Source organism: Lolium perenne, chromosome 3, assembly GCF_019359855.2.
Source record: "Lolium perenne isolate Kyuss_39 chromosome 3, Kyuss_2.0, whole genome shotgun sequence".
NCBI lineage: Eukaryota > Viridiplantae > Streptophyta > Magnoliopsida > Poales > Poaceae > Lolium > Lolium perenne.
The window spans coordinates 214285115-214429293 of NC_067246.2; the positions used below are offsets into that span (position 1 = coordinate 214285115).

At 43.4% G+C, this 144179-nt stretch overlaps 7 protein-coding genes, 2 long non-coding RNA genes, 1 other non-coding gene and 1 pseudogene across 19 annotated transcripts in view; 6 read left to right on the forward strand and 5 right to left on the reverse strand.

Annotated features, from left to right (window-relative positions):
- The window catches only part of LOC127338527 (peroxidase P7), a 1289-nt gene extending 728 nt beyond the window's left edge, over positions 1–561 (reverse strand). The window contains exons 1-2 of the mRNA XM_051364603.2: positions 288–561; positions 1–171 (exon numbers count right to left, since the gene is read on the reverse strand). The exon at positions 1–171 is cut by the window's left edge and continues 728 nt beyond it. Of these exons, the coding sequence (XP_051220563.1) occupies positions 1–171; positions 288–509 (393 nt within the window). The 5' untranslated portion in view covers positions 510–561. The remainder of the gene's footprint in view (positions 172–287) is intronic.
- Positions 562–23828: 23267 nt separating this feature from the next.
- LOC127343306 (uncharacterized) lies at positions 23829–28430 on the forward strand. 2 transcript variants are annotated; one of them, XR_011755715.1, is made up of 4 exons: positions 23829–25700; positions 27205–27421; positions 27532–27600; positions 28004–28430. It is a non-coding gene; the product is annotated as an uncharacterized lncRNA (long non-coding RNA). The 2 variants fall into 2 exon arrangements; XR_007877159.1 differs by having other exon boundaries at positions 23829–24688; positions 25598–27421.
- Positions 28431–29591: 1161 nt separating this feature from the next.
- On the forward strand, positions 29592–30281 carry LOC127338528 (uncharacterized). Its single transcript, XM_051364605.2, has one exon. The coding sequence runs from the start codon at positions 29754–29756 to the stop codon at positions 29985–29987; it is 234 nt and encodes a 77-aa protein (XP_051220565.1). The 5' UTR covers positions 29592–29753; the 3' UTR covers positions 29988–30281.
- A 593-nt stretch (positions 30282–30874) lies between these two features.
- Positions 30875–35668, reverse strand: LOC127343307 (tubby-like F-box protein 1). The gene is made up of 4 exons (XM_051369423.2): positions 35267–35668; positions 34399–34486; positions 33745–33874; positions 30875–31692 (listed from the first exon to the last, which is right to left on the reverse strand). The coding sequence occupies exons 1-4, from the start codon at positions 35552–35554 to the stop codon at positions 31134–31136; spliced, it is 1065 nt and encodes a 354-aa protein (XP_051225383.1). The 5' UTR covers positions 35555–35668; the 3' UTR covers positions 30875–31133.
- A 6909-nt stretch (positions 35669–42577) lies between these two features.
- Positions 42578–49293, forward strand: LOC127343308 (pentatricopeptide repeat-containing protein At1g30610, chloroplastic). Of its 2 annotated transcripts, XM_051369425.1 has the most exons (10): positions 42578–42697; positions 42802–44409; positions 45175–45366; positions 45644–45725; positions 45824–46015; positions 46139–46252; positions 46734–46824; positions 46924–47081; positions 48230–48655; positions 48855–49293. In XM_051369425.1, exons 2-10 carry the CDS (start codon positions 42899–42901, stop codon positions 49227–49229), a joined length of 3141 nt encoding a protein of 1046 aa, XP_051225385.1. In that variant the 5' UTR covers positions 42578–42697; positions 42802–42898; the 3' UTR covers positions 49230–49293. The 2 variants fall into 2 exon arrangements, with proteins under 2 accessions (XP_051225385.1, XP_051225384.1); XM_051369424.1 differs by having other exon boundaries at positions 42588–44409.
- A 3456-nt stretch (positions 49294–52749) lies between these two features.
- On the forward strand, positions 52750–59179 carry LOC127343310 (protein MALE DISCOVERER 2). Of its 2 annotated transcripts, none has more exons than XM_051369426.2 (13): positions 52750–52929; positions 53828–54085; positions 54195–54327; positions 55363–55434; positions 55923–56066; positions 56156–56284; positions 56405–56460; positions 56545–56955; positions 57170–57360; positions 57467–57599; positions 57681–57835; positions 58284–58475; positions 58572–59179. In XM_051369426.2, the coding sequence occupies exons 2-13, from the start codon at positions 53992–53994 to the stop codon at positions 58830–58832; spliced, it is 1971 nt and encodes a 656-aa protein (XP_051225386.1). In that variant the 5' UTR covers positions 52750–52929; positions 53828–53991; the 3' UTR covers positions 58833–59179. The 2 variants fall into 2 exon arrangements, with proteins under 2 accessions (XP_051225386.1, XP_071684421.1); XM_071828320.1 differs by lacking the exon at positions 52750–52929 and adding an exon at positions 53412–53733.
- Positions 59180–75611: 16432 nt separating this feature from the next.
- On the forward strand, positions 75612–78367 carry LOC127343311 (rho guanine nucleotide exchange factor 8). The gene is made up of 7 exons (XM_051369427.2): positions 75612–76201; positions 76284–76400; positions 76496–76650; positions 76747–76821; positions 76908–77180; positions 77436–77744; positions 77829–78367. Exons 1-7 carry the CDS (start codon positions 75925–75927, stop codon positions 78150–78152), a joined length of 1530 nt encoding a protein of 509 aa, XP_051225387.1. The 5' UTR covers positions 75612–75924; the 3' UTR covers positions 78153–78367.
- A 343-nt stretch (positions 78368–78710) lies between these two features.
- Positions 78711–80560, reverse strand: LOC127343312 (peroxiredoxin-2C). Its single transcript, XM_051369428.2, has 3 exons — positions 80329–80560; positions 79623–79702; positions 78711–79129 (listed from the first exon to the last, which is right to left on the reverse strand). The coding sequence occupies exons 1-3, from the start codon at positions 80481–80483 to the stop codon at positions 78876–78878; spliced, it is 489 nt and encodes a 162-aa protein (XP_051225388.1). The 5' UTR covers positions 80484–80560; the 3' UTR covers positions 78711–78875.
- A 539-nt stretch (positions 80561–81099) lies between these two features.
- Positions 81100–81181, reverse strand: TRNAS-CGA (transfer RNA serine (anticodon CGA)). The gene has a single exon. It is a non-coding gene; the product is annotated as a tRNA-Ser (tRNA).
- Positions 81182–84143: 2962 nt separating this feature from the next.
- Positions 84144–89083, forward strand: LOC127343313 (uncharacterized). 7 transcript variants are annotated; one of them, XR_007877166.2, is made up of 4 exons: positions 84144–84443; positions 85238–86127; positions 86242–87120; positions 88111–88495. It is a non-coding gene; the product is annotated as an uncharacterized lncRNA (long non-coding RNA). The 7 variants fall into 7 exon arrangements; XR_007877167.2 differs by lacking the exon at positions 84144–84443 and adding an exon at positions 88659–89083 and having other exon boundaries at positions 84959–86127; positions 88111–88207; XR_007877163.2 differs by lacking the exon at positions 84144–84443 and having other exon boundaries at positions 84959–86127; positions 86242–86392; positions 86932–87120.
- A 10460-nt stretch (positions 89084–99543) lies between these two features.
- Positions 99544–111689, reverse strand: LOC127339796 (alpha-L-arabinofuranosidase 1-like; annotated as a pseudogene).
- Positions 111690–144179: the final 32490 nt, after the last annotated feature.

Genomic DNA, 144179 nt, shown 5'->3' on the forward strand with positions numbered 1-144179 from the left:
AGACGCGAGCGCGAGCACGTCCGCGCACGAGACGGTGGCGGGGCATTCTTTCTCGAGTGCGGCCTTGATCTCGTCGATCACGGTGAAGCCGGTGAGGGACGCGTTTGGCTTGGCATCCTTCTCGCTCTCTGAGAAGGGTGTCGCGTCGAGGAGAACGGAGGCATCACATCCCTGTCAAATATGATTGGTTTAATATAAAGTTGTACTAAATCAGCGATAAGAAACAATGAAACATATGTAATAGAGGAAGTAGTTTGTATGTCAGTATATGTAGAACGGTGTCATACGTTGACAAAGCAGTCGTGGAAGAAGAGGCGGAGCACGGCGGGCGCCATCCGCCCACTGCCGATCCTGCTCGCCATCACGGACGACACGACACGCTCCACGTTGGGGCATGACTTTGCGTAGTACCCTACATAGAGATGGTCGGCGTCGGTGGTGTGCGCGAGGGCGACGAAGAGGAGCAGAGCCGGTGCAACCCAAGATGAGATCCTGGAGGTCGCCACCATTTTTAAGGATAGACCGATGATAAGGTTATGAGAGAAATGATCGCTGTATAGTGTAGACAGTAGACTAAAAGGAGGCCCTGAGAGGGTGAGATGATTAGCTAGCTAGCGCGGTTGCAGTGGATGAGTGGGAAGCATGAAGCGGGAGCAAGCTTATATAGAGTTCGGTTCGTACGTGATGCCTTCTTACTCCACACGCGTACTTAGGCAGCTCCATTCTTTTACGTGCGTGTACATGTGCAAATGCTCTGAATATTGTTGTTCGAATGACAAGGTCTCCGTTCTGTCTGCAACCTCGTGCATGCTTCTTAGCCGGAATTCTGACGAGGTCAAGACAGGAAGAAACTCTAAAACAAAAGGCGGAGGTTTTGACAGGCAACCTAATACACGCACTTAGCTTGAATTTGCACAAAATTAAGGATTCGTCGACATGGTTGCTAACGAACTCGTCCAACCAAGCAGCTTGAAATGCTACTGGAATCACATGTCTCTCTTTCCACTTGGGCTGTCAATATATGAGTACGGTTTGGTAGTTTTAGCGAGGTTCGATAAAACATCCTTGGTTTTAGAGTTCCATGGGTTTCCAGGTGATGACACACGAACTTGCTTTGATTTTCATATAATTCAAACAAACCGGTTTTATTCATGTTATTATTTCTTTGTTCTGATAAAAAAAGATTGAGTTTACCTCCAGAAAAATTGTACTCCCTACATTCATGACCTCACGTTAGCGCGTTGAACACCAACCAGCAGATGGGCAGATACATTGATCACTTGGTCGTCATCCGCGCTCTCTCCGGTGTGTCTGCGTCCTCGTGCTCGATCAGGATTCAGGAGGAGTTGGAAGGTCGGCCAGCCAGGGATCGATGTGGTCTCGTGTCAACACACCTGCGCATGCATGCATGATCGATTCTACGTGAGGCCATGGATGCGTCGAATACGTTTGCCATGATGTTGAATGTCACGCGTAAAGTTGCCGCTGCCTGGAAATTTAATGTATATATATATTCATTGCCCGGAGCAAACATTCGTGACTCCCGGGCAAAGATGTTGAGCGCCATTTTTTGAAACTCAAACTAGGCGGCAAACTTTTGGGAATAGAACCATCCCGCCCACTGGTGGAAAAAGGGGCTTTGGTCGCGGTTCGCAACTGCCATTAGTCGCGGTTGCGCAACCGCGACCAAAGTAGCGCGACTAAAGGCCCCCCCCTTTAGTCGCGGTTCCTTACGAACCGCGACTAAAGGCCCGTCCACGTGGGCCGCAGGCGAGCGCCAGGGCGGAGGACCTTTAGTCGCGGTTCTTCTGGCCAACCGCGACTAAAGGCCTCCGCAGGGTTTAGGGTTTAGCCCCCCCTCCCCCTAAATCTGGTTTCTTTTTAATTTGTATTATTTTATTTCTTTTGGGTTTTGATTTTGAAGGAGTTTCACATATTCTACGGTACTACATACATGCATATGAATGTACAATTTCAAACAAATTTGAAATTAGAACCAAAAAGAATTCAAGAGGAATATACAATATATATTCAATATCGGATGACCATATACAATATATATTCAATATCGGATGACCATATACAATTTTGAACAAGTTAGTTACAAATTCTGGTGCATATAAAGTTCTACGTCATCGTAATGGTGTTCTCCTCTAGGATCGATGACTTCCCTCGCCAACCATCCAGCTAGTTCCTCTTGAAGTGGTCGGAAGCGAGCTTCTGGACTAAGCGTCTTCCGGAGGTTATTCCTCAGGATGTTGTTCTCACACTTCTGGTCCCGCTCATTGCAGTATCTCCGGATCCTCTCACAAACATAGTATCCACATAGATTGGTCCCCGGTGGCTGAATATCCCCAGTCGTCCGCACTGCCATTTTAAAATGTAGCTCTTTTTTGAATTCACCGACCTTGGTATCTACGAACCGTCTCCAAACCCTACGAGGCAAAGAAAATTAAATAAACAAGAGAGTTATTAATTAGTTACTTGATATTAGGAAATGATGAACGAAATAGGCCGATCGATATAGAGCGCAAATGAATGAAAATAATTACTTTTGCATCATTTTTCTCATGTCGGCCCAAAGCGCCGGATCCATATTCAGAGAGTCGTGGACGAGAACTGAGGAGGTCTGAACTTGAATTACCATAAGAATCCAGTGGAACCTGCGGACACGATACATGCACAGTCATGCATAACTCATCGATTAGCCACATACCATGCATGGAGTAAACAAAAGAGAATGTGCTCAAGACAGAAACACTCACCCAAAATGGTAAGGAAATAGAATATCACTTTTCTGTTGCTGTTTTCTAATAAACCGCCACAGGTCATCCTCCACGTCGGCGGGGTGGTGTTCTAACACATGTGAATTAACGATGTGTGGGTCAATGAACCCAACATCATGGATGTTCCTTATTCGCATTTCCCGCTTCTTCATTCTGCATAATAGCGTACACAACAAGATAGTTAGGACAATATATATATATATATATAGTGCAGGCAATGAACGAGATGGGGTAGAAATTAATAAATCACTTACAGAACGTAGCAACTGATGATAGATTTGTCGAGGTCGCGCAGATTGAACAGCTGGAACAATTCACTCAGATGAATTTGTACCCAGTAATGTTTGAAGTGATGCTCATATCTAACTTCCGCATAGATATAGTCTTTGGCGTTTTTATGTTTTATGTAACCCTTGTACCAATTTAGCAGACCTTTCATTTGTCGAGGTAGATCCTCTTCCTGCGCAGGCTCGATGAGAGGGCCATTCTTCACATATGTAAATACTACGTCCTTCATTGGCGCCTCATCAAGGCCTAACAGTGCACGAAGAGTGATACCTAAGTCGGCCGCTTGTTCTCTGGCACTCGTTACAGTCAATCCATGTGCTGCCGCAGCTGCTATGATATCGGGGGCATCCGGACCGGCGGCTTGCACTATGAGCGGGGCGATCGATTGTTTACTTTGTTCCCCGAGCTGGGCAACTTCTTTCCCCCTTTCTAATTTTGTCTCGGCCTCGTCCTCCAAGGCTTTCTTCTCCGCCAACTCTTGGTTCCTCTTGAACGCGAGTGCTTGCCTACGAAGTTCACGTAAATAGTCGTCAGGCAGATTCTTCGCGGCTTGGGACGGTGTGTTCAAAAATGACTTAGCCCACTGCTTTTGCTTGTCAGAAAATACTGGCTTGGGCTCGCCCTCTCTTTTCTTCTTGCACTCCTCCTTCCATTTCTCATGCTGAGCAGCCACGGCCGCTGCATTTTCCTCGACACTAAGTTCCCAAGGCCTCGGGATGAGAGGCTTCAGTGATGGCTCTGGTATCTTTGTGGTTCTAGGTACATAAGGGTCCGGGTTAATAACCCAGGACTGCTTCTGCTTCTTCGCCGGAGGTGGATTGGGGGGCGGTACCGGTGTCTGATCACCCGCCGGACGAGGACTGGGGGGCGGCGTCGGCTGACGTGAATGAGGTGTATTAGGTGAAGCACCACCACCACCACCGCCACCGCCACCGTCACCGCCACCGCCACCGCCACCGTCACCGCCACCGCCACCACCACCACCGTACGGGGGTGGACTTGTTGGCGCCTCGCCTGGAAACTTGATAAATTTCTTCTGCCATAGAATGAACTGGCGCTTGACATCTCCAAGTCTTTTCACCCCTTCAGGTGTAGCAATGTCAATGTCCAGGTCCTCAAACCCTTGGACTATCTCCTCCACCGTGACACGAGCATAGCCATCTTGAATGGGGTTGTTGTGGTGGAGTGCTCCAGGTGGTAAAGCACTGCCGATGGCTACCTTCATGGACATGTTCCCGATAGGATAATACAGATGACATGCTTTCATCTCCTTTATATCGTCCACGGGGTAGCGAGGAGGCTCCGGTGCAGTAATTTCGACCACCAGAGGCTCCGGTGCAGTAATTTCGATCGTCGGTGCACCAGCCGGTGAGGCCTCCGTGGAAGCCACGCTGCTTCTTCTCCGCTGCTGGCTTCCGAGATCCATTGGATGATCTTCATGCTGCGCCCGAGCTGCATCTCTTTCGGCGACTAGTACACTCACGGTTTTCTTCATCACATCCATTTCCGTTACCAACTTCGCCACAACATCTGCATCCCGATCCATCTTTCTCTTACGGCTTCTGTAACCGTACGGGTCATCGTTCTGGGGGAACCCTACTTTCCACGGAATGGGCCCCATGCCTCGTATACGTCCTCCGTGTTCAGGATTCCCGAGGACTTTTGTCAGGGCGTCGTTCTCTCTGTTGAACTTGATCCTCCCCTCTTGAGCCTCCCTCATTGCCTCAATAAGCTTTTGGGTGGGTGTAATTATTTTGCCCTGATAAACACACTCCCCTGTCTCCGGGTTCAGCGATCCCCCATGCCCGTACCACCAGCTTTTGGCCCTTGGGTCCCATCCCTCCGTACCTGGACGGATTCCTCGCGCCCTCAGCTCGTTCTCCATCTTCTCCCACTTAGGCTGCCAAAAGCGATACCCTCCTGGCCCCATGATATGATTGTACTCCTTCTTGGCCGCATTCTCCTTATTTTTTTTGGATATTTCAAGGAACTGCTCCGATTTCTTTTGCTTCACAAATTCTGGCCAATCATGTTGCAGTTTCTCATATTGTCCTGTGAAATCCGGAGTCTTGCCCGGCTTGACAAAGTCATGGGCTAGATTTTGCTTGTATTTCCGGAATGCGTTGGCCATCCTAGAAAGAGCGAACTGTTTGACTAGCTTGCACCTCTCCTTGTTTTCCTGAATCTTGTTACCCGCCTCATCGTATCTGCGGTATTCCGGAGGTAGAACGAAATGTTCCATAAGCTTCTTGAAGCAATCTTTTTTTGTTCTCTTATCGACAAAAGTGAAACCAAGACGTGCCTTCTTTGGCTCATTCCACTCCTGGACGGTGATCGAGACGTTGTCTCTAACAACGGCTCCGCATTGGCTGACAAACTTGGTGGCGTTCTTGCTGGGCTCCAGCGGCCTGCCGGTTTGTTCATCGACAACATCGATGGTGCATGTTTCGTTTGGTTTCATCGTCTTGGTTGCGCCACACTTTGACGACGTACTCGATTTTTTCGACGATCCGGCCGAGGGCTAAAATAAGAAAGAGAGTCGCGCGCGTTAGTACACACACATTTATTCAAATCAGTTAGTTTGTATCACCAGACGCTCAATATGTATATATATATACCTCGGCGCCGGAGGTGGTTGCTACTTCCAATTGAAGATCGTCGTTTATCGACGTTTCTTCGGCATCATCTGCTTGCTGACGGCGCCCTTCATCTTCACCCTCAAGGTTCAGATAAGAAGAGATATCATCTTCTTCTTCTCCGGTCGGCACATATGGAATATCGCCTTTTATGATGCCGAACATATGGTCTTCAGCGTCCGGATCATAGTTGTCCAGAATCGGGTCAGCTCTATCGTCCGCCATATGTCAGTCCTGAAAACATGTAGTCAAAACAAATTAATTGTGTATATGCATTATCACATCTCTTCTACATATAAACAGAGAGGGCGACGAGCGGGAGGCGAGAGGGGGGACGCAGTGACCGCGTGACCGAGAGACCGGTGGCGGTGGCGAAAGGGCGGTGGCGGTGACGAGGACACATAACCCTCGCGGTGGTGGTGGCGCGTTGACGGCGTTGGCGTTGGCGCGTTGAATAGAGGCGACGGTACGGCGGCGTTGACGGCGTTGGCGACGGTACGGCGGCGACACCACGGCGACAACGACGAAGGAACGGCGCCGCGCGGCGCGGGGACGCAGCAGCGGGCGGGGCGCCCGACGGGACGTACTGGGCAGCGGCGGCGGCGGCGTCACGGCGCGTGTCTAGGCTGGCGGTGGCGGTGGAGAAGGAGGACGTACGGGGAAGAAGTCGACGAGCACGGGATTTTTCATAAATTTGACTTAGTTAAAATTTAGTTCTTTTTTGAGACAAAAATTATAAGTCAATTTTTAGTTTTTTAAAGTCAAATTTTAGTTTTTTTTACACAATTTTTTTAAGTCAAATTTGTAGTTCTTTTTTAAGTCTTTTTGAGACTATTTTTAAGTTGCAATATACTTATTAAAACTATTTTTCAATTAAAGTTACAATTTTTAAGTTAAATAAAAATTTGAAGTTACAAATTACTTAAAACTAGCTATTTTTCATTTAAGTTACAATTTGAAAGTTACAAATTTGAAGTTTTAATTTTTAAGTTAAAAAAATCAAAAAAAAAGAGAGAGGAAGCGTCGGCCAGGGGCGCTCCTCTCTCAGAATGGGCGGCGCGCGAGGAGGTCCGGCGGCGGCGGCGCGCGCACAGGAGGTCTAGCCGGCGGCGGCGCGCGGCGCGGTGGCCGGCGACGATCGACACGGCGGTTCGGCGCGGAGGGCCGGGGTTAGTCGGCGCGCGCGGAGGAGATCGCGATGACATACGGCGGCGCGCGCGGAGAAGAAGCGGCCGACGGCGGCGACGAGGGCGGCGGTCGGCGAGACGAGGGCGCGCGGCGGTCGGCGGCGACGAGGCGCGCGGCGGTTCGGCGAGGACGAGGGCGCGCGGCGGTTCGGCGGAGCAGCCTGGCGGTTCGAGGAAGAAGAGGAAGTGATGCGCGCGCCCGCCGCCCGCGCGGATATTTATAGAAAGGGGCTTAACCAACCGCGACTAAAGGGGTACCCTTTAGTCGCGGTTGGTCACACCAACCGCGACTAAAGCCCTTTTTTCGCCCGTTTTTCCGGTTCCCGCGGAAATGACCTTTAGTCGCGGTTGGCCAGGCCAGCCGCGACTAAAGGCCTTTTTCAAAATTATAAATGTGAAAAATTCAAATTATATATCAAAAAATTAAGAAAAATAATACTAATTCATTTCAAAATGTTAAAAATACAAATTATATATCAAAAAATTCAGAAAAATAATACTAATTCAATTCAAAATGTTAAAAATACAAATTATATATCAAAAAATTCAGAAAAATAACACTAATTCAATTCAAAATGTTAAAAATACAAATAATATATCAAAAAATTCAGAAAAATAAAACTTATTCAATTCAAATTCTTAAAAATACAAATAATATTTCAAAAAAATCAGAAAAATAAAACTAATTCATTTCTAAATGTTAAAAATACAAATAATATATCAAAAAATTCAGAAAAATAAAACTAATTCAATTCAAAATCTTAAAAATACAAATAATATATCAAAAAATTCAGAAAAATAAAACTAATTCAATTCAAAATTTTAAAAATACAAATTATCAAAAATTCATAAAATAAAACTAATTCAATTCAAAAGTTCGTTGGCCCCCTCTTCCCGCCTCTTTCCGCCGACCCCCTCTTCCCTCCTCGTCTTCCCGCCATTTCTTCCCTGTCTTCCCGCCTCTTTCTTCCCGCCAATTGTTTCCCGCCAATTTCTTCCGGCCTCTTTCTTCCCGCCAATTTTTTCCCGCCAATTTCTTCCCGCCACTTTCTCCCCGCCTCTTTCTTCCCGCCTCCTATCTTCCCGCTCCCATTTTTCCCGCCATTTGTCACTATATATAGGTAGCCCGGCTTGGCCAGCATTATCACATCTCTACAATCTCTCATTACTCATGGCTTCCACCGCACCCACTCTAACCTACCAGCAGGTGGAGGAGCTTTGCGCCTCGAACTACCCTTGCCCTCCGGGCTACCGCGTCCCTGCCGGCTGGAGCCTAAGCGCCGGCGGCGTGCCGGTCCCTCCTGTCCCTCAGGGTACTGCGCGCCGGGCGGCCATCACGAACCACTACTACCTCGACCTCACGCCGGAGCAGCGGATGAATCCCCGCTGGCATCCCGATAACCAGCATACTTGGGACGCCTTCTTCATCAATCGGCGTGAGAGGGCGCTCGCCAGGTATGAGGAGGACGGTCTACCTCCTGGAAACTTCCACGAGGCCGGCCGTCGGCTATGGTGGTACGGCCGGACTCTGCAGAGCGTCATGGACTACATCACGGCCGGCGATATCCCCCGCCTGCGCTACCCTCAGTTCGAGCCACGAGCGCCGCCCGACGACAGCGACGACAGCAGCGACGACGACGCCGGCAACTTAGAAGGCGACGACTACCAGTACAACGGCGGTGGCTATGAAGACTACGAGTATGCATATTATACGCCTAGGCAGGAGTATGACTAAATCACTCCAAATTTCATGTATGCAGGAGTATGACTTAGTCACTCCAAATTTCATGTATGCAGGAGTATGACTGAGTCACTCCAAATTTCATGTATCATCAGTGCTATCTCGAGTCAATTGAATCATTCGAAAATGGACACCAAACACATCACGGGTAATATAATTCACATGATTCATTCAACAAAGTTTGGTACAATAAATTATTACACATCATTTCTTCCCTTGTGTCCCTGCTTGCTTACGATTGTGCCGTATCCATGGAGCATCCTCATCATTTAACTTAATGCTTGGGTCGGTGTTCACTTTGAAGGGCGGAATTTCAGCAAACATATTATAATCTTCTGACATGTCTGTCTTGTCCTCCACTCCCACGATGTTTCTTTTCCCTGAAAGAACAATGTGGCGCTTTGGATCATCGCATGATGTACTGATCGTTTTCTTATCTTTCCGTTTCCTCGGTTTGCTACTCATGTCCTTCACATAGAAAACCTGAGCGACATCTTTTGCTAGGACGAATGGTTCGTCAAGGTAACCAAGATTGTTGAAATCCACCATTGTCATTCCGTATTGCTGGTCCACCTTTACCCCACCTCCTGTTAGTTTGAACCATTTGCACCGGAACAAAGGGACCCTAAAGGAGGGTCCATAGTCAAGTTCCCATATCTCCTCTATGTAACCATAATATGTGACCTTTTGCCCATTCTCGGTTGCTGCATCAAAGCGGACACCACTGTTTTGGTTGGTGCTCTTTTTATCTTGGGCGATCGTGTAAAATGTATTCCCATTTATCTCGTACCCTTGGAAAGTCGTTATAGTCGAAGATGGTGTCTTGGCCAACATGTACAGCTGATCTACAACCTTATTGTCACTCATTAAATGTTTTCTCAACCAACTGCCGAAAGTCTCCATGTGGGCCTTCCTAATCCAGGATTCAGGCTTCCCAGGGTTGTCCGAGCGTAAAATATTCTTGTGTTTCTCAAAGTACTGAGCCACCAAGCTGGAATTGGTCGAAGCGTGTGGTGTGCTTCGGTCGAAGAGAATGGCCGTCCATACATATCATTGATTTCCTTCCGATCGTGCCTTTTCCACTTAGTCTCCCTCGTGCCGCGATTGAGGAAGACCAATCGGCTTAAGGTCAGGAACAAAGTCAACACAAAACTCAATTACCTCCTCATTTCCATAGCCCTTGGCGATGCTTCCTTATGGCCTAGCACGGTTACGAACATATTTCTTTAATATTCCCATGAACCTCTCGAAGGGGAACATATTGTGTAGAAATACAGGACCGAGAATGGAAATCTCATCGACTAGGTGAACCAGGAGGTGCGTCATAATATTGAAGAAGGATGGCGGGAACACCAACTCGAAGCGACAAGACATTGGATCACATCGTTACTGTAACCGTGGTAGAACTTCTGGATTGATTACCTTCTCGAGAGATTGCATTGAGGAATGCACATAGCTTCACAATGGCTACTCGAACATTTTCCGGCAGGAGCCCCTCAAAGCAATCGGAAGCAATTGCGTCATAATCACGTGGCGATCGTGAGACTTCAGGTTTTGGAACTTTTTCTCCGCCATGTTGATTATTCCCTTTATATTGGACGAGAATCCCGACGGGACCTTCATACGCTCAGGCATTCAAAAAAGATGACCTTCTCTTCTTTGGTCGTAGCGTAGGCCGGCACGACCTTGAAACCGTTCCGGATGCCGGTCATCGGGTCTTTCAAACTTTGCTGGTCCCGCCGTGCTTCCTTTGTATCATTTGACTTCCCATACACGCCCAAGAAGCTTAGGATGTTCACGCAAATATTCTTCGTAACGTGCATCACGTCGATTGCAGAGCGGACTTCTAGGACTTTCCAATATTCTAGCTCCCGAATATAGATTTCTTCTTCCACATGGCTACGTGCCCGTCAGCTCCCTTCGAACCGATTGTCCGCCAGACCCTTTCCAAAGATGACTTTCAAATCCTTGACCATATCAAATACCTCGGCACCGGTGTGTTCCGCAGGCTTCGGCCGGTGATCTGCCTTGCCGTTGTAATGCTTGCCTTTCTTTCTTCTTTGGATGACCTTTCGGAAGAAATCGACGATGCCCAAGGTACACGTTCTTCTTACAATTTGGCAAATGTACACTTTCGGTCTCATGTAGCGGTGCGTGCATGCATTGTATCCCTTATTTGTGATCCCGAAAGGTTACTAAGAGCAGGCCAATCGTTGATGGTTACGAAAAGCAACGCTCGTAGGTCAAATTCCTCTTCTTTGTGCTCATCCCACACACGGACACCAGGTCTGCCCCACAGCTGTAAAAGTTCATCAACTAATGGCCTTAGGTACACATCGATGTCGTTGCCGGGTTGCTTCGGACCTTGGATGAGCACCGGCATCATAATGAACTTCCGCTTCATGCACAACCAAGGAGGAAGGTTGTAGATGCATAGAGTCACGGGCCAGGTACTATGGCTGGAGCTCTGCTCGCCAAAAGGATTCATGCCATCCGTACTTAGACCAAATCTTATGTTCCTTGCGTCAGCTGCAAAATCTTTGAACTCTCTGTCGATCTTTCTCCATTGCGTTCCATCTGCGGGGTGTCTCAACTCCCCGTCCGACTTACGGTCCTCTTTGTGCCATCGCAACAACTTGGCATGCTCTTTGTTCTGAACAGACGTTTCAACCGTGGTATTATAGGAGCATACCACATCACCTTGGCGGGAACCCTCTTCCCGGGTTTTACGGCCCTCAACATCGTCACCAGGGTCATCGCCTCGATCTTATAACGCAATGCGGTGCATACCGGGCATTCATTCAAATTCTCGTATTCACCGCGGTAGAGGATGCAGTCGTTGATGCATGCATGTATCTTCAGAACCTCTAAACCTAGAGGGCAGACAACCTTCTTTGCTTCGTACGTAGTGGCGGGCAACTCGTTATTCTTTGGAAACATATTCTTCAACATTTTCAGCAAGTTTTCAAATGCCGAGTCAGCTACACCTGCCTGTGCCTGCCATCTCAGCAAATCCAGTGTGCAGCCCAGCCTTTTCAGACCATCATCGCATCCGGGGTACAGCGCCTTCCTGTGATCCTCTAACATGCGATCCAAATTCTCCCTCTCTTTTTCAGTTTCGCAGCGTCTCCGTGCATCAGCAATGGTCCGACCAAGATCATCAACGGGATCATCACGTGCCTCTTCTTCACCTTCCCCTTCACCTTCCCCTTCACCTTCAGCATCCTCCATGAAAGTATCACCGAAATGAGCAAGATAGCTTTCATCGATGAAATCATCCCCTTCTTCATCTTCTTCCATTATAACCCCTCTTTCTCCATGCTTGGTCCAACAATTATAGCTTGGCATGAAACCGTGCCGAAGCAGGTGCATGTGAACATCTCTTGAGGAAGAGTAACCCTTCTGATTCTTACAGTTAACACATGGACAGATAACAAAACCCCCCTGCTTGTTCGTATTAGCCACTACGAGGAAATCTTTCAAACCCGCACTGAACTCGCCGGAGAGTCGGTTATCGTACATCCATTGTCGATTCATCAGCATTATTATAATATAAAATATATAATTAACCATCATATGCATTTGTTAAACTAACTAGCTACAAACAATATAAATTAAACAATGAACTACACACACATGCACATTTTATCAACGACACATCAAAGGTTCAAGTTGCTAACCGCGATCGAGGAGGAAAAAATAAATGAGAAAGCTCAAGTGTGGCTCCAACACTTCATATCATGTTTGTTTCATGCTCTTGGGGCATTTCATCAAACACCTTATGTGCATAAGAGGAACCAAAAGCAAACCTAACACCCACTTGTGAAGCTTGTGAAGAGAATGGCACCAAATGGCTAAGTGTTGGCTGCTGGATGGGTATATATAGGGGAGGGGCTTTAGTCCCGGTTGGCCTGGCCAACCGCGACTAAAGGCCTTCAGGAACCTTTAGTCGCGGTTGGCCTGGCCAACCGCGACTAAAGACCCCCCACGTGCACCGGCTGGCCACCGAGCGCCCTGGGCCCAGGCCTTTGGTCGCGGTTCGCCTCCCGAACCGCGACTAAAGGTACCATTAGTCGCGGTTCCTGCAGCTTCGCGACTTATGGGGCTCACCCGAAGCCTGTTTTTCTACCAGTGGCCGTAGAATTTGTAAAAAAAAACAATATATATTGTTTGCGGAGACCAAACATTAGTGACTCCCGGCAAACAAGGTTAGCCGCTATTTTTTTTCCCTTTTTCTTTAAAACAAACAAGGTGGCAAGTTTTTGGAAATAAAACATCGTGCGGCAAATTTTGGAGCTGCCAAAAAATTGAATATATATTTTCTGCCGAGGGCAAACATTTGACTCCCAGCAAAAGATGTTAGGCGTCAAGATTTTTTGAAAGGCAAATTGTGGGCAGCAATATTTTGGAACCAAAATACACGCGCGATAGAACTTGGCGTTGCAAATAATTGAAAATAATTTATTTGCCAAGAGCTATCAGGATTTTTCCGTGTGCTTTGTTTTGCCAAAGGTCGTGTTGTTCGGTCTCCGTTTGATGCGGTGTTTCGGGACACGTGCCCTCAATATTTTTTTGGGGAGACTTGCATATTTTTTTCGGGACACACACGGATATGAAAAAATCTGAAACTTTCATACAACATACCCATGTGCTCTTTCTACAAGTCTAAGAATTTTTTCGAGTCTTGGGGTGCAAGCTTGGGGTGAGATCTACAACTTAATTGGAGGCTCCTAAGTAAACTCCACGAAGGTCATAAGTTTGAGGCAAACTCCACAACAATTGGAGGCTCCCAAATAATTACCACCAAGATCACACCGCCACAAAGGTCACACCACCACAAAGGCCATAACACCACAAAGGCTGCACCGCCACTAAGGCCACACCGCCACTAAGGCCACAACGCCACAAAGCTACAAGCCGTCTAGGGTTCCAAGAACCCAAGAGGTACAAGCTCCAGGTAGAAGCAACCAAGAGAAATTACCCACGAACTTTCACGAGACCAAATCTCTGTAGAGAACTCAAATCAAGGCACCTAATGCAATGGCAAGAACACCACAAAGATTCTCAAGTCCTTCACTCCCAAATTCCAAACAAAGCTACTAAAACTATTGGGGGATAAGAGAGAAATAATAAAAAGGAGGAACATGAAATTTCTCCAAGATCTAGATCTAGATGATTCCATCACAAAGAGGGGATTTTGATTGGTAGATTGTAGATATATGTAATGTCCCAGCTTTAGAGACAATCGAGGGGTAGATTTTAGAAAGGGATGTGCACTGCATCGTAAATTCTGGGGAAATTTCGCGCTTTTAAAAGAAAACTACATCGAAGGGGGACAAGTTTCTCTCTCGACACCTTACAGGGTTAGGGTTTCGAGAGTGCGATAAACTTGCACCTCACTTAACTCAATTAGGGTTTTGAGAAGAGAGGAGAGTTAGTGCATCACAACTTTAAGTTGCATGATTGAATTCAAACAAACTTGTGTTTGAATTACAAATTCAAACATCATATGAATATCTCATAATTCAAAATTGAGGTAATTCATTAAACAAAAATAAATAATCAAGAATATAAATAATACAACATATAATTAAAGCTCATTAGAGAAACTTTGAGCTTTATTGATCAACACACATGATACATTGTCATTTACAATATTCAGAATTGAATTATGAAATATTACAACATATTACAAGAATTGACTAAATGGAAAAAGAAAAAAAGAAAGAAAATTACAAGTAAATGATCTATCCTAAACTACATAAGATGATCATCATGGTAATCTTGCTCATGATGATCTTGATCTTCATTTGGAGCATCACATTGTTCCCTACACACACACAAAGACCAAACCAAGGTTATGCCAAGTGGCATTGCCACTTGGCAGGTTAGCAAGAAAAGTGAAAATGAGAGGATATGACCATGATCAGCCGAGCTGATCCACTCACTGGACCAAGTACCAACCAGCAAACACACAGGCAACTCACAAGCTAGTGTGCATGCCTCACAGCACACAAGCCTGGGAGAGTCACCAAAAAGGACCAGGCCTTGTTGTCGACCAGAGAAGCAAGGGCAAGGCATATATAAACTTTTCACAGCAAAACCCTAACCATTCCATCGACAAGGAGCATCAGGGTAAGAACACATCAAGAACAGCAAGAACAGGTGAACAGCAAGAGCTGCTCCACCTATTACAGTAAACACATAAATTAACCAAGCAGCACCAGCTTGCAAGGAGGAGCAGGGCAAGCTCAAGCACATCATAGAAGCAATCCTCTACACCAACAATTAATTCTAGGAGCTAGAGTGAGGTATACTCAAATCCATGAGCAAACATCAGTTTTGCTCATAACACAAGCATGTGCATCACACATACACAAGCCAGAGGGTATGATTACCCTGTGTGCATCATCATTTGGTGTTAAACCATTTGATGCTGGCAAAAAGGGGAATAAGCCAGAAGAAAATAATCCTAGCTAGGGAAGAATTGGTCAGGCCAAGTGTATCATCACTGAGGCAAACCAAAGAATCCAGCAAGGATTGATCCACAACTAGCCTAGCTCAACTCACCTAGCACTAAATGGTTCACTAAATCATCAGATATTAAGACAAATTATTGTCTATATGATTTTCAACATCAAAAGCTACTGGCAATCCAAACAAGGGATCACCCAGAAAGCATCTAGAAAGCCACAGCAAGCCAACAAGGGTGGGAGCTACCTAAACAGCAAAGAACTGCTGTCAGGGTCACCTCAACCACTGAAACAGCCCAAACCATCAAGCCCAGCACTTGTATCATCACCCAGATGGGTTCAAAGAGGAGCTAGGGTCCCCAACAACTGTTGGTATCCCTCTAGCTCAATCAAACTAATTATAAGAGTCATCACTGCAAGCAGTTCATCTCATTTATCCAATAAACAAGGACAAACTTTACAGATAAATGAAATACATAAGTCACCAGTAACTGGAACACTTGCACATGATCCAATGGATCATCACAAGCATCAGCAGATGCTTGAGCAAGCACCAGCACACACCAGCACAAGCCTGTGTGACACACACACATCACGGGTTGAGCAGCAGTGAGGCACAGTAACAACACAGTAGCTTTCACAAGCAACTGATGATCACAAGATCATCAGAAGCTTGCTAGAGCATGCTACAGCATGCTAGAATCAATTCTAGTATCAACACATGGACAGATAATTAAATCAGCCACAGGACATGAATAAATGTATCACAGATAATTAAGTAAAAGCAGTACAATTGTATCCAGAAGCACTCCATCAAGGGATGGAGCTGTCTAGCCAACAACAATGCCCAATGGGCAGTTCCAGGAATTATAGCACAGAGAATAGCACATCAGGAGCACTGGCTCTTGCAAATTGCAAGGATGACACACAGTCATCAAGCCAGGGGCAAGTAAATGCACACAAAGGAGAGGCATGGTACACAGAGCAACAGCATGAGCAAATGAATTAAGCATAGCATCACTGTATGCTCATGAGCAAGAGCTCAAGAGTTACAACAGCAAGATATAGAGGGGAACAACACACACAGAAGCAGCAGATGCACAGCAGCAGCATACGCATAGCAGTAGCACAAGCACAACAGCATACGTGCATCCATGGCAAGCACAGCAGCAGTAGCGCAGCAGCATGCCAAGCCCTAGCACGGCACAGCAGCAACATCACGGCATGGCCAGCATCTCCACGAAGGGAAGCAAGGCCAGTAGCCAGAGCTAGACAAAGAGGAGGAGGAGAGAAGGAAGAAGAACAGGGGCACTGACCTGGAGCAGAGCACCACGGCGTCACCGTGGTGGCACGGCGGCACAGCCTGGCCACGGCAGCGCCAAGCCATGGCCAAGCCAGGCGTTCGCCGAGCGCAGCGGCTCCAGCGCAATCACGGCGAGGCACACGGCCACGCCACGGCGCTAGGTTCGTCGGCGGGCGACGAATCGCCACGAATCACCACGACCGTGTCGCAGAGGCGTTGGGGCGAGCGGTGGTGGCGAAGAAACACAGATCGGCGCGGACCGATCGGTGCGCCATCGTGCGGCCGTTCGATTGCGACCGATCTCGCCGACGGGGATGGCCGGAGGCGGCCGGAATAAAGCGGCGACGGCGCAGGCGACCACGGCGTCGCGGGAGAGGAGAGAGCTAGGGTTAGCGCGAGCGAGAGAGGAAGGGGACGGGTGCGTCCGACCGAGCCGGACGAGCGGCTCGGGTTAAGGTTAACCGCTGGGCCACCCTGACAGGTGGGCCCAGGGACATTTTAGTAATTTCACAATTACATTTAACCCTGAAACTTTGAAAATGGATAGAAAATGATAAATAGCTCTAAAAAATAATTAAAATATGAAAACTACTCAGAATAAAATTCTCTATCATAATAAAATATGAAAAGGAATTTTTGGAGACAAACAAGATTAAGTCCAAATTTGATGATTAAAATAATCATTTAAATCACACCTTATATTTTCAATAATGAAAATAAGTCCATAAATGCTTTTGGACTTTAAAAACACCTTGACAACATTTCAAGGTAGTATTTTACCTAAACAGAGTATCCCTAAATCATTCTTAGTATTTACCTCTCACATGAAATAATAAGACACCAGAAGGGGGGAACAAACCCTGAAAATTGAATCATGCATAATTGCTTCTTTAACCATTGCCCTTATCGGACAATGATGCTATTTTTCAGCAACAGAGGACAAGGGTCAGTCCACACCATCCAACTGCAGCACTTTGCAGTGTTCAGGCAAGTTCATCGCTTGCTCATGTCATTTGAGTATTTTTTTACCAAATTACATGCAAAATACTATGTTTATCACTATTGCATAAAAAGCAAAACCACTATTTTCATAACTATGAATATGACTAAGTGGTGGGCAATGGAACCATGGATTGTGTTGATATGGTGGAGGTTCCATTGCAAGGGTTTATATCCATCTAGGATTAAACAACAAATGTCGTACAGTGATTCTTGTGTCGTAATACCCGTGTTAACCATAAGATCTGGAGTGGGACAGAATAGTCAACCGTATTTCCACCTCTTGTACATCAACGGATGCGCTTTACCGTAGTACACTTGTAATCCGAGGGAACAAGCTGGTGAGGCTGGGGAGTCCTAAGTTCCCACGGCATTGTCCGTAGTACACTTGTATCCCGAGGAGCAAGCTGGTGAGGCTGGGGAGTCCTAAGTCCCCACGGTATTGCGGTCTATGATGGGTTGCAGCTACCGGCGAAGGAGTTTGGTTCGATCCCAGATTGTTGTCGCGGTCGGGGGCCATCCTTAATTGGAGTAAGTACACCGGCGAGCACCCAGGGTCGGGGCATGCAACAAAGGGTGGGTGTGCGAGGTAGCGGAGGAATATGATTGACTATGACCTTATACCGGGCCTCACACCGAAGGAAGTGTGGACGGGAAAGCTGCCCGATTGGCACCAAGGTTAAGATCTCTTATGGGTAAAGCAACACACCTCTGCAGAGTGTAATGAATCGTGACCTGTCACTCCCTGTTCCGGGATTCGGAACTGCGAACGCTGCCGGAAAGGAACTCCATGAAGTTCTAGTAAACCGGTGAAGGCTGACGGATATAGTTCTTCTAAATAAAAGCAACCTTTTGAAGAAATGGTTATGAAAACCTGCATTGGTATTAGACTTTCTGGTCTGATATCTTAGCTAGTGCATTAAACACCTCTTTTCTATAATGAACTTGTTGAGTACGCTCGTACTCATACCACTCTTAAATCCCCTGCTTAGATTGTCTGAATCGACTGGAGGAGGACAACGACGACCCTGAAGGAGCCGAAGTCATCGGCTATGAAGAACCAGACCTCTCTGGAGGTATCGAAGGAGTAGACTACCCCATAGTCTACGGAACCGGGGAGGGTTCCGGAGGAGAGCAAGCTTAGACCTACCGAGTAGTAGTAGTAGTACCGAGCAGTACGAACTCTTAGTACTTAACTGCTCGAGGAGAATACAATGTATAACTTAGTAAGACTCTTATATTGTAAGTTGAGTCGGGTTCGCCTCGAACCCAGGAGTATCCCTCTTAGGACCCCAGAGGAACTCCGAGATGATATGTACATGTTGCTTGTAATAATAAATGAATGAGTTATGGACCTGCTATGTTCTGTTGTACTACTCTGAGGGATGTAATATTTGCGGATTGGTACTTCGTTAATGTTATATCAACAACTGGCATACTACAACATGCAGTGGTATGCAGGGTCACCACAATATAGATCTCCTCTCTCTTTTTCCTCAAATAGGTGTAAGAATCGCGGAGGACTTGAGCAGATAGAAAGCTCAAAGAAGGTCAACAATGGGAAAAAACGAGGTCAAATGGTTGGAAAACTTTGGGGAATAAGACCCCCTTAAGGGCTTGTTTGGTGACAAAGCTAGAATTATCCAGGGTAGCAAATCCCTCATGAGAATTTTGATTGGCACAGGGGATCCCCGGTTTTTCCAGGGAAGATCTGCGTGTTTCATTTGGTTCCAAGGAGATCAGAGCTTGGGAGGGCTGCCTCTCGCTCCCGGTCATCCACGGCGCAGCTTCCTTCGATGAAAGACTGAGCGAACGAGCAAGGGATTTCCAGCCTGGCCTACTGACTGGTGGAAACCACTCCCAGGGAAAGGATTGGAAGGGCCCAAATATCCCCACGTCGTGGAGAACCAAATGGGTCTATGGGCTTTTCCGGGGCCGATTTACCCTTGTATTTCTCTCCTACGGAAAGGACGGGGAAACCCCTGGGTTCCCTTGCAACCAAACGATGCCTACATAGGGCAAGAGAAATTTGATCGTTATGCCGAGAATACGTAATTAGGGTACTACTGCCCCCCTCCCCACACACACACCCGAAGTACAGGGCGCCCGAAATTGCTCTCAGCACTCTGGAAATGTTATTTCCGAAAGTAGACCGTTACTACCACCCAAGGAAAAGCATTGGACCCAGTTTTGATGATCTTGGATTCAAACTCCAGTTTTGATGATCTTGGACTCGTTGGAATCACAAGAAAGATCTATACAAGATCCTACATATAAGGATATAACCATCATAGTCCAGCTAGGGGAGATAATACTAAATGAAGAAAGTTTTAACCTATCTATAAAAGACAAACCGGTAAAACCTCCAATACCGAAAATGCGATAAATTGAGTTAGAAAACTTCGATTGAAGTGAAACCAATACCAGATTTTTTCTATAGACTTAGCTTTAGATTACCACCGGTCTGAACAATTTTGTATAGACTTAGCTTTAGATTAGAGGGTTATGGCCTGTTTTACTTTTCTTCTTATGATGATGATGTCCTCTAGCATCAGCCTTGTGTAGAACAATTTATATTATAAAAAAAACACAGTGAGGGAACTTTAAAAAAAAGTTGACTGGGATGGGGTTGGGGGAAATTTGGTGTTGTTGGTGCCACCGGAGTAATAGTGGTCTGAGGCATTTACAATGACTAGTACAAATGCCCATGCGTTGCCACGGGACGCAAATTTCATTTCTAAATGCATATATATAAGGGATACATATTTTCTTACAGAATACACATTCCTTCTAGCAAAGAACTTCAATGGACTCATCTTTATTCACACTATGGTTCAACTCTAATCACCGACTCATTGTAGGAACACATGTTTATAAAAGATGCAAGAAACTGGAAATCCAGCGATAAAGCAAAAATACTGTTATATTTTTCGACCAAGTAGTCACATGAATCTCATTCCTTGCACAATCTATCAATTAAAAAGCAACACTAACAATCTATTAAACGGCTAGACCCCTAATTTAGCCTCCCAAACCTATACTTCCAAGCTTCATTTTTAGCTTGCAATGAATGCCCAACACACGATCACGCACCCACTTGATTCTCTCTCTCCCTGGTTCATTGCGCACATGTCTTTCCACACCACTACACTGCAGGAAGTCAAAAACTCCTCTTCTTTCTTCATCCTATAATCAAAAACCTATCACTTGGTTGCCGCATCTCTTCAATTTCATTACTTTCTTTATCATCTTCTTAAATGCTTGAGAGAATCAGTGACTCAATAATTTACATCTGATAATCATTACATATCATAGGTTACACCAATAAGTTATAATATATTGATCGATTACAAAATATGAAAGAAGATGGAACAACATGCCTAATAAGCTTTGGTCATTATACACATATTGTATCATAGTAGTCATGGAAGAAAATGTTTGATAACAGAACAGTGAGGTGACTACACTATAAGACAGAGAATATGCGCATCGTTTTTCTTTAAACGAAACAAGCATACATAAGAAGAGAATTCACTTATCTCTTGAATTATAATTCCAGAACGCAATGCAACCATCTTCTTGACAATGTCTCGGTTCATCTTTTTGATGGTGTTCAACTGCGTCCCCTTTTTTTGAACCATGTCTACTGCATATCTGTAAAAAAAAAAGATAGAGAAAAATCAAAGTAATAATTTACAATGAATCGTTGATCCGGCCAAAAACTACGTGAGACAACAGTACAAGCAAATGTCAAGTTGGCTGATAAGTGTGTTTGTTAGATGTGGCCACGGCTCCTAAAGATTTTTTATCGTGCATTTAAACATAATACACATAAAAATTCATGTGTACACGAAATGGCCATGTCTTGCTGCTCAGTAATTAACAGTGCGGGAAACTATCTACGAGAATTAATTTCTATTTCTTTTTCCAAAGTGTGATACGTTGAGATAATCAATTTTCAAGAACCTATTTGGTATTGACATACCATCTCCTCTAGTCAAGTGTTGTCTGCTGCCTCATTTCCCTCGCTACTCCGTACCTCACCATGTATGCTGCTCTTCGTCTCTCCCCAATTGACCAATGTATTCACTTATTTACCTAGCTTTGTGTCTTCCTGACACACAACCTTGCTTATAGCAACTGATGTAGCTCTCCCACCATCCTTGACATTTTGGTGCTATGATTTTTTTTTTCCATAAAAAATCATTGTACAAACTTTTCATCAAAAGGGTGCGTCGGAAATAGCTTAGTCTAATTTAGTCAAAAGTTCTTGATCTTGCGATAACCAAAAATTTAATATGACCTCCTCCACTATGGAGTCTATTATGTAATGTAAATTTAAAATATCATAAAAATTTCAGTTAATTAAAACAATTGTGATCTGTTTTGTATAGAAGAAAAAATAGTGGGCGCGCCAAAAAAATCCCCCTTCCCTTAAAGAAAAATGACCATCTAAATACTATGTATAGGAAGTTAATAGAGACCGAAAAAGACTAAATAATCATCATTTTTAATTTTAATCTCATAAATCAAATGGACTTTTAACACCCACAAAGCACAAGATGATCTACTCCCTTTGTATCGATTTATTAGGCTGAAACGTAATCAAAGAAAAGAGTTTCACCATAAATTTGTTCAACGAAATACTACTATAAATTATATGTCACAGAATTATAACATTAGAAACAACTTTTAAATGTGAATCTAATGTATAATTTCTATGACATGTAGTTCATATTTTGCTAACTAAATTTATAGTCAAACATTTTTCTGAAACTCCGTCTCGGCCTAAGGGCATCTCCAGCGGCGCGACGCACACGGACGCTAAGCGACCGTTTGCGTCCACTTTGACCGAAAATGCGTCTGGCACCCTCTCCAGCGGCGCGACGCAAAGTGACCGGGTCGTCTGCGGAGACGCAAACATGGCCCAAATATGCGCCAGGTTTGCGTCTCTGCGGACGCTGCACGGACGCGCAAAGTGTCCGCTCGCGTCTCCACCGGGTCCGCCTGGCAGCGAGTCTGCACCGAGGGCACCGCTTCGGCGGTCAGCGCTTCCGCGTCTGCGCCGCAGCCTTCGCCATCAATGGCGCGGCTGCATGTTTTGCGCGCGCACGGCGGGCGGCGGCTGGGCTTCTGCGCCGCCTTCAATGGCAACGTATCCCGCGTGCGGCCGCCCTTAAAAGTCCACCGGCCGCGTCGCTCCTTCGCCCACACCACACCTCCACTCGCACCACCACCGCCGCAGCGCCATGGGGAAGAAAAACGACTTCGAGGCCTCCGGCAGCGGCACCAAGAAGATCTCGCTCCCCGTCACGGTGGGGAGGCTCATGCACGGCAAATGGATGCCGTGCGATGACGCCTGGTCCGGCGTGCAGCTGCCTGGCGGCTGGCGGCTCAGCTGCCGCCGGGTGCCCATCTCCAGTACCTGCGCGTGAGCCTGATCGAACCGCGAGATCCGGCGCAGGAGGCGGTATCTGCCGGCGGACCTCCGCGCTGATCCGGCGTACGCCATCGACTCGGAGCTTTGGCGTACGTACCTTTCCACAGAGACGGACAGGAGACGAAGGGCAGGCTTCATGGGCGACAGGGATTATCCCTTCTGCCCTGCACCGCCGGCTCGTCGTCAGCAGGCGCCGACGCGACGTCAGCAGACGCAGCACAACGACACCGACGACCGTGAGGACGACGACGACGACGAAGCCTACGCCGCGTACGACGACGACGACTACGTCGAGGCGCTCGCGTACCATAGCGAGGAGGTGAAGGACGACAGCGACTACGTTGTTGTTGTCTTCCACGAATGGCAGTAGGCCATGGCGGAGGGCCGGAACTTCGACTTCCCGGAGAACATGACGGACGACGAGATGGCGAAGGTCGCCGTCCTCGTCTCCGAGTACGACGCGCCTGTGCAGCCGCCGCTGCCCCGCTACGCCACCGCCGTCATGCCACCGGGCCTGTCGGCGGATGAAGCACTTCGATAGGCGCTCCTGGAGTCGGCGGCACCTCCTCCACCGCCGCCACCGCCGGCACAGCCTTATCCCTGGGAGCCTCCTCCACCGCCGCCATAGCCTTATCCATGGGCGCCTCCTCCACCGCCGCCACAGCCGCAGCCCTGGGCGCCTCCTCCACCGCCGCCACAGCCGCAGCCTCCTCAACCTCGAGCACCGGCGGCGCGCCCGGCGTACGCTCCCCCGGATGGCTACTGGCCGTGGGTCATACCGGAGCTCATCGTGCTCGACAGCGACGAGGAGTAGCACAACGACGATGAGTAGCAGTAGGCGTTTAGGTTTTTTTTAATGTTTTAAGTATGTAAATTATGTTTCATATTTAAAAAAATGATTCGTCTTAAAAAATGCGTCGTGCCGCTGGAGCCACCTCCGACGCAAACGGACGCGCGGTCGATTTCGACCAAAAGGACCGACGCAAACGGACGCGCGCGGACGCTAAAATGCGTCGCGCCGCTGGAGATGCCCTAATAAACCGGTACGGAAGGAGTCCATGATTATAGAATTTTGATATCCAGATTAGTGCTCAATTGGATACTATTATCAATAAAACAGTAGCATTTTGAAATTAAAATTTAAAGGCAAATAGATTCTAAAATTTTGAAATTGTATGTACCATGATGTTTTTTTGGGAAATCCGTAAGATAACCCCAAGAACACACCCACTTCATCGTTCCCCACTCTCAAGCTTCTCTCTTCACTGTCACTCACGGTGGCACGGCAAGCACAGACCTTCCAGGCCTCCCCGCCGCCAGCAAGAATACCATCCCCTCCCTTCGCTGGTGCGGCGAAGACCTCCTCATCCCCTGCCTCTTGGCTTTTCCCATGGAAATCGCTCACTTCCCAACCTACCAACCGATGCATCGACGACCGCCCCTCCCCCTGCCACCCCGCCGACGGAGGTGGAGGCGTGGAACTCGTCTCCACTGGAACCTAGGCATCTATCACCGCGCGCGCCATGGAGGGCTCCGCTGCTGCTTCCAGAGTGGATGGTCGATCCCCTCGCCACTTTGCCTGGAGATAGAGGAGGCAATCTTTCGGGCCATGGCCCGAGTGGGCGCCGTTCTGGCCCGGGAACTCCTACTCTGTGCCATCCCAGCCCGCTGGCGCCGACCTGAGCATCCTCGAGGTCGGCGCGGAGGGATTGGGGTGCTGCCATCCCACGGGTTCGTCGGCAACAAGGAGCGACGCCGGTCCGCCCACGCTCCTGCAATAAGGAGCGCCGCTGCGACCACCGATGGGTACCCCTGCTCGGCATACTTCGTCGACAGTGAGGAATTCGAAATCCCCATTTGGATAGGTTCAGACATAAAATGTGTCCAAATATTACTGAACTTTGAATGATCCTTTACATCTTCAGGTGCTTCTCTTGTATTTTTTCGGTTCTAAAGTGTTGCGCTAGCATGATCATGAGAACATAGGGTGCGCTCTGAAAGAACAACAATCTTGTTTATTTTTCATTTTTCTCCACTGGTCTTTTCTTATTTCTGAGGAATGATGAGAATATTTCCGTGGAAAATGTCTTCTTACAGCTACAACTTGAGGAGTTAGACATTAATATTAGCATGCTCTCCACACATTTGTCATTTTAAGCCCTAGGCGAAGGTCTGCATGAATCTTGAGGAGCCTGATGAACATTGCGAAGAATTCAGTTGGTTGTTTCCCAACAGGACTCACACTCCTGTATAAAAGTTGATTCACCTTCCAGGTGTATTCTCGAAAAAATCTGTCAGATAGCCATGACCTTTCTAGTATAATAATTGATTCAGTCGGAGAAACATTCCTATATGTAGCTCTTGTAATGATTTTTTAGTAGTCACTATTAATGATTTTAATCGGTGATGATTGATCGCAAATTATATGTCTGTTCCTGCCTGTGTTCAAAACCTGTTTTCTATTAAAAAAAAGTATTGAAGCAAATTATGGAGTTTAACAATGTCCCATCTCAATGGCCACTGAGACAACTGAGTTTGGCCAATAGGATATCCATCTCTGAATTTGTCCAAATTATGCGCCTATGTGTTGTGTGCGATTTAGTATTCAGGTATCTGTATTTTTCACCCTAATGCTATTTGGGATATACTGATGATATTTAGATTTTTTTCAATAGGAATGTATTTAGGTTCAGTTTGCTTATATACTGAGTATTTCTTAACTCATACTCCCTATTTTCTGACAGGAGGCAAGCCAGATGCTTTTGGGGCTAAATCGAGCACGCCCTCTTGGGGCCATTTCACTGCCCGGGGCCACAACACCTCTTGCAGAAGCGCACAACTTTACAAGTAAACTGCATTTATTATAACTTGCAGTATAGATTGTGAACTGGTCGTGTAACCTGTGAATATCTTATTCTTCGAAAACCAGCAGCCCCTGAACAAGTATAACTCGCCGATCCGCAGCTCGTCTTGAAATGATATGTTTGATTCCCATATGCTACCGCTTTCCATTTTTCCCCTGTCAAAATAGCAAGGTTTAGCTATCCAAGCTGAATGTCATGTGTTCCTATATTGCTTAGTTTATGCGATCAAATATAAAAGATAACATCGAAGCATTATTTTTCCCATCTCACAGAACTTTTAAATGGTCCTCACAGACAGGTCGCTGAGTAAGCCACGGTAGATCATTTATCCATTTCTGGCAACGTTGCTATAATAAAAGAGATATATGAGGAAAATGATTATCCATGATTAGAATTTTAGACATAGCAACCAAACATTAGTTCAAACTTCTTACAGTCAGCTTGAAGCCTAACTATTATTTAGTTGCTCATGTCTTCAGCAGAACGTACACACAGACCTGATATATCAAGCGATTTGACTAATTTTAGACATGGGAACCAAGCAATAGTTCCTACGTAGTGACTAATTTATTGATGATCGAATCGCGGCGTCTGGGTGGTGCCGTAGCAGCGACAGGCGCGGACGATCATGTGAACATGGCGTGTACCTGCAGTGTACCAGTGGATTCGGGTGGCCAGGCGGCGCAGCGACACATGTGTGGCAGTGTGGCCTGCTCCTGCTGGGCGAAGTATAGGATCTGGATTTAGAGGTGCCTTGATCGCATTTGACTGCGGTTTTTCTTTCGATATGGATTTGAAGCCGCGCGATTGAAGGCGTGACGACTGCGGGGTGCGAGAATTGTATTGAGTCTTGCTGATGATGCTGATCATAGACTGACAGTTCGAACTTAAATTTCATTATCCATACTTATTTTGTTCTTTTAGGATTTTTATAGCCGATGGCTGTATGGCTAGGTAGTTATTTTAAATTTTCCACAAAATGATCATTTTACCTCCATTTAAACGTTTGAACAAGTTCATCTTTTAGTTGTATACTGTGAAGTCATGTATTTCTTTTTTTTTTTTCGAGGGTGATCATGTATTTCTTTCTGGACATGGATCTGTCAAGAAGATTTAAGAAAACTCACCTGTGCAGTAGTATAGGATAGGTGCATCACTCATTTTTAATGTTGGTTGAATGGACTGTTAAATGCCTTAAGCATTTTGCATTAACTATATATTCCCCACCAACCTCCCAGCATTGCCAGACCTTTTGTTTTTCCTAATCTGAGGATTTGAGTTAGATACTATTTGAGAAGGGGTATACTTATTCTGAAAAGGGATGTTCGGTGCTGATAAAGGATTTTTCTCTCTCGGAGTACATACACTCAATGGCTTGTTTCAAGCAGATAAGATGTATCCATGCTTTGTTTATTGAGGTTGTGTATTGGCAATGAGATAGATGCTATTGGACAAGGGATATAATTAGATTTTTACCACTTGTGCAGGTTTGCTAGATACATCATAACCTACAAAGATTTGGTCATGCCATAACATTGTGGCTGCAATGCAGTCTCAAACTATGGCTCTCCACTCCCCATTACTTAGGATGATCTTAACCCAAGAAGAAAATGGTTGGTCTGATTGATATATACAATTCCACTCATTTACTTGAATGTGACTGTGCACTGGGCTCTTAGATGCAGAAAGAAAAGGAGGACCATGGTAATTCTTTTCCAATGTTAACCTTAGGGGCGTGTGTGTTCAGCGTTGTTCAAAGAATTCAAGTATTAGATGGTGAATTTGCAACTAATTGTGATGGAACTATTTATCAGGGTGTAGGGAATCCTTGCTGCTATATTAAGGTATGGAAAGAGCTGAAGCAAAACAGCAAATCAGAAAAGGTAAATGCTCCCCCACATGATTTTATGTTGACAGAGATAACAGTGTCCCTGTGCACATTCTCTATACTCAATCCCTATGTCCAACTAAATCTACTGGCTAACTATAATGTACTTCTCTGCCTAACTAAATCTACCGGCTAACTAAAAATCTTGACAGAGCGTCATGTTCATCACAAGGGACAATGGAGAGTGTCATGTCATGTTCATGTGAGGAACTAAAATAAGTACCAACAGTTTAGGTTCAGGTGAGATAAGTACCAAGAGTGTAATTATTCAGAGGACTCACATTTCTGTTAGCTAGTATGGCACGGTAAATAAGAACTCCCATCTGAAGCTACATGCCTGAGAAATGAGAGGAACACATGTATATCAGTGAAACTAACAAGTGGAAGCTTTGATGCAGTTATCAGAAAAGAAGAAGTTACAAGGGGGGATTCCAGGCGAAGCGAGGGTACGACCTTGATGCCATTATATCCTCTTCGAGCAGACGCGTCCGAAGCTTAGTTGCATTGGCATAGTAGTCTGTAGGTTGAAGATGGTAAAATTCTGAAGCTTTTATGATTGCACCCAAGAAGCAATTCGCGTCCTTCCATATATGTGGAGATTACTTCCAAATATGCCTCCAGCGTAATTACTGGCCCGATTACTCCCAAATATACCTGGAGCGTGATTGCTTCCAAATTAGATACTGCTCCCGATTACTGGAGCGTGATTGCTCCCGATTACTGTATGTGGAGATTAACTGCCTGATATGTGCTTCCATATATGTCCTGCTTTGCCTGATACTACTGGCCCATTATGGCCCAAGTTGGCGTGGTGGGAATCCCAAATGACGACCAAAATCTTGACGTATTGTTCTGGTTGGCAGAATAAGAAATATCTTCCTCCTTTTTTAAGTAGTGTAGATGTAGAAGATGGTGGAGTAGACATCGGCGTATCGGTCTCAAGGACGGGGCTGAGGTTTTTCTGGATGTGTGGATGTGTGTTGAATTTGGGAACGCTACTCGATGCTTGCGTCGGTACTGAGGTCCGAGAAGCTTGATTGCCTTCAACCTATCCTGCTAGTACCAGCCGTGCTCCTGCGTGGAGAAGGGGAAAAAAATGTCACAAAAATTACTACGTACTTGGGTGAGTCGATCGGTCAACGCGCGCGTGCGATCGTGGAGCCATGCCCCATGCGCACGCAATGACGCAACAGGCACATTGCACTCCACCCCCGCATCACCGGCCATGACGGACACCATGTGCACCCCAGTTCCCCAAATAACGCCCGTCTAGTCCAGGATTCAGGTGATCTATTCGTCTAGTTAGAGCACTCCAGCCGTCTCTCTGACGAGTCCTTCAGCACCTTTTTTGCTTCATCGGAACGGTCCTGTTTGGTCCAGCCATTACTTCGGTTTCTCGTTTCCTCCCGAAAAAAAGCCCTTAATCCATTCGGAGAGCCCAGACCATCCCCGTTAACCGAGACGCGTTCAGGGGAGTTCGGACAAAAAAGAATGCGCGCGAAACGTCGAGCGGGCTCGCGGTGTCGGCCACAGAAAGGCTAGTTCTCTCCATTTGTTTTGTTTTCCCTCAAAATTGCGCCGCATATCCCCATTCCACCCCCGGGAACGGCGTTGGCGCGTCGTTCGGCGGGATGCCACTGCCGAACAACGGTGTGATGCACGCGATGATCACGTTGGGCTCCATAACCGCCGCGTCGAGCATGGGTTTCTTCACGCAAGAGAAGACCAGAGCACGCCGGCCAGCCCTTGATTCCCGTCCACGGCGTATCGACAGCAAGCTTGGAGATTTGGGCAACGGTTGTAGCCACATACGTTCCCCCTAAGAATCTTTGATCTTTCCCGCCGGTCAGCCACGGATGCACGGGAGGGAGTCCAGTGGTGGCTGCAGGCTCTGATCGGGGCCGTCCAAGTCGCCGGGCGTGACTCTTGACCCAGCAAAGATACATTGACCAGTCATTCTCCTTCCGCAGGCACAGCGCAGCCCCTCCTCCAAGTCTCAAGTCCTTGCTCGCGTGTTAAAAGCCGGGCGGCCGGCCACGCCACCTCCAACCAGTCGATCCCCAACTCGCCAGCGCACCACTACCCTGCTCAGCCTGACACCCGGTCTACGCCATTCCGTAATCAGCAGTATACACGATTGCAGGAGCCATGCTCGGGAGGAAGCAGAGAGGAGGCTCGTCGCCGCCCAAGCCCCACGCGGAGGACGCGGGCTTCGCCGGCGCCACCCACGGCCACGGCGCCGGGCAGGAGGTGCAGCTCGACGAGGCAGCTCGGGAGAGGCTGGACCGCATGAACCGGCGGCTGAGGCTGCTGGAGCAGCAGATGGAGACGCTGGAGGCGGAGCTCGGGAGGGCCAGCGCCGCCGACAACAGCTACGAGTAGCCAGCTTGAAGCTTTCTTTCGCTTTTCGTTTCTTGCTGATGAGAGAATACGAAGTAGGAGTACGATCTTTGCTTGCTTCGTGCGATCGAGAGGTCTGATCCTCTGGCTCGTTTGGAAAAGCATGTGCAGACATGAGCTCATCTTGTCACTTTCAACTCCTGTGGAAAATTCCCTAAAAAATACAGTACTAATGTGGAAAATGGCTGCTGTCTAAGCATGCATGCTTGACCTTTGACTTTGTACAACGGACCGCGGAGTTCAGACATAAACGAGCTCACTGAAGTTATCTTAACAGATTCGCAACTCTTTTTGCCAGTTCAAGTTTCACACCATTAGATTGCATCATGATTTATGCTAGCTGAGTTGCAACATAAGTTGCAACCGAGATTTAGTTGCACACGAGGTTGTAACTGAGCTTTTACTACATAAAACATGGTTTGCCACTGAGAACAATAACAAAGTTGCAACTGAGGCTTTACTACCTGCAGCATGGTTTGCCACTAAGATGTTGCAACTAAGGTTTTACTACCTGCAACATGGTTTGCAACTGAGGGCAATAATCTTGACCGTTGAATTGCTTAAAGATTTTTGTTAGTCTGAATTGCAACTGAAATTCATCGACATCACGTGACTGATAACTAGTTATTCTATGTCGACTGAGAATTAGTCGCATCTCATCTTCAGAACGTCCACAGGCACCATTGTTCTAGAATCTTCCATTACCAAGTTTGAATTGATGGAGACAGGCTTAAAATCAAAATTTCGAAGGGACTAGATCAGATCATCTGTAAAGCTGTCCAGCACCTTACTTAAAAATACTTAATATAGCAAATTTCCAGCTTCATTTTCGGAGACGTGTCCTCTTTGACATGCAGGCACATACAGGCTTAGAAGAGTTCACCAAGACCTTACGTACATCAGCCCAATTTTAGCTTTCAGTTTCCAGCAGAACTTTACAGAACATAATTTTCGCTCGGAACGAAATCCATCCAAAGTACAAGAGCATGATACAGATATATAGTACCTTCACATCCAAACTAAAACAAAAAACAAAAAGAAAATGCAAAATTACTGAGACACAACACGACGCACAGATGCATCTGACTGCGACAACCACATGATAACACATCGAGCATCACCGCATTGCTACTCACAAGCCAGCTTCGTACCAAAGCTGCTGAGGCTGATGGCAAAAGCTTGAAATGCTGAGAGTGGCTGCCGATAATCCATCGTGAAGATATCATCGTCGACCTTACCAAATTGCAGCAGAACCGTCTCCGCATCCTTGGAGCTAGTAAGGTCATTGGGGTCGGCAGCAGCAGCCAGCTGGAAATTCTTGACGGACGCAACTGTTACCCGCCCGTGGAAGTTCAGGCACCAGCACTGCAAGTGCTCGTGCCAGCGGGGAGCTTTGTTTCTTAAAACCGTGGTCCCCGTGGGCTTGCAGACCTTTGTCTTGAGGGAGTTTTCCCAGGTATCCTGAGTTGACGGGCACTCGAGTGCACAATACATTCGCCTGGGGCCTCTGGATTTGAGCAGGTTGTATTTGTACGAAAGCTGTCCAACCTCATAGTTGCCTGACGATACTTGGGGACTTATTCTTCTGCTTCCAAAACGCCGACTAGATCGGCTACTTGATGCTTTAGCGCCATCATACGGTGGCTTGCTATCATATACTTTGAAGTTTGTTCCCCAAAAATCGGATCTAAACAGGGTACAGAAGAAGCAGAATCATCACTGGGTAAAACACCAAATGAGTATGAAACATACTTACTACTATTCAGTAACCAAAATTTTCTGCATAATCTAGGTAAGTGACATAACCCAACCTAGAACACTAAAATGGTAAATTCAAATTCCAAGAAGTTGGTGAAATAATCACGTCAACATACATGAAGCATAATCTAGGACACCATTTCTTCACTTCGTGCCTCTAACGTACTTCAGAAATCAGTTAGAAGAATATGAAGTATTTTAAAAAGATACCAATAGGGGAGGACCATACAGAAGAGACCTACTTAACTCCCTCCAAATGTCTAAATACATGTTTGTCAGCAAAACATTTTTCCACCTCCCTTTCTGCGGAGAGTTAGTATTGATTGGGGCGATAAAAATCATCGCCCGTGTTTGGCTAAAGCCTAAACAACCAGTAACCAAACATATTTCAAGAAGGCCAATCAAGCTGTTCATCGATCAGATGGTAATCTGTTCTATGTGCCTCTAGGTACTGCTTCTAGGCCCACAAGGCACAGCTGGAAGTGTTGCTCTTTATTGGACTGGCAAGAGGAGGAAGTAGAGTAGTAGACACACGCGAGGCCAGTATACGCAGAAGGGCGAAAGGAAATAAATTTTGGGAAAGCCCTCCTCCTCCGCACCGATCACGCAAGGAAGATGAACAAGAAAAGAGTGATCAGATTTTGTTGTTGTTGTCAAGTATGTAAGTGGATTTTGTTGTTGTTGGCTAGTGCATGAAGCTTGACACTGTATTACAGCCAAGGGGGGCTTGAGTTCGAGTTCTGGCTTTCGCAATTTATCCTAAAAATTGTTGTTGACCCCCTCTTTGTCCACGCATAGGCCTCTTTAGTGATAAGTGTGTTAATTGCTCTTCTATTCAACCCTTTCCATCAGTTCCTCTTTAGTCATACATGTGTCTGTTCTTCTATTCAGCCCTTTCTATCAGTTTGGACTTTTGGTTGCGTTGGCTAGTGCATGAAGTTTGACAGTTGGCACATAGAGGAGGCAGGTGACAGAAGAATATATAGCTTTCACGTAGGAGAAACTGCCTTCAGGTTGTGTTTCATTTACGCCCAAGCCCATTCCCATAAAAAAATCGCTAACCAGGGTTTTGCTTGCCCATTATTTGGCCAATGTTGCCAAGACGAATGAACTGAATGGAGTGGGCAAAGGGGCATAGGGATGCAAAAAAACATGGCAACCATCCAAACAAGGTCCAAAATGTTTCCCATGATCGGAAAATTGGTAGGGTAGGTTATGGAAACAAACCAAACACACACTCAAAACCATGACATCTTCACCACATATACATTACATTACCACCTTCAAAACCGGCTACAGAGGTTTAAGTGGTTCAATATCCAACATTGGTAAAAAAAAACTTCAGGGGGTTATGGCGAAATGCTTTACTTCTTCTTTTGAGAAAACACAAAGGACCTTTGTGTTTTTGAAAAGGTAAGGGTTTCGTTACAAGCCTCCAAGGAGATGAATTACATTGAAAAGGTAGGGGTTATGGAGAAATGCTATACTTGAGAAGAGTAAAGCAGACTTTTTCCTTACTGTTGTCGCAGAGTTAGAATTAATACAGAGACCCACAGAACTCCGAAACAAAAAAGGAGCACCAAAACCCAGCAAATGCAAAACAAGCAACTATAAAAACTGAGTAGACATTACCAAAGAGCAAAGACTAAGACCTAAGAGGTTAGTCATGAGACATGATGGAAATATTTCCACATCAAAAGGGTTTGTTTTACAATCTAGTAATGATACATCGTTCGACCATCGAATCATATTAGTAGTACAAGGTGAAGAAATGATACTAACTGGAATTTGGAACTCCAATATGTTTTGTTGTCTATTAGTTGTCTTCTCCTATAGGCCTAGGTGAGTTTCTTAAATCATAACTCATTTTGAGTCACCTATAGGCACCAATATAAGACTTCAGCCTATTTGAGCGCTTAGCAGAATCAATAAAAATAACATGGAAGGTTAAAGCAAACCCTGCAACCACATAGAACCTCACCTCAGTTTCCCCAAATATGCATTGCTCCCTTGTGACAGGTCATCGGCATCAAGGGATATAATGTACTCAGTATGGGGACCGCGCCTAAACCTTCTCGCGGCCATAAGAAATTTCCCTTTATCTACAGTAGCTGTTGGAAAGAAACAATATGGTTTAAACTATCAATATGATGCATATTTGATAGTGAAATTGGTTAAGACATTAGGAATGGTATACCAAATTATATTGACATGACATGGTAAGTTGATAACTGGTATAATATTCATCCAGGAAATATAATAATAGCATACAGCAAAAGGCATACTTTATCTTTCAGTACACGGGACTTGGTTGAGAAAATTTCTGTTCATAATACATGAACATGTGAATCGACTAGGAGAAACAAATGATAAAATTCCAATTGAAGGTTTCAAGCCTTACAGAGGGAGATATAAAGTAATACTTCTGATAATCAAGTGTCACTATATACAGTAAAAATTAGATTCTGAGAAAATGGTGGCAGCGTAGCAATCAAAGGAAAAGAATGTCATATGCCTTATTTTGAGATCAAACAAAAACAGACTTGAGTGTCATAGTATAAAGTTCAAACTGATATCTATACATATGCCACATGAAATAAATATAAGAGAAAGTGCACACATCAGATAGACTTACCAGTTGTCAAGCCGAGGTAGAGGTAGAACGTAGAGTTCTTCTTGTTCCGTTTGATAAAACACTGCATTGGGAACTCCCTTGTCCCTGGCTGTTTGATACACACATCAGATAAGCTATTTTCTCATATGTCCGACTGAGTGATTTCCTAATGTGGAATATTTGCCATGAAAATCCCAACTAATCGAGTTTCTCTCACTGGGCACGACAAAATATGCAAGCCTATCTGATTATAGAAGATATATGCCAAACCTGCCAACATGTCAAGCTTCATTGAAACTGCCTAGCAAAATACACCTAATTTAGTCTTCCCTAAACCAAGAATGAGGACATGACTCTACTTTAGACCCGCACACCTTTTACCTAAAATGGTATAAGAACCCATTAAGGGCGGTCTTTGATTGGTGGGAAAGTGTCCGGTTTCATGCCGGAATTGAACTGTTCCCTGTGGAATTCATGTGAGTCTATGATGCCTTCAGAGATAGTTTATCTTCAAAAGTGTGCTAGGGCTGGTGACAAACGATACAGATTGATTAACGAGCAACAAAAAGTTTGCAGTAATATCTATGTAAGCAATCTCAGCATATATGTAATGAACTAATGGACCTAATGTATGCAGGTGTGAAATTTGTCAGCTCAGGCCTTCACACAGCCGAAAGAGCCTCAATCTGATGCCGCGAACTCATCGAAAAGAGGAACTTTGTTGGAACGGATCGAAAGGGGGGAAATCGGTTCGCGGCTCCAAATAAAAATCTCAGTTTGGAACGGTGATTTCCACATCCCTAAACGACCAGACACCGAACCGGAAGCAGCGGCCCCTACCAATCGACGGGTATGAGAGCACGTGGCCAGGCGCAGCTCCCGTTCTCACCTGCTTGAGCGAGGACGGGAAGGTGATCTTGCCGGACACCGCAGGCGGCCGCACGACGGCGACGGCGGCGTCCCGCCAGCGGCGGCAGACGCCGGCGCAGGAGAGGACGTCCTTGCGGGCCGGCCAGCGCTCGCCGCCGGACGCCTCGACGCGCCGCACCACCTCCTGGAGGAGCTCCGGCAGCAGGCGCGCCCACCTCTCCTCCTGGTCCTCCGCCTCCGGCGCCATCTGCACCACCTCCGGAGCCTCGGCCTCGGCGTGCTCCGCCGGCGGCCTCTCCCGAGGCATATCTTCCCCACCACTGTACCGCCTCCCCACTAGGTCGCGGGGCACTTTCTTCGGTTTTGGTTTTTCTTTGTTCCAACTGTAATCAAAACCGCGTTCGCCGCTAGAGAGAAGATGGAGGAGGAGTACTACTTGTGTGGAAAAGTGGATCTAGCGGACAGGTCACTGTGGTGCGTGGTCGCGTGAGCGTTCTTAAATTTCTTCATTTTTCTTTATTAGTATACCCTCTCATTTAAATTAATTTTAAATTAATTGACTCCATTTCATCTAAATATACATGCATCTAAAGCTAAAACACGTCTACATTCATCTGTATCTAGTTAAAGTAAAATTAATTAATTTGAATCGGAGAGAGTACATACCTCCATCTCAAAACGTAATGCTTATATTTTTCTGAAAAAACAAACCCAGTAAAATTGGACCAAACTTTTAGAAAAATATACCAATAAATATGATAATTTTGTAGATACCATATGAAAATATATTTTATTATCTATCTAATGATATTAAATATGTATTTTACATGTTAATATTTTTTAGCAAAAACTTAATCAAACTTAACAAAATTTGACTTCCTAAAAATAATATAAGTATTAAACTTTGGGATGAAGGTAGTATGAAATAAGTAATCGCAGTTAGCGGTGGAGTTCATTTAAACTGTAGGGACTAGGAGATGCAATCGATCATGTTATCCCCCCCCCCCCCCCCCCTTCTCCTAGCATGTCTAAGATACTCCCTCTATGCCAAAATATGATGCACATCATGTCAAAAACAAATATAACGCACATTGGTTTTCATGAAAATCAGACCTTATGAATTTGGACCAAGTATATTGAAAGATATCAATATCTATACAACACAAAAAAATATGTTTCTAAAAGCATCATGAAATATAATTCATATCTTAGATGTTTGATATTCTGGTGTGGATATGGATTTATAGGTATCAAAATTTATGTAGTTTACATTTGAAAAATACTAATACTATATTCTCGCAAAGCGGGAGTACGGAGATTTTCTTTGTAAGCAACAGAGAGTCTACCTCCTGGCTCCATGGTCAAGAGGTGAAGCATGATTCAGTTATCACGTGTTTGTAGTACTTCCATCCTTTCACGAAAAAATTGTACTTCCAACTTTTTCAAAATTCAAATGTTTTAAAAGTTTCACCAAGCTTAAATAACAGGGCATGAATATTTATGTCACCAAATTAGTATCATGAAGATGTAATATATTTTCATCCTATAGCTATTTGAGTTTATAAATATTCCAATATATATTATATTTATCCTGACCAGACATAGGCATCTGTGGCTCCCGTCGTAAGCCTGACCGAGACGAGCTCTGATCACATGACTCTGCATGAGGTTAAGTCAACTGACTGATCTGGGCAGACATCACTTGTAAGATTTGGCGATTAGCAAGAGTAAAACTCGGTGTTCATGTCTTCATATGATAGGTGTCGTCGTGTCGAGCGACAGTCCGGGTTGCAGGGAGCGCACGGCAAGGCGAGGAACGGACTCAGGACAGGGACAACCTCCTGCACGGCCTGCCTTTTCTATGGAGGTTGTGCAGACTTCGCTGCTCTTCTGGGCCAGGTTTGCCTCCTACCGAATCTTGGCTTGGACATCTTCTTTCTCCGACAATAAACACTCACTAAGGCCATCTCCAGCCGGCGCAGCATGAAACGGACGACGAAAGCGTTTTTAAATCGCGTGACCCAGAAAATCGTCTAGCACCACCTCAGCGGGAACGCGCAAAGTGATTGGGCCGTCCGCGAGAGACGCATAAACTGCCCAAATATGCGCCAGGTTTGTGTCGCTGCGTACGCTCGACGGACGCGCAAAGTGTCCGCTCGCTTCCCCACTGCCCGCCTGGCAATGAGTCCGCATCGAGGGCATCGATTCAGCGGTCGAGCGCTTCCGCGTCGCACCGTAGCCTTCGCCGTAGGTTCGAGCGCTCGGCGCTTCGCGTTCACGCCGCTGCAGCCTTCGCCATCAATGGCGCGCTGTCTGTTTCGCGCGACCGGCGGCGGCGGCGGCCGGGGCTTCGCGCCGCCTTCAATGGCATCGTATCCGCGCGCGCCCGCCCATAAAGCCCACCGCCGCGCCGCTCCTTCGCCCACACCTCCACAACCACCACCACCACGCGCGCCGCGCCGGGGAAGAAGAATGACTTCGAGGCCTTCGGCACGGCGGCAAGAAGATCCCGCTCCCCGTCTCGGTGGAGGCTCATGCACGGCAAATGGATGCCGTGCGACGACGCCTGGTCCGGCGTGCCGCTAGTGGTGGCGGCTCATGCCGCCGGGTGCCTATCCCTCCAAAGACTGCGCGCGAGCTCGATCGGACCGCCGAGATCCGGCGCAGAGGCGGTATTCGCGGCGGACCTCCGCGACGATCTGCGTACGCCATCGACTCCGAGCTTTGGCGTACGTGCCTGTCCACGGAGACGGACGGAGACGAAGGGCGAGCTTCATGGGCGGCAGGGATTACCCTTCGGCCTGCACCGGCGGCTCGTCGTCGGCAGGGCGCCGACGCGTCGTGAGCAGGCGCGGACGCGTCGTCGGCGACGCGGACGCGACGTCGGCGAGACGCAAGACAACGACGCCGACGACAACGACGAAGCCTACGGCGTGTACGACGACGACGACTACGTCGAGGCGCTCGCGTACCATAGCGAGGAGGCGAAGGACGACAGCGATGACCGTCGCCGTCGTCTTCCACGAATGGCACCGGCCTTGGCGGAGGGCCGGAACCGAGTTCCGGAGAACAGGACGGACCACGAGATGGCGATCGCCGTCCTCGTCTCCGAGCACGACGCGCGCCGTGCGGCGCCGCCGCCCGCTACGCCACCGGCGTCATGCCGCCGGGCCCGTCGGCGGATGAAGCACTTCGACGAAGCGCTCTTGGAGTCGGCGGCGCCTCGCCACCGCCGCCACGGCCGCAGATCGGGCGCCTCCACCGCAGCCTACCACCCGCAGATCTGGGCGCCTCCACCGCCGCCACCCCGCGATCAAGACGGGGCCTCCACCGCCGCCACGGCCACGCTTGGCCCTCTCCACCGCCGCCACGCCGCAGCCTCCTCAACCTCCAAGACCTGCAGCGGCGCTTCGGCGTACGCTCCCACGGATGACAAGCGGCCTTGGGTCGTGCCGGACTTCATCGTGATCGATAGCGACGACGAAGCGACACGGCGAAAGCGATGAGCGTTTTAGGTTTATTTTACGTATGTAAACTATGTTTCATGTTTTAAAAAAAGGACTCGTCCTAAAAAATGCGTCGTGCCGCTGGAGCCACCCCGACGCAAACGGACGCGCGGTCGATTGCGACCAAAAGGGTCGACGCAAACGGACGCGCGCGGACGCTAAAATTCGTCGCGCCGCTGGAGATGCCCTAACACTGACCAAAGCTGCGACATTTAAATAGAAACGGAGGAAATACTATACTCTATTTATAGGTCATCTTGTATCTCTAGATCGTAAATTGGTCAAACGTAATATAAAGTATATATATATATGTATTACAAAATATATATTATAATTTTTTTTATTTTTGAATGATATACTTTTCTGTCATAGTTTATATTACATTAGTTAAATTAATAATTTAGGGATACACTCAAACCCCATAAACCAATGCATAGGGAGAGTACTTGTTATGCGGGGGATTAATTCACAACCCTTTTACTGTACTCCCTCTATCCATAAAAAAATGTCTTAAGATTCTTCTAAAGTTAAATGTATGTGAACACTGTTTATTCTATAAATACATCTAAATTTAAAAAAATCTAAGATATCTTTTAATGGATAGAGGGAGTATTCAGGATCGAACATTTTGGGAGATACATGCGTCAACCGAAACTTTAATGCAGTTAGTTGGATCAGCTGCGGGAACAATCAGCTTTGATTCGAGTTGTGTGGGGATGAGGGGCCTACACTAATCTTTCTTCTCGGTGACTCAACCGGCACGAGCAAGACGTGCTGAGCTGCTGATTGCAGATTCGACACGCAGTCACGCACGAAAGAGCCACACGGTTGGTTTGGAACAGAGACAGGCGCACGTAGCCGGTATAGCTGAACTTTGGGCCTCGACACGTGCTGCAGGTATAATTGTCGGTTGAGAACTGACTTAGAGCTCAATTAAGTTCTTCACCGTCAAATTTGCTTTGCGATCCGTGCAATATGAGTGGTAGGTTGGGTTGTGATATTTTTTCAGTTGTAAGCGGGGTTACAACTAAAAATATATTTTTTACAACTAATTTTAAATCGTGATTCATGCTAATTATGAGTTGCAATATGAGTTGCAACTATGTTTTGATAACATCACCACAGAATAAGTTAATTCTCAATCGACTGAGAATTAGTCACACCCAACCCATGGTGTGGGCCCATGGACCATCCGACGTAGAGATTGCTCTGTCAAGCGATAGCAGCCAACCATGGACACCTACTAATCGCTGCCAACTCTTCCTGGGCATTTCTTGGGCCGGGCCGGGCTTCGGGCTGGCCCGAAAAAAGCCCGACTCGTTTCTCTAGGCCCGAATCCCGGCCCGGCCCGACACATTTTCGCATTTTGACGGCCCGAGCCTGGCCCGATGGAAAGCCCGAAGCCCGAAGCTCGGCCCGACAGTCCAAAACATTGTTGGGTTTTGTAGCAAATTCACAAAATCACAGGAAAACAACACCATGTTCAACAGCAAAATAGCAGGACTGGGTTGGGCTGTTGTTGGGCTCACACATAGTCGGACCAGACCGGGCCAAATTCGGGCTAAAAATGGAGCCCAGCCCTGCCCGAATTACAGATCGGGCTTAATTTTCAGGCCCAGGCCCGGCCCAGAGGCTTGGTCGGGCTGGGCTTAGCTCGGTTTTTTCGGGTCGGGCCGGGCCGGGTTTCCCATGCCCAGGAAGACTGCCAACGCACACAAGCTCTCACTCACCCTTGTCGACGCCATAGGAAACACCACCCCCACTCCTTCGTGTCCCTTTCGCTCGGCACTTGAGGTTGCCCTCTGCTTTTTGACTTAAGGTGTAGCCTCCCGGAGGCAGGCGATCTCACGCCGAAGGGGGGCTGAAGGAGGAGACCATGGGGAGGCAGTGTAGGTGACGGTTGTAGCAACAGTCGGCGAGGACGATCGAAGCCATGGATGGCGGCTTCAACGTAGGCGTGCGGGTCGCGTGCAAGAAAAGGAACTGGCGGGGGAGGGGGTGGGCTACGATAGGTGGAAAAGTGATAGGGTAGAGGAGAGAGAGAGCGCCCATAGGGCACCTTTACTTTGCTCTTTTATTTTGCATCTCTGGTTAAAGAGGAAGGGGGACGGGATAGGTGGGAAATAGGAGGCTAATGGGCGAGATCCATACGACTGATGTTTTTTTTTCGAAAAGGGGGAAAAATCGCCCCAGCTTCTGCATCCAAAGGATGCACACGGCTTTTTATTAGATTATACATGAAGCCTTACAAGAAACAATACAAAAGATCACTCTCGAAGCAACCTAACTATACCTACAGTAGGATGTATAGGGTGACAATACACCAACTCACATCATCCAAACTAAATGCCTTCCCAAACCGCCCAATAGCAGGTGAGAAGCACATCCAGTCAAGCATACTCTCAGCGCACGCCAACGCCCACGCCACAGGAGTTGCTTCCGCCGTCTTCCTCGACTCCATCTTCAAGAGAGATAATCGCATTAACCTTGCAAGACCTGCCGTCGATGCCACCATGACGCCAGACGGCTCCACCATCCACTCCACCAACATCCGCCAAAAAACACCAGAAACTCCAAAAACGATGCCCCAAGAGGTAGAACGACGCAGAGCGCGCCGCCATCGTCCGATCCGGGAGACCCGGACCTAGGGTTTCCCCCGGAGCAGCACGAGTGAGAGACCGCAGACTGCGACGACGATGCCTTCAAGAAGGTAGCGGCGTGACACATCGCCATCGTCCGCCAACCGAGGTCGGAGCACGGTTTTCACCGGCAGCCGCGCATCCCAAACCCGCCGAGTGTAGTGCCAAGACGGGCAAAGATGACGCCTTCGACAAGGTAACGACGTCGCCCGACGCCGCCATCATCCGCCAAGACCGAGGTCGAGGCTCGGTTTTCACCGGCCGCCATGACACCCCGGACTAGATCTCACCGCCACCCTGCCGCCCACACGGCCAGGGCCACGGGCCACCGCTCGCCGCGAAGAACACGGCACCGCTGCCACCATACGGAGCCGCCGCCCCGGCGTCCAGGGCCCCCACCGAGACCACCACCGCAGCCCCTCCAAAGACCGAAGCCCGCCGCCACCGAGCCGCCGGATCCCGAGAGCCACCCGCCGCCACGGACGGAGGAGCGGCTGCCGGAGTCGCCGACCAAGGGGGAGACGCGTCGGGGGTGGAGAGCGTCGCCGGGCAGCGGCCTCAGCCCCGGCAAGCCCAGCCTGGCCACCTTCCTCCATGCGGCTGTGCTTGGCGCCGGGGACCGCAGCCGAGGGCCAAATCCCCGCCGCCCCCTTCACCGGCGCCGCGGCCTTTGGCCGACAACACCTCGAGGGGCGACGAGGAGGGAGAGAGGGGGGAGGGCGGACGGGGCGGCGGCGGCTAGGGTTTGCCCCTCCCGGTCGCCAGGAGGAGCGACGCGAGAGGGGTACCGATGCAACCGTTGATGTCCGATCCAGATTTAAGTTATACGACTGATGTGAGCCGGAGTTTGACGTCGGCGCTCCCATCTGCCTCCCTATGTGTCGAGCGCGAGTTCAAATACCGGATAAAGTATTGACTTAATATTGAGCTAGAGTTTATTTTAGAAGGCTATTCATAATACCGTGGGAGATGCTCTAGGATGTATGCATGCCGACAAGGGATGGCGTATTTTGAAACGACCGACGGAAGGGGGAAGATGATGTGAATGAATGGATAACGGGCCATAGTCCACGGGCCGCTTCAACAAGCGGTGTATAGCCTCCCATGAATGATCACAGTCTCGGGGCCTAACAAGAACAAGCCCATTCTTCTCGGCCCATCCGTAAAATATCATCGTCATCCTCCTCCAGAGTCCAAGCACGAAGCCGAACACCACCGCCCGTCCCCTCACTGCTCCCCGCCCGCTTCTTCCCCCGCCTCCCGAAGAGGAGATAACGCAGCACAAGAAGGCAGGGCCAAGTGCAGGTGCTCGCGCTTTTCCTTCTCCGAATCCATCTGCTTCCACAGAGGATTTCCCCGCTGTTTCTATCAGCGGCGAGGGCCAATTTTTTGTGTTCTTTGTTTTCTAGTTCTGCCACCTCCTGCCTGAGTTAGCGAGTTTCTCGGTGGGGAGTTCCACCAGGAGAATGAAGTAGGGGTCGCAACCCAACCGGACGACCAGGGGCGATGGCGGCGGCGCCGCCAAACGCGAGCATGGGGCTGCTCAACCTCGGCGGGTGCGGGGTTTTGCTCCCCTCTTTACAGTCTAATTCTTGGCCGCGTCACGGGTTCTTGGTCCCGAGAAGGGACACCTCGGTGAGTTGGGGCTTGGTGAGAAGATGCAGGGTTCTCGACCCCCATTCCGGCGCTGCGGGTGCGCTGGCCAGCGGCGAGGCCGGCGCCGGTTCGTCGGAGCTGCGGCACATCGAGAAGGAGCTCACTTTTAGCCCCACATTCACCGACTACGTGAAGATGATGGAGTCGGTGAAGCTGGACAGGAGAAAGAGCTTCCAGGGAGGTGATTCGGATGGCCGGAGCCCGAGGAGGAGGTTCGCGGGCGACGGCGATGCATCGGCTGGCCGACGAGTGGGTAGGGAGTCAGCTGATCCAAGGGATAAATCGTTTGAGAGGAAAAGAGGGGCTCCGAGGGACAGAGGGGGTAGGGGGGAGAGATCGGCGATGAATGGCAGTCCTGGATTGGTGGGGAAACAAATGGCGCGTGATGCTGAAAAAGGCAGTGATGGTCAGAGAAATGTTCAAGAGTATGTAAAGAGAAGAATAGTTCGAGGCGAGCGGAGCGAATTTGGGGGTGCTACTGATAACAATGGCAAGCAGTTTGCGCCATTTGAGAGGAAAAGAGGAGCTCTTAGGGACAGAGGGGGTGACCAAGGTAGGAGAGAGAGATCGCCGATGAATGATAGTGCAGAAGAATTTACTGGATTGGCGGGGAAACGAATGGCACGTGATGCTGAAGATAGCGGTAATGGTCAGGGAAAGGTTGAAGAGTATGTTCAGAGAAGAATAGTTCGAGGCGAGCGGAGCAAAATTGGGGTCAGTACGGATAACAATGACCGCAGGCAGTTTGCACCATATGTCAAGACTAAAGACAGTAGAGGTAGCATGGTTGTTCATGAATCACCAGGGAACATGCCTGGCCAGTCAAATGCTCGGAAGGATTTACAAGGACGGGCAACTTCTGCTGCAAGTCGTACTTCTGTCACTAGGGATAGCAGCATTATATTGAAGAACACCAATTCTACAATAAATAAGGGGAGAGAAGATTTTACTAATGCAAGAAGTAGTCCTAGAGAGAGACAAATTTCCAATAGCGAGATCAACGCTGACAGTAATTTTCAAAGATATCAACATAGAAAAGAAAGCTCAAGAAGAGATTTTGTAGACGGTAGGTTTGGAGATAATGACATGGACTATAGCAAGGCTACTGTAAGTAGACGATACAGTAATACACATACAGTGTCTAAGAACTATGGTCGTCGAAGTGATAGTTTTGAACGTGGAAAACCTGAAACGGTTCGAATGCAGAGAGGTGAAAATGTTCAACCGGGGAAATTTGTTAGGAGGGATTCAATTGATGATAGGGCTGCTTTCAAGACTTTTGAGGCATTCACTGATGTCAGGAACAGGCCACGGGCTCTTCAAATGGAAATAGAAGAGAAAATTCAGAAATTAGCTAGCAGGTAATTTGTTTTATCCTAGCGCTTGAGTTTTCGTAGTTCTCTGCTGTATTGAATATTCTTCCAACAATTCTAATGAAGAAATAACTCTTCATATAACTTTTTGTTCAAATGCTTGAGTTATCATTGTTTTCTGCTCTAAGTTGAACATAGTAGCCACTTATTGTTTGGCATGCATAATAGCCTCTCTTCTAATCTGGAAAAGATGGTCCATGATGGTAGGTTATATGTAGAATACTAATTAACATGATCCCGTTGCTACTATTACCCTATTTATTTCAAATTGTATTTAAACTGCTTTTTATGTTTACTAGTGGCACAATTTACCATCGTTGGCATCAACTATATGGTAACTCTGATATTGCTTAGTATATATTTTGATTAATCCTTATCTAATACTAGATAATCATTCTAAAGATAATACCGAGCTTCTGGAAAGATACACTCAAACATATTAATTTTTTTTTTTGGTTATTTACATGTTATAAAGTAGGAATATGTATTCCTTAAAATTATCAGAGGCACTTAAAATTATTTCCAAGCTATTATTTACATCACAATGCTTCGATGCAAACTTATATACAGTTTGTTTTTGGAGAATTCTTTTTGGAATGTACATTGCGGACTGCAATCCATCAATGGAATTTGTGTGCTTAGCTGACTAAGAAAATATTTTTGTATCTCTTGCTTTCCACAAAATTGATTAAGATTAATCTTGTACAGTTGCTATTGTGTTAGTTAATTCCTTATAATTCTTTATTTTTGAAGGCTCAATGCTACAGATGTAAATACTCCAGAGTGGAAATTCTCCAAGATGATTCATGATGCAGAAATCAAATTCACCGATCACTCTATACTAAGGGTTGTTCAAATATTGGGGCGTTATGGAAACTGGAAACGTGTTTTGCAAGTTGTCGAGTGGCTTCAATCACGTGAAAGATTCAAGTCTGACAAGAGCAGGTAAAGGAGTTGCCCACTTACATATATGTTCTTATCAATCGTAAACCGCATTTTTTGTTTTCGTACCATGCATTTTAACTGCTTTGATGTATTTAGCACAGGTATAACATGTAATGAGTTGTTAACCAGATGAATAAGTTGGTTGATCTATTTGTGCATCCTTAAGTAGTTTCTTTAACTAATATTTCTGGGTACCTCCATATGGGCTCATTAAATGCGTACAGTGTTTTCATATGTGCTGCATATGATTTTTTATGAAAAGTACCTTCTGATGTAGGTATATTTATACAACAGTCCTTGATGTTCTTGGGAAGGCAAAGAGACCTTTCGAGGCGTTGAATGTGTTTTACACCATGCTGGTATAGCATGTACTTATCTTCATCTTGTTTCCTATAGAAGTACTGATCTTCATCTTATGGGCATCTTATTTAAGGTTGTTCCTGTATTTCATTTCCAGGATCAATTGTCCTCTTATCCTGACATTGCGGCCTATCATTGTATTGCCGTTACTCTGGGGCAAGCTGGCCTTGTGAAAGAACTATTTGATGTGATTGATTGCATGCGTTCTCCTCCTAGGAAGAAGTTTATGGTTGGTCCTGTTCAGAATTGGGATCCTCGGTTGGAACCAGACCTCATTGTATACAATGCGGTGAGTTTTTTTTTTTAGCAACTGTGATATGTGAGTGGAATCAGTGCACCATGAACCAGGCATGTTGAAGGTTATTGATTATTTGGTATTCACTAGAACATGATTGCTTCTACTGCTATGTAGGTTTTGAATTCTTGCGTGCAACAAAAGCAATGGGAAGGGACATTCTGGGTGCTGCAACAGTTGAAAGAGAAGAATATTCGCCCAACAAATACAACATATGGTCTTGTAATGGAGGTATGCTGATTGTGGTACAATCATACAAGTGCAAATACAGCATATCTCTCTCTATTCTTTCCTGCCCAACCATACTGGCCCATAAAGGGGCACTTATACAAACTCCTTCAGATTCTCTGGAAGATAACTGAACACCTTTCATTATATTTTTTATGGACAGAATATACATGAAAGTTGCTAAAATGTATTTTCTGTTGAATTTTTCCTTGCCTGGTTTCCTAAGAGGTGCTGATTCCACATAATGTTTTATGCATATGTTTTCACTTGTAAAATTGCTACTCCCTCCGATCCAAATTAGTTGTCGCGGATTTAGGCAAAATGTTGCCTAAAATTTGTCTAGGTTCATTGAACCTACGGCAACTAATTTGGATCAGAGGTTGTACTTAAACTTGGTTTTTGGCCCAATATCATGCTATATATTTTGGGCTCTTTATGCAGCATAATCCATTTTTTAGCCTAGTTTAATTTCGTGGTAGTGCAGGCGATGCTTGTTTGTGGCAAGTATAACTTGGTGTATGAGTTCTTCGACAGGGTGAAGCAAAAATCAATACCTGGTGCATTGAACTATAAAGGTAATAACTAGAACTTGAGTACAGTCCAATTCGAAAAAAAAAGAACTTGAATACAGTAGGTAAGGCAAGTTCATGTCTCGAACCTCATCCTTGTTGCAGTTCTCGTTAATGCGCTTTGGAGAGAAGGAAAGATTGATGAAGCAGTCATGGCCGTGAAGGACATGGAAAATCGTGGAATTGTTGGTTCCGCTAGTCTCTATTATGATCTTGCTCGGTGCCTTTGCAGCGGAGGGCGGTGCAAAGAAGCACTTCTCCAGGTTTGGCCTCTCAAAACTGCAGTTAATATTTAACACACTTGCCATAGTTTATGTTGGTAGCAAAGCTCCTTAATTTCATCTTAATTTATTCCCAACTGTTGATTACATTGAAAAATAAGTCGCAGAACATAAGTTTACACTGGCCATGCCGAAGGTTAAGTATCTCAACGGCCCACTAAGTCCTAGAACCAATGAATAATACATTCTGTTGGTTTGTATGATTTATTATGATTTTATAATTCATTAGTTGCTATCATGGCCTCATGAGCACAGTTGATGTTATTCTTGATTGTTCACTTACAGAACTTATAGGTTTCAGATATTTTGTTCTCAAGCAAGAAAATACCATATTGCGTAAAATCATATTTTGGTTGAAGTAGGCACTGTGTATATTTGGTTAATGTGAAACAAGCAGTCAGAAAATACGGAATTAAGTTCCGCCATCTAATTTTCACTGCAGAGCTTTTGATTAATAGGGAAGTTTGAATCAGCTAACTAGGAAATGATAACACTCAGGGCCTTTCTGATTTGCCCACTTGATTCCTACAGGATTGTGTTTGGATCAAAATTTGTTTGATTGAACCATAGGAAAAACAAAGGATTCTTTCCAAGAGGTTGGAGTGGATAGGAAATTTCCATGAAATGTTAACGTAGTGCAAAAAGGAGTCCTTGGGAAAAGTTCATATAGAATTAAATCCTACTCCCTCCGTTCCGTAATATAAGTTGTTATTACAACCTGCTAACTCATGTATTGGCTGTAATAACTAATAACATCTTATATTATGGGATGGAAGGAGTACAAATAAAAAAAAACACATAGGAAAAATCCGTTGAATCATTAAAATCATGAACATTTTCTTAATCCTGCATTTTCAGTCTCATAAAGTTCCCAGGGAACATTTTTGGGCTAATGCTCAACTGCACTTGAACCTATGTATCTATATTTATAACCCCGTAAGCCTTGTATGCACTATTTGTGTAATGTTCTCTTGGAAAGAATCCTTTGTTTTTTTTCCTCTTCAACTTTGTTTCTTTCCTCTTATGCACTTGAACAAAGGAGTATTTCGAGTGGAAAAAAAAAGTTACCCTTGTATGCAACTATTTGTTTCTTTCCTCTTCAACTTTGTCTGATAGCAACTGTACTTCAGGTTGAGAAGATATGCAAGGTTGCGAAGAAACCACTGGTTGTTACTTACACCGGACTTATTCAAACTTGCATAGACAGTGGAAGCATGGAAAATGCTAAATACATATTCAACGAAATGTGCAACTACTGTTCACCTAATAATGTTACTTGCAACGTCATGCTGAAGTCATACATAGATCATGGAATGTTTGAAGATGCAAAAAATCTACTGGGGAATATTCTAAGTGGCAGGATTCAGAGTAAAGGGGATTCGGGTCAACAAGCAATTGCAGACAAGTTTACTTTCAATACTTTCATGGACGCTTGTGCTGAAGCAAAAAAGTGGAATGACTTTGAGTATGCATTTCGCAAAATGTTATCTAATGGCTACCATTTTGAGGAACGAAGGCACCTCCGTATGGTACTTGATGCCTACAGGAATGGGAAGGTACTTATCTCATATGCTCAAGGTTCTAATTATCTAATTACTCATATGTCTAAAGCTGAAGTGTTCTGGTTGGCCTTCTTACGGTTACAATATAGGTCAAAAGGCCATATCAGAGTTCCTGTCATTCAGTTTGAGATGTCTGTTAAACCTTTATCTGTATCTGTTCTCACCAAGGTGTCTGTTGTCCATCATTATTCAGGAACAGCTTCTGGAAGATGTATGGGACTACCTGTGTCGTCATGGCCGGGTTCCACCCGCCCCTATGATAATGGAAAGATTTTGCCTAAAACTGAGACAAGGTGACACAGCGACAGCACTCTCGTGCATCACTAGCTTCCAGGAGAGCAAGATACACACAGTTTCCTCTATGTCGTGGTTCAACTTGCTAAACCGAAACTCGGATCGCCTGAAGGAGGAGAGTATCGTCAATCTAGTCCATGAACTCAAGAACGAACTCGCAGCCTCAGGTAGCTCCTGCGGCTCTTTGTACCAAAATATTCTCAGTAGTTGTACAGAGTTCCTTTCTGGTGGAAAGACTCCTTCTGATGGACATATACCTTTATGTAATTCTTGACTGCTTTGTTAGCCTATTGTCATTCATAGTTCGGTTTATCGGTGAGAAACCACTGGTTTGGTTACGACTTCATGCTCTTTCCGAATGAAATGCTTGTGGAAGCTGTTCAAGGCTGACTGATAGTATAATAGGCCGGGAACTGCACACTAGCACTTTGTTGGTTGGTTGCTGACTTCTTGTTGCCGTTGGATATTGGGAGGGGGAAGTAACTTTGACACTGTCTCGTTAGTTATCATTTATCATTGGGCCTTAGTGATACATGGTGCTTGTCCCATCTAATAAATAATAATAGTATAACAGTGACAGTGTCAGCTGGTATCACTAGAGCTAGAATACATGGATGATGGGTACAGGATAGCTACATGTTTTGAAATTTATGGGGCCAAATCACACCGGGATCTCCGAGTAAGTCCAGTTGCACGAGAGCCACTGTATTTGCAGGGTCTAAAACTATGCGTGCTTGTTTGGACACCAGGATGGGTCCAACTATCCAAGATCGTCTTCTATCCCAAAGGCTCCATGTGGAGAAATCTGTGCACCTGTCGTAAGGGTTACCCTCTGTTTCTACTTGTGGCTTGTACCGAGACAACGCGCTGATGCGCTTGTCGCGGTCGACGAATAGGTAGTGCCAAGTACTAGCCACACGGGACAAGACTGACTCAATTGTGGATGTTGGTGTCCTGCCATACTAGTCCTACGACTACCCCTATCAGACGCTGATAGCCAGCTAGAGGTGACGAAAAGCCCTTTTGGAGCTCGGGTTCTAGGGAAAAATTCTGAAACATATAATAACTATACATAGTTGTTTGGTATTTACGTCTAAATTTACATCAGAATATCTTTTGAGTTTTAGTCATAAAAAGACAAATATGGGAGCATTATTGAGTTTCCCCTATTTTTAGAGTTTCACATGTTTATGATTTTTGTGTAGCCCAAAATACAAAGTATGATTTTTGTTGTTTTGAGTTGCTCATCAAGCATATCGCTCGATAAGATACAAAGTATGATTTAACATAACAGTACAGGTTTGCAGAAAACATCTCTATGTATCCAGAGAGACCCCGAAAGAAAAAAGTGAACTGAGAGTGGAAATGGGTATATCCACTCATCTAATCTAATATATAGGCATCATGATGCGGAATTGCGGATGCTCTACAACTAAAAAGGTAGAAGGTGCTAAGCTAAATAAAACATCTTTTTCGATTGTCATTTTTCTTCTCGTCGCCTATTTTTTTAAAAGGAGGAGAACCGCCAACCTCTGATTGATGTATAGAACCATTTTAGTGCAGTTTTTAAAGAGTTCACAAGAAATAGAAAAGATACACACTAGCTTCATCACAGGTCGGGCCCAGAGTGCAGAGCTCCCGAGCTTCATTCGCTGAAGTGAGGATCAAATACGAATCTCTTTTCTGGAAGACATGCAAAATCTTAAAATATTTGGCTTCTGACATTATCATTTCGAATGGTTCTGTGTTGACCAACATAAAGCGCTCACTCCCACAAGGATATGCACTTTTTACTGGCTTACTCAACCCTTGGATCAACCAATTCTCAAACATATTTCTGATACTACTTGATGCAGGTAAGTCCAAAGCTATCTGAACAATTTTCCAATTCGAATTGCAAAAGACACTACGGAATCGAGACTAAAGCCTCCCTCTTTTGTTTCGGTTGCGTTACGAACCGGTTTGTAACACAATTTTTTAAAATTTAGAATTTCTAGTATTTGAGTTATTTGACCAGATTAGTCTTTAACTACACTTAATCTCTAGTCAAATTACTTACTTGTGGTCAAACTTCCCGATCGGTCACCCATCCCCTCCAGCACTAGCAAGCTTAACTTCTGAGTTCCATCCGTCCCGCTTCCAATTACTTTGATCTCGTTATTGATATTAGTATCATATCAATCCTATTAACCTTTTGGTCACGATTTCACACTTCTTTATTATTTGAATTCCAAATAATTAATTTAATTAATAAAAGTAATGAAGTAATAATAATCTTGAACAAATAAATAACAATATTTTTTTGCAAAATCTAAAATCTGAATTTTTTCATATTTCCCTTTGGTAGTTTGAGAATCTAAAAAAAATCCCAGCCGGGCATAGCCGAGTGAAATCGGATGTAACTTTTCACCTAGATAGATTTTCATATATTAAACATTTTGTTTCGAGATCCTATGCAAAAGTAATTGCCATCTTATCAAAAATACAATTTTTTTGTAAAATAAGTTAAAATTCAAGTTTGTTGTTTTTTATAATAACAAGATCACCTAACCTACCTACATCTAAAAAGATTTTTAATTTTAATTTTCTATCATTTTTATATTACAAAGCTAAAAGGCGATCGGGGTGGGTGGGGGGGGGGGGTGTTGTTATGTGTGTGGAGCAAAAAACGTAAAAAACCTTTAATCCCGGTTGGTGAGACTAAAGAAACTCGTACTAACGATAGGGGTTTGCCGCAAACCGGGACTAAAGGTTCCGTTTGACCCGGAACTAAAACCATGCGGCGTCCTAGCCGTTGGAACTGGGACTAACATTAGTTCCGGTTCCAAACGTGACCGGGACTAATGCTTCGGGCAGCTTCGAACAAAAGACCATTTTCTACTAGTGAGAACGAGACAAAACACAAATGATGTATCGTTTTCTCAAAATCTGGTGCTGGTACCGATCACCTACGATAAACGAATCTTGGTCGCAAGACTCTTCATTAACTCGGTTTAGACCTTTTCAGAATGGAAAATCCGTAGGTTTGACAGAGTTTTATGGACTACGCTGATGGCTATGAAGAAAGGAACTGAGTTTTCTACATTATGATGTGGATGCTCTTATACATTAGCTAAACCAATAGTCATTGTTCCTTCGACCGTTGAGCATCTGAGCAATGTTGTGAGATCTCGAAATGGAATGTAGGCGGAGGCCGAATCGTCTGACACGGTAGAAAAGGTGGCTTGGGAGTAGGGCAGGCGACCGTTCCTTGCTAAAAAAACATTCAAGATCCTTTCAAACACATGAATTTTGCTTGTGATGTTATGGTTCACATGAAATAAAATAACAGATTAATAAAATACATATAGACATATAGTAGTAAAGAATTGTAATGATGGTTTGCTTGTGTTATTTTCTACTATGAAGCTGAGACAAAACATAGGATCCTAGATTTATGACCATCCAAATCCTATGGTTTAAAGAGCTTTCATGAGAATTATTTTCTTATAAATTAGAATCTTGTGGGAAATAATTCTACGCTTGGGCCGTTTGACGACATCAAATCCGCCGGAAGATCGCAGCGGCAGGGTGGTGGATGGCGCGCACGACATGAGGCAACGCGACACAACGTGGGAGACGCTAACCTTCCCAACAGCTCACAGGGATTCAAATAATAAATCTGTATCTGTAGAAGAAGAAATAAGAAAGAAAAAGAAGAGAAAAAACAAGGATACGGGTAGGGCGGACAGCTAATAGGCTCTGGCATCAACAAAATCGGGAAAAATCATTGCGACTAAACTTTTTTTCCGCATTCCATCCTTTGCGCGTCCCACCTGTCCCGGCGCGGGCCCACCGCACGTACCCTCCTCCATCCTCCCGCGGGCAAGCTCGCCGCCGGCCACCACCGTCACCGCCCCCACCTCCGATCCGCGCGCGGCATCTCCCCGGCAGGGGAGAGAAGCCTACCTCCGACCCGCGAACGCCGACAACGGGTATGCACCGCATTTTCCCTCCCAAATGGCTTCCCCTGAAATTTTCTTTCTTTCTTCAAGCACGCCGTACGTACGTCGTTCTGTTAACCCTGGAGATTCTCGACCTGGTTTAGCGATAAGCACGAGCGTTTATTCCCTTTCCGGTGAAGAGAAGGAGACATTTTCTGTTGCAGTCGCATTTGGCGTCGCTGGGGATTGCCCTGATTATTGCAATTGGTTGGGTGAATGAAGTGATTATGAATTGTCAATGGGGCTGGGGCCGTGTTTTATTGACATATGTGATGATGAGCACGAAAGCATTTTTTTTCTGTAATGTGCTGGGATTGGGTTTTTGTTTATAATAATAATGCGAGGTGTCGAATCCGTCGCCGGCGACGACGAGGCTCGCTCGCGTGGGCTGCGCGCGGACGGAGCTCTTGTCCTGGCCCTCGACAGCAACCTCCCCTATCCGATTCTTTAATCACAACCTGGTATCCCAGCGTGGAATTGTCTCACAGATGGCCGTGGAATTCGTCCGTCTCCCCATCCGCTTTTCATTTTTTGTCCCATGAAAACGCAATCTTTAGACAATTTCTTCCACTATTGTAGTGTATTCTTCTCTCTCGCTGCACTGTCCTTCTTTGATTTCTCCAACTACTACTTGTTCCTCCAACAACGGACGACCGCTGTTTCCCTTCTCCCTCATTCGTCCTCCCCACCTCCTCCGTTCCCCAGCTCTAACGCGGCGTGCAAGCTCTTCTCGGTTTCCTGGCTCCGAATCGCGTGCGGCGTAAGCGAAATCGGCAGAGAGACGCGAATCCCCAGGCAAAAAAAGCTAAAGCAGCTCCTTTGCTTCCCGGCGATGCAAGCTTCTTCTGCTGCTCCTCCCACGTTCCTGAGCTGTCTTTGGTGCTTGCAGGAGCAGGAGCATCTCGTGTGAGCATCTTCTTCTGCTAGCCGTGCCAACAAAGGTACTACTAGCTAGGCGCGACGCCATGGGCGTCCCTCAAGCCTGACCATGCATTCCAGGCCGCTCAAGTGGCTCGCCAAGAGGATCACGTGAGCCGCCGCGCGCCTGTGCGAATGCGGGAGATGGATGCGCTGGCCGGCTGCTGCGCGCTCCTACTGCTGGCTCTCCATTGCGTCGTCACTGGCTGCTCGGCGATCAACCTTGAAGGTACAGCTTTGCTTGCTTGCGTTTGGTGGTTCAGCTTGTGGAGTTCTCGTGTGCCTGCTTGCTTGCTTGCTTGATTGATTGATCGGAGCTTTTGGTGTTGGCTGTGCAGGCTCAGCGCTGCTCAAGTTCAAGTCGAAGGTGTACGAGGATCCGTATGGCGCCATGGCAAATTGGACCCCGCGGGATGATGATCCTTGCAGTTGGAACGGCGTCCGCTGCACCCATGGCAGGGTTGTGATGATGTGAGTTGGATGTTTTCCTATTTTTTTTCTCTCCCTTTCTTTATTTCTCCTGAATGTATAGCAGCTCCACGATCAGAAAACTGAGCATTTAGTTCATCTGTTTTAACGGGTCTTCCATTTGACTGTATCTTAGAGGAGTAGTTTTACTTTTTATTCGTTGTTAAATAGATGTTGCATCGGCAACTGTCCCTTTTATTCCTAGTTTTCTCCTTCACATTTATCGTTGTTTGACTTTCTCGAGTACTGAATGCATCGATGAGTCGATTGAGTTACTGCCGACACAAGCATTTCTCTACTTTTTGCACTAGTTCAGAGAAGGTGGACATAAGGATAGATGCTCAATCATAAAAAAAGTAATTCTAGTAATTAACAACATTTTAGTACTTCATCTGTGTAGTATAGTGAAAAATAAATAGTATTATACATAAAGGCTAACTCTGGTTTCGTTGTTGAACTGAATTTTAAGGAATTTACTTCTATTGCATATCTTAATTTATCATGGATAAACATTGTTCACAGTTTCCCAGAAAAAAATGCTTTACGTAATCGGGAATCTCATTAATTGGTTACTAGAATTGCCTGTTGATTCAACCAACATAAATAAGTGGCTAAAGCTAGGTTATTATGATTGGCTTCTTCTTCTTCTCCTGGTGGTATTTTCAATTGTGTGACGGGGGATTTTTGACTTATAAAGGGAGACCGTTGACTCTAAACAATACTAGCATGGAAGGTCCGAAATGGAGGCTATTAGCTACCTTCGTTGTTTGTTGGCAAGTTTGCTCAAGTGAATTACCATTAACTGAATCTTGTACTCTGCATACATAAGAGATTACCTGATTAGCATAGTATGCTCATGTTTAATCCCTGTGGGTACTATATATTTTTGAACGGGAATCCCTGTGGGTACTATAACTTCACCAGATAAAGACTGATATTGCATTTTGTGACTGCTGTTGTCCTTCCAATATTTTCATGGGATGGTAGCTTGATTTATGATCTTAAGAATTCTACTTACCATGAACTATATTTTTGCAGGAACCTAAAAGATCTCTCATTAAGAGGTACCCTGGGTCCAGAATTAGGAGGCCTTTGTCATCTGCAAGCGCTGTAAGTATGCAGTTTCTAATTCATGCTTTCACAAGAATTGAAAATTCATCACATGGATATCATTATGTTGGGATTTAATAAGTTAGGTAATTCTTTGGCGGTTGGTGCTTTGTCTTGCCCTAATAAATTTCATGCCAGACTCTAGAATCTAGACGGAACCAATTTGTTAAAAAGAACGTCAACTGGCCATCAGTGAGGCATAGGACATTTGAAGTGTACATATCTAACCAGTCGATGATTATTGAGTTCCATCATTTGTAGCATTAATACACATCAGCTTATCTCTGAGAAACAAAATTACAACTTATGAATTCATTGTGTCGATTTTACTCAGTAACATAAAAGGCTGATCCATCTGTCAATCAAGCCCTTGTTGCTTAATTAACTGCTTTTGGGAACTTATGTACTGTAATTTTACTTCTGCATACAGCTAAAGCATTTGCTACAACCATTTCAATTTATTGGTTCCTTGGTGTGTCTACTTGCAGTGTATTGTCCAACAACTTGTTTGGTGGAGTAATACCTAAGGAAATTGGTGGTCTCGATACGTTGGAGATACTGGACTTAAGCAACAACAACTTGACTGGGGAAGTTCCACAGGAGATAGCAGAAATGCCATCACTTAAGCATTTGTAGGTCGTCTGACTGATTAATTGTGTGAAAATTTTGACGAACAAGCGAAATATCATAGACTCATGATACTTTGTCTCTTTTTCGACAGATTGCTTTCGAACAATAGATTTCAGTGGCCTGTGATCCAAAATTCCTATGGGAACTTTGATCAGGAAATTGATTCTGAAACCTATGATCATCATGGGAGGGGTAATGTGAATCAAAGAGCTGATAATGGGTAAGGAAACTCATGATTTTCATTTATTCTCATTCAGCTATTATCAGATCTTCTTTTATAACTTACTTTGAAAGAAGATTTATCGCTGATGATTGCAGTTTTTGATGTCGACCTTTGTAGGTTTGAGTCTGGTTCTTCAACAGAAGAAAACAAAAAAGACACCAGCAATCTCTCCGGTAATCTAACCTACGGCTATCCAATTTCATTTTTTTTCCTAAATACATCAGCTAGTTCCATAACATGCCTTTTCCTTTTCCCAGCTCGTCTTCCTACACAATTTGCCGCACGAAACCCAGCTGCACAGCTTAGCAGGCGCAGACTACTTCAGGATAGCAATCTTGCTGCGCCTTCTCCTGCTAATGCTCCTATTCCAGCTGTTGCTCCTGTTCCTTCTACTGGAAGTGGCTCATTTTCAGCATTTAGCCCCATGAAAGCACCTGTACCTGCTGTGAATCCTCAAATTAGTCCACCCAGTTCTTCTGATACGCCTTCAGAAGCAGGGTCAAAAGGAAGATCTATAAAATGGTTATATGCAATTTTGATTCCATCAATTGCTCTGTTGCTTATCATCATTGCATGCATGCTTTTGCTATGCCGCAACAAGTCAGTGACAACAATAGGTCCATGGAAGACTGGACTCAGTGGCCAGCTCCAGAAGGCGTTTGTGACAGGTAAACCCAATATTCTATTTACTATCTAATCTATCTGAATAAACTAACTTGTAATTGCACCCCCTTCCTCCTTAAAAGGGATTTTTGCATCATCATCCAACAATTTGTGTTCCTTATGTTGAAATAAACTCTCACCTGCTAAGAAATTGTCAAATACCTGATTGATTTGCCTCTTAGCATTTGTGGTGATTTTTGCTCTCCTGATGTACCACAGGAGTACCCAAGTTGCAACGCTCAGAGCTGGAAGGTGCTTGTGAGGACTTCAGTAACATTGTGGCAAGCTATCCACACTACACTGTCTACAAGGGTACCTTATCAAGTGGAGTCGAGATAGCAGTTGTATCGACTGTGCTCGCGTCCAGTAAAGATTGGTCAAAGCATTCCGAGGGGAGATTCAGGAAAAAGGTGATCCAATGTTACTTATTAGAAAAATAACAAACGCCGCTGCTATATTTTGTAGTGTGTACCCAAAACAATTATGTTTCTTCTAACTTATTTTTTGAACACATAGATAGACTCGCTTTCACGAATCAATCATAAGAACTTCATCAATTTGCTTGGATACTGCGAGGAGGAAGAGCCTTTCATGAGGATGATGGTGCTAGAATATGCACCCAATGGAACACTCTATGAGCATCTCCATGGTAAGAGCTTTTAATACTATTCTACTGTCATAATTCTTACTGTTTTGTCTTTACGGTCAAATAAAATGTTCTGTTTTGCAGTTGAGGGGTTTGATCCTATTGATTGGAATGGTAGGATGAGAGTAATTATGGGAGTAGCATACTGCATCCAGCACATGCATGAGCTCAACCCTTCTATAGCACACCCTGACCTACAGTCAAGTGCCATATTATTATCCGAGGATGGAGCTGCAAAGGTACAAATATGGTGTCGAATTTCACAACTTTATTTTCTTGAATATCTTGAGATCTTCAAAGGAAATTACATAATTTTTATTTTCTTGAATATCTTGAGATCTTCAAAGGAAATTACATAATTTCCTTTCTATACAAAGGTTGGTAATATGAAAAGAAAGAAGTATATCTCACATACGACTGTAACTTTATCATTCTAATCTTGTTTTTCTGGACATTGTGCCTTATGTGTAATTCATTTTAAAATGATAAGACAACATATAACAATTGTGCTTTATCAACCCCACAACTAAACAGTATGAAGTATTTATTATCCAGTATTTGTGTTTTTGATCTGCATCACACATCAAAATGTGTCACTTGTATTAGAGCTCATTTGACCAAGTTGAGATAAGATCAAGCATGATGAATCATATTACGCTCTGCTCCTAAAACCTATCATTTTCACAGATAGCAGACACGAGTGTTTGGCAAGAAGTAATTTCCAAAGAAAAGATGCTCAAAAATGACGAAATCATTGAGCACAATGAGCCAATACCTGCTGACCCAGCTGGGAATGTGTGCAGTTTTGGTCTACTCATGTTGGAAATCATCTCAGGAAAACCTCCATATTGTGAACATGAGGGCTCTCTTGTGAACATGGTAATGATGACAAAGACATTGAGTAGCTAAACTTGTAAAAATCCACAAAAATGGCATCTTGAAGTAACAATACATGTCACTTTTGTTTCATCACAGGCTATGGAGTGCATTAAGGATGACCGGAGTATATCTTGTTTGCTTGATCCTAACTTGAAGACTCACAAAGAGAACGATCTAGAAATCATTTGCGAGTTGATCCAGGATTGCATCCAAAGCGATGTGAAGAAGAGACCAAGCATGAGAGAGGTCACCACTAAGCTGCGAGAAGTGATAGGGATTTCACCGGAGGCAGCAACACCGAGATTATCTCCGCTTTGGTGGGCAGAGCTAGAGATACTTTCAGTTGAAGCAACCTAGGAAGAAACCTGTTCATATGTGGTATGGTTTTCTTGCAGCAACACTGAGGTTCTGTGCATACTGTCTTGCAACCTTGTACATCTTTGTTGTGAGTTTCTGCTATTCAGGCGATTTCGGTGTTTGCGGGTGTTGCCTTCTCCTCCTCCCGTAAAATCAAAATTTTCGGGTTATTCTTATTTCTTCCGGACTTTTCTCTGTATACTGAACGTACATGGTGTGGATGTAGAATGATTCAGGTCATGCTAGAGTTGATTGTAATCAGGAGATGTGTGATTGTGTAATGTACCATGGGGTTTACAGAAATATTCTTTGATTTAAGGGGGAAAAAAGAGAGGAAGAGACCGCAATCAGTATGGTATATGGACCTCGGACAAAGCGTTGATAGGTTCATATGCAGTCCTCGTTAGACTGGAACTTGCTCCCATTTCTCGTTTACTTCCGCTTCTTCTTAAAGGTGAAATACCACTCCTGCTGTCCTGCAAACGCTCTCTTTAATCATGTATGGAGTATACTTCTGTGTTATTTCAGTTATTTGAAAAGAACGAGTGCAATAGCGATGCAACATTGATAATAACTTGAAACGAGGGAAATTTTGACAAAACGGACCACCCTCCCCAATTCATTGACAAAAAGGACCACCTGTGAATTAAATTGACAAAAAAGGACCACCCTGGGTGTGGCGGCAGAGCCCCCAGGCGACACGTGGAGCTTGCCGCCGGAGGCTGTGGCGGCAGCATCTTGCCGTCGCCCGAGATGGCGGCACGTTAACCGCCAGCGCTCGCCGTTCGGCCGCCGTCGACAGGCACGGACCATGCCGCCGGTTCAGGTGGCGGCAGGCATGCGTGGAGCATGCCTCCACTCTCCCTGGCGGCAGGTACTGCATGCAAACCAGGCCGGCCGACCGTCTGGCGCGGGAGCGCGCGGGAGATTCTCCGCAGGCAGCCCGACAGCATCTGGCTGCACACACTTTGATGCAGCACTTATTTTTATGTTGTGTGTACTATTGCAAATTGACCTGCTTTTTCCTGCTTTCGATGCTGAACTGTTGCAAATTGCATGCTTTCGGTGGTCTAACTTTTGCTAATTGTGGATTCTGTCGAGGTGAGCTAATTCTATATAAGGCTCTTACTGTCTGCTCAGTATCTGCACTCTCACTGTCCGTGCACTCTCACTATCAGCATACTCTTTCTCTTCATGCACTTTAGTTTTTGCTCACGTAGTTGATGTCTCCTGCTCGCTGCCCAAGAATTCTTAGCTGATTCATTGTTTGCTCAAGTGTTTGCTCAATCTGTGATATCAAGGTAAGGATGTAAACAAGAAAGCATGATCTATTTTATTTATGTAGTTAGAACCTAATTAGTTGTGTACTATAATTAGTTTGATTAATGCATGTTCTGTAGTTGCATGCAGAATTTGCATGCATAGGTAGGATGAAAATATTAGAACGACTGTAGTCATTATTGAGTAATATATTAGGACATGCAACATGTAATTAGAACGTACATAGCTAATTGAATTTGCGAACTAGAATTTATGTTTTATGTATGCAACATGCGAAAATATATAGACTATGATTTTATGTGCGTAGAAATATATCACGTAGGAATGATCAACTTCTAATTAGATTAAGTGATGGTGCATATTCGGACGAAGTGCTTTGATTGCAATAAGGTGGAACTATTTTAAGATATAATTAGAAGTGGAGCGCACGGGCTAAAGTTGAGGTACTAAAATCCGTCCGTACTTATTATGGAATGCTGTTAAAAATATTAAATATGGTGTTGTGTTATGATTATTTAAAAATGTTAATCACATGTTAAATATTGTTGTGTTGTAATCTAATATAATTTTAAAAATATGGTTGTGCGGTAGGTACGATGGAAACTGTGTTAGTGTTTTATGGAGACGTCGTACGCGATGAATTTTCTGGTGTCGATGTGTCGCGCTGCGAGTCGATGAAAGTTGTAGTGACATATATGATCAATAGAGATTTTTTGGATGTTAGAAGATGCATCCGAGCACAGTTTGGGCGCGACATACGTGGGAAGAAGATGACCGTTGAGGCTCTCATCGTCGTAGGAGGGAATGATGGGACACCTGCCCGTTGGGGTTTGCGGGAGGTAAAGAGTGATAGAAATTGGGGTACGTACATGAGGTTTGTAAGCACACCTGGTGCTGCTATGTACGGAGAGCCCATGGTGTATTTTCAGTTTATATCAGGTGATGATGGTGCCGGAAGTAGTACCGGCGCTGGTGAAGAGGAGATGGCCATCGTCACAGGACCGAGCACCGTTCAATCGGAGCATTTGGCCCTGACAGCAGCAGGCATGATAGGCCAATCAGAGCATGAGGCACTGACTGCAGGCCATAGCACCGGCCCATCGGAGCAGATGGTCGCCCAGGTTACTGCCGAGCCAGGATACTGGTCCGCGTTCGTTGACATTAGCGAGCGTGTGGAGGGACTGCCAGAGGCGTTGGACGATGACGCTCGTTCTTCTTCGTCTGAATCCTCCTCGGACGAAGAAGGCGTCGGTCCTTCCCGGAGGGCGGTTGCGGCACCAATGGACCCTGAGTCTTAAAAACAATGACCATCAGCAATGAATTCCTCTCTGTTCCAGGCCTAGGGGAGGCGAGTCTGCAGGTTGGGCAAACTTTCCCAGACAAGGACTCGGCTGACCAAGCAATCAAGAGGTATGCGTTGGCCATATCTCGGCAACACAGAGTGAAGCAGTCTGATCGAAGGCAGCTGAAAGTCATATGCGTCAAACCAACACCAGATATGCTGCGAGACATACGGTTGTGGTTCACACGATGCAACCTACTCTTTATTTGGATGGTTGAGCCATACAACCCAGAGCGTGTCATGCGGCAGTTTGGTATGCATCAGGATATTCCCCCACCATCACCAAGACGCCTTGTTGCTGATGTTCATACGTAAGTTCGGTCACTGTAATAGAAACAATGAATTGCACTTCAATTAATCTATTTCATTATGTAATAAAATTTATTGGATTGTAGACAAGACAATAAAGGCATGAGTTGTTTCGACTGGAGTCAGCGTAATCAAACATGGATTACGAAATGGATTCATGAAGCAGAGTCCGATGGAGTACTGATACGTCTCAAACGTATCTATAATTTCTGATGTTCCATGCTAGTTTTATGACAATACCTACATATTTTGCTCACACTTTATAATGATTTTATGCATTTTCCGGAACTAACCTATTAACAAGATGCCAAAGTGCCAGTTCCTATTTTCTGTTGTTTTTGGTTCCAGAAAGTCTGTTCGAGCAATATTCTCAGAATTCGACGAAACAAAAGCCAAACACCTTATTTTCCCGGGAAGGTTCCAGAAGTCCGAAGGGGAGACGAGGAAGGGCAGCAGGGGACCCACACCATAAGGCGGCGCGGGTGGCCCCCTGTCCGCGCCAGCCTATGGGGAGGGGGCCCCCTGGCCCCTCCGACTCCGCCTCTTCGCCTATTTAACCCCTCGTGACCTAAAAACCCAATACCAATTGACGAAAATCCAGGAAGACTCCAGGGGCACCGCCGCCATCGCGAAACTCCATTTCGGGGGACAGAAGTCTCTGTTCCGGCACGCCGCCGGGAAGGGGAATTGCCCCCGGAGTCATCTCCATCGACACCACCGCCATCTTCATCGCCGTTGCTGTCTCCCATGATGAGGAGGGAGTAGTTCTCCCCCGAGGCTGAGGGCTCTACCGGTAGCTATGTGGTTCATCTCTCTCTCCCATGTACTTCAATACAATGATCTCATGAGCTGCCTTACATGATTGAGATCCATATGATGAGCTTTGTAATCTAGATGCCGTTATGCTATTCAAGTGGATTTTACTTATGTGATCTCCGGAGACTCCTTGTCCCACGTGTGTAAAGGTGACAGTGTGTGCACCGTGTGGGTCTCTTAGGCTATATTTCACAGAATACTTGTTCACTGGGTTATGATTTGAGTTGGATGTCTCTATGAAATTGTGATGTGTTAGTACCTCCTATGAATGCTCACAGTGACAGCGTGGGGTGTTTATTAGTACTTGGGAATACATCTTTAAGGTTTGCTTTTGCAGTCCTACATGGTGAATTAGTGTTCGTTATCCTGCCAGAGAGTAATTCAGAATAGCATAGTGAAGTGCTTATATTTATATTCCTTTATGATAACATTGTTGAGAGTGTCCACTAGTGAAAGTATGATCCCTAGGCCTTGTTTCTAAGCATTAAAACACCGTTTCTAACAAGTTCTGTTACATGTTCGCTTGCTGCCATTTTTATTTCAGATTGCAATTACAACTTACAATCATCCATATTACTTGTATTTCACTATCTCTTCGCCGAACTAGTGCACCTATACATCTGACAAGTGTATTAGGTGTGTTGGGGACACAAGAGACTTCTTGTATCGTAATTGCAGGGTTACTTGAGAGGGATATCTTTGACCTCTACCTCCCTGAGTTCGATAAACCTTGGGTGATTCACTTAAGGGAAACTTGCTGCTGTTCTACAAACCTCTGCTCTTGGAGGCCCAACACTGTCTACAAGAATAGAAGCGTGCGTAGACATCAAGCTATTTTCTGGCGCCGTTGCCGGGGAGGTAAGGTAAAAGGTATTCACATCCTCTGACTACTAAGCTATTTTCTAGCACTGTTGCCGGTGTGTGAGTGCTCGAAGCTATTTCCTTTAGATCCTGCAATTATATCTTTTTGTTTCTTGTTTTTATTTCACTAGTTAGGCTTAATGGAAAACAACAACAAAATTAGAGATCTTTATGAACTTTATATTGAATTAGGACATGATGTGTTTGAAGAGAGAATTAAAAAACCCATGAAACTTTGTTTGAAAATAGTTGTAGCAATGTTATTAGCATGAACTCTTTGAACACTATTATTGCTAATGCTATGGAAAAATCTAAGCTTGGGGAAGCTGGTTTTGATGAGCATGATATTTTTAGTCCCCCAAGCATGGAGGAGAAAATTTTCTTTGATGATACTTTGCCTCCCATTTATGATGATTATAATGATAGTGGTATTTTGGTGCCACCTACTATGGAGGATAAAGTTTATTATGATTACAATATGCCTCCTACATTTGATGATTATGGTGATGAGAATAATAATGATAGTCTTGATGACCCACAAGTATAGGGGATCGCAACAGTCTTCGCGGGAAGTAAAACCCAGTTTATTGATTCGACACAAGGGGAGACAAAGAATACTTGAAAGCCTTAACAACGGAGTTGCCAATTCAGCTGCACCTGGAAACAGACTTGCTCGCAAGAGCTTATCAGTAGTAACAGTTTATAGCAGTAGCAGTAGTGAAATATCAGCAGCAGTGGAACAAAGGCAGCAATAGTGATTATAGTAAATAGCAGGATTAAAATACTGTAGGCACAGGGATGGATGACGGGCGTTGCATCGATGAGAGAAACTCATGTAACAATCAAAGCAGGGCATTTGCAGATAGTAATAAAGCGGTGTCCAAGTACTAAGTAATCCATAGGCATGTGTTCCGTATATAGTCGTACGTGCTTGCAATGAGAAACTTGCACAACATCTTTTGTCCTACCAGCCGGTGGCAGCCGGGCCTCTAGGGAATCTACTGGAAATTAAGGTCCTCCTTTTAATAGAGTACCGGAGCAAAGCATTAACACTCCGTGAACACATGTGATCCTCACATCACGGCCTTCCCCTCCGGTTGTCCCAATTTCTGTCACTTTGGGACCTCGGGTTCCGGACAGCGACATGTGTATACAACTTGCAGGTAAGATCATAAAACAATGCATATCATCATGAAACAATAACATGTTCAGATCTGAGATCATGGCACTCGGGCCCTAGTGACAAGCATTAAGCATAACAAGTTGCAACAATATCATCAAAGTACCAATTACGGACACTAGACACTATGCCCTAACAATCTTATGCTATTACATGACCAATCTCATCCAATCCCTACCATCCCCTTCAGCCTACAGCGGGGGAATTACTCACACATGGATGGGGGAAACATTGCTGGTCGATGGAGAGGCGTCGGTGGTGATGATGGCGATGATCTCCTCCGATTCCCCGTCCCGACGGAGTGCCAAAACGGAGTTTCTGGTCCCGAGACGGAGTTTCGCGACGGTGGCGGCGTACTGGATGGTTTTTGGCGATTTTGACTTCTTCTCTCGCGTTTTTAGATCGAAACCCTTAAGTAGTCCAGAGGAGGGCGTCGGAGGCCAGCCGAGGGGGCCACACGCTAGGGCGGCGCGCCCCCCTCCTGGGCCGCGCTGGCCTAGTGTGTGGGGGCCTCGGGCCTCCACCAGGCTTGCCCTTCTGGCTCCGTAAATCTTCTGGAAAAATAAGACCTTCGACATAAATTCCGGGGATTTTCCTGAAAGTTGAATTTCTGCACAAAAACGAGACACCAGAGCAATTCTGATGAAAACAGCGTTAGTCCGTGTTAGTTGTATCCAAAATACACAAATTAGAGGCAAAACAATAGCAAAAGTGTTCGGAAAAGTAGATACGTTTTGGACGTATCAAGTCCCCCAAGCTTAGCTTATTGCTTGTCCTCAAGTAATTCAGTTAACAACTGAGTGCGATAAAAGAACTTTCACGAACACATTTGTTCATATGATGTAAATATTCTCATGATATGGACAAGTACTTAGGAAAAATCTGCCAATTTACGTGAGTGATCCTTAGATATGTACGCAACTTTCATTAAGGTTGAGCTTTTTCATCTGAGCAAGTTAAGTGCCCCTAAAAAATTCATCTTTACGGACTGTTCTGTTTTGACAGATTATGCCTTTTATTTCGCATTGCCTCTTTTGCTATGTTGAATGGATTTTTTTGTTCCATTAACTTTCAGTAGCTTTGGGTAAGGTCCAGAAGTGTTAGAAATGATTGTGTCACCTCTGAATATGTGAATTTTTGATTATGCACTAACCCTCTAATGAGTTTGTTTTGAGTTTGGTATGGAGGAAGTTTTCAAGGATCAAGAGAGGAGGATGATACAATATGATCAAGAAGAGTGAAAAGTCTAAGCTTGGGGATGCCCCCGTGGTTCATCCCTGCATATTTAAGAAGACTCAAGCATCTAAGCTTGGGGATGCCTTGGGCATCCCCTTCTTCATCAACAACTTATCAGGTCACCTCTAGTGAAACTATATTTTTATTCCTTCACACCTTATGTGTTTTACTTGGAGCGTCTGTGTGCTTTTATTTTCGTTTTGTTATTTTCATTCTCTGAATAAATTCATGCTTATGTGTGAGAGAGACACACTCCGCTTTTTCATATTGAACACTAGTGTTCTTAGTTTTACTTTTAATGTTCATGGCAAAAGTTAAAAGCTGCTGCATTTATTGCTATTTGGTTGGAAACAGAAAATGCTTCATGTGGTAATTGATATATTATCTTGAATAATTTGGTACTTGGCAATTGTTTTGAGCTCTCAAATATATCATGTTTAAGCTCTTGCATCATGTAGTTTGAACCTATTAGTGGAGAATTACTGTAGAGCTTGTTGAAATTTGGTTTGCATGATTGGTCTCTCTAAAAGTCTAGATATTTTCTGGTAAAGTGTTTGAACAACAAGGAAGACAGTGTAGAGTCTTATAATGCTTGCAATATGTTCTTATGTAAGTTTTGCTGTACCGGTTCATACTTGTGTTTGCTTCAAACAACCTTGCTATCCAAATCCTTGTACTGAGAGGGAATACTTCTCGTGCATCCAAAACCTTGAGCCAAAACCTATGCCATTTGTGTCCACCATACCTACCTACTATGTGGTATTTCTCTGCCATTCCAAAGTAAATTGCTTGAGTGCTACCTTTAAAATTTCATTCCTTGTCTTTGCAATATATAGCTCATGGGAAAATATCTTAAAAACTATTGTGGTAAAGAATATGTAGCTTATGTATCTTATTTCTTATAAGTTGCTTGTTGAGCGGTAACCATGTTTCTGGGCACGCCATCAACTATCATACCCTTGTTGAATATCATGTGAGTTGCTATGCATGTTCGTCTTGTCTGAAGTAAGGGTGATTTATCATGATCAAATGGTTTGAGTATGCATATTGTTAGAGAAGAACATTGGGCCGCTAACCAAAGCCATGTATCATGGTGGAAGTTTCAGTTTGGACATTAGTCCTCAATCTCTCATGAGAATATTATGTGTTGTTGAATGTTTATGCATTAAAGAGGAGTCCATTATCTGTTTTCTATGTTGCCCCGGTATGGATGTCCTAAGTCGAGATGTATCAAAAACGAGAAATCAAATGCGATTTATCTCCTTGGACCTTTGTACAGGCGGCATAGAGGTACCCCTTTGTGACACTTGGTTGAAACATATGTTATGCAATGATAATCCATGTAAATCCAAGCTAATTAGGACAAGGTGCGAGCACTATTGGTATTCTATGCATGAGGCTTGCAACTTATAGGATGTCTTATGCATAACACATATGAATTATTACTACCGTTGACAAAATTGTTTCTATGTTTTCAAAATAAAAGCTCTAGCACAAAAATAGCAATCCATGCTTCCCTCTGCGAAGGGCCTTTCTTTTACTTTATGTTGAGTCAGTTTACCTACTTCATTCCATCTTAGAAGCAAACACTTGTGTCAACTGTGTGCATTGATTCGTACATACTTGCTTATTTGCATTCATCATATTACTTTGTGTTGACAATTATCCATGAGATATACATGTTGAAGTTGAAAGCAACTGCTGAAACTTATATCTTCCTTTGTGTTACTTCAAAACTTTCTACTAAGAATCTATTGCTTTATGAGTTAACTCCTATGCAAGTCTGATTGATGCTTGTCTTGAAAGTACTATTCATGAAAAGTCTTTGCTATATGATTCAGTTGTTTAATCATTGTCTTTACCATTGCTTCGAATCACTTCATTCATCTCATATGCTTTACAATAGTATTGATCAAGATTATGATAGCATATCACTTCAGAAATTATTCTTTTTATCATTTACCTACTCGAGGGCGAGTAGGAACTAAGCTTGCGGATGCTTGATACGTCTCAAACGTATCTATAATTTATGATGTTCCATGCTAGTTTTATGACAATACATACATGTTTTGCTCACACTTTATAATGATTTTATGCATTTTCCGGAACTAACCTATTAACAAGATGCCGAAGTGCCAGTTCCTGTTTTCTATTGTTTTTGGTTCCAGAAAGGCTGTTCGGGCAATATTCTCGGAATTCGACGAAACAAAAGCCAAACACCTTATTTTCCCGGGAAGGTTCCAGAAGTCCGAAGGGGAGACGAGGAAGGGCAGTAGGGGACCCACACCATAAGGCGGCGCGGGTGGCCCCCTGGCCGCGCCAGCCTATGGGGAGGGGCCCCCTGGCCCCTCCGACTCCGCCTCTTCGCCTATTTAACCCCTCGTGACCTAAAAACCCGATACCAATTGACGAAACTCCAGAAAGACTCCAGGGGCGCCACCGCCATCGCGAAACTCCGTTTCGGGGGACAGAAGTCTCTGTTCCGGCACGCCGCCGGGACGGGGAATTGCCCTCGGAGTCATCTCCATCGACACCACCGCCATCTTCATCGCCGTTGCTATCTCCCATGATGAGGAGGGAGTAGTTCTCCCCCGAGGCTGAGGGCTCTACCGGTAGCTATGTGGTTCATCTCTCTCTCCCATGTACTTCAATACAATGATCTCATGAGCTGCCTTACATGATTGAGATCCATATGATGAGCTTTGTAATCTAGATGTCGTTATGTTATTCAAGTGGATTTTACTTATGTGATCTCCGGAGACTACTTGTCCCACGTGTGTAAAGGTGACAGTGTGTGCACCGTGTGGGTCTCTTAGGCTATATTTCACAGAATACTTGTTCACTGGGTTATGATTTGAGTTGGATGTCTCTATGAAATTGTGGTGTGTTAGTACCTCCTATGAATGCTCACAGTGACAGCGTGGGGGTGTTTATTAGTACTTGGGAATACATCTTTAAGGTTTGCTTTTGCAGTCCTACATGGTGAATTAGTGTTCGTTATCCTGCCAGAGAGTAATTCAGAATAGCATAGTGAAGTGCTTATATTTATATTCCTTTATGATAACATTGTTGAGAGTGTCCACTAGTGAAAGTATGATCCCTAGGCCTTGTTTCTAAGCATTGAAACACCGTTTCCAACAAGTTCTGTTACATGTTCGCTTGCTGCCATTTTTATTTCAGATTGCAATTACTACTTACAATCATCCATATTACTTGTATTTCACTATCTCTTCGCCGAACTAGTGCACCTATACATCTGACAAGTGTATTAGGTGTGTTGGGGACACAAGAGACTTCTTGTATCGTAATTGCAGGGTTACTTGAGAGGGATATCTTTGACCTCTACCTCACTGAGTTCGATAAACCTTGGGTGATTCACTTAAGGTAAACTTGCTGATATTCTACAAACCTCTGCTCTTGGAGGCCCAACACTATCTACAAGAATAGAAGCGTGCGTAGACATCAAGTACGCGAAAATAGGTAATTATATATTTTAATTCATCTTATCATCATGTACCTTCTAATGTAATTTATCACTGATGCAGACGGTACAACGGTGAGATACTGCCAACGTATAATGAATGGTATCACGCTAGCACACGGACTCTCCTCACCGGTCCCCCACCATCGAGTCCGACACACCTCACATGGGCCTCAGATTACCACCGTGACACTTCGGTACTTCTTATATAATTGTAATTAAGAAAATATGTGTTTATAGTCAATATTATTTTTTTAATTTCATTCAGATTGACAAGTTTAGGCAGATCGCACGGGACGCCCAAGACACTTTGAACTTGCGCAACATGGATAGTACGGAGGAAAAATCCATGGTAAAACGTATTTTTAATACTGCCATTAAAGGGCTTAGGCGTCTTGGTTGCAGCCGCCATGATGATGTTGTCAGCCGAGCATTCGACATGCCGGAGGCACCGTCGAACAGACCGAGTACGGTACGTGTGAGCCAGCCATCCGCCACACCGACCGTACCAGTTCCCTCTACCTCGCATACATCTAATCCACGACGCGACTCATCTCTACTTGACCGATCACAGTCCGCAGACTTATCTCAACGCCATGGCGCCACACAGGTAATCAACTTGCGTACATACATTCCTCCTGAACTTACAACAATGACACATTTTCCCCCCAATTGTATTAGGAGAACGATCATTTTCCGCCATATCCATCTGGACAACGATACTCCTACACAGAAGGCGAGTACTCGCAAAGATTCAACACTCAGGTATGCTCATATTTAATAATTACCTACCAACACGTGATTATTTACATGCCTACTAATAACATGTCATTTACGTTCGCAGGAATCTGTTGATCCTACGTGGTCCAACATGGGAGCTGGTTTAGGCCACAATATGCCTCCACTGCGTGGTCATGACCACATGCAATCGCAATACCCAACTCAGGTTAATTCATGTTAATTACATACATGATTATTACGAGGTGCATGTTTCTGATGGAGTCATTCAATACGCATGAATCTTTAGTCCCGACATGGCACGATATGACGTAACAACCACAATACTACGGCAACACTTCCCAACAACCTCGCGATTATGTTACCGGGATAGTTGAAGAATTCTTTGGAGGTGCTATTTTCGGCACAGATGCCAGTTTGATTCCCCCAAATCAGGAATCTCCATACATATTTCAGACTCCATCGCCAGCAGATGAGACACGTACAGAGGATGAGGAAAATCAGTACGGCCGAGGATTGCGTCCACCTCATCCCCCTCGTCCCCGGTTGTCGCCTTCCGGTCCAAGGCCACGGCAGCAACGTCGTCGTCGTCGACAGGAATGATACAAATGGACCTTACTTCTATGTATCATATATTTATCTATGCGCGCGACAGACATTTAATCTATGTATGAGATATTTTTCTATGTATCTCAGAGACATATTAATATTAGTTCCAATAAGTTTTATTTCTAAATTAACTCCAATAATGAAGATACAACATAAGTAAAAAACGTTTAAGATACAACATAATAACTGCAACGAATTTTAAGATACAACGCGAAAGTAACACTGAAATTAACATACATAGCTAGTACAACAGATCACTCTATTTGCTCTGTGTCCACCGTGGCCATTTTCTGGACTTGTCGCCGCGTGACGTGGGCATTACTCTTCGGGTAACCGACATTGCCCTATCCCATATTATCTAGTTGGAGGCCCATGAAGACACTTGGAGGCAAGATGGGCCACCTGGACGGTGCACCAGAAGAATCCTTGACGGGCAAGACAAGGAAGCAGCCGAACAAGGAAATATTAGATTCGAAACTACTGTAAACCTAGTCGTACTCGGTTAGACCTCTTGAGATCTGGCCTCCTATATAAAGGCCAGGAGAGGGGCTGCCGAGGAACACAATCAATCTTAGCAGCCTTAGCCACCAAAAGTCTAGAGCTAGATCGCCGCAGTGCTTAGCCTCTCGACGAGATCTCAGTCGAACTATTCGGTACCCCATTGTAACCCATTATCTTCATAATCAAGAACAGACGGGCAGGACGTAAGGGTTTTACCTCATCGAGGGCCCCGAACCTGGGTAAATCGCTCTCCCCGCTTGTCTGTGAACCGATGTCTCGTGTCAGCTTGCATGATTCCATCAACCCTAAGCCCCAATCGGAGGGCATTGCCGAGGAGTACCCTCGACAATTGGCGCCGTCTGTGGGAACCCTGTCGGCACAAGATCGGACATCGGCAGAGCCCGTCATGTCATCAACGACTTTATCAACACCATCATCGCCAAACTTGGGAAGCCCGATTCGCTTCGGCTCCTACGAATTCACCCCGCACAGCGACTCGTCTCGCTCGACCTTCTCTGATCTGCAAGGCAACATGGAGATGACTTTCGGGAGCGTCCACTACAACGTCAACTCGGAAGGGATCCTTCGGCTGCTGGAATCGCCCACTTCCAGATCGACGAGTCCAAGCGCGTCATCATCACTCGACCTTTCGACTGGTCTGACAGGCTCGATGAGTTCGCATGCACCCTCGACTCCCCGTTCAGCGTCTTCCATGTCGGTTGGATCCGACAATCCTGCATCTTCGGAGCTAACCTCGTACTATTGCTTGAACTTCGACACTAGGCACGGGCTGGGATCGAGCGACACGTCGTTCATCTGCAATGCCCAGTATTCATCGGGAGAGGACAGTGTCGACAGTATCGTCCAAGGAACAGCGCACCACCAGGTTTATGTCGCCAACATGGGAGACGGAGATCGCACCCCCCGTTCCAGCGGGCGAGCTAGTTTTGAGAACAGCGCCAGCAACAACAACAGCGACCACACCATCGCAGAGGAGGAGTGGGCAGCAGCCAAGGCAGCCGTGCTTAACAACACGCCGCTCCCAGCAGGAACCACGGTTGGCTCCCTTCATTTCTCTTCTGCCGCTTGCGCCTCGGCAGCTCTTTCCCTTAATCTCTTTCTCTCCGCTTCACGGGCCTCTCTGCGCACCTCTTCCTCTGCATACCTTCGTGCAGCCTCATCATCCATCCTCTTCTGATTCACCTCACGATTTCGAGCTTGCTCCGCCCTTAATTTTTGTATCTGTCTCTCTCTTTCTGCTTTATCATTAGCAATAGCCTTTTCAAAACGCTCTTCCTCATGGAACATTGCCCATGCACGCCGCTGTTTTTCCTCCACCTCACGGCGTGCCCAATCCGGCTGCTCCTGGTCTATCCAATGAAACCACATGCAAAGGGGCGGGGGAGACTACAACACAAATAATACGGTTAATCAACGAAAATTAATGATATACAATTAATTTTTTTTAATCGTGCTGTTAGAACATACCGCAGGCCTCGAGGACGATGAACTTGTTTGCCTGGGTGGATCATGATCATAGCTCGCGCACATGAAATATTTCATGCCGAACTTATCAGAAAAATCAACCACCTCCTTCACCTTCGCAAGGCGGCCGCACCAACACCTCTCTGCTCTCACCCCCGGTGGCAAGCTTGCATTCTTCCCCTTCATCGGCCTAAAATCCTGGTCCGAGCAAGGCACACTCATACTCACTCCAATATTTTGCGCACGAAACAGAGACGCGAAGAAGGCAAACTTGATCCTGTTGTTTCGATTTTTATGCGGGGAAGCCGACTTATATAGCCTTCAATTAGTGTGAGCAGTACCAAAAAGTTAGTGCAGAATGTCTAATTGCTGTATCAGCATAGAACTCCTACGCAAATAGGCTGCTTTCGGTGGTTAATTTGCTGTATCGAGCGGGAATCTTCGACAGCTTTACGTCTCGTCGCTTCCAAATCAGAGCAATCAAAATCAGTGCCGGTCAGAGTTAGCGTGCAGGCGCGGTCAGCCTGCTGATTTCCCGCTCGAGGCCTGCCTCCAGCATGTGTGGCGGCATGTGCCACGCAGGCATGCCGCCCCGTGCTGTGGCGGCATGGCCCGCAGCCATCGACGGCGGCTTCACGGCGGGGCTGGCAGGTAACGTGCCGCCAGATGGTGGGACGGCGGGTCCCTGCCGCCAGGCAGCCCGGCGGCATCCGCCACGTGTCGCCTGGGGGCTCTGCCGCCACACCCAGGATGGTCCTTTTTGTCAATTTGATTCACAGGTGGTCCTTTTTGTCAATGAATTGGGGAGGGTGGTCCGTTTTGTCAAAATTTCGAAACGAGGCAAATAGGCTTTGCCTTTGTTATCCGAAGAACTATACTCGAACTTATAATCGACCAAAAGCTTTGCGACTTCTTCACCAGTTTGGAGGCCTAGCTGGCAAGAGGATTGTTTGCCTCCTGATGGCAAAGACAATCAAGGCAAAAGCAAGAAGGGATCCCACATCCTAAAGGAGAAACCATTTAGGACATAGTGGTGCTATAAAAAGCTAACTGTGGCTGATTGATGGTTGGTTTCGGTTCTTGACTCTTCACCTTGGTTGCTTCCATTTGGATGTGACACCTTTGAGTTGTTGAGATCCACATGTCGGGTGTTTGAAGTAACTGTGATTAGGAGCATTTTTCGGGATTTTTCGTGGTCATGGGTGTGTGAGATGAGTCTGCTTGGCTGGTTGAGGTATGGCTTCATATCTTTGGCCATTTTCGTAACAGTTAAGTACTTAACTAATAAGTTAATTTTCTTCTTCTTAATTAATAGATGGACTTTGTTTCAAAAAAAAAAAAACTTTACATATCAATGCAGACATAACCATCCTTTCCTGAGTCCCGACAAGCAGGAAATGAATATCACATACAGCTCAGCCCTTCCCTTCTCCCCTACAAAACCGGGGTAGTCAATATTTCAAATGGGCCAACCTCTAGCAATGAGTGCTTCGATTTTCTGATTAAGTGGTTGGGACCTTTTTTTTTTACAAAGCTTGTTTTCATATAAAATCATAATGATGCATCAATGTGATACAAACAAAAAGAGTTTCTATCTAGCCTCTGCATGCTCAGGATGCACATAACCGCAAAAAACGAATAAGCAAAAATACAGTTATGCATAACTAATTAAAATCCAAGGGGAGGAGGGCCGGCCAGAAGACTACACACCATCTACGTCCTTGGCTACCTGGTCCAATCATGTTTATTGTAAATAACACATGATGTTCATGGCAGTAAAGATTGGGCCACCAGAGTCGCCATCATGACAGATAACCCGCAAAGATGATGATGATTTTTTAACTAAACACCGTATAATTTTACATAGGCATAACGACCAAATTAAACCTAGCGCTTCTACCATGAGCGGATCCAGTATGGCAGATAACCTGCAAAGGAGACAAGCAAAGGTCACCGCTATGCCACCGTTCAATCAGGGCACGAGGTGAATTATATGGTCCGCCAAGCAAATTAGCAGTGTTGTCAATACTCCAATAGATTGATGTGTATCCCTTTAATTTTGTTTTGTTCATCTTTGTATCTATTATTTCAAGAATCACGATAATATATTGCGTAAGTAATTATTGTTGTTCATCAATTCTATTTTCTAGGAAGACAGAGCGTAATTTGAAAGTTTGGTAAAGGTCCAGGATTTTACAACCAGGGACGGAGACAAGGGGGACGAGGGGGGGGGGGGGGGGGGGCTATGCTCATGATTTTCCTTTGAAGATAAGTCATGTCAGCTCCTTATTTGTGTGATTTTAGCTAGTTCTGCCCTTCTCATACTAAGATTGCCCCCTCCTTATATTTCATTCCTGGCTCCGTCCCTTACAGCTCAACTCCGGTAATCTCACTTGACCGTTGGGTATGTGTTTGGGCAGCGAAGCCATGTGGTTGGTAGTTGCCACTTAGGCAAAAGGGTTCCACTTGTTGGTGAATTGAGTAAATTCATTCCTGTTTATGAGACTAAGTAGACTCCACAAGCATTATGAATCTTGCCCCAGCAAAAAAAAGAAAAGCATATTGATTCTTGAAAGGTCAAACCAGACAGGATCCAAAACTCAAACGCATGCATCTACTAGTGTACTAGAAATATACTCCATATATTCCATAGTTCTTGTCATAGTTTCAGTTCAAATTTAAACTAAAACTATGTGATAAGAATTATGAAACGGATGGAGTAACAACACCTTAGCAGGTGTGCGTGCAGCGTGCAATCACAAGACACAAACCAAAAAGAACAATCAGTTCTAATTAATCAAGGAAACAATCAGAGACAAGCATGCATGCGAGCTGCCCATATCCATAGGAGGGAAAATAGTAAGCTTCTTATATTTGGCGTGGCCACACGAATGGCGCATCTCCATCGTGGCATGGTTTGCCATCTTTGGCTTTGGCTTGCTCTCCAACAAAATCACGCCCCACACCGGGACGCGAGGAGAGAAGCCAACCAGCCACACTCGCGCGCGCGCGCGCGCCTGAGTCGGTCGTACGTCGGGGGACAGGCGACACAACGTCGCAACACAATCCAAGGCCTTTCCCCGCATGCACGCCGGCGAGGCGGCCGGCGTCCTCCTTTAAAACCAAACCTCCCGCCGGGCACAGTTAACGTCCGTGCGCTGCTCCATCTCGATCTCGACCCACACCCTACGACGCCGGCATCGATCCGGCCTATGTGCACGTGCTGATTCGTCTGGACGAGCCTGCACCAGTGATGGCGCGAGGGTTCCTCGGCCGCGGCCACAGCCTCGACAGGTTCCTGCCGGGGCGCCGGGTCATGGCGTCCAGCCAATCCTTCCCTTCCTCGCCGTCGCCGTCGTCCTCAGAGTGCAGCTGCAGCGGCAGGGGGGGCATGGACGAGGAAGAAATCGTCGCCGCTTCTCCGCTGCCGCCGTTGCAGAAACGGACGCTGTCGAGGGGCCACGGGTCCAGGGCTGCGTCGGGCCGGCGCCACTCCGAACTCCCAGCGAAGAAAGTTGAAATGCCTTCAGGTTTGACAGGTTTCCACTTGTTTAGCCGCCAGATGATGGTAATTCCGTAGATCTGATGGACGTGGATTTGGGATCGATGCAGAGATGGATTTGATGCAAGAGAGGTTCGCGAAGCTGTTGCTCGGGGAGGACATGTCTGGGACGGGGAGAGGCGTCTCCTCCGCTCTTGCGCTCTCCAACTCCATCACCAATCTTGCAGGTAAACGATATGCTCAACACCACTCTATGGATCTCCTCGCCGTTGTTGCTCTCTTGTTCATGCATGGTGAAACTGGGCAATTCATTGATTTGCAGCTTCTGTATTCGGGGAGCAACGCCGCCTCGAGCCCATGAAGGCGGACCGAAGAATGCGATGGAAGAAGGAGATCGACTGGATTCTGTCGGTCACTGATCACATCGTCGAGTTCGTTCCGTTGCAACACGAGTCCGAGGACGGTACCAGCATGGAGGTCAGCTTTAAGATCATCCTCACACCACTAACTTCAGTAGATTTTCAATTGCAGTGCAGTTCACTTATCACGAACGGTGCGATTGTTGACAAACAGGTGATGGGCACGCAGCTGCGCAAGGACATTCTCATGAACCTCCCCGCCTTGCGAAAACTCGACGCCATGCTCCTCGTAGGCTCACTATGCAAATTCTTACTTGGTGTTCCTTTTCGAACAATTCGTTGAATTGGAATGATCGTTTTCTGTATGTGGAGCAGGGGTACCTTGACAACTTTAAAGACGAACAAGAGTTTTGGTATGTGTCCAAAGACGCCGACGAGAGCGAGAAGGGCGATTCACCGAGGAATGGTGAGAAATGGTGGATCCCAACGGTGAGAGTCCCTCCTGAAGGTCTGTCTGACCAGTCCAGAAAGTGGCTTCAGCACCAGAAAGACCTTGTCGGGCAAGTGCTCAAGGCAGTCATGGCCATGAATGCTGATGTTCTTACAGAGATGGAGATCCCAGAGGAGTACATTGAGTCTCTACCAAAGGTGATTCATCACAACATCCTGCAAACGAATTTTGCCTATAGTTTTGATTTCCTCTATGTTGTTATCTTCTTATTCCTCGAAGCATGTCGACTGATCGCTTTCGCTTAATAGTACATTCAGATCTTTTACTAAGATCTAGTAGTGTAGCAGTACACTTCCTTTTCAGACAACTGAGATCTATTAGTGTAGCAGTACACTTCCTTTTCAGACAAAACTTCCAAGGCTAATCAAATAGAGTGACTGATTCTCTTGCAGAATGGGAGGGACAGTCTCGGAGACTCCATATACAGAACTATCACCGATGATCATTTTGATCCCAATGAACTCTTGAATTCCGTAGACTTGTCGACGGAACACAAGATCGTCGATCTCAAGGACAAAATCGAGGCCTCTGTTGTAATCTGGCAGAGGAAGCTCTGCAATAAGCTATACTGGGGCCCCGGTAGCTTGGAGAAACGCGAGCAGTTTGAAGAGCGCGCAGAGACAGTCTTGCTCATCCTCAAGCAGAAGTTCCCTGGAACTGCCCAGTCATCACTTGACATAAGTAAGATCCAATACAACAAGGTAGGCAAACCGTTTCAGTAACTTTTCGGATTTGCTACAGAGTACAGTACTTTTTTACATTGCAATTTGCTACATTTCTTTCAGGATGTTGGGTTTGCTATCTTGGAGAGCTACTCCAGGTCTCTTGAGAGCTTAGCATTCGCGGTTCTATCACGAATCGAGGATGTCCTATACGCCGACAATGTTGCTCGGGATCCAAGGCGCTCGAAATCAAAGAAGCGGTCCAGTCTAGACGACATCCCCCAGTCTTTTGTCGTTGATGACACAGAGGCCAGTTCAGCCAGGGCCGGTGATTCTTTGAACTGGGACGAACTTGAGGACAGAAGCTTGGATTGCGGCGGTGCAAAACTGAGGAAGGTTCCCCGTATCGTTTCGAGGAAGCGTATGCACGTAGAGAAGATCGAGTAGCTGTGTGAAGGTGGGTCAAGAAGCTTTTCTCAGAGGTAGATGTACCTTTGAGATAGGCAGTTTTGTGTGCATGGATGTGCTGCGTCAGGGAGCCATCTGGTTAAGAGAGACGCCTGTAAATAGCTCAGAGTAAGTGAGATAGGGGAGGAAGTGCTGTAAATCGCGTCCAACTTGATCTCAGCTGAGCTGCAATGAAATTAGGAATATTTTTGTCAGCCTGATACAAATCTGGCACATTTAGTATCATGTTGCTTAAAGCAAAATCTAAATAACTCAAAGCACAAAAACAATAATCGTCATTGGCATACACGCAAAGACATCACCATGAAAAGCCCTTGAATACTGGTTGTACAAATTTCATGAGGTTATGACTCCACAAATAACAACCATAACATCTTCCTTCCACATTCTCATAGTCTTGCTTCTTGCAACAATTTTACACGAGCAGCACAAAATTACTGGAGGGATAGAAATTTTTGACACATCAGGATCGAATAGCATGTAGGTTACGAGCACCACAAAATTACTGGAGGGATAGAAATTAGACACATCAGGATCGAATAGCATGTGGACCCAACAGTAATGATTAACTCAAATAGTCACATAAAGTACATGAGGAAGTGCACATTGACAATTTATTCGAGTAGTTGGCACACATGTTCAAACTAGATCGATATGACACCAGGTCCACATGATCCCTGCGGTTCCGAAGACCTGAAGATCCTACAGTGCCTTGAGGATCTCCTCAGCACCAGAGATTGTGAACTGGCCACCCTCCTCAATGTTTGCAACAGTGACCTTGAGGTCGTCGGCAAGGAGCGCAAACCGCCTCGAACGAACACCCAAACCTTTCTCTGAAAGGTCAAGCTCAAGACCAAGTGCTTTTGTGTAAGTTCCTGATCCATCAGCAAGGAACTTCACGTGCTTGTTGTCTGGGAATGACTTCGCCCATGCCTTCATGACAAATGGGTCATTAACTGCAAAATAATAGTACAGTGAATTAATCAAGTGTTATTCTGGGGGTAGGTGCTTTAGGTCAAGATGATATGCAAAGACAGGATAGTGAGTCCATTTGGATAGGAGGGCAGAAGGTACTGCATGAAAATAATAGATGTGCAGTGTCCCTTAACTGGACAGATCCTAAGCAGTACTCTAGCGACATTACAACAACAATGCTATACACTTGTATTAGATCCTAAGCAGTACTACGCTGTATCAAATATCATTGGACAGCATGCCAAAATTCATGCACCTCTTAAGACTTGACTGTTTTCTTTTTAAAACAGCATTCTCTAGCTATTAGAGACATTCAAGAAACATGAACCAATCGCACCATGAAGATAACAAACAACTGATATATGATGTTGCCATCCATGGTCAGGTCAAGAAGTAGTCGTTGACAAGATTATATGTAATATTTGCTTTCAGAACATAACGAGGAAGAACACAAAGAAATGCCGAAAAGCGTACCGCTGACAAGCAGGATCTCATCTACACCCTTGGCTTTGAGCTCCTCAGACTGAGTAACGAAACCTGGTACATGCTGCATGCTGCATCCAAAGAAGAAACAATGTGACTGTGTGAGTGCCTTTTCTTTTCACAATATGAAAAAGGAAAGCCTACAAATTAGGAAAACATGAGTAACATAGTCCCTTTTATTACCTGATAAAATAAGAGCATGAACAAAATATAATCTTACAGAAGGAGCAGATTGCGATCTAATACAGACAAAACGTATGACGCAAGTTGCCCTCGTGGTTGTCAACTCGGATACCTCAAACTTGCTTAGTACTAGTATAATATAAATTCAAACAGTAGAACAACAAAAAATCTACTGAAGTAAGCCGCTGGAGCTAGTTAGTTGAGAGCAGTCGCCAACAAAAGTTATTGAGGCTTAGCTAGATGCATCCAGGTCCAAGAAGTACGTTTTAGATGCGGAAATCAATAAGGCAAAGCTTTCAGGTACGCAGAATCTTCCAACTATTCGAGGGAAAAGTAAATCAGGGGATCCTGGCACCTAAGCAAATCTAGAGCGCCTCTCCAGAATACTGCATGCTCAAGGTTGCAATCAATCAGCTACAAAGAGTCAAAGGCTCACTTCGTTTTTTCTCGATCTATTGACCAGCCGAGACTTGAAAGTATGCAGAAGTAGGACTGGGGGAGAAGGGAGATGGACCTGCAGGTGGGGGTGAAGGCCCCAGGGACGCCGAAGAGGATGACCTTCTTGCCGGCGGCCAGGGAGTGGATGGAGACCTGCTGCAGCTGGTCGCTCTCGTCGAACCAGGCGAGCTGGCCGTCGGGGAGGGTGCTGCCGACGCCGATGGGAGCCATGCTTGCTCTGGAGGTTGGGAGGGGAGAAGAAGGTTCTTGGACGGAAGGAGGTCAGATGGGAAGAAAACAATGGGGTGGGGAGGCGAATAAATAGGGGATCTGCAATAATTAACTCTGGCCTCCTGTTGCCTTGCCGGTGGTTGGTGCCTCCGGGTGTGCCGCCGTGTGTGAACGCCAAATTTCAGAGGAATAGTTGACTCGTTATACAGCAGTCTGTATTTTTAATTTCTATTTTTGCATTGTTGACACGTTATCTTCTAGCAGATTCGATCCTCAATAAATTGCAGATTGCGTTCATACATTTCTTCTCCCCAAAGAAAAAGATTCGTAAAGTTCTTGCCCCAAAAGAAAAGGGTTTGCGTCATTGGTTCATTGTCTAGCAGATTCGATCCTCAGAAGAAGAAAAAAAATCAGATCTGCAACAATGTGTAGCAAACTGAATCCTGAAGAGGCTGCTTAATAAGCATAAAAGTAGAATTATTATTCATCCTGACTGTTAAATCATATCATACAGTAGAGAATGATCGGCGATATTTTCTGTGTGCTTACTTGGTCAAATTAATGGCCAGAGACTTGCGAGTGTGTTACGAAGAAAAAAAGGAAAAGAAAAGTACAACGTCGACAGCAGGATTCGAACCTGCGCAGGCAAAGCCCAACAGATTTCGAGTCTGTCTCCTTAACCACTCGGACATATCGACTTGTCTGATTAAATTTACAGGTGGTCCTAATTATCACTTAACTTTCACACTGTCGCCATCGACCCCTGGACACTAATGCCGAGGCACCACTCATGTGTCAACCGCGGTTCCAACGTGTCAGCTCACCTATTTCTTCTACACAACGACTCCGCCTTCTTATAATTAAATAATAAAGAAAACATAATAGATAAAAATAATAATTTGAAGCTAAAACAAACTACAAATTTCTCTAAATCTTTTTTAGGAAAAGCTATTTGGCATGCTTTAGTGATCACGTAACACAGTTACATCCTTTGAGAGCTTGCTAAGTATAAACTAGAAGTTCAACAAGCTAAGTACAAGAATTACTAGAAATAAAAAAGCATTCTTAGCAAACTCGTGAGCTATAGAATTAGCTTATCTATTACAACGCACTAAGCACTTGGGGAGGAAATCCCCCGGATTGATTTTCCTACAGGGCTAGCTAACGTGATCTTGGGCGGCATGGGGTGGAAGAATAGGACGTCGTTAACAGCGAACCTCCCTAGGGTGGCCGGAGTGTGCACATGGCGCGTGAAGGATTTACCAGCGAGGGAGGGAGGGAGGGAGGGAGGGAGGGAGGGAGGGAGGGAGGGAGGGAGGGAGGGAGGGAGAGAGAGAGAGAGAGAGAGAGAGAGAGAGAGAGAGAGAGAGAGAGAGAGAGAGAGAGAGAGAGAGAGAGAGAGAGAGAGAGAGAGAGAGAGAGAGAGAGAGAGAGAGAGAGAGAGAGAGAGAGAGAGAGAGATGATGATGAAGCACAATAGAGAGGGGAAAGGATGTAGGAGCTGACAGGTGAGCCCGATTGTTAGGGATTTGTAGCAGAGAACAAAAAAAATTCTAACTAACGCAAACCTTAATATGTCCAAGATTTATCTATTAGTAATGTCTATTAGTAATGTTGTAACAGATCCTTTGTAGATCGAAAGCGGTTAACGTTCCGCCGAAAGATGGATGATATAGTCGTACACGACGCTGCTGGCGTGAACGCTTGCTGGTAGACCCGTGTGCACCCTAAAGAGAAGAAGGAGCACCGCGTCAGAGGGGAAGAGGGGAGGGAAGATAAGCGCCACCACCTAAGCCACTCAATTCCACTGTTGCGGCACTAGCCGTTCGACCACTGCACCGTCCTTGTCCGTTGCCACCCGGGCATCCCTCTAAGCCCTCCGCAACACTCCTTTCTTCTTGGTGCAGGGGATGCATCCCAACTAGCCAAAGTCGTCGGTTACCTGATCCTCTCTAGATAGTTGCCATCGCATCGCCTTCTGCGCCACGACCCACTACGGCGTGGACGGCTCCATAGAGACTGGTGGATGGTTGTGGTGTAGTAGGAAGAAATCGGGTAGAGGAGGAGATAGCGTTTGTGGAGGCAAGCTGTGCTCCAGTGGCAAATCCAACTCATTTTGCTAGGATGGGATGACCTAACTTAAGCTACTTCGGATTTCACAAGGATTGGAACAAAACCAAAGATATACCCAATTGAATTTCTCAAAATAGCAATAGTATATGGCTCATAGATTAAACAGGTGTCATCTAATATCTACCAAAACCAGATCAAACTACCCAATTGAGTTTCTACGAACTCTACCAGCAATCTTGGCTAATAGATGGAATTCCAAGAACTAAAAGAAAGGATACTACATGTTAGATCTACGGGAAAATGAATCAGGCCCAGCTGAGTTTCTCAGAATTCTGCAGGAGTCTTTGCTGAATCCAAAAGCTAGAAAAAATGCTACAGGAGAGAAAAGTAGATTAGAGTATCGTGAGTTGGTCACTGCTTCCCCATCCCTAGCAACGGTGCCGGCTGCTGCTGTTTCTTGGCCAGCACAACGCAGAGCGGTCGTTCTTGAAGAAACCGGACGCCGAAGTAGCGAAACTCCCGCTGCTTGAAGGCCCAGACCTCGACGACGTCGTTCTTCTCGAAGCCGCATCGGGTGATGAAGTTCAGGTAGCCTCCCCCCTTGATGACGATGGCGCGGCTGCTCTTCCACCGCGTGAGCCGAAGCTCAATGCAACCGGCGTCGACGTTCCACAAGTGCACGGGGAGCCCGCCGTGCTTCACCCCTTTCTTCTTGGTCCTCTTCTCGACCTTCTTCCCCTGCTGCAGCAGCAGCTCCTCCTCGGTTGTCGGCGTCGGCGTCGGCCGCGTCTTCTTCTTCTTGGGCGCCTTGGGGCCTTCCAACGCGCCGACGCGCGGTATGTGGGCGGCGTCGAGCTCCTCGCCGAGGAGAATCGGGCGGAGGTGGCGCAGGACGCCCTCGGTCGGGATGCGGAACCGGTTCTGCTGCCCGTCGAGGTCGGTGCGGGTCACGGCCTTCTCGGCGATGAAGTGCACCGTCAGGTCGGCGCGGAGGTCCAGGCGTTTGCGCAGCCACGACGGCTCGGCGCGGGGAGCGGCGGCGGCGGCGGCGACGGGCCGCCGCGGCAAGAACGGGACCAGAGTGCCGGGGCGCGCCGAGAGCCTGGCCCGTTTCTCCGCGGCGGCCGGGTCGTACAGGACCAGCGCTCGTGTCCGCTTGCGCCCGGCGCTGCGCGGCGCCACCGCACGATTGGTCTTGGGGGCGTCGACGGAGCACATGGTCATACTTCTTGGCGGCGATACCAAACTTCCGATCTCGATCTCTCGGCGGAAATCGACTTGGGGGACGACTAGAGTCATGGCTGCTTTTGGAGTTGTGACGATTGCATGGCTATGCCCTAGCCTTGGTTGGAGTATATAGCGGAATGCTCTGGAAACTTAATAACTACTATATTAAAGGTTAACCAACTTCATTTTTCTTAGAATTTTGAGGTTTGCTAAGAATTACTTTGGTGTTGACACGTATGCACTAGATAGTTTTATTTCTGCAGTAGTTTTCCTGTGTGCATATTTGGTGCTATCTAGAATTTTTAGAGAGGATAGGGAACATCTATGCAGTTCTTTTCCCTTCGTTCTCCGGGTGGCTGTAGCATTCTTACACATGGTCAAAGCGGTGCCCAACCGCTTAACTGGTCTCGATTACCCATCTCTTCTTTCTGTCCGGACCTGCTCGCCACGACGGCCACATCTGGAGCTGCCGCCGTGCTGCTCAGTCATCGGGAAAGCTGCCTCCGATCTAGCTGCCGCACGACATCAGGAGGGGGTTGGGTGATGGCGCCGTCGTTGGCATGGAGGCGGGGCAGCGAGCGCGGAGCAAAGAGGACGTGCCGACCATGTCGACCACGGGTATGGAGGTCAGCAGCAGCTATGCGGCGCGTCGGTCCGTAGGTATGGCGTGGCCTCTCCTTATCCATCGCCCCTGTCCCCTCTCTCTCCATGCATCGCCTCCTCCACCTGCGGTAAACAGCGCGCCGCCGTGTGGGTCGCTGAGATCGACGCTGCCGACGGTCGCCGGATGCCATCAATAAACAATATACATAGGGGCTCTCTCTCCCGACGCTCCCTCCTGCGCTCCTGTAGCTGCCGTTCCCCTGCCACCGCAGCCTCCTCGCCGGCGACTCCCAGCCGCCGGGCCACCCCAATCCCAGCCTCCTCGCCCTCCCTGCTTGCCACTCCTTCAGGCCATGTCCTCCTCCTGCGGCTCCCGGACGGCCGTCGCTCGGGCCGCGATCTGCGCTAGAGGAACTCCAGCTCTGAGTTCAGCGCCAATCGCTCCTTCCAGGATGTTGTCCGCGGCGCGGCGGCCTGTCCCCACTGCTCCCTCGCCGGAGCCGACTCCCTTCTCTGCTCGGACCACCGACGCCGCTCCCTCGCCTCGCATCCCGCACGCGGCCGCTCCCTAGGGTGTCACACTCCCTGTGAACAATGGCCTCTACTTCCGCTGCCAAGAGGAGGGCCACCGTGTGAGGAATTGCCCCAACGAAGCCCAATGCCGTGCAGATGTGATTTCGTGTATGAGTTTCATTGTTTCTATGTGTTAATTTTGCAGCCTCGTGTTTTTTTTTGGTCTGGCTTAGTAAGCACTGAACCATACAGTTTAGTCTCATTTCCACAATATTGCTTGAATATAGGATGGCTACATGATCAAATATATCTCTGACAATCAGCTTTTGTTTCTCCAGCTTTCCTTATGACGATTAGGCTTGATTTTTGAAATCTCTGTAGAGTTGAAGCATTAAAAATAGATGGGTGCTATTGCTCCGAGAGGATACTTTCAAGGTGATATTGTTTTTTTTTCATAGATAATTGACTGCTCAGTTCTGGCCATTTTCAATATGAATTCTTATATATATTTTCTTCTGTGGTCTATGAAAAGAAATGACTTGGTGATGCATATACACACCTTTGTACGAAGGTTATTTAGACATGGGAGTGAACTGTCAGATAACACTAATAACAGAGATTTGTTATATGTTAGTTAATATCCTGGCGTTCAAATGTTTGGTAGTATCTATTTCACTTGCACCAGTGTCAACCATTTTCACCTCTTATGAGCTATCATGTTTGACCTTCGATCAATCTTGCAATATTCATCTTACTGCCACCAAGCTTTATTTTATATATTACATGTGTTTTACTCTATAGCTTGCTAGCTTCTTTTGATTTTCTTTGTATTATGTCTTTTCCAGTCGTAGGCCATTTGCATGTGTCGTGTCTCTCCAACATATGAACTTAACAACCACAAATAAAAACAACGGTATCTCATGCTAAATTGTGTGTAACCGTCCAAGTGGGGTATAAAATCTGAATATTGGGGGATATAAGCAAAAGATTTATGCAAATCTAAGCAAGCAGCAGATATTAATATAACTTCCATAAGTAATGTAGTACCGACAGGTTATTCCTACGATTGATGGTCATCCCAAACTAAAGAAAGGATTAGAAGTACTTCAATTACTACCCTCAAGGGCGGCAGCCGCAAGGTCAATGAGAACAAGCTCCTCTCCAAGAAGAATAGGTCTGTTCCATCCTTCACTCCGCCGGACGCCGGCGCATCTTTTTCCTCAGTCGGGTAGGTGAGGTTATTCTATCTGATTCGCGGCGCCGGGATATTTTCCTGCTCATTGGCCTTCTCACTGCCTCCAAGAAACCTCTGAACTTGCATTCCTTTGTGATATTGCTACAGAAGAGCTTCGGATTTGGAAGAGGGTGCGGACAATCAAGGGAGCTGCTGCTGTTACAGCAGCACAACAGCACCACAAGAGACAACAGGAGAATGAGAAGGAACTGCGGCGCAAGATTTGAGGGCCTATTGGTGAGGTGGTTCTTCAGTGCGGGTGAGTCGGTGGCTGTTTACCACAGGTGGCTTTTGTTGGTACTTGGGTTGATCCTTCAGGCCCATATGATGGTAAGGTGGATTAAGGAGGTGATGAAGTCATTGCGGAGCTTCGTACTGATTTCCATCTGGTCCCTGCCATCTTCTCTACAGTTTCTTATGTTACATGGTTTGGCAATATGTCATAAGTTCTGCAGTCCGTTTATTCTGATTTTCTTATCTTACTGATTTAGGTTAACACCTATCATGATATTTGTCATTTAGCAGGACATATGTTCTTCATATACAATATGCATGACTTCTAAGTTTCATAATATTTGTTTATTCAATCACAAGTCTCCTACTTTCTGATTGCTCTCATGGCGGTATTTGCGTAAGCTGAGTACCAAAACTGCATATATAGTGGACATTTTATTTAGTATTTCACACTTGATTCATTCGAATGACTATAGGCAAAGTAGATTGGTATATAGTTAAATTTGTTGCTACCTGAGTTCTATTCTCCTTTGGTAATCCCATGTTGCTGATCTTTGCCTTCAGCCTGGAGTTTTATTGTGCCGATGTCGGTGTACTTACCATCCCTGCTCCGGCTCTCCGCCTCTGCCACAGACGTGCAGCACCGAGACATGGAGCGCTTGCTACATGGTGTCACATACTGACGTCTAATATTTTCTCTGCATGGTTTGCAGATAGAGACTGATATAGATGATGACCAGATCTTAAACTGAGGTAAATGAACAAACTTCTCCAATCCGTTTTTTTAACTTACTTTATTAAGAAAAAATTACTTCAGCTCTGTGGTTGCGATTAGATGTTTGTAATACATGGGATTGTGGAATTTCAGCTGCACACACTCTTCTCTGTATATAAACATATGTATGATATTGTAAGATGATTACTTATTGCTGCTCTGCAGGTCTTCCAAATTTATTGATAATGCTTCTTCTCTACCACATTTATTGACTTATTCTTCTACACTTTCTACTGATGCAAACTTTGCAGCCGAGTTACGAGGCATGACTCCTGCATGTTTATTATGCACATGCCTCACCATATTGTCTTCATTCTTAATATAGGCTATGTTTAAATGGAGATCACATCAAGAAGAACATCAGTGTATATTTTCTTTATCTGCTCCCTTACTGCAGGTTATAAATAGATCAAGTTAGTAATGTAGAGACGGTTGGATTCAGGGAAATATGACCAATTACATGATTCATTATATTGTCTTAAGTGACTATGGGACTTCGTATGCTCTTATCATTTTGTGTTAAAAAATATTGAATTAATTGTTTGAATTACAAGTTTATTTTGTGGTTTCCTTTTTCTCTCTTTGATTTGTGTACCTTGGCAAACTAGGGGTTCGGTGCTACCTTTTGCGGGTCTGCTGCAAAGTACCTCGGTTTTCTGATTCTTTTATGTCCTAGGCTTTCCTATTTATTTTGAGATGCTTAACTGTAGGTGCCCAGGTTTTCATAGTTCATGCCTTCATGGCATGTTCACCAAACTTTAGAAACTGCTATCTTGGATATGTTCTTTGGCGTATCTGAACTTATGACTGCAAGTATATGAGCCAATTATTACATCTTCTTTGATTTTGCATTTTGAGGACAGAGCTTTCGTGCTCATTTCCGCACCATTTCTGTCCACACAAAACGTTTTCACAAGAGCTTGATCATTACTGAGACTGATATGAGCTTTGGTAAACTGCATGTGCAGAGAGCAACGGGTAGATAGGAAGGTTGCCAACAAGTTCAAGAAATGATGGCAAGAAGAGAGGAAGCTGACAAGCATACACTACAACACCAAAGAAAAGGTGCACTGCAATTTATCACGCATGCCCCCAGATAAGAGTTGGACACATTTTTTTCTTTTTTTCAGTGCAACTTGTGAGAAAAAGAAGTCATCAGCTTCCAACGATTATTACTAGCTAAGTAGAACAACAAATTCTCCAAGCCTCCAATAGGTCATTCTTCTAAAGACAATTTTACATTAGCTAAGCAGACAGGCTATTAGTTTTTCCAGTAATTTGTCTTTAAACCTACTGTAATTTTATAGACATGTATCTATCTATCTTGCTCATTATAATATTCTCTTTCATATAGCTAATTCTTCGCGGAAGTTCTAATAAATATTCGAAAGAGAAACGCAATGATATTGTTGTACTATGAGTATTATGTGAAACCACATCTGCCAACTAAAATTTCTTCCAATTTGATGCATCCATATGAACAAATAGTAGCTTGACTAACTTCTTTTTCTGCAAGCAATGAAGTAAAACAAAGCTTAGTGCCCACATTTCATTGGGCCGACTGCCGAGACTCCAGCCCCTGATTATCTAAAGCAGCTCAGGAAGACTGGTTATGCACAGTACCCACTGCCACCACTATGTATATTTGCCAGTTATGTGCTTTTGTACGACAGAGGTTACTGAAATTTGCTCATCCTCTATTTCCTAGCAGCCACACCTCCAGCTCTCCAAACAAAACTATTCTCCGTTTAAAACAAGCGGCCATACTCGATACGAACAATCATGTGACCACCAGTCAGTGTCCCTTCATGTTCAGTCCAGAAGAAACATGTATCCATGCCGTCTTCCTCATCATTATCCTTCATGTAATCCAATATAAAGTGAGTCCAAGATATGGAGCAACTTTTTAATGTGGTCTCTTATATTATCTAGCTTATCCTACTTTTACTATATAGCTAGGTTGATTTTTTTTCAGTTCATATCGATACTGAAAGAAATCAAACTTGCTACGAATTTCACAACCTACAGTGGAGATCATCAAATATGCTCTAAAAAAACAACTAATATGAACCATGTATCCTAAAAAGATAGGACGACGGAGGTCTTCCTGGCTTTGTTGAGGGGGGCAAACAAGGATTCGATAAGAGGACACTGATTCCCCATTGAACGATGAAGCACACTCGACTCTTTCTTCACCAAAGACCAACAACTCACCATCTTTTCCCGCAACAACGAGGACACCAATGCGAAGCACTGATGAATGGGTACTAGGGAACATCAGCACTACCAGTCTTACCATCCTACTTTGCTACTTCCTCCAAGCTTTTGTAACCAAGAATATGCCAATGGTTATGTTCAAGTAGAAACTCATGTCTTTTCCATGTATCCTATATGTAAAGCGATCTCACGAACTATGTTGTCAGAGCTAATCACTTCAAAAATGTTGTCAGATAATTATGTATTAGTGTACTTACTACTTATGCAAGGCAATGATATGAGCTCTGGAATAAAGTCTAATTATATATTACTGCTACTGCCTCTCCCTTGGTTAATAGCACTAACACAAAACCTTTACAAATTACAACCATCCATATCAACCACGGGTGCCATCTTTTTGTATGCCTTTCCACTATTAGTGTATCATGTGCCCAAGTTAATTACCCGTTATTTTATGCCCTTCTTAATATGGGTAAAATTCTCTATATGCAACTTATTTACCTGATCTTAAGGATTAAATTTTCATGCATCTAGCTTCAGTGTATGTTGCATCCAACTTCATTCCCAACCATCTTAAAACCTACTACTATTTAAACAAAAAAGTCTTAAAAATATTACAACAATTGCATTATACAATCGGCGCGGCGTGCCGCCGCGCCCATCCATTGCTAGTACTATAAGGAGAGGATGGGCTCCGGCCTCCGGAACGTACGCTGCCGTGTCCGCCACGAACGTCGGCCGATGGTGAACTGGATGTGGAATGAATCCCGGACTCGCATTCTCTCATTCCTTGTCCTGCCCGAATGGTTTGTTGGATATGTATTGGGAACGCGGCCGTGCTGCTATACAACTGTGTATGATCAGTTGTTGCCGTGCGAAAGGGATCATCGTCCAACAGTCAGAATGGGGAAAAAGAGTTCAGGTTACAGATGGGGTCGATATACGAAATACGGGATTTGGTGTTTCTGTGAGACACGATCAATGTAGCGCGGAAATTCAAAGTGATAGCTCGGGCTCATATGCACTTGCCTAAGTAGGAAAAAATAGTAAAAAAACCTGAATGTTTTTGACAATGAATGTTCTAATTAAATGCACCAAAAGTTTCACCGATAAATACATTGCTGCCCAAACTATAGAAAATTTTGTGCTCAAAGAAAGGACATGTGTGCCTTTTTAGAGTAGTCTGATTTGCGAAAAATACTTTAGCTTGTATGTGTAGATGCACCCATTATACAAATAAATATTTTAAAATGTCTAAAAAGTTTGAAAAAATATATTTAGATGTAGATAAAATTCTTTTATGTTGCCACACAAAGTTTTGAGAAAAAAAAGACATACGTCTCTATGTGGCTACACCACTGGCATAGGCCGGCGCCTGTTGGTATACCCGAGCGCACCCCAAAGAGAAGAAAGAGTGCCTCACCCCGGGCATCCCTCTAAGCCTTCCAATACGCCCCTTTCTTCTTGTGGACCGACGAACCACCCCATCAAATGAAAATCGTCACCAAGATGATCCTCTAGATAGTTGCTGTCGCTTCGCCTTCTACGCTATGACCCATTGTTTCGCAGCCAGGTCCATAGAGATTGGTGGGTGGCTGTGGTGTAGGAAGAAGAATTCGGGTAGAGGGGGAGTTGTGGAGGTTGGGTGTGCTCCAGTTGCCAATCCAACACATTTCGTTAGAGTGGGGTAGACCTAACTTAGTTTTTTTTTCTCTCTATAGAAGAATATAGGTTGCACCAAATTTTAGGGTGCGGCGCCCGGGTTCCACCCTTCCACCCTACTAGCTCCACCCTTCCTCCAAAGGATGGGTGGACAAGAGATACAACAATTAGCACAACAAATCAGCGTGTGACATTCAAACCGCCAACTAGATGGCGATGACAAGTTTGTCTAACTGACAAAAACATATAAACCGCGTACACCTAAAGGATGAGGCATGAAGGTAGAATCTTACTGAAAGGGGAACAAAATTTTGCTACTGCCGGCGGGAAAGGGAAGCAGTAGTGCAAGAATTGGAGCAAAACAAAAAAATCAAACCAGATTGAATTTCTAGGAACTATGCACTGGCTCATAGATTAAACAATCAACATTTGAAATCTACCAAAAACAGTTTAGAAAAACTGATTTATTTTCTAAGAATTCTAGCAACATTCTTGGCTGATAGATAGAATCGAAAAGCTAAAAACGGCTACATATGGGATGTACGGGGGAAAAAGGATGAAACCCAGCGGTATTTCTCAAAATTCTGCAGCAGAATTTGGCCTGCACGAAAAGCTACTTTGGATTTCACAAGAATTGGAACAAAAACAAAGATCATACCAATTGAATTTCCCGAAAACGCAATATAGTATCTGGCATAGATTAAACAGGTGTCATGTCAAATCTACCAAAATCAGATCGAACTAAAGTTTCTACGAATTCTACCAGCAACCTAGCTTGGCTAATACTAGATGGAATTCCAAAAACTAAAAAAATGCTACAGTACATGTTAGATCTGCTGGAAAATGAATCAGGGCCAACTGAATTTCTCAGAATTCTGGAGCAGTCTTGGCTGAATCCAAAACCTAAAAAAGGCTACGGGAGAGAAAAAAAAGATCAGAGTATCTCGTCAGTTCGTAGTCACTGCTTCCCCATCCCTAGCAACGGTGCCGGCTGCTGTTGTTTCTTGGCCAGCACAACGCAGAGCGGTCTTTCGTGAAGAAACAATTCACCGAAGTAACGGAACTGGCGCTCCTTGAAGGCCCAGATCTCGACGACGTCGTTCTCCTTGAAGCCGCACCGGTTGATGAAGTCGAGGTAGCCTCCCCCCTTGACGACGATGGCGTGGCTGCTCTCCCACCGCGTCAGCTGTAGATGGATGACGCCGGCGTCGACGTTGCACAGGTTCACGGGGAGCCCGTCGTGCTTCGTCCCCTGCTTCTTGCTCGTCCTCTTCTCGATCTTCCCCTTCCCCTGCAGCAGGAGCTCCTCCCCGGTCGGCGGCGGCCGCCGCCGCGGCTTCTTGGGCGGCCGAGGAGCTACCTCCATGCCGACGCGCGGTATCTTGGCGGCGTCGAGCTCCTCGTCGAAGAGGATGGAGCGGAGGACGCGAAGGGCGGCCTCGGTCGGGAGGCGGAACCGGTTCTGCTGCTTGTCGAGGTCGGTGACGGTCAGGGCCTTGTCGCCGATGAAGTGCACCGGCAGGTCGAGACGGAGGCCCAGCCACTCGCGCAGCCACGGCGGCTCGGCGCGGGGAGGGGCGGCGACGGAGAGCGGGACGGCGTCGAGGGGCGGCCGCGCCAAGAACGGGCCCGGAGCGCCGGCGCTCTGCGCCGAGAGGGAGAGGAGGATGGCCGCGATGGCCCGTTCCTCCGCGGCGGCCGGGTCGTACACCGCCAGGGTTAGCTGTCTCTTGCGCTTGCGGCCGGCGTCGCGCGGCGCGGCGTCTGTCTTCTTGGTAGGCAAGAAACGGTCACCGTCGGAGGACCTCATGGTGGTCGATCGGCTGCTCGCCCTGGTGCGCGTTCGTCGCACGCTACTCGTTGGGGTCTGGATCTTGGGTTGTCCCGGAACCGGAAGGCTGGCTAATTCAACCGGCTGGTGCTGCAATGGGCAATGGCATGCCATGTCTCCCTGTTTATGTGTAGGTATAGATTGGTAAGTTTGCTCGCCGGAAGTTGGAACTGAAGCAGGCTCCGCTCGCGGCCGGAGATGACACGGCTATGAGCATTAAATGCCGCGAGAGTCCGGACTCATATTCGCCATCGTGTGGGTCAAGAAACATCCGGAGTGAGGCCAAACTTAGCGCAGCCTGGGCCTACCAGGGATTCTGTATAACAGGGGATTATCACTTTGTCAGTAGATGATGTGAAGGACGGGGTTTTGCCTGTGGCCTCCATATGCAACCATCCGTGCGGCCCGGCCGTAAATATATCATCCAACGGCTTCATCTACCGTGAATGGAATGGATACGTTCGTCGGTTCTTGTGATTAATGGAATCACAGATCCTACTCCGTGTGGTCACAAATGTTGTAAGACGGTTTAGACACTTGAAAGTAAACCAGATACACACCATAATAAGTGAATTAACACACTAAAAAAATAGAAATTCAATTCGGCTCCTAGATGCATATGCTTCCTCTACCAAAAAATTTATTTTAAAGTGACATAAATTTTTGACAAAACATTCCGCATGTACAACACAATAATATATGTGCTTTCGTCAAGTTTCATGAAAAAGTAATATTTTTATTGGTCTATGTAAAAAAAGAGAAAATTTATCTTTTCAGAAAGTCTTATTTCTAGCACTAAATTTTGTTTTTCATACACGCTGCATGACAAGTCGATTTTTCATTAAACGGTTTGTGAGCGTGAGAATTTTTTGTTTCAATTTTTTTTTTGAAAATATGTGTAATATGCATTTTAAAATAAAAGGAGCATATGCTCCTATGTTCCAAAACACGACTCCCAACTAAAAATAGACTAGATAGATGAATCTACTAAAATCTAAAACATCTTATATTGAGAACCAACATGTGGTTGGATGGTCGGGAGGGCACTGGCATCCCCAACCCACCAGAATTTAAATCCTAGATTTGACACTTTGGTGTCTCGTTAAGACAGAATATTATTCAGTGGGAGGTTGGTGACTTCGTCAATCTCAAGACCTGCTGGATCAAGTTTCTTGGACTCAGTCTCTCGAAGATGCTCATAGGGATAGAGTGTGCGTGTATGCGTTTATAGGGGTCAGTGTATGTACGTATTTATGAGCGTATGTGATTATACTGTGTTTTGCAAAATAAATATTATATTTGAAAGGAGGGAGTACAACTTTGGAGGCGGTGGCATGTAACAAAGTGTTAGCGCTTGCAACTGATCTAAATCTCCGATACCTCAAGTTGCCACTGATGCTTGCGTGGTGATTAAAAATATCATTGAAGAAGGCAAATGCCACTATAGTACCATTCGTTAGAGTACACCATATTCGTATACGCGTGAATAGGAATGTATTTGTAATACTTTGTCCTCTATATGTGAGAAGATCCCTACCCGAGGCATGTCAGGAGTTGGGACAGCCAAACACATCTCACCTCACGCTATTATGATTTCATTATGGTATCAGAACGAGCGTTCCTTACCTAAGGTTACGCCGCAGCCTTTCGCTTCCGCACCTGCGCCGTTCCATGTCTCCTCTGGCGCCGTCTGTGATGGCATATGGATCGACAACCTCGTCGACCTAGTCCTCCGCAGTCACATCGTCGGTGTCCCTGTCCCTGGCGCCAGCAACAATCGTCGGAATCTCCATGCCCACCCCGGTCTCTCCTCTATCCAAGCATGGCATGTCGTCGATGCAGCCCCTGTCTAGGCTCGACACTGTGCTGCCCTCCTCCACCGATTCCATGCCGCCACAGTCTACATCGAGGGAAGCCATATTCTCCGACGCGCCGATCGCTGTGGCCATGGGACGAACATTAGTATCTTCATCGATGAGATAGACATCCATGGCCGGATATTCCGGTCAGGGTGCCGGATTCTCCACCATTGGCGATGTATTCTTTTCCCCCACAACTTCTTTTCAAACTATCCAGGGCACTTCTTCCCAAATCAAGTGCTGCCAAACTCCATCACCATCGACCATCCCCAACAAAAGCAACAACTACTTGGTCTGGCATGCGCAGGTTGGTCCGCTGCTCCGTAGTCATCTTCTCATGGGCTATGTTGATGGATCCACCCCACCCCCAATAGACACATTGTCGACAGTTATGATGGTGGCATGTACCAACAGCCGAACCCAGCGCATTAGCATTGGACTCAACAAGACCGGGTGGTGCATGCAAAATGCATGCATGAACTTTGTCACTTATTGTTGCATATTTCCACTTATTTGCATCTTATATAATGTTATATTCATGTTTTATAATGTTTCATGAGGATTTTCCATTGATCCCCTTTCATTGGTTTATAACTCTGTAGAACAAGAAATCTCTGTTCTGTGTATTTTTTTAAGTTTCAGGGACCTTACGAAACTCAAATGGAGCGAGGATTTTTCTGGAGTCAATATTTTCCCGGAGACACAATATGAGAAGAAGAAGTACCGGAGGCGCCCCACAAGGTCCGAATGAGCATAGGTGGCACGACCCCACCCTAGGTCGCGCCACCATGTCTCGTTCCCTCCTCGAGCATCCGCAACCGCCCGTTTTGATCTCAAACTGACGGGCTTGACCTAAAAACACTATATATAAACTCCATGAGGCGCTCTCGGAGGAGGCGGCATGGAAACACGAAAACCACGAAACTGAGGCTAAACCTGGAAAGATTGGAGGGGAGAAACGTTGTCGGAGCCATCCCCGGTTGGAGCTCCACCCTCTCCAACAACATCAACACTGCCACCATGATGAATAGGGAGTAGTCAACATCTGGACTATGGGTTTGTGGGAATACCATGATCTACATATCTCTTGTGCTATGTTATTTAGATGCCATATGAGCTGTCTATCATGATTATAACCATATTTTAATTCCAATGTGGTGGATCTTTTGTTTTATTGGATGATCTATGACATCTGAATCTTTATTGTGTTCTTGATGTATTAATAGATGCATATTGTTATCTTGTTCTTTTATTACTTGTTCTGATCAAACTTGTATGCAAGAGCATGTGTGGGGATGGTGTGTATTAGATGGAGTAACATGGTGGTAGTAATGAGTTGTGACAGCAAGCCTCATATCTAATATGGTCTTTAACAATTCTTTTGTTACCTCACTAGGGATAAAGTGAATGCATGTGCTATATAATTCTTAGTGACAACTAAGAAATATTGTTTAATCTATGGATCATATACTTGATATATTGCGATATGTTTAATTCAAGGTAGCATATTTGTTGTTCAAACACCATGTCGAAGTACCTAAAGCAATGCGTTAATTCTTGAATCTAGATTGTTTGGAGTGTATCCCTTTATAGTGTAGTATAAGTAAGATGTGTAGTATCATCTTTATGTTAGGACGTGATGCCCATATGAATGCTAATCAAGACACATAATAAAATCTCATCAATATTTAGTTATCTATCGTGCTTTTAATGGCACTACACCTGTATGAGAAAGTAGACAGGTGAACCCATGAACGCCGGTCCACTTTTTATCATACGAAACAACTTCTACTTGATTTTACTTGCCTTTAAATCTTAATTTAGCATTAATTAATTTTAAAAATACAAAAATATCTTTACTTCTTGCTACTACAGCCAAAAACCTAAAAACAGCATTATCTACTTGTTTTAGTTTACTTTCTAGTTTTAAGTTTCTTTCTAGTATTTTATTTATTATTATTTTACTTTATTAATATCGAAGCCTTGTGGTTTGCAACCACATAGTGGAGTTGGGGGCACAAGACAAAGACTTTGCTTTGCAGGTTGCTAGACGAGGTTGGAAGAAGCTTCGCCTTTGTTGCCGAGAGTTTGATATAAACCCCGAGTCATCCTTGTGGGGAAAATTTCTCTTGTTGCATCACTCCACACTTGGAGTCCCAACGAATTGACACACTTGCTATAGTGTCATCACCGGGCTATTCTTTCAGCCTTGTTCCTTCGATGATTGAAGGTGCCAGTGCCCTTGGCAGGATTATGTTTGTTGGTACCTCGCGTGAAGCCTAGGAGACTTTGAGTGGTGTGTTTGCCTCCACCTCCATTGCATGAGCCTCGGAAATTCGTGGGTAGATGGCTGACCTGAAGAAGGAAAACAAGATAATGAATGTCTATCTTCATCACATGAAGACGCTCTTGGACTCACTTACAAGTATCGGGATGCCTCTTTGCAATGACGAGTTTATATCCTCTGTCCTCACCAGTCTAGACAATGACTATGATGCTCTCTTTGAGGTGGTGAATGCCCGTACCAACCCAATGCGATTCGCGACCTATCCTCTCAGCTCCAGGCTACAGAGCAACAAAATGTGTTTCAACACCACACTCAAGGTGGTGTTTACTATCTTGTTGCACATGCGGATGCTAACGCTGGCCCTGTCGTGGCCTTTGGTGCTGCCCGTGGTGGGCCTCGGCCACCGGTGATCTTCTCCTCACCATCGCCCAAGACCACGCCTCCACCATGCCCAAGCCAAACAATGTGGTAGGGTCATATATAAGGTGTGCAAGATCCCGTGCCACAACGACGTCCAAGTGTTACCAGCGTTTTAACCGTGACTTTCTGGTCATAGGGCATGATGGGAGCAACACTGAGAAGTGAATTTCTATGACGATGACAGCTTCTCAAGGCCCTCATGGTGCTTCACATCAGTCCGTAGACCCGACGTGGTATGCGGATTCTGGATCTACGCATCACATCACTCATTAGCTAGACAAGCTCACTACACTTGAGCCCTACCACGACACTGATCCGGTTCACACTGCTAACGGACTAGATATGCACATTCGTTATATTGGTCATGCTATTTTACCAACTCCGGCATCTAGTTCTTTAGCTCTAAAACTTGTCCATCATGTTCCCAATACCACTCGTAATTTGTTTTCTATGAGTAAACCTTCCAATGACAATGATGTGTTTATGGAACTTCATCCTCATGATTTTTTTTGCAAAGGATCAGGACACGAGAGTACCCATTCTTAGAGGTTGTTGCAGTGGAGGTCTCTACGAGATTAAAGCCCCTGTCATCAAGAAGCACTCAGCAGCATCAAGGTGACCTGTGATATGTGGCACCATCATCTAGGACATCCATTTCTACAAGTTGTTCAACATGTTCTTTGTAGTCATGACTTACCATCTGATGAATGTAAAATCCATACATGAACTTTGTAGTTTACTGATACATATTCCCATATATTTGCATCACATAAATGTTGTATCCATGTTTTATATTGGGGATTTACCAATGATCCTTTTTATTTGGGTTATAAGTTATAACCCTATACAACATGAACACCCTATTTAGTGTTTTCTTATCTTTTAGGGACCTAAACAAAGTCAAGCAGACCTATAATTTTTTGAATCAAGAGAAGCACATGAAGTCAAACGAAGTCATTCGTCTTAAACCCTACATCAAGGTATTGACCTAAAAACGCCTATATATAGGTCCCGTGATGCATCCCGAGAGGAGGCGGACACAAAAACACAGAAACACCGAAAGAATAACAGAACCACCAAAGTTTGGAGGGGAGGGGAAACAATGTAGGATCCGCCGCCAGTTGGGTCTCCGACGTAATCAACATCGTGTATGATGAAGACGGAGTAGTCCACCTCTAGACTATGGGTTTGTGGAAGTAGCTTGATCTCTCTCTCTCTCCCCCATGCTATCATTGTTCTAGTACCATATGAGCTGCCAAACATGATTATAGTCATATATGTAATACCTATATGGTGGATCTATGGTTTATGAGTTGACATTTGAGATTGGAATTCTATTATGAGCAAGATCTATTGATAGATGTATATTATGTAGTCCGTTCTTAAGTACTTTTTATGACCAAACTTGTATGCAAGGACATGTGTGGGGGAACGTGTGTATTATATGGAGTAACATGGTGGTGAGGATTGGGTAGTGACTACAAAATTCGAGAACTGATATGGTTTTTACCTTTATTTTGTTATCTCACTAGAGAGAAAGAGAATGCATGTGTTATATTTTAATATGGTGACAACCAAGGTGATCTTGTTCGTTCGAGGTAGCACATTTGTCATTCACACATCATGTCAAAGTACCTAAGGCTTGATCTGTTTATCTTAATTCTAGATTGCGTGGAGTTTCCACCTTCTAGAGGAGTATAAGTGAAATGGGTTGCGTCATGTTTATGTTAGGACGTGATGCCCATATGAATGCTAATCAAGCACATGAGAAAGGTCCATCAATATTATATCTTCTATGAGTTGTTTTATGTCCATTACACTTTATAAGAGAGCAGACAAGTGAACCCATGAACCCCGGTTCAGTTTTTATTATGACAACCCACTTTTAATCACTTTTATCACCTTTATATTTTCTGCATTAGTTAAATCCGAAAATACAAAAAAAAATACTTGCAAACACAAACAAAAACCCCAAAAGAACTTTATCTTATTGTTTTTAATTTCTTTCCTATTTATAGATAGTTTACTTTTGTTCATTTCATTTATAGTTTTGTTTTCGGTTTACTAAAACGAAATCTTGTGCTTAACAACCACTAGTACCACTAGTTATCTTAGACTTCTAGAGCTAGATTGAAGTGAAGGAGTAAGGAGCCAGCAAGGCCCACATCTCCTCTGCAGCATTGGGTAGCTCGTTGATAACCGACACCACCTGCACCCATTTGTAAGATACAAATGTTATAAGAGCTCGCAGATGGATTCAGAAAGTGCAATTGGAAATGAAACACATTTGCAATAAATCAACCATCATCTTTCCTTCTTCGGCTGACTGAACGAATTCTCATCCAACAGATTGCTGGACGTGAGATATCATGAGATTCAGTGGTGGAGCCTAGCCAAGATCTATGGGGGAAAAAAGAGAAAAGGTGAATGCTTTTGGGGGGAGGGAAAAGACACTTACACATAGGTACACATGTCCCTAAAATAAAATTTTCTTCCAAGATTCTTCAAATTCTAGGGTGGTGGTGGTGGTGTGTGTGTGTGTGGGGGGGGGGGGGGGGGCGGTGGCCCCCCGACTTACACATAGTATTGTTCTGCCATATATAGACATCTCAAATATGAATTTGAATGGAAAGTCCAAAGTTCATCAAATCAAATCAACACCATGCGGGCTAGGAGGCAATCAGCAATGTTGATTTTACCTTCACTCTCACGAAGCTAATCTTACTGTCTTGCCATGAAAAGACTATCGCATCTGGTATCCATCTGCAATATAATATTCTTGTTATCATTGCAATTTCCATTGACCGGTATTCTAGATACAAGACACTAATACTAACATGTGATCATTGTCACTGACGAGGAGTGGCGCATAGCTTGTCATCTGCACTACATTGCTGCAAATGAGGGAACAAAGAACTATCTCATCAACTTGAGTAGTTCTTGTTGCTCACCGTACCATGTTTACGAGATTATTACTCGATTCATTTTTTTGTTAATTTCTGAACATGCTATTATTTTTATTTTAGCTTGTGTTAGCAAAACTAGAATCGGGTTATAATTACCAGTGGCAATGTCAAAATTTATCCAGAAAGCTTATGCATCTCCAAAAACACACACGAATGCCCGATTATTATTTCCGCAGGTCCCAAGAAATAATCCAGATAGGGAGGAAGGATAGAGGAGATCACCTACTTTCTGTCTAAACCATTGAGGAAAGCAGCCTCTGTTAGTGAAGCGACAAGGGTTCCGTTTCCAGCATATATAGGCTTATTTTATGCAACAGCATGCTCACGAACAAACACCTGGAATGAAATCATTTCATACCTTAAGCTCAGTACGTGTTGCATTTTCAAATATGGTATTGTTAAGAAAAACCTCTGTAATGTTGCCATAGACCTACAAAAAATGTAACATTAAGTATAATTCAATCAAGAAAAGATAACCAAAAAACTAGTGACAGAGTGAGTAGTTTTACATGAAAATCATAATATTAGCAGGATGATCAAGTGGCATACGTAAGCCATCACAGTTCAATATCATTTGAATGTTAGGATAAGCCTCTCGTATCGTAGTGTAAAATTTTAGGTAATGTCTATTCAAAGAAAGATATAATTTTCGGTAATGTGAGTATTTAAGAGTGCTGAAGTGGAAGCCTAACTTATAATCAAAAAGTTCCAACAATTTACCTCTGTAAAAATCGTAAATACAACCCTCGTTCCCTAGGGCTACATATTTAACTAGGAAAGGCTCATGATGTCGCATGGAAGATCTAACACTACCCCATGTTGATTCAACACTTCCCCTAGCAAACTCAAAACTATCCAATACATCATGTAGCAAAAAACAGCAAAATTACCTTTAAAATAGTAACATTACAGAATGAGGGGGAGGCAAAAGACACTTACACATAGGTACACATGTCCCTAAAATACATTTTTCTTCAGAGATTCTTCAAATTCTAGGGTGGTGGGGGGCGGTGGCCCCCTGACTTACACATATTATTGCTTTTCATATATGGACATCTCGGACATGAATATGAATGGCAAGTTCACACTTCGTCTAATCAAATCAAGCACACCATGTGGGCTAGGAGGCAATCAGCAGTGTTGATTTTACCTTCACTCAATTAATCTTACTGTCTTGCCAAGTGATTGCAGAAGCTGCCAGGTGTGAAGAATAGATGGAGTTGATTGTGATTGGATGGAGCAGAGCACCAATTGATTCACATAAAAATAGCAGGTAGGAGTTCCATAATGTTGCCATGAGTTAAAGACTATCGCATCTGGCACCCATCTGCAATATAATATTCTTGTTTTCACTGCAATTTCCATTGACCAATATTCTAGATACAAGACACTAATACTAACCTGTGATCATTGTCATTGACGAACAATCTGCACTGCATTGTTGCAAATAAGGGAACAAATAACTATCTCAACAACTTGAGTAGTTCTTGTTGCTCACCGTAACATGTTTACGAGATTACTCGATTCATTTTTTTGTTAATTTCTGAAAATGATTTTATTTTTATTTTAGCTTGTGTTAGCAAAACTAGAATCGGGTCATAATTACCAAAGGAAATGTCAAAAATTATCGAAAAGCTTATGCATCTCAAAAACACACTTGAATGCCTTATTGTTATTTCCGCAGGTCCCAAGAAATAATCCAGATAGGGTGGAAGGATAGAGGAGATCACCTATTTTTCTCTAAACCATTGAGGAAAGCAGCCTTTGCCAGCAAAGCGACAAGGGTTCCGTTTCCACCATAGATAGGCTTATTTTCTGCAACAACATACTCACTAACAAACACCTAGAATGAAATCATTGCGTATCTTGGGCTCAGTACGTGTTGCATTTTCAAATATGGTCTTTTTAAGGAAAACCTCCATAATGTTACGATAGACCTACAAAAAAATGTAACATTAAATATATTTCAATCAAGAAAAGATAACCAAAAAACTAGTCACAGAGTGAGTAGTTTTACATAAAAATTATAAAATTAGCAGGATCATCAAGTGACATACCTAAGCCATCACAGTTCGATATCATTTGAATGCCAGGATAAGCCTCTCGTATCATAGTGTAAATTTGAGGTAATATCTATTCAAAGCAAGATATAATTTGAGGTAATGTGAGTATTTAAGAGTACTGAAATGGAAAACTAAGTTATAATCAAAAAGTGCCAACAATTTACCTCAGTAAAAATTGTAAGTACAACCCTCATTCTCTAGGGCTACATATTTAACTAGGAAAGGGTCATCCCATGGAAGATCCTGCCCTATCTTGATTCCGCACTTCCCCTAGCAACTCAAAACCACCCAAATCCTGTATCAAAATACAACCGAATTACCTTAAAAATAGTAAACTCGAAATTATCAGAAATGCATTGGTCTGAAATTTCAGTGTGGTATGAAAACATCAATGTGTTTGTAGTGCGTTTAAGGGGGAATATTTATCACTTGCATCATGACGGTTTGAATGTTTAATTCATACAATGAAAGATCTAGGACACTGAAAACTTGCCTCTACAAGGGGTGCAATGTCTGTGATGTTAACTTTATCATTATGGTTGATACCTAATTTCAAGATCTCGAAGTTAGTGGGTATACTAATGATGACTAAAACAATAAATATGTGAAAATAAAAATGCAAATAATGTATACCAACGTTCACCACCAGATTGGTGTAGCACCTAAGTCTCAGCAAGCTATTTTAAAAGAAAAATATGGTCATAAATGGTGACACGATGCTGGCGCAAAGTTGACGTGGGAGTTAGAGATCTCTGTGGTGTAACTTTTCTTCAGTTCCCCGGCAACGGCGCCAGAAATTTGCTTGATGCGCGTGGTTGACGTATTGTCTCTTCGTTCGACACGCGTCCGTTGGGAACCCCAAGAGGAAGGTGTGATGCGCACAGCGGCAAGTTTCCCTCAGTAAGAAACCAAGGTTTAATCGGACCAGTAGGAGTCAAGAAGCACGTTGAAGGTTGATGGCGGCGAGATGTAGTGCGGCGCAACACCAGGGATTCCGGCGCCAACGTGGAACCTGCACAACACAACCAAAATACTTTGCCCCAACGAAACAGTGAGGTTGTCAATCTCACCGGCTTGCTGTAACAAAGAGTTAACCGTATTGTGTGGAAGATGATTGTTTGCAGAAAACAGTAGAACAAGTATTGCAGTAGATTGTATTTCAGTAAAGAGAATTGGACCGGGGTCCACAGTTCACTAGAGGTGTCTCTCCCATAAGACGAACAGCATGTTGGGTGAACAAATTACAGTTGGGCAATTGACAAATAAAGAGAGCATGACCATGCACATACATATCATGATGAGTATAGTGAGATTTAATTGGGCATTACGACAAAGTACATAGACCGCCATCCAACTGCATCTATGCCTAAAAAGTCCACCTTCAGGTTATCATCCGAACCCCCTCCAGTATTAAGTTGCTAACAACAGATAATTGCATTAAGTATTGCGCGTAATGTAACTAGTGACTACATCCTTGAACATAGCACTAATGTTTTATCCCTAGTGGCAACAAAGACATCCATAACCTTAGAGGTTCTTGTCACCCCTCCAGATTCACGGAGACATGAACCCACTATCGAGCATAAATACTCCCTCTTGGAGTTACTAGCATCAACTTGGCCAGAGCATCTACTAATAACGGAGAGCATGCAAGATCATAAACAACACATAAGCATAACTTTGATAATCAACATAACAAGTATTCTCTATTCATCGGATCCCAACAAACGCAACATGTAGAATTACAGATAGACGATCTTGATCATGTTAGGCAGCTCACAAGATCCGACAATGATAGCACAATGGGGAGAAGACAACCATCTAGCTACTGCTATGGACCCATAGTCCAGGGGTAGACTACTCACACATCACACCGGAGGCGACCATGGCGGCGTAGAGTCCTCCGGTGATGATTCCCCTCTCCGGCAGGGTGCCGGAGGCGATCTCCTGAATCCCCCGAGATGGGATTGGCGGCGGCGGCGTCTCGGAAGGTTTTCCGTATCGTGGCTCTCGGTGCGGGGGTTTCGTCACGGAGACTTTTTATAGGCGGAAGGGCAGGTCAAGAGGCGGCACGGGGGCCCCACACCACAGGCCGGCGCGGCCAAGGGGGTGGGGCGCGCCGCCCTATAGTGTGGCTCCCCTGTGGCCCCTCTTCCTATCTCCTTCGGACTTACGGAAGCTTCGTGAGAAAATAGGCCCTGGGCTTTGATTTCGTCCAATTCCAAGAATATTTCCTTACTAGGATTTCTGAAACCAAAAACAGCAGAAAACAGCAATCGGCACTTCGGCATCTTGTTAATAGGTTAGTTCAGTAAAATGCACGAATATGACATAAAGTGTGCATAAAACATGTAGATAACATCAATAATGTGGCATGGAACATAAGAAATTATCGATACGTCGGAGACGTATCAGCATCCCCAAGCTTAGTTACGCTCGTCCCGAGCAGGTAAAACGATAACACGAGATAATTTCTGGAGTGACATGCCATCATAATCTTGATCATACTATTTGTAAAGCATATGTAGTGAATGCAGCGATCAAAACAATGTATATGACATGAGTAAACAAGTGAATCATATAGCAAAGACTTTTCATGAATAGCACTTCAAGACAAGCATCAATAAGTCTTGCATAAGAGTTAACTCATAAAGCAATAATTCAAAGTAAAGGCATTGAAGCAACACAAAAGAAGATTAAGTTTCAGCGGTTGCTTTCAACTTGTAACATGTATATCTCATGGATATTGTCAACATAGAGTAATATAATAAGTGCAATAAGCAAGTATGTAGGAATCAATGCACAGTTCACACAAGTGTTTGCTTCTTGAGGTGGAGAGAAATAGGTGAACTGACTCAACATTGAAAGTAAAAGAATGGTCCTCCATAGAGGAAAAGCATCGATTGCTATATTTGTGCTAGAGCTTTGATTTTGAAAACATGAAACAATTTTGTCAACGGTAGTAATAAAGCATATGCATCATGTAAATTATATCTTATAAGTTGCAAGCCTCATGCATAGTGTACTAATAGTGCCCGCACCTTGTCCTAATTAGCTTGGACTACCGGATCATCACAATGCATTATTTTTACCAAGTGTCACAAAGGGGTACCTCTATGCCGCCTGTACAAAGGTCTAAGGAGAAAGCTCGCATTGGATTTCTCGCTATTGATTATTCTTCAACTTAGACATCCATACCGGGACAACATAGACAACAGATAATGGACTCCTCATTTATGCATAAGCATATAACAACAATTAATAATTTTCTCATTTGAGATTTGAGGATTGTTGTCCAAAACTGAAACTTCCACCATGGAGCATGGCTTTAGTTAGCGGCCCAATGTTCTTCTCTAACATATGCATGCTTAACCCTATGGTGGTAGATCTCTCTTACTTCAGACAAGACGGACATGCATAGCAACTCACATGAAATTCAACAATGAAAAGTTGATGGCGTCCCCAGTAAACATGGTTATCGCACAACAAGCAACTTAATAAGAGATAAAGTGCATAATTACATATTCAATACCACAATAGTTTTTAAGCTATTTGTCCCATGAGCTATATATTGCAAAGGTGAATGATGAAATTTTAAAGGTAGCACTCAAGCAATTTACTTTGGAATGGCGGAAAATACCATGTAGTATAGGTAGGTATGGTGGACACAAATGGCATAGTGGTTGGCTCAAGTATTTTGGATGCATGAGAAGTATTCCCTCTCGATACAAGGTTTAGGCTAGCAAGGCTTATTTGAAACAAACACAAGGATGAACCGGTGCAGCAAAACTCACATAAAAGACATATTGAAAACATTATAAGACTCTACACCGTCTTCCTTGTTGTTCAAACTCAATACTAGAAATTATCTAGACCTTAGAGAAACCAAATATGCAAACCAAATTTTAGCATGCTCTATGTATTTCTTCATTAATGGGTGCAAAGCATATGATGCAAGAGCTTAAACATGAGCACAACAATTGCCAAGTATCACATCACCCAAAACATTTATAGCAATTACTACATGTATCATTTTCCAATTCCAACCATATAACAATTTAACGAAGGAGAAACTTCGCCATGAATACTATGAGTAGAAACCAAGGACATACTTGTCCATATGCTACAGCGGAGCGTGTCTCTCTCCCATAAAGTGAATGCTAGGATCCATTTTATTCAAACAAAACAAAAACAAAAACAAACCGATGCTCCAAGAAAAAGCACATAAGATGTGATGGAATAAAAATATAGTTTCAGGGGAGGAACCTGATAATGTTGTCGATGAAGGAGGGGATGCCTTGGGCATCCCCAAGCTTAGACGCTTGAGTCTTCTTGATATATGCAGGGGTGAACCACCGGGGCATCCCCAAGCTTAGAGCTTTCACTCTCCTTGATCATGTTGCATCATACTCCTCTCTTGATCCTTGAAAACTTCCTCCACACCAAACTCGAAACAACTCATTAGAGGGTTAGTGCACAATATAAATTGACATATTCAGAGGTGACACAATCATTCTTAACACTTCTGGACATTGCATAATGCTACTGGACATTAGTGGATCAAAGAAATTCATCCAACATAGCGAAAGAGGCAATGCGAAATAAAAGGCAGAATCTGTCAAAACAGAACAGTTCGTATTTACGAATTTTAAAATGGCACCAGACTTGCTCAAATGAAAATGCTCAAATTGAATGAAAGTTGCGTACATATCTGAGGATCATGCACGTAAATTGGCATAATTTTCTGAGCTACCTTCAGGGAGGTGGACCCAGATTCGTGACAGCAAAGAAATCTGGAACTGTGCAGTAATCCAAATCTAGTACTTACTTTTCTATCAACGGCTTAACTTGGCTCAACAAAACTCAAAACTAAGATAAGGAGAGGTTGCTACAGTAGTAAACAACTTCCAAGACACAAAATAAAAACAAAATACTGTAGGTAAAAACATGGGTTGTCTCCCATAAGCGTTTTTCTTTAACGCCTTTCAGTTAGGCGCAGAAAGTGTGTATCAAGTATTATCAAGAGACGAAGTGTCAACATCATAATTTGTTCTCATAATAGAATCAAAAGGTACCTTCATTATCTTTCTAGGGAAGTGTTCCATACCTTTCTTGAGAGGAAATTGATATTTTATATTACCTTCCTTCATATCAATAACAGCACCAACAGTTCGAAGAAAAGGTCTTCCCAATATAATGGGACAAGATGCATTGCATTCAATATCCAAGACAACAAAATCAACAGGAACAAGGTTATTGTTAACGGTAATGCGAACATTATCAACTTTCCCCAAAGGTTTCTTTGTAGAATGATCAGCAAGATTAACATCCAAATAACAATTTTTCAGCGGTGGCAAGTCAAGTATATTATAGATTTTCTTAGGCATAACAGAGATACTTGCACCAAGATCACATAAGGCATTACAATCAAAATCTTTAACTTTCATCTTAATGATGGGCTCCCAACCATCCTCTAGCTTTTTAGGAATAGAGGCTTCGTGCTCTAGTTTCTCTTCTCTAGCTTTTATGAGAGCATTTGTAATATGATGCGTGAAAGCCAAATTTATAGCACTAGCATTAGGACTTTTAGCAAGTTTTTGCAAGAACTTTATAACTTCAGAGATGTGGCAATCATCAAAATTCAAACCATTATAATCTAAAGCAATGGGGTCATCATCCCCAATGTTGGAAAAAATTTCAGCAGCTTTATCACAGGCAGTCTCAGCAGTTTTAGCAGTTTCAGGCAATTTTTCGCGCTTTGCATTAGAAGTGGAAACATTGCTAACACCAATTCTTTTATTAGTATGAGTAGGAGGTGCAGCAACATGTGTAGCATTAGCATTACTAGTGGTGGTAATAGTCCAAACTTTAGCTACATTCTTTTCTTTAGCTAGTTTTTCATTTTCTTCTCTATCCCACCTAGCACGCAGTTCAACCATTAATCTTATATTCTCATTAATTCTAACTTGAATGGCATTTGCTGTAGTAGTAATTTTATTATGATGATTCTCATTAGGCAAAACTTTTGATTTCAAAAGATCAACATCAATGACAAGACTATCGACTTTAGAAGCAAGTATATCAATTTTCCCAAGCTTTTCTTCAACAGATTTGTTAAAAGCGGTTTGTGTACTAATAAATTCTTTAAGCATGGCTTCAAGTCCAGGGGGTGAACTCCTATTATTGTTGTAAGAATTCCCATAAGAATTACCATAGCCGTTGCCATTATTATAAGGATATGTGGCCTATAGTTGTTACTAGAATTGTTCCGGTAAGCATTGTTGTTGAAATTATTATTTTTAATGAAGTTTACATCAACATGTTCTTCTTGTGCAACCAATGAAGCTAATGGAACATTATTAGGATCAATATTAGTCCTATCATTCACAAGCATAGACATAATAGCATCAATCTTATCACTCAAGGAAGAGGTTTCTTCGACAGAATTTACCTTCTTACCTTGTGGAGCTCTTTCCGTGTGCCATTCAGAGTAGTTGATCATCATATTATCAAGAAGCTTTGTTGCTTCCCCAAGAGTGATGGACATAAAGGTACCTCCAGCAGCTGAATCCAATAAATTCCGTGAAGAAAAATTTAGTCCTGCATAGAAGGTTTGGATGATCATCCAAGTAGTCAGTCCATGGGTTGGGCAATTTTTAACCAGAGATTTCATTCTTTCCCAAGCTTGAGCAACATGTTCAGTATCTAATTGTTTAAAATTCATTATGCTACTCCTCAAAGATATAATTTTAGCAGGGGGATAATATCTACCAATAAAAGCATCCTTGCATTTAGTCCATGAATCAATACTATTCTTAGGCAGAGATAGCAACCAATCTTTAGCTCTTCCTCTTAATGAGAAAGGGAACAATTTTAATTTTATAATGTCACCATCTACATCCTTATACTTTTGCATTTCACATAATTCAACAAAATTATTAAGATGGGCAGCAGCATCATCAGAACTAACACCAGAAAATTGCTCTCGCATAACAAGATTCAGTAAAGCAAGTTTAATTTCAAAGAATTCTGCTGTAGTAGCAGGTGGAGCAATAGGTGTGCATAAGAAATCATTATTATTTGTGGTTGTGAAGTCACACAACTTAGTATTTTCAGCGTTGGCCATTTTAGCAACAGTAAATAAAGCAAACTAGATAAAGTAAATGCAAGTAAACTAATTTTTTGTGTTTTTGATATAGCAAACAAGATAGCAAATAAAGTAAAACTAGCAACTAATTTTTTTGTATTTTGATTTAGTGCAGCAAACAAAGTAGTAAATAAAACTAAGCAAGACAAAAACAAAGTAAAGAGATTGAGAACTGGAGACTCCCCTTGCAGCGTGTCTTGATCTCCCCGGCAACGGCGCCAGAAATTTGTTGCTGGCGCAAAGTTGACGTGGGAGTTAGAGATCTCTGTGGTGTAACTTTTCTTCAGTTCCCCGGCAACGGCGCCAGAAATTTGCTTGATGCGCGTGGTTGACGTATTGTCTCTTCGTTCGACACGCGTCCGTTGGGAACCCCAAGAGGAAGGTGTGATGCGCACAGCGGCAAGTTTCCCTCAGTAAGAAACCAAGGTTTAATCGGACCAGTAGGAGTCAAGAAGCACGTTGAAGGTTGATGGCGGCGAGATGTAGTGCGGCGCAACACCAGGGATTCCGGCGCCAACGTGGAACCTGCACAACACAACCAAAATACTTTGCCCCAACGAAACAGTGAGGTTGTCAATCTCACCGGCTTGCTGTAACAAAGAGTTAACCGTATTGTGTGGAAGATGATTGTTTGCAGAAAACAGTAGAACAAGTATTGCAGTAGATTGTATTTCAGTAAAGAGAATTGGACCGGGGTCCACAGTTCACTAGAGGTGTCTCTCCCATAAGACGAACAGCATGTTGGGTGAACAAATTACAGTTGGGCAATTGACAAATAAAGAGAGCATGACCATGCACATACATATCATGATGAGTATAGTGAGATTTAATTGGGCATTACGACAAAGTACATAGACCGCCATCCAACTGCATCTATGCCTAAAAAGTCCACCTTCAGGTTATCATCCGAACCCCCTCCAGTATTAAGTTGCTAACAACAGACAATTGCATTAAGTATTGCGCGTAATGTAACTAGTGACTACATCCTTGAACATAGCACTAATGTTTTATCCCTAGTGGCAACAGCACATCCATAACCTTAGAGGTTCTTGTCACCCCTCCAGATTCACGGAGACATGAACCCACTATCGAGCATAAATACTCCCTCTTGGAGTTACTAGCATCAACTTGGCCAGAGCATCTACTAATAACGGAGAGCATGCAAGATCATAAACAACACATAAGCATAACTTTGATAATCAACATAACAAGTATTCTCTATTCATCGGATCCCAACAAACGCAACATGTAGAATTACAGATAGACGATCTTGATCATGTTAGGCAGCTCACAAGATCCGACAATGATAGCACAATGGGGAGAAGACAACCATCTAGCTACTGCTATGGACCCATAGTCCAGGGGTAGACTACTCACACATCACACCGGAGGCGACCATGGCGGCGTAGAGTCCTCCGGGTGATGATTCCCCTCTCCGGCAGGGTGCCGGAGGCGATCTCCTGGATCCCCCGAGATGGGATCGGCGGCGGCGGCGTCTCTGGAAGGTTTTCCGTATCGTGGCTCTCGGTACTGGGGGTTTCGTCACGGAGACTTTTTATAGGCGGAAGGGCAGGTCAAGAGGCGGCACGGGGGCCCCACACCACAGGCCGGCGCGGCCAAGGGGGGGGCCGCGCCGCCCTATAGTGTGGCCCCTCCGTGGCCCCTCTTCGTCTCTCCTTCGGACTTCTGGAAGCTTCGTGAGAAAATAGGCCCCTGGGCTTTGATTTCGTCCAATTCCGAGAATATTTCCTTACTAGGATTTCTGAAACCAAAAACAGCAGAAAACAGCAACTGGCACTTCGGCATCTTGTTAATAGGTTAGTTCCAGAAAATGCACGAATATGACATAAAGTGTGCATAAAACATGTAGATAACATCAATAATGTGGCATGGAACATAAGAAATTATCGATACGTCGGAGACGTATCACACGACACGGCACCAAAAGTGCAAAACCCAGTATGGTACTAACCAAGGAATACCTGAAGAAATTCATAATAACTAAGGCTATCATCTGTCCAGTAATTCCAAACATCTCCGAAATGCCCAGGTCTTTCTTCCCATGGACCAATGGTTTCCTTCCACCTAAATGCATTTTTTAACCAATTGCCTTCAACAAAGCAACCTCCTGTCAAATTAAATGTACAAATGCCTAACTCAGATTGTCTACAGCCGGAAAATGTTAGAAAGTTTTTTGTTTAAATCATATTTTCCTAAACTAAGAGAAAGGTATCCATATGGTAGGACAGTGAAAAGTCATTGCATCCGAACAATGGACATTTTAGATTCCAATGGCTGGTTTGGAAAACAAAGAAAATACCTGGAAATAGTATGAAGCATGGTCTAAGATCCGAAAGCATAGATATGAGTTCCTTGCGAAAACGATGGCCCTGCAGATGTTGAAAAAATGTTCATCAACAACTCTTGTATAGTCATAGTAAGCATTCTTATTAAAGAATATTAAATTATTTGTAATTTCTTCAAAATTAACTACACGTTGTTTTAATTTGTCTGTTAGCTGATAACACTTGAACTAATATCCTTGTTGTTGTGAAGTGTACAAGTAGATTGCCTAGCCCTTTCCATCAGTTCGGACTTTTGGTTCAAGTGGCTAGTGCATGAAGCTTAACATGGTATCAGAGCCCCAGGTCTCAAGTTCAAATCCTGGCTTTCACATGGTTTTCGCAATTAAGCCTAAAAATTGCTGTTGCCCCCCTCTTTAGCCACCGCTGTTTCGGTGTGCTCTTCTTCTTTCACGTGTTGACTTTCTCTTCTCCCGTCACACGCGAGTGGGGGTGTTGTGAAGTGTACAAGTAGATTGCCTAGCCCTTTCCATCAGTTCGGACTTTTGGTTCAAGTGGCTAGTGCATGAAGCTTAACACTTGTGACAATTGATTTTCAATTCTAGTTATGCTTTGAGTAATACTGACACATAATCCTCCTTCTCTAATTCAAAATAGCATTACTTTGATGAGGTTTCCCATTGAACTCAAACTTGCTCATTAACAAAACAGTGCAGTTTTTAGGTATTAGGAATTAAGTAACAAAAACGTTAAAATTGCAATGCACCTTGTGTGTGTCTGAAGGCACAAGTGGAACTTGATCCAGCCTTATTATTCCCCTCTTCAAAGCTGTTAGTTCAAGCCGTGAGCTTCTGCATGTTCCCTGAGCCAACAGTTGTAGCTTTACCTTTGTCCAATTTGATAAACTAGTATGCCTAAAATGATGCGATCATCTTTTTTGGTTTTTTGATAAAAGTACAAAGGAAAAATTTACAAGTGTTAGGGGAAAGATACATAATATATAGAGGCCGATGCTACAATTTGCAATCCATTTGAGCATGTTAGTGAAGCTGTGAAGCTCATATGTATGGCTAGATTATAGCTTATTTCCTTCTATATTCTGAAAATTGAAATGCGAAAGATCTACACTACTCCCTTAGTTTCAATCTATAGTGCCTATAGATTTTCTGCACGGTAATTAGCGCAACTCATTTTTTAACACAAAACCCCCTAAAGAGTCGAACCACGATCTCAGAAATACTCCCGATCTGCCAATCCCTCGATCCCGCTGTGGAGTCCTTATTTCCAGCTATTCAGTTCATCTCGGTGGAAGGGGTTCTTCGCTAATAAACACACATATACTCTTATATTATGAAACAAATGCAGAAAATCTATAGGCACTATAGATTGAAACGGAGGGAGTATTATATTGGAGTTGGTCGTTTGTCACTCAACGCATTTGATGATTGTCATTAGAAACATCCGGACCATCCGATGTAATCTCATGTCTCCGCTCAATATCTGACCATTGATTTATTTCCATGTGAGCTACTTCCTTTTGCATCATCAGGGCTAATTAAGGCGCGGTATGATACATGTGGTTCTATACCAAGAGGTTGGCTTGCTCCTTTTTATGCGCTCTACATCATCAACGCTAATTAAGGCCAGCGTTGCTTTTTTTTTCCTTGCATGGTGGTGGCATAAATCCCCGATCGGAAAGAACAACAAATCGTCCTCATTCGCGTGGCATAATCATGGCTTGTTTCAGGCAAGAAACCAGGTGTGCTTTATTTAGCCTCTCCTCTTCCTTGGATCATCGCCACCGCTCGGACGTCACCCAACCCACCCGCGATGTGCCTCCGGCAGCAGCCACCCCTCTCTGTACTGGACCCATCTTCCAACACCGCCAAAAACTGACGATTTCGCCGAGCCGACATAGGATGCATCGCGGCGGCGGTCACCGTGGGATTTAGTCTGCCCGGGGAGCCGTAGGCGGTGCTTCCGGCGGATTAGTGCCACAGATGATCACCTCCAACGCGCAGGCGTCCCGCATCGGGCGGTTTGAGGCTTAGGCTCACCCAGCATGACGCTGCCACCAAGGACCTCCGCGAACATGTCAGCAGCTCGAGTCCGCACTCGCACTCACCACCGACCGCCCTCAGTCGTGCCGATGAATAGAAGGTAAGTTTCTTTGATGCAAAATGTTCTGTCAGGTGGAATCACTATTGATTTGGGAGATTAGTGGTACAAATGAGTTGATTCGAGGACAACTGTCGACCGAACTTCTCATCCAAGCAAACCTTTATTTGCACTGTTGCCTCGCGTAGCTTTTTAATCATGAGTGATTAGGTGTTGTCACTTAAGAGAATGCTGCTGAACACCGCCAAGAAGCTGAATAGAGACGTTGATAAGGTAAAATTTCCATATTGTTGCATTGCATTCTGGAAGCATATATAATTAAAGAGGTGTCTTCTTTTCCGATGTTTGGGATCATGGAAACATATGACCTGAAATTTATTTGTTGGATGGTTGATTTTGAATCTATTATGTAATTTTTTGTATATACATATCTATCACTATTATCTTCATAGAGGAAATATTGATTTGTTTTTACTTGCTTAGATGGATGCCCCGGAAAGAAAATGGCTTGACCCATTCTTCCGCCCTCAGAACAATGGCATACATAGGTGTGTGGTTAGGGACTCGTTGGCTATGTGGATTTATATTTTGTTGCTAACTTGGATAAGAAAAGGCCCTCACAGGTTATGTTGGTGGATGTGTTGTAAGTTGGAAGGAAACGTTACAACCTGTTCTTGCCCAGTCTACAACCGAAGCAGAATATATGGCTATTGATGAAGCTTGCAAAGAGACTGTTTTTGGTTGAAAGTTTTGTATGCTTAGCTTTGTGGAGATGATTCTTGCACTAACTTGTTTTGTGACAGTTAAAGTGCCATATACCTTACTGATACATCCCAAATGTATCTACTTTTCCAAACACTTTGCTCAATGAATTACTTCGAAATCTCACCATATTTGGATAAAAACTGCTGAATCTAATGTTGTTTTTAGCAAAGTCTCCTTTTTATCAAGTTTTCGCAGGAAATAAAATCGGGGAAAAATATCACGGAAGTTTTTACCAAAAGGAAGCATCTGGAGCTTTGGATCACGAGAGGGGAGCCACGAGGCTCGAACGAGCCCAGGTGGCGCGACCCAACTTCTTTGCCGCGCCAACCGAGTTCGGCCCTCGATCGTCGTCTCGCCTCCCCCCTTCGCGTGGTGCCTTATATACCCTAAAAACTGACTCCTCCAGGAGGAGACGAAATTTCACGAAACAGAGTGCCACCAATACCACGATCTTTGTTTCGGAGCCAGATTGATCCTGCTCTCAACCCCAGAGAGAGGGATTTCGAGGGCTTCTTCATCATCACCGCCACCGACGTCATCACCAACCATCATGTACTCACTCCCCATCACCATGATTGAGTAGTTCTATATAGGTTTATAGGTGGATGGGTTTTGGATGAGATTGATCTTGTAATCCTCCGCATATGTCGAGATTTTATGTGTTCGTCTTGAAGATATTCTTGTATGAGTATCGGTACACCTTTGCTATGTTTAATGCTTGTTATTAAGGCTCGAGTAACTCTATTTTTGTACTTAACTTATATTGCTTCATCATATATATGAGGTTGGCATTTATCTGTGAGGTGTATCACTTGTTATTATGTTGATCCTACGAATCCCCAGGTGACAGGTGGGGAAAAACAGAGGTGAGATGTAGTAATTTCGAGGGTTATGTGTGTTCATGGATCTTAATGCTTTGTTCTGGTCTATTCGCAATGGTAGACCTTAATTTCTTGTAGTTCCAAGTTGGCCTTAGTGAAATGGGTAAGCTAGACAATAGATGTTATGCAAATTCTCTTAGTTAGTACCCATAACTATATTTGGAGTACACACCTACATACAACTGAATTAGAGATGAGTGTTATGTTAGTTGGATTACATTACATGATCAATATCATTCATATATCACCCCATTGTTGCCTCATGCCTACGCTTTTACCCACTGCAAGTTTTACATTACTACTTCCGGTAAAAACTTGAAATATGCTGCTTTTATTTATTGTTTTCTTTTACTGTTTCAAATCAACTGCTATAAAATCACCACTTGCTTTGCGATTTTATTGATATACAGATGTGGTTGAGAGTGACGTCTCAATTGCTAAAGTATTATTGGTACTATTGTGTTCCCCTTGAGTCGAACTATAAATTTGGATAATACTTCCCATCGAAGATTCAGCGATCCCCTATACTTGTGGATATCAAGATATTTTCTGGCGTCGTTGCCGGGTAACCTAGCTTTATTGGTAAGACAAATTGTTATCATTTACTTGATGCACTTATTTGTTTCTCATCATGGGAAAGAATAAGGCCTGCTAAGAAGGTTACTATGCCCTCCACTACAAGGAAAGGTACGGATTTACCTTCTAGACCACATTTTTCGCCTCAATCATCTATTACTCCTGCTACTAATAAGAAATTTATTGCTCATACTAGTTCTCCATTATCTATTATGTCAACTATTAATGAAAGAAATATGTTGGAAGTTTATAAGGATAAAGAAGGTACTTCTGATTTATCCAACTCAATTTCTGATGAAATTATGGAATCTGAATCAGAATATGATGAACTTTATGATGTGCCCGATAAATCTTTAATTAAGTCCTAAAATATCACACTATAAAGAGGATAGTATCTTTACTGAAGCTTTTATGAATGCCGAGCTAGATGATTTGGATGAATTTTAAGCTAGCTTAAGTTCATGCTTAGAGGATTTCTTTCCTAATGCTAGAAAAACCGAAGCTCATGTGATTTACATTAAAGATAAAGACTATGAATTTAATGTTGAGCCTGAGAAAATAGAAAGAGTTTAAGCTATTATATTTTATGGTAGAGAGGATTAACTCCCTTGGGAGTATTTAATAAATCTCTCTGAGCTAGCAAATTTATTTGGAAATACTGAAATCCAAAGACGTTATTACTTCTTGAAATTGCTTCCTTTCTCTTTGGGAGGTGAAGCAAAAGCTTGGTTCAATTCTTTAGCACCTAAGTCTATCACTAGTAAGGAAGCATGCATCTGTTCATTTTGCAATAAATATTTTCCTGCTAGTAAGATACATGCTTTGGTTGAAGAAATTATTCACTTCGCTCAAGGTAAAGAAGAAAGTATTCCGCAAGCTTGGAGGAGATTTTGTGCCCTCGAGAGGAAGTATCCAGCCCATGGTTTAAAGGATATTCAATTGCTTGATGTATTTATATATAATGGCTTAACTGAAGGATCTAGATCTTATCTAGACAGTGTTGCAGGTAATATTTTCAGGGATAGGACTGTGGAAGAAGCCAAGGAGTTACTGAATACCATCAAAAAAATCACGATGATTGGCATATTGATGAAGATGTTACATATGGAAGAGGTATTCATAAATTTTCTAATGAAGTTATGAAGGAAGCTTCAAAGTCTCTCAAGGAGAAGGGCATTAAAACTTCTGAGTTGAAGAAACACTCTGAAGATGGCTATAAGTTTAATACTGATGGACCATGTTTTTCTATTCAAGTACATGCTAAAAACTCTGGTAAAGGTAATGAAGAGATATCATTCCCTACTAAAGTTTCTTCTTTTAATAGTTCTACTTATGATAGAGGGAGTGTTGATTATGATATTCAAAGAGACATATTGGAAAATTCTCGCAATATAGAAATTATTCATAAAAAACTAAGTGCTTGTGTAGATTATCTTAAAATGACTGTCAAGCATTATCATATGATGCATAATCAAGTTGAGAAAATGATTTCTCTTCAAAATATATTGTATGAGAGAAGCTTCTTGATGAGAAACGACATGTATATGAAGTTAATACTAGAGGAGGTTCAAGCACTGACGACCCTGATTATCCTGAAGGACATCCTAAGAGAAAAGAACAAGAAGCTCGCAAGAAAAAATCTATTGCGGGGAAATCTCCCATGAAGAGGATGAGAATTCTGAAGATGAAGATAATGATGCATCTATTTCTGATGCTGAAACTGAAGATGAGAATAATGAAGAAAATGTGGAAATGTCTCAACCACAAGAAGAATCACCTAAAGACACTGCTGATAAAGAACCTTAGCCAATAATAAATGAAGATCCTCAATCATCTAAGGATAAAAGTAAGAAGAAGGCTCCACCGCAAGCAAGAGGTAAAGAAAGGGATCCATGGGTTCATATATAGAACTATACCATATCCCCAGGAGGTAACTAAAACTGTAGATAATGAAAGATTTGAGAAGTTTATTGACTTGACAAAGAGTTTATATTTGCAAATTCCTCTTGTTGATGTTATTAAAATACCTCCATACTCAAAGTATATGAAGGATATTTTTTACTATAAGAGGAAATACCTAATGAAGCTATTACTGCTATGCTTGCTGATTATTCTTTTAAGGGGAAGTTACCAGAAAAGCGTGGAGATCCAGGTATTGCAACTATGTGATTCATTAAGAATACATATGTGAAATATGCTCGATGTGATTTAGGAGCAGGGGTAAGTGTCATGCCATTCTCTCTTTATAAGAAGCTTAACTTGAATAAATTACTCCCTAGTGAGGTTTCATTACAAATGGCTGATAAATGTACTGCTATTCCTATTGGTATATGTGAAGATATTTCTATCATGATTGCTAATGTGCAAATCCCTACTGACTTTGTGATATTAGAAATGCCATAAGATGATAATTTATCTATTATGCTTGGTAGACCTTTTCTAAATATTGTAGGGACTGCTCTAAATTGCACTGAAAGCAAGGTTTCTTTCCATGTGAAAGGAAAAGAACATACTATTCATTTCCCGAAGAAGAAATCTATTGAGCTATCTAAGAAAAGTATTAATGCTATTGAGCCCAAGTTTATGAAAATTGGAAGGTTTGAAATACCTATTTCTCCTTGATGACCCATAAGTATAGGGGGTCGCAATAGTCTTCGAGGGAAGTAAAACCCAAATTTATTGATCCGACACAAGGGGAGCCAAAGAATATTTATAAGCTTTAACAAGTGAGTTGTCAATTCACCTTCACCTGAAAATAGACTTGATCGCAACAATTTATCAGTAGTAACAGTTTTAAAGTAGTGGTAGTAGTGAAGTAACAACAATACCGAAATAAAAACAGCGGTAGCGATGATTACAGTAGACAGCAGGATTAAAACACTGTAGGCACAGGGATGGGTGAACGGGCCTTGCATGAAGTGGATGTACAACCTAGCCACCTAGGTTCAAGTCCCCAGGGACGCGAATTTGGGTTCTTATTATTTAAAAATAAAATCACTGTAGGGGCTTTCCCTACAATATTCCTTTCAAAAAAACATGTTCAGATCTGAGATCATGGCACTCGGGCCCAAAGTGACAAGCATTACGCATAGGAAGTTGCAACAATGTCAAAAATACTAAAAACGGATACTAGGCACTATGCCCATAATAATCTTATAGCTATTACATGACCAATCTCATCCAATCCCTACCATCCCCTACAACCTACAGCGGGGAATTACTCACACATGGATGGGGGGATCATGGATGGTGGATGGAGATGCATCGGTGATGGTCGATGATCTCCTCCAAATCCCCGTCCTGGCAAGGTGCTAGAACGGAACTTCTGGTCCCAGATTGGGGTTTCTGGTGGCGGCGGAGCAGCGGAACTCTTTCTGGAAAAACGTCGAACCCCCTTCAGTTTTCAGGTTAGGGGCCTCTTATAGTGCGAAGGAGAGGTCGAGGGGGTGGCCGAGGCAGCCAGACCACCCCTAGGCGCGGCCAAGACCTGGCCCGCGCCTAGGGTAGGTGTGGGCCCCTCGTGTTCTAGCTCCGTGAGTCTTCATGTGAAATATGAGTTTTGCGATATTTTCCGGGAATTTTCCTGAAAGTTGGATTTCTGCACAAAAACGAGACACCAGAGCAATTCTGCTGAAAACAGTGTTAGTTCGCGTTAGTTGTATTCAAAACACACAAGATAGAGGGCAAACAACAACAAAAGTGTTCGGGAAAGTAGATACGTTTTGGACGTATCAAATCCCCCCAAGCTTAGCTTATTGCTTATCCTCAAGCAATTCAGTGACAACCGAGTGCGATAAAATAAACTTTCACGAACCTATTTGCTTCATATGATGTATATATTCTCACTACATGATCAAATGCTCAGGCAATTCATAATAAGAAGCATGCAACTAAGGATACTCAATAGTTATGCAAACTATGAAAAGATACCAACACAATAATAAGCAACGTGAAACATAAGCATCTGCAGGATTGCAATGTTTATAATATGATATGATAAAGTGGTATCTCGCTTTCCCTATTTGAGGAGCAAAACATAAATGTCGGGGCACCTCTAAAGTTCAAGAGAAGACTAGAAGTAAAAATATCGAAAGATTCAAACATCACAGTTATACCACAATTAATCTTATTTTGGGACAAACACATTAAACTAAGAATGACAGCTATGCTTTCAAGAAAGTGCTCGAAGAACGGATGGTGACTCAACATAAAAGTAAGAGATTGGCTTTGCGCAGAGGGAAGTAAGATTGCTCATGTGCTAGAGCTTTTCATTTCAAATGCAATAGGAGTGTTGAAAGTATATATTTTGAGAAGTGCAACTTATGTCAATAGTAGTGATAAATAATATGGCTCATGCATAAAAATTCCTATAAGTTTGCTTGCCTCATGCATATTATACTAATAGTGCTCACACCTTGTCCTAATTAGCTTGGATTTCCATGGATTTTCATCACATACATATGTTTCAACCAAGTGTCACAAAGGGGTACCTCCTTGCCTCCTGTACAAAGGTCCTAGGGGATGAATCTCATTTGATTTCTCAGTTTTGATGAATCTCAACTTTTTGGACATCCATACCGGGAAAACAAGGACAACAAATATTTGGACTTTCGTCCAACTGAAACTTCCACCATGTGAACATGGCTTTAGTTGGCGGCCCAATGTTCCTCTCTAACAATATGCATACTCCAATCTTTTCAACTCATGGTAAATCTCCCTTACTTCAAACAAGATGAGCATGCATAGTAATTCACACGATATTCAACAAGGGCATATTGATGGTGTTCCCCATGACAACATGGTTATCACTCAACAAGCAACTTATAAGAACTAATAATGCATAAGTAACAAAATGCTTACCACAATAGTTTTTTAGACTACTTCCATGAGCTATAAATTACACAAAACAAGTGATAATTTTTTTTGAAGGTTTAAAGGTAGCACACAAGCATTCACTTTGAAGTGGCAGAAAAATACCACATATAGGTATGTATGGTGGACACAATTGGCACTTTGGTTTTTAGTGGTTGGATGCACAAGTAGAGCTCAGTGCAAGCGAAGGCTAGCAATAGACTAGGAAGCGACAATCAAGAAAGCAGTAGCTGTCATAATCATGCTTGCGACAGATAAAATTAACAGAAGTATAAAAGTAATACAAGAACTCCGAGGTAAGATAATATCATCGAGGCTTAAATGACTTTTGTTTTAGTCTTATGCATTCTTGAGCATGCACCAAGTCGATTTAGATGAAGCATTCAGAGGACGATACCACCATGTCATACCGTTATATGAATAAAGCAATGCAAGCAAACATCTATATGACATGTTACCTAATATTAGTAAATTGTAACTAATCATGAGAGATCATAAACTACTGAGCATCATTAAGTAGCATACACCTTACACAAACAAACTAAGCATGTCCACATAAATGAGTATATGTACAAAAATGAAAACAAATAGAGTTCATACCAGCCTCTCACCACAACTCGAATTGTCATGACCGTTATTATTGCTCTTCACTTGTGTGACTTGAATAATATGAAATGATAACCAAGCTCCAATGAAGTCACGGAAGACCGTTGAACACTGTAGCAAATTTACAAAACCAAAGAAGAACAACAAATATTTTTGAGTTTTCGATTTTAATCAACACACAAAGCAAAATCTTTTTGGATTTTCGTATAGCAAACCATAAAGGGAAAATGAAGAAAACTAAAGAAGCAAATGAATAGAAACAACAATTTTTTTGTTTTTTTTGTGTTTTGGAATTAGAAATAAAATCAAGAACAACAAACAGAAAGAAAACTAACAAAAGCACGCAAATGCAACAAGTGGCAGAAATCTGCCAACCCAGAACAACAGGCAAAGATTGATTTTTCTGAAAATGTTCTGTAACTCATCTAGAAAAGTGCTCAACTAACGGAAGTTAGATAACAACCTGGGGAATATGCTAAAAAATTGGCAGCTCAAAATTACATTCGGGCTATTTATACGAATTTGTATGGTGACAGCACAGAATCTGTTTTTAGACAGCATCTTTCCAAATTCTTACCTTCTTCTCATTAGAGGCTATCCTTGGTGTAGGAACAAAATAAATAAGATAAGGAGAGGTTATTAGAGTAGTAACAACTTCCAAGATTTAAATATAAGTTACAAAAATAAACTAACAAGAAAAAAAAGTGAAACATGGATATACGAAGTTCCGACGGAATATGATATGTAGATGAGCGAGATATCAGTATACCTCCCCCCAAGCTTAGGCTTTTGGCCTAAGTGGAGATCAACCCCAGGGTGAGTAGTGGCTCCAGGATGGTGGGTCATCTCTAGCATGATCATACCCCAGCCCTCGTGAGGAGAAGAAGTTGAAGGCCCATAGTCATAGTCAGGTTGCTGATATGGGAACCCAGCTGTGTTGGAGTGCTGGACGAAGTTATCTTCGGCCTCCCCTCCATCGTCCTGTACATGTCGCCCCTGCTCCTCTATGTATGTGTTAAGATCTCATTCCGTGAGTGACCATCCTTCCCTGGCATCAATGTTAAGCAAAAGGAGCGCAGGCAAATTGACTAGATGATCGGTCTTAGTTACCCACCGAGATAATGGTTTTCTCTTGAAAAAGGTAATTTCATAAGGTAGGTAGCCAATTTTAGCTTGGTAAGAAAAAATTGATGTTGCATCATTGAATTAAGATCAAGCCTCTCTAATGGAAATTGAAAGTCCAAAGCATGTGGAACTACACCGTGAAAGGCTAATAAACGAGAGGCAATGAGGCCTCCACAAACCCCCCCTTTCTCACGGTTAATAGTAAGAGGGGAGGCTATCAAAGCACCCAAATTATATTCTCTATCTTGTTTCAATGCAACACCCAGAAGGCTAAATCATGAGAGGATAATTTACTTGCAACCTTTCTAGCTAGAACACACTTAGTAATAAAATAAGCAAAATACTAAATAGAGGGAAGTTGAATGCTTCAGATTTTACCATCCTCCTCTGAGAAGCTCCTCCCCTGACAAATTTCTTTGTAGAGTTCCAGCAATGGCTTGGGTCGCTCCTTGATTCTTCCGCATGATCCCCATTGTGGCACTCTAATAGCTGCACAGAAATCATCGAGAGGCAAATCGACATCTATATTATATATTTTGTAATGAACCATGGGGTTAGGAAATTTCCAACTAAATCTGAAATCCTGCACCACAGACATAGTTAGCTTAACATGTTGGTATGGTTCACCATCAACAAAACTTTCCAACCCTGCATTGGAAACCAAAATTCGGAAATCCTGCAGAATTCCTGCAGCACTCATGAATTCCACACATGGATAAAGAGAAGGAAAAAACTCCTTCCTCCCGGTGGACCTTCATGAATTCATTCAACTCCAATTCATGTTGATTGAGTTGGTATGCATTGCCTTCCATCTCTGAACTTCTTAACAAACCTCATAAAAAATGATTTTAAGACAAACAAATAAACGAGAACACTATGGAGACTTATAAGAGGACTAAACATGCATCAAAACAACTTATCCCATCAAAGTACATTCATGCAAGCTCACTTATCATGTCATCTAAAGCAGGAAAAATATTCAAGATATACTCCACCAATCACAATTCTATTTGTATAATCAGAGGAGTCACATACCGGAGAGCAAATGCTACAAATTTCAGCAGGAAATATGGGCTGAGGAAGGAGATCGAAAATTCGCGACGAAGAACAGCAAGAGCACGGGTTTGAACAGTGGTGGAGTGTTTTTTTGGGAGAGAGAAGAGAATGGCAGAAGAGGGAGCAAGTGGAGGGCCAGGGGGCACACATGGCCTTGGCGCGGCCAGGGTGTGCCCCGTGCCACCACATTGTGTGGTCGGCTGGTGGGTCCCCCTGGGCTGCCCCAGGTGCCTCTCTGCCCCTTTTCATGTGTAAAAATTTTCTATATATTTTCTAGAATTTTTTGAGAAACTTTATTTTTGGGCAATTTTCAGAATTTGAATAATGATTCTAACGCAGGAAAACAATTATGAAAAGATGAAAAACAAATCAAAACCAAATCTACAGCAACTCTAAGACATTCTAACATAAAGTCAATCAATAGTACATAGGTGAAAACATAGTTTCATTCATTCAAAATCACTTTGCTAACAAGGTTGATCAAGTCTTGTTATCAAAACAATTTTATATGAATCAAGACTTTGTATTTCACAATATGATTATGTTACCTCAATCTTGATAGGAATAGTTCCAATCATGACAATATCATTCTATTTATTTGGCTTGGGCAAAGGCAAATGAAATTTCCCAATTTGAATGGTCTCAACATTAATAATTGAGTTTAGACCATAATTCCCTTCAATCTTCTTGGGAAAAATAAACCGTATGCTCTTTGTCATTGACATTAAAAGTTACTTTTCCTTGGTTGCAATCAATAAATAGTCCCTGCAGTTTTAAGAAAAGGTCTCCCAAGAATAATATACATATTATCATCTTCAGGCATTTCTAGCACTACAAAGTCATTTAATATCATACAATGATGAGCAACTTGAACAGGAACATCCTCACATATACCAACAGGAATAGTAGTAGACTTATCAGCCATTTGCAAGAATATATCAGTTGGTATTAATTTGTCTAGATCGAGTCTTATGTAGAGAGAAAAAGGAATAACACTAACTCCTGCTCCCAGGTCACATAGAGCAGTTCTAACATAATTATTTTTGATGGAGCATGGAATAGTGGGTATACCTGGATCACCAAGATTCTTTGGAACCTTACCATTAAAGGAGTAATTAGCGAGCATAGTGGAAATTTCATCATTCAGAATCTTCCTCTTATTAGAGACAATATCTTTCATATACTTTGAATAAGGAGGCAATTTAATAGCATCAGTCAAAGGAATTTGCAAAAACAAAGGTTTCATCCATTCATAGAACTTATTATATTGTTTTTCCTCCTTCGATTTATGTTTCTTATCCGGAAAAGGCATTGGTTTTTGCACCCAAGGTTCTTGATGACCCACAAGTATAGGGGTGTATCGTAGTATTTTCGATAAGTAAGAATGTCGATCCCAACGAGGAGCAGAAGGTGTTGACAAGCAGTTTCGATGAAGGATTCACTGTAAATGCTCACAGACAAGTATTCAGGGGGTTTTGATGTAACAGTTGAATAAAGTACGAGTAAGTAAAGTGCGAGAGTAACAATTGCAGCGAGTGGTCCAATCCTTTTTAGCACAAAGGACAAGCCGGTTTGTTTACTTATAATGACCAAACGTTCTCGAGGACACACGGGATTTTAGTCTAGTGCTTTCGCTACATACGGCTAAATAATCTTCATTGTTATGATAAGTGTTGTGTGGGTGAACCTATGCTAATGCACCGCCCTTCCTAGGACTAATACATACTTGTGATTATACCCCTTGCAAGCATCCGCAACTACAAGAAAGTAATTAAGAATAAATCTAACCACAGCCTTAAACTCTGAGATCCTGCTATCCCTCCTGCATCGATATACCAACGGGGGTTTAGGTTTCTGTCACTCCGGCGACCCCGCAATTGGCAAACGAGTACAAGATGCATTCCCCTAGGCCCATAAATGGTGAAGTGTCATGTAGTCGACGTTCACATGACACCACTAGAAGAATAACACCACAACTTAAATATCATACCATTGAATATTACTCAACCATAGTTCACTACTAACATTTAGACTTCACCCATGTCCTCAAGAACTAAACGAACTACTCACGAGACATCATATGGAACATGATCAGAGGTGATATGATGATGAATAACAATCTGAACATAAACTTGGTTCAATGGTTTCACTCAATAGCATCAACAACAAGTAGAGATCGATACCGGGAGAGTTTCCCCTATCAAACAATCAAGATCAAACCCAAATTGCTACGGCGGTGATGGTGTCCAGCGGTGGAGACGGCGGTGATGATGGTGGAGATGATGATGATGGTGATGGAGATGATGTCCAGCTCGATGACGGTGACGATGGCGTCGATTTCCCCCTCCGGGAGGGAATTTCCCCGGCGGATTCCTGCCCGCCGGAGAGCTCTTTTCTCTCTGGTGTTCTCCGCCCCGCAGAGGCGGCTGTAACTCTTCGCGAGGTACCCTCTGTGGCTTAGGTTTTCGGGACGAAGGGTTTCGCGAAGAAAAGGAGGCGAAAGGGGCTGTGGGGCCCCCACACCACATGGTGGCGCGGCCAGGCCATGGGCCGCGCTGCCCTATGGTCTGGGCCCACCTTGGGTCCAGCTGGCTCCTCCTTCTGGCTTCCTTCGTCATCCTGAAAAATAGGATTTTTGGTATAATTTCCTTCCACAGTTGATCTTCCGAAATATTGCGTTCTGACGGTGCTTTTTCCAGCAGAATCCAGGCTCCGGTGCTTGATCCTCCAATAATGATGAAACATGCAAAATAGATGAAATAACATAAGTATTGTGTCCCAATATGAAATATATCAATGAATAACAGCAAATTATGATACAAAATAGTGATGCAAATTGGGCGTATCAACTCCCCCCAAGCTTAGACTTCGCTTGTCCCCAAGCGAAACTGAGCTCGGTAAACAGGACCACATGTTTATGGAGTGAAGAGTCGATAAATAAAATACGGACAAGAAGCATCATATTCATTCACACAAGACATTATAGTAAACAACTTCCTCATATAACTCAACTTGAAACAAGTATAAGGTAATCACAAATAAAGGTGCATAAGAAATCATAGTTGGTGATGGCAAACTTCGTTCTTGGTCAGAGAACAATTAACAGATTATATTTATCTCATTGAGCAGCGCTCTCATGTTAAAGTTTATATGGCACAACTTGCATACTCAATCATAATAGTCTCCTCGTAATCATTGATAACTTGCAAAGTTATATTCATTCAGATAAAACTTGTACTAAACAAAGAAGAATAAAAGACATGATAAAGCAAATCACAATATAATGGTTTGATCACAACTACTCAAATGCTTGCTTGAGATGGAGGGAAATAGGTCTACTGACTCAACATAAAGTAAAAGACAGGCCCTTCGCAGAGGGAAGCAGGGATTAAATCATGTGCTAGAGCTTTTTCAGTTTTGAAATCATATAAAGAGAATAAAAGTAACATTTTGAGAGGTGTTTGTTGTTGTCAACGACTGGTAGCGGGTACTCTAACCCCCTTGCCAGACAACCTTCAAAGAGCGGCTCCCATATTATTTTCATTTTATGTGGCACTCCTTCCAACCTTTCTTTCACAAACCATGGCTAACCGAATCCTCGGGTGCCTGCCAACAATCTCATACCATGAAGGAGTGCCTTCTTATTTTAGTTTTATTATGATGATGACACTCCCCCCAACCTTTGCTTACACAAGCCATGGCTAACCGAATCCTTCGGGTGCCGTCCATCAATCACATACCATGGAGGAGTGTCTATTTAGCTCTTTTTGCAAAATTATTGGATAAGCGGATGAAGCCACTACTCCATTGGTGAAAGTTGCCCAACAAGATTGAAAGATAAAACACCACATACTTCCCCATGAGCTATAAAACATTAACACAAATAAGAGATACTAAGTTTTGAATTGTTTAAAGGTAGCACATGAAGTATTTACTTGGAATGGCAGAAAATACCATGTAGTAGGTAGGTATGGTGGACACAAATGACATAGGTTTGGGCTAAGGTTTGGATGCACGAGAAGTATTCCCTCTCAGTACAGGTTTTTGGCTAGCAAGGTTAATTAGCAAGCATAAGAGTTGAAGGAAACAAACAAATATACATGTGATAGAAACAATCATGCATCTTCCTTGTAAGCACAAAAAATTTTAACTTCAGAATAGGCTATGAGCTAACAAGAAAGAAAGACAATGAAACAACTACATGTATTTCTCTTTTCTACTTAAACCTCAAAGTGTTGTTGCTATTGACCAATGCTAAGTTTGCCAAAACCAAATAGATTTATTCAATGCTCCCAAAGTGATACCAATACTAACAACAAGGTAAATCATATAATAGAGATTGCAAACTAAAATAAGATGTGCAATATGTAAATGATAAGACTTCTCATTAATATTTCATAACGATAACTCACACCAAGGGATATATAGATAACCAACTAAAGGAGAGATACTTCCAAACTGCAACCCATCTTATATGATAACTTCCCTACTCATGATATGACACTACTTGACAATAAAAAGTAAAAGATAGTGATGATGTGATACCGCGGCACTCCCCCAAGCTTGGAACAAACCAAGGGGATGCCAATACCGATGATGAATTACTCCTGCGGCGATGGTGGTGATGAACTCCTCCCGCGCTTCTTACAGATCTCCTTCAGCTTCAGTTTCTCAGCTTGGCAATTCTGCACTAAGACTCGAAGAGATTCATTGTTATCTGAAGTTGGCGATGATGACCTTGTGATGTGAATCGAGTGGTATTCCAGCATTCTACGGAGACGGCAATTCTCCTCCTGGAGTATCTCCACTTCTTTTCTCAGAGCCCGATATTGATCACAAAACTCATCGGTAGTCCGTAGAGCTTCTTCCAACACAGGGAAGGAGTCGAGGCTAAGAGCGGGTGGTAAAGGTCCCTGCAAGTTATGAGAAAAAGAACGTCGAGTGTCAACAGATCCCACCAAGATTTGCTTGCTCCCAACGGCTTGCTGCTCTTGTCCTGATGGCACCCTCTTCACTTCTTCCTCCGAAAGCCCCTTGCCCTTGTTGTTGGAGGCCATGGTGCTTCTAGACCGAAAACAGATCCTGGCAGAAACAGCTCGAAACAAAACACATCGAGAAAACGATATACGGACCTCCAGGGGTCCGGGGGATTATATAGCAAAAAATTTCACGACAAACGGAAAGTACCAGATCGAACCAGAGTCGGAAAGGGGCGACGAGGCGGCCAGACCATAGGTCGGCGCGGGCCCAGGTCAGGCCGCGCCGGCCTATGGTGGCACGCCCTCGTGCGTCCTTTCCACTCCGTTTCGAACTCGTAATTTTTCATATTTTCCAAAAACAGCAAAAATATTGTTCGGAAAGTAAATTGCGTACTTTTCATTACCAGTACTGTTATCTATTCAAAGTCGGGTTCTGACGGTCTGTCAATTTGCCCTTTGATGAAAGCCTCCGGTGTTTCCACTTGAATAATATCAACATCAACATTATAGGAATCACCTGAGATATAATGCTTGAGTCTTTGTCCATTCACCACTTGCGTGGCATTGCCTTGGAGAGAGCTAATTCTGATTGCTCCTGAACGATACACCTCCTCGACAACATATGGTCCTTCCCATTTCGAGAGTAATTTCCCTGCAAAGAGTCTGAGACGAGACCGATACAATAGGACTTTATCCCCAACATTAAATTCTCTTTTAATAATCCTTCTATCATGCCATTTTTTAACTTTCTCTTTAAAGAGTTTAGCATTTTCATAAGCTTCACTTCTCCATTCATCTAGAGAACTCAATTGCAACAACCTCTTATTACCGGCAAGTTTAGGATCTTTATTTAATTCTCTAACAGCCCAATAAGCTTTGTGCTCTAGTTCTAAAGGTAAATGACAAGCTTTCCCATAAACCATTTTATAAGGTGACATTCCCATGGGATTTTTATAAGCAGTTCTATAAGCCCATAGTGCATCCTTCAATTTACTAGCCCAATTCTTTCTAGTTTTATTAACAGTCTTTCCCAAAATAGATTTAATCTCTCTATTTGATAATTCTACTTGACCACTAGTTTGAGGATGATAAGCGGAAGCAATTCTATGATTAATACCATAGCTAGCAAGAGTTTTTCTAAAACCTCCATGAATAAAATGAGAACCTCCATCAGTCATAATATATCTAGGCACTCCAAATCTAGGAAAAATAATGTCTAAAAGCATTCTTAAAGAGGTCTCACCATCAGCACTTTTTGTAGGTATGGCTTCCACCCATTTAGTAACATAATCAACATCAACAAGTATATGAGTGTTACCTTCTGAAGACGGAAAAGGTCCCATAAAGTCAAATCCCCAACAATCAAACGGTTCAATAACAAGAGTATAATTCATAGGCATTTCATTACGTCTGGAGATATTACCAACCCTTTGGCATTCATCACAAGATAAAATAAACTTTCTCGCATCTTTGAAGAGAGTTGGCCAATAAAAACCTGATTGTAGAACTTTTTGCGCGGTTCTTTCTCCGGCGTGATATCCTCCATAAGCACTACCATGACATTTACTCAATATCTCTTGTTGTTCATATTCGGGAACACATCTTCGCATAATACCATCCACTCCTTCTTTATATAAGTGTGGGTCATCCCAGAAATAGTGCCTCAAGTCATAAAAGAATTTCCTCCTTTGCTGAGCTGAAAAAGTTGGAGGCAAGTATTTGGAAACAATAAAGTTAGCATAATCAGCATACCAAGGAATGTCTCGCGAGCTCACCTTTATTACAGCCAATTGTTCATTTGGAAAACTATCATTAACAGGAACAGGATCATAAGCAATATTTTCCAATCTAGACAAATTATCAGCGACAGGATTATCAGCACCTTTCCTATCTACAATATGTAAATCAAATTCTTGCAAAAGAAGTACCCATCTAATAAGCCTCGGCTTAGCATCTTTCTTTGTCATAAGGTATCTAATTGCAGCATGATCAGTATGAATCGTAACTTTTGAATCAACAATATAAGATCTAAATTTATCACAAGCAAAGACTACAGCTAATAATTCTTTTTCAGTTGTAGCATAATTTCTTTGAGCAGCATCAAGAGTTTTACTAGCATAATGAATAACATTCAGTTTTTTATCTACTCGCTGTCCAAGAACAGCGCCTACAGCAAAATCACTAGCATCACACATAATTTCAAAAGGCAAATTCCAATCAGGAGGTTCAACTATAGGAGCAGTTGTTAAGGCTTTCTTAAGAGTTTCAAAAGCTTCCTTACAATCGTCATCAAAAACAAAAGGTACGTCTTTTTGAAGAAGATTAGTAAGAGGCTTTGAAATCTTGGAGAAATCTTTAATAAATCTCCTATAAAACCCAGCATGACCAAGAACACTATGAATACCTTTAACATCCCTCGGATAGGGCATCTTCTCAATTGCTTCAACTTTAGCTCTATCAACTTCAATACCTTTCTCAGAAATTTTATGTCCCAATAAAATTCCTTCATTAACCATAAAGTGGCATTTCTCCCAATTAAGAACAAGGTTAGTTTCTTCACATCTCTGCAAAACTTTATCAAGGTTTCGCAAGCAACTATCAAAAGAATTCCCATAGACGGAAAAATCATCCATGAATACCTCTACAATACTCTCACAAAAACCATGAAAAATAGCAGACATGCATCTTTGAAAAGTAGCAGGAGCATTACATAAACCAAAAGGCATACGTCTATAAGCATAAGTTCCATAGGGACAAGTAAAAGTGGTTTTCTCTTGATCTTTAGTTTTAACAGCAATTTGTGAAAATCCAGAATAACCATCAAGAAAGCAAAAAAAGAGTATTTTTAGACAATCTTTCTAGCATTTGATCAATAAATGGTAAAGGGTAATGATCTTTCTTAGTAACTTTATTAACTTTTCGAAAATCAATGCACATTCTATACCCTACAACTACTCTTTGAGGGATGAGCTCATCATTATCATTAGGCACAACAGTCCCTCCTTTCTTGGGAACACAATGCACAGGACTAACCCATCTACTATCAGCAATAGGATATATAATACCAGCTTCAAGAAGTCTTAATACCTCATTCCTTACCACTTCCTTCATCTTCAGAATTAGACGACGCTGAGGTTCAACAACAGGCTTCGCATCATCTTCCATATTAATAGCATGTTGGCAAATAGAAGGAGAAATCCCTTTCAAATCATCAAGAGTATAGCCAATAGCTCCCCGGTGTTTCTTCAATATTTCCAATAACCTTTCTTCTTCAAACTCTGTAAGCTTAGAACTAATAATAACAGGATATATTTTCTTATCATCAATATGAGCATATTTAAGATTATCAGGCAAAGGCTTTAAATCAAAAACAGGATCTTCCTTTGGTGGCGGTGTTGTACCCAGATCTTCCACCGGTAAATCATGCTTAAGAATAGGTTGGCGAAGAAAAATTTCCTCAAGCTCATCTCTTTCTTTCCTAAAAACTTCACTCTCGCTATCCTCCAAATGTTGCTGCAAAGGATTGTTAGGAACAAGAACAATAGATGCACATTGCTCCATTTTAAAATCATCACTAGGCAAATCAGCTTTATAAGGAGTTTTGGTAAATTTAGAGAAGTTAAACTCATAAGATTCACCAGCAAATTTAGTCAAAATTTTCTCTTTCTTGCAATCTATAATAGCTCCACAAGTATTTAGAAAAGGTCTACCAAAAATAATAGGACAATAATCACTAGCAGCAGAACCAAGTACCAAAAAGTCAGCAGGATATTTAATCTTACCACATAGAACTTCCACATCTCGAACAATACCAATTGGAGAAATAGTTTCTCTATTAGCCAGCTGAATAACCACATCAATATCTTCAAGTTCACAAGAATCAATTTCGTGCATAATCTCCGTGTAAAGCTCATAAGGAATAGCACTAACGCTTGCACCAATATCACATAATCCATAATAGCAATGATCACCAATTTTAACAGATAGCATAGGAACACTAACTTGTTTGGGTTTATTAGGATGTGAAACAATATTAGAAGCATCTTCACAGAAAATAATATGACCATCCTCCACATTTTCAGTCACAAGATCTTTAACTATTGCAACAAATAGTTCAACTTTTATTTGTTCTTCGGTTCTACAGGTTTCTTTTCACTTTTATGAACCGCACTATTTATATAAGAGTACTCCTTCATTTTAGCAGGGAAAGGAGTTTTTTCAATATAAGCTTCAGGAATAACATGATCAAAGTTTCAACTACAACGCATTTATTAATAGATGAATCAATTTTATCTTTATACGGTTCATGATACTTATCAAAATTCTTCTTTGGCAATTCATAATGAGAGGCAAAAGCTTTATAAATATTTGCAGCAACTTGAGAATCAAGACCATATGTAGCACTCATATTACGAAATTTATCAAGATATCCATAAAAGCTTCAATGCATTTATAATCATAAATTATACCTGATTCTCTATCCTTGTCGTTCTCCCAACCTTCAGTATTTTCTTGGATCCGATCAAGAAGGTCCCTTTTAAACTCTTCTTTGTTGCGTGTAAATGATCCAGAACAAGAAGTATCCAGCAAGGTCTTGTCTTGAAAAGAAAGTCTTGCATAGAAATTATCAATAATAACATTACCAGGAAGCTCATGAATGGGGCATTTGAGCATTAAATACTTCAATCTCCCCCAAGCTTGGGCAATACTCTCTCCATCATGAGGCCAAAAATTATATATGCGATTCCGATCCTTGTGAATTTCACTTGGAGGATAGAACTTAGAATAAAACCGGGGCACAATATCATTCCATTCAAGAGAATCCCCATTATCCAAGAATTTATACCAATGCGCCGCCTTACTGCAGCGATAAAGAGAATAGTTTCTTCCTCACTTCATCCATAGCAATACCTGCACACTTGAATAAACCGCATAATTCATGTAAGAACAATAAATGATCCCCAGGGTGGACAGTTCCATCCCCTTCATAGCGGTTATCCATAACACGTTCAATAATTTTCATAGGTATTTTATATGGTATCACTTCCTCACCTGGCGCCTCATCCACTACCATTGCAGTAGTAGTAGATTTCCCAAATAGAAATTGAAGAGAAGATCTCTCCATAATGACTTATAGCAGTAGGCAGAAATAAAATCAGCACAAACAGTAAAGGTTTTCCTTACCAATTCCACTTACCAATAGCGCTTCACTCCCCGGCAACGGCGCCTTAAAAATAGTCTTGATGACCCACAAGTATAGGGGGTGTATCGTAGTATTTTCGATAAGTAAGAATGTCGATCCCAACGAGGAGCAGAAGGTGTTGACAAGCAGTTTCGATGAAGGATTCACTGTAAATGCTCACAGACAAGTATTCAGGGGGTTTTGATGTAACAGTTGAATAAAGTACGAGTAAGTAAAGTGCGAGAGTAACAATTGCAGCGAGTGGCCCAATCCTTTTTAGCACAAAGGACAAGCCGGTTTGTTTACTTATAATGACCAAACGTTCTCGAGGACACACGGGATTTTAGTCTAGTGCTTTCGCTACATACGGCTAAATAATCTTCATTGTTATGATAAGTGTTGTGTGGGTGAACCTATGCTAATGCACCGCCCTTCCTAGGACTAATACATACTTGTGATTATACCCCTTGCAAGCATCCGCAACTACAAGAAAGTAATTAAGAATAAATCTAACCACAGCCTTAAACTCTGAGATCCTGCTATCCCTCCTGCATCGATATACCAACGGGGGTTTAGGTTTCTGTCACTCCGGCGACCCCGCAATTGGCAAATGAGTACAAGATGCATTCCCCTAGGCCCATAAATGGTGAAGTGTCATGTAGTCGACGTTCACATGACACCACTAGAAGAATAACACCACAACTTAAATATCATACCATTGAATATTACTCAACCATAGTTCACTACTAACATTTAGACTTCACCCATGTCCTCAAGAACTAAACGAACTACTCATGAGACATCATATGGAACATGATCAGAGGTGATATGATGATGAATAACAATCTGAACATAAACTTGGTTCAATGGTTTCACTCAATAGCATCAACAACAAGTAGAGATCGATACCGGGAGAGTTTCCCCTATCAAACAATCAAGATCAAACCCAAATTGCTACGGCGGTGACGGTGTCCAGCGGTGGAGACGGCGGTGATGATGGTGGAGATGATGATGATGGTGATGGAGATGATGTCCAGCTCGATGACGGTGACGATGGCGTCGATTTCCCCCTCCGGGAGGGAATTTCCCCGGCGGATTCCTGCCCGCCGGAGAGCTCTTTTCTCTCTGGTGTTCTCCGCCCCGCAGAGGCGGCTGTAACTCTTCGCGAGGTACCCTCTGTGGCTTAGGTTATCGGGACGAAGGGTTTCGCGAAGAAAAGGAGGCGAAAGGGGCTGTGGGGCCCCCACACCACATGGTGGCGCGGCCAGGCCATGGGCCGCGCCGCCCTATGGTCTGGGCCCACCTTGGGTCCAGCTGGCTCCTCCTTCTGGCTTCCTTCGTCATCTTGAAAAATAGGATTTTTGGTATAATTTCCTTCCACAGTTGATCTTCCGAAATATTGCGTTCTGACGGTGCTTTTTCCAGTAGAATCCAGGCTCCGGTGCTTGATCCTCCAATAATGATGAAACATGCAAAATAGATGAAATAACATAAGTATTGTGTCCCAATATGAAATATATCAATGAATAACAGCAAATTATGATACAAAATAGTGATGCAAATTGGGCGTATCAGTTCTCTCTCACTACCATGTTTAGTATCAATGAAATCTTCCTTATTTTGTATTCTTAGTGTGATTTTCAGGTTCTTCAATTTCTCCCTTATCGGAAGCATCATTTTTATCATTACCACTTTCAGTTTCAGCATCAGAAATAGATATACTATTAGGATCCTTAGCAGGTTCAGAGGATTCTACAACAGTTTTATGTTTCTTCTTCTTTTTCTTAGACTTAGTTCTAGTATCATTAACTTGTTGAGAATCTTGTTCAATTCTCTTTGGATGTCCTTCAGGATATAGAGGATCCTGAGTAGAAACACCACTTCTAGTTCTTATTTCATAAGCATGTTTTTCCCTAGAAGCATTAACTAGCAAATATTATTTGCACTTTAGTGAGCTGATCAATTTGAGTTTGAACCATATGGAAATGTTTAACAAGCATTTTAACACCATTAGAGGTTCTTTCCATAATATCATACAAATTATTGATAGCTCTAGAATTTTCCATTAGGTGATGTTCCACTCTCTTATTAAAATTATCTTTCTTAACCATATAATTATCAAATTCATCTAAGCATTGATCATGAGGTTTGGAGTAGGGAATATCTCTACTATCAAAGCGTTGGAGAGAGTGTACCTCAACAATGGAAGAACAAGGGATTGGCTGACATAATTCTTCTATAGGTGGTAAATTCTTCACATCTTCAGATTTAATACCCTTCTCCTTAAGAGACTTCTTGGCTTCCCTCATCACTTCATCTTTTAATTCAATCATTGCCTTTTCTTCGGTGTTGGTATTGGCTCCGGTGTAGTCCAATAATCATATTTTTTTCTTATGTTGGCCAACAATCCAGGTATGTCCTAGATTCAACAGTTAGTCCATTATAAAATATATCGAGGAGTTCATTTTTAGCTAATGGATGTTTAGGTAATGCTCTAATTAAAGAACAAAATCTTGCCCATGATTCAGACAATTTCTCTCCTTCTATCTGCACAAAGTCCAAGATTTTCTGCAAAGCAGCATGTTGAGCACTAGCAAGCAAATATTTTGGAAAGAAAGCATTAACCAAACCAATAGGACTATCAATAGATCCAGGAGACAAATTATCATACCAAATTTTAGCTGCTCCTTTCAAAAAGAAAGGGAAAATTTTAGTGACAAAGTAAGTGCGTATCTTAATATCATCGGAGATTAATTTTCTCAAAGTAGAGAGTTCATTCATATGTTTAATAGCACTTTGATTTTCAGTACCACAGAAAGGTTCTTTCTCAACAATAGATATGTAAGATAAATCCAGAGAGAAATCATAATCCTTATCTCTAATATTTATGGGAGATGTGGCAAATTTAGCATTAGGAGACAAATTATATCTAACAACTCGTCTTGCAAGAAGACTTCTCATAGCACTTGCATCTCTAGTAGCATGACATTCTTCAATGAAGTCATCATCAAGTTCAATATAAGTTTCATCAAGATCATCGCTAGGATTCCCCCTAGCTTGAGGTGAACTAACAGGTGTAATAATATTTTCAGCATTTTCAATTTGTTTAGCCCTAGCAGTTGTAGTATCTAGGAAAGGACCTAACGAACCACTATTATCAGGGACAGTAGAAGCATCATGAAAATCATCAGGAGCATTATCAGATTTAGCAGAAGTAGCAGTAGCATGTGGTGGAGTAAGAAGCTTACTCATAATAGATGGCGAATCAAGAGCAACCGAGGTGTTCAGAGTTGTACCTCTTCTTGTAGTGGATGGCAATATAGGGAACTTCGATTGAGGAGCTTTCCCCATAATAAATAAATTGCAGCGAACAATATCACCTTTAAGTGGGCTTGTAAATAAAGCTATTCTCCCCGGCAACGGCGCCTAAAAATAGTCTTGATGACCCATCGCAATAGTCTTCGAGGGAAGTAAAACCCAAATTTATTGATTCGACACAAGGGGGGCCAAAGAATATTTATAAGCTTTAACAAGTGAGCTGTCAATTCACCTGCACCTGAAAATAGACTTGCTCGAAACAGTTTATTAGTAGTAACAGTTTTATAGCAGTGGTAGTAGTGAAGTAACATCAGTAGCGAAATAAAAACAGCAGTAGCGATGATTGCAGTAGACAGCAAGATTAAAATACTATAGGCACAGGGATGGATGAACTAGCGTTGCATGAATGAGAGAGTCCATATAATAGCAAGACATAGGCATTGCAAATAATAATGATAAAAACATCCTAGCATAATATATCCATAGGCGTGTAATCCTATTTAGTCGTGCGTGCTCGCAATGAGAAACTTGCACGACATCTTTTGTCCTACCAGCCCGTTGCAGCGGGGCCTCTAGGGAAACTTCTGTTAATTAAGGTACTCCTTTTAATAGAGTACCAGAGCAAAGCATTAACACTCCATGAACATACGTGATCCTCACATCATAGCCATCCCCTCCGGTTATCCTAATTTAAAGTCACTTTGGGGCCTCGGGTTCCGGACAACAATATGTGTATATAACTTGCAGATATTATCAAAAACAATAATTATCCTCATGAATCAATAACATGTTCAGATCTGAGATGTGGCACTCGGGCCCAAAGTGACAAGCATTACGCATATCGAGTTGCAACAATGTCAAAAATACTAACAATGGATACTAGGCACTATGCCCATAACAATCTTATAGCTATTAAATGACCAATCTCATCTAATCCCTACCATCCCCTACAGCCTACAGTGGGGAATTACTCACACATGAATGGGGGAATCATGGATGGTCGATGGGGAGGCGTCGGTGATGGTGATGGCGATGATCTCCTCCAAATCCCCGTCCTGGCAGGGTGCTGATACGTCTCAAACTTATCTATAATTTCTTATGTTCCATGCTACTTTTATGACAATACTCACATGTTTTATACATACTTTATATCATTTATATGCATTTTCCGGCACTAACCTATTGATGAGATGCCGAAGAGCCAGTTGCTGTTTTCTGCTGTTTTTGGTATCAGAAATCCTACAAAGGAAATATTCTCGGAATTGGACGAAATCAACGCCCAGGGTCTTATTTTTCCACGGAGCTTCCAGAAGACCGAAGAGCATATGAAGTGTGGCCACGAGGGGCTGCAACCATAGGGCGGCGCGACCTACATGGGGCCCGCGCCGGCCTATGGTGTGGGGCCCCTGCGCCGCCTCCAACTCTGCCCTTCCACCTACTTAAACTCTCCATCGCGAAAACCCTATTACCGAGAGCCACGATACGGAAATACTTCCAGAGACGCAGCCGCCGCCAATCCCATCTCGGGGGATTCAGGAGATCGCCTCCGGCACCCTGCCGGAGAGGGGAATCATCTCCCGGAGGACTCTTCATCACCATGATTGCATCCGGATTGATGTGTGAGCAGTTCATCCTTGGACTATGGGTCCATAACAGTAGCTAGATGGTTGTCTTCTCCTCATTGTGCTATCATGTTAGATCTTGTGAGCTTCCTATCATGATCAAGATCATCTATTTGTAATGCTACATGTTGTGTTTGTTGGGATCCGATGAATATGGAATACTATGTCAAGTTGATTATCAATCTATCATATATGTGTTGTTTATGATCTTGCATGCTCTCCGTTGCTAGTAGAGGCTCTGGCCAAGTTGATACTTGTGACTCCAAGAGGGAGTATTTATGCTCGATAGTGGGTTCATGCCTCCATTGAATCTAGGACAGTGACAGAAAGTTCTAAGGTTGTGGATGTGCTGTTGCCACTAGGGATAAAACATCGATGTTTTGTCTAAGGATATTAGTATTGATTACATTACGCACCATATTAATGCAATTGTCTGTTGTTTGCAACTTAATACTGGAAGGGGTGCGGATGCTAACCCGAAGGTGGACTTTTTAGGCATAGATGCATGCTGGATAGCGGTCTATGTACTTTGTCGTAATGCCCTAATTAAATCTCATAGTAGTCATCATGATATGTATGTGCATTGTTATGCCCTCTCTATTTGTCAATTGCCCAACTGTAATTTGTTCACCCAACATGCTATTTCTTATTGGAGAGACACCACTAGTGAACTGTGGACCCCGGTCCATTCTTTTACATCTGAATACAATCTACTGCAATTATTATTCTCTACTGTTCTTCGCAAACAAACATTATTTTCCACACCATACATTTAATCCTTTGTTTACAGCAAGCCGGTGAGATTGACAACCTCACTATTACGTTAGGGCAAAGTATCTTGATTGTGTTGTGCAGGTTCCACGTTGGCGCCGGAATCCCTGGTGTTGCGCCGCACTACACTCCGTCACCACGACCTTCACGTGATCCTTGACTCCTATTGGTTCGATAAACCTTGGTTTCTTACTGAGGGAAACTTGCTGCTGTACGCATCACACCTTCCACTTGGGGTTCCCAACGGGCGTGTGCTTTACGCGTCATCAAGCTAAATTTCTGGCGACGTTGCCGGGGATATCAAGAAAAGTTACACCATAAAGATTTCAAACTCCCACGTCCACTACACGCCAGCAACTAAATTTCTGGCGCCATTGCCGGGGAGATCAAGACATGCTGCAAGGGGAGTCTCTCACATCCAATCTCTTTACTTTGTTTTTGTCTTGATTTACTTTACTTTACTGTCTTGTTTGCGTTCTCTATATCAAAAATAAAAAAAAAATTAGTTACTTGCATTTACTCTACTTTATTTAGTTTGCTTTACTTATTTTTATTACTGCTAAAATGGGTACTCCTGGGAATACTAAGTTGTGTGACTTCACTAGCACAAATAATAATGATTTCCTATGCACACCTATTGCTCCACCTGCTACTACAGCAGAATTTTATGAAATTAAACCTGCTTTACTGAATCTTGTTATGAGAGAGCAATTTTCTGGTGTTAGTTCTGATGATGCTGCTGCCCATCTTAATAATTTTGTTGAACTTTGTGAAATGCAAAAATATAAGGATGTAGATGGTGACATTATAAAATTAAAATTGTTTCCTTTCTCCTTAAGAGGAAGAGCTAAAGATTGGTTGCTATCTTTGCCTAAGAATAGTATTGATTCATGGACTAAATGTAAGGATGCTTTCATTGGTAGATATTATCCTCCTGCTAAAATTATATATTTGAAAAGTAGCATAATGAATTTTAAGCAATTGGATAATGAGCATGTTGCCCAAGCATGGGAAAGAATGAAATCTTTGGTAAAGAATTGCCCTACCCATGGACTGACTACTTGGATGATCATCCAAACCTTTTATGCAGGACTGAATTTTTCTTCGCGGAACCTATTGGATTCAGCTGCTGGATGTACTTTTATGTCCATCACCTTAGGCGCCGCAACAAAGCTTCTTGATGATATGATGATAAATTACTCTGAATGGCACACTGAAAGAGCTCCACAAGGTAAGAAGGTGAATTCTGTTGAAGAAACCTCCTCCTTGAGTGTTAAGATTGATGTTATTATATCTATGCTTGTGAATGGTAGATCTAATGTTGATACTAATAATGTTCCTTTAGCTTCATTGGTTGCTCAAGAAGAGCATGTTGATGTGAACTTCATTAAAAATAATAATTTCAACAACAATGCTTATAGGAATAATTCTGGTAACAACTATAGGCCATATCCTTCTAATAATAGTAATGGTTATGGTAATTCTTATGGTAATTCTTACAACAATAATAGGAGTGTACCCCCTGGTCTTGAAGCCATGCTTAAAGAATTTATTAGTACACAAACTGCCTTTAACAAATCTGTTGAAGAAAAGCTTGGTAAAATTGATATTCTTGCTTCTAAAGTTGATAGTCTTGCTGCTGATGTTGATCTTTTAAAATTGAAAGCTATGCCTAATGAAACTAAAGATATTAAGTCATTTTCTACAGCAAACGCTATCCAAGTTCGAATTAATGAAAATATTAGATTGATGGCTGAATTGCATGCTAGGTGGGAAAGAGAAGAAAAATTTGCTAAAGAGAATAATGTAGCTAAAGTTTGGACTATTACCACCACTAGTAATGTTGATGCTTCACATGTTGCTAAACCTCCTACTATCAATGGTAAAATAATTGGTGTTAGCAATGTTTCTACTCCTAATGCAAAGCATGCAAAACTGCCTGAAACTGCTAAAACTGCTGAAACTGCTTGTGATAAAACTGCTGAATTTTTTCAAAATATTGGGAACAATGATCCCATTGCTGTAGATCATAATGGTTTAGATTTTGATGATTGTCACATCTCTGAATTTATAAAGTTCTTACAAAAACTTGCTAGAAGTCCTAATGCTAGTGCTATAAATTTGGCCTTTACGAAACATATTACAAATGCTCTCATAAAAGCTAGAGAAGAGAAATTAAAACTTGAAACTTCTATTCCTAGGAAGTTAGAAGATGGTTGGGAGCCCATCATTAAGATGAAGGTCAATGATTTTGATTGTAATGCTTTATGTGATCTTGGTGCAAGTATTTCTGTTATGCCTAAGAAAATCTATGATATGCTTGACTTGCCACCATTGAAAAAACTGTTATTTGGATGTTAATCTTGCTGATAATGCTATGAAGAAACCTTTGGGGAGGATTGATAATGTTCGCATTATGGTTAACAATAACCTTGTCCTCGTTGATTTTGTTGTCTTGGATATTGAATGCAATGCATCTTGTCCCATTATATTGGGAAGACCTTTTCTTCGAACTGTTGGTACTATTATTGATATGAAGGAAGGGAATATTAAGTATCAATTTCCTCTCAAGAGAATGAAGTTACCCTATGATTCTATTATTAGAACAAATTATGATGTTGATGCTTCATCTCTTGATAATACTTGATTCACACTTTCTGCGCCTAGCTGAAAGGCGTTAAAGAAAAGCGCTTATGGGAGATAACCCATTATTTTATTTCTGCACTTTTATTTTATATTTGAGTCTTGGAAGTTGTTACTACTGTAGCAACCTCTCCTTATATTTATTTTATTGCATTGTTGTGCCAAGTAAAGTATTTGATAGTAGGGTTGATACGAGATTTGGATTACTGCGTAGAAACAGATTTCTTACTGTCACGAAATTGAGCAGCCCCGCCTGTAGATAATTCCGAAAAATCTGCCAATTTACGTGAGTGATCCTCAGATATGTACGCAACTTTCAATAATTTGAGCTTTTTCATCTGAGCAAGTTAAGTGCCCCAGAAAAATTCGTCTTTACGGACTGTTCTGTTTTGACAGATTCTGCCTTTTATTTCGCATTGCATGTTTTGCTATGTTGGATGGATTTCTTTGTTCCATTAACTTTCAGTAGCTTTGTGCAATGTCCAGAAGTGTTAAGAATGATTATGTCACCTCTGAATATGTGAATTTTTGATTATGCACTAACCCTCTAATGAGTTTGTTTTGAGTTTGGTGTGGAGGAAGTTTTCAAGGATCAAGAGAGGAGGATGATACAATATGATCAAGTAGAGTGAAAAGTCTAAGCTTGGGGATGCCCCCGTGGTTCATCCCTGCATATTTTAAGAAGACTCAAGCATCTAAGCTTGGGGATGCCCAAGGCATCCCTTCTTCATCGACAACTTATCAGGTCACCTCTAGTGAAACTATATTTTTATTCCGTCACATCTTATGTGCTTTACTTGGAGCGTCTGTATGTTTTAATTTTTGTTTTTGTTTGAATAAAATCGGATCCTAGCATTCTTTGTTTGGGAGAGAGACACGCTCCGCTGTTTCATATGAACACTGGTGTTCTTAGCTTTACTTTTAGTGTTCATGGTGAAGGTTGAAACTGCTTCGTTCATTGTTATATGGTTGGAAATAGAAAATGCTTCATGTGGTAATTGGTATAATGTCTTGAATAATTTGATACTTGGCAATTGTTGTGCTCAAATAGATCATGTTTAAGCTCTTGCATCATGTACTTTGCACCTATTAATGAAGAACTACCATAGAGCTTGTTGAAATTTGGTTTGCATGATTGGTCTCTCTAGAGTCTAGATATTTTCTGGTGAGGTGTTTGAACAACAAGGAAAACAGTGTAGAGTCTTATAATGCTTGCAATATGTTCTTATGTAAGTTTTGCTGTACCGGTTCATACTTGTGTTTGCTTCAAACAACCTTGCTAGCCCAAAGCCTTGTACTAAGAGGGAATTCTTCTCGTGCATCCAAAACCTTGAGCCAAAAACTATACCATTTGTGTCCACCATACCTACCTACTACATGGTATTTCTCTGCCATTCCAAAGTAAATTACTTGAGTGCTACCTTTAAAATTTCATTCCTTGTCTTTGCAATATATAGCTCATGGGAAAATAGCCTTAAAAACTATTGTGGTAAAGAATATGTAGCTTATGTATCTTATTTCTTATAAGTTGCTTGTTGAGCGGTAACCATGTTTCCGGGGACGCCATCAACTATTACACCTTTGTTGAATATCATGTGAGTTGCTATGCATGTTCGTCTTGTCTGAAGTAAGGGCGATTTATCATGATCAAATGGTTTGAGTATGCATATTGTTAGAGGAGAACATTGGGCCGCTAACTAAAGCCATGTATCATGGTGGAAGTTTCAGTTTGGACATCAATCCTCAATCTCTTATGAGAATATTATCT

Excerpts from the sequence above, each read along its gene's own strand:
- LOC127343312 (XM_051369428.2), bottom strand. The coding sequence starts at position 80,483 with ATGGCTCCCATCGGCGTCGGCAGCACCCTCCCCGACGGCCAGCTCGCC. Across the intron at positions 79,703-80,328 it reads GCCTTCACCCCCACCTGCAG|CATGCAGCATGTACCAGGTT; the intron begins GTCCATCTCCCT and ends CTTTGGATGCAG. Across the intron at positions 79,130-79,622 it reads TGAGATCCTGCTTGTCAGCG|TTAATGACCCATTTGTCATG; the intron begins GTACGCTTTTCG and ends ATTATTTTGCAG.
- LOC127343307 (XM_051369423.2), bottom strand. The coding sequence starts at position 35,554 with ATGCCTCGGGAGAGGCCGCCGGCGGAGCACGCCGAGGCCGAGGCTCCG. Across the intron at positions 34,487-35,266 it reads TCCCGTCCTCGCTCAAGCAG|CCAGGGACAAGGGAGTTCCC; the intron begins GTGAGAACGGGA and ends TGTATCAAACAG. Across the intron at positions 33,875-34,398 it reads CTACCTCGGCTTGACAACTG|CTACTGTAGATAAAGGGAAA; the intron begins GTAAGTCTATCT and ends TCTTTCCAACAG.
- LOC127343311 (XM_051369427.2), top strand. The coding sequence starts at position 75,925 with ATGGCGCGAGGGTTCCTCGGCCGCGGCCACAGCCTCGACAGGTTCCTG. Across the intron at positions 76,651-76,746 it reads AGGACGGTACCAGCATGGAG|GTGATGGGCACGCAGCTGCG; the intron begins GTCAGCTTTAAG and ends GTTGACAAACAG. Across the intron at positions 77,181-77,435 it reads ACATTGAGTCTCTACCAAAG|AATGGGAGGGACAGTCTCGG; the intron begins GTGATTCATCAC and ends ATTCTCTTGCAG.
- LOC127338528 (XM_051364605.2), top strand. The coding sequence starts at position 29,754 with ATGCTCGGGAGGAAGCAGAGAGGAGGCTCGTCGCCGCCCAAGCCCCAC.
- LOC127343310 (XM_051369426.2), top strand. The coding sequence starts at position 53,992 with ATGCGGGAGATGGATGCGCTGGCCGGCTGCTGCGCGCTCCTACTGCTG. Across the intron at positions 54,086-54,194 it reads CTCGGCGATCAACCTTGAAG|GCTCAGCGCTGCTCAAGTTC; the intron begins GTACAGCTTTGC and ends TTGGCTGTGCAG. Across the intron at positions 56,956-57,169 it reads CCAGAAGGCGTTTGTGACAG|GAGTACCCAAGTTGCAACGC; the intron begins GTAAACCCAATA and ends GATGTACCACAG.
- LOC127343308 (XM_051369425.1), top strand. The coding sequence starts at position 42,899 with ATGGCGGCGGCGCCGCCAAACGCGAGCATGGGGCTGCTCAACCTCGGC. Across the intron at positions 44,410-45,174 it reads ATTCAGAAATTAGCTAGCAG|GCTCAATGCTACAGATGTAA; the intron begins GTAATTTGTTTT and ends TTATTTTTGAAG. Across the intron at positions 45,726-45,823 it reads ATGTGTTTTACACCATGCTG|GATCAATTGTCCTCTTATCC; the intron begins GTATAGCATGTA and ends TTTCATTTCCAG.